Source organism: Molossus molossus, unplaced genomic scaffold (assembly GCF_014108415.1).
Source record: "Molossus molossus isolate mMolMol1 unplaced genomic scaffold, mMolMol1.p scaffold_m16_p_5, whole genome shotgun sequence".
Lineage (NCBI taxonomy): Eukaryota > Metazoa > Chordata > Mammalia > Chiroptera > Molossidae > Molossus > Molossus molossus.
Window position 1 is genome coordinate 65,981,823 of NW_023425388.1, and position 144,179 is coordinate 66,126,001.

The 144,179-nt window shown below is 41.5% G+C and overlaps 1 protein-coding gene, 1 non-coding gene and 1 pseudogene across 3 annotated transcripts; 2 read left to right on the forward strand and 1 right to left on the reverse strand.

Annotated features, from left to right (window-relative positions):
• The first annotated feature begins 45,603 nt into the window (after window positions 1–45,603).
• On the forward strand, window positions 45,604–117,856 carry GPR156 (G protein-coupled receptor 156). 2 transcript variants are annotated; one of them, XM_036243677.1, is made up of 9 exons: window positions 45,604–45,747; window positions 45,933–46,066; window positions 93,437–93,572; window positions 93,822–93,932; window positions 100,207–100,332; window positions 101,322–101,417; window positions 104,123–104,359; window positions 111,609–111,767; window positions 116,516–117,856. In XM_036243677.1, exons 1-9 carry the CDS (start codon window positions 45,652–45,654, stop codon window positions 117,854–117,856), a joined length of 2,436 nt encoding a protein of 811 aa, XP_036099570.1. In that variant the 5' UTR covers window positions 45,604–45,651. The 2 variants fall into 2 exon arrangements, with proteins under 2 accessions (XP_036099570.1, XP_036099571.1); XM_036243678.1 differs by having other exon boundaries at window positions 100,207–100,320.
• Window positions 74,604–75,520, reverse strand: LOC118617697 (annotated as a pseudogene).
• LOC118617948 lies at window positions 106,999–107,102 on the forward strand. The gene has a single exon (XR_004956904.1). It is a non-coding gene; the product is annotated as a U6 spliceosomal RNA (small nuclear RNA).
• Window positions 117,857–144,179: the final 26,323 nt, after the last annotated feature.

The window sequence follows — 144,179 nt, forward strand, 5'->3', positions numbered from 1 at the left end:
TGAAAATCTGCTTTGTGCCCCAATGCTGAGAGAAGTATGGCAAGGCTATGGGGGTCTATGATTGATGTGGCAGCCTGCCTGAACCCCAGGGAGTGTCTTCCCTAGACAGCTCCACTGGGCTCTCACCTGCCTCCCACTCTAGAAAATGAGTGTCTGTGTAAATCAGAGAGCCCTCAGGTGCACTTTCAGTGTTTTTAGATTCTTTAAAGAGACTCTGTAGAATGCCTACTGCCATCGCTATTGTATTCTCCTCCTCCTCTCAGCTCCCCACCCCTGTACAAGTTGAGTCTTATCAGCCACTGAACATTATGCTATCGAATTTAAATATTTATGAGTAAGAGTCTTGTTCAGAGCCTGATAAAATATTTATGTGTTTCCATGGGGCAGTTGTTTCCAGTTAGACTTCTCAAGGTGTTTTTCTGAGATACTTGTCATAATCATAAGGTACCCAGGCAGAGGAGATGATATGGCCAAAGAACATCCCATGTTTTTGAACCCCACCTTGCAGAGCACCCTGCTTTCTAGGAATGGGGAAGAATGAGCACACAGAAGAATATGCACTGATAGTGTCTGGATCAGGAGAAAGACTGCATGTGCTGGTGAAAATGGATTGAAAAAAGAAGGGCCTGTTTATATTGTATTCCTAAAGGTATGAATCCAGAGGTGATAGTGGCAAGAACTTGTTAGAATGAGGAGAGATTAATTAAGATGGAATGCACTCCTTCCAAATAGAAGAAGGAATCAGTCTTGTAAAAGACACTGGGGTTTTTTTTTTGTTGTTTGTTTGTTTGTTTTTTGTTGTTGTTTTTGGTATGTGCCCCTAGCAGGAACCGAACCTGGGACTCTCTGGTCCATAGGCCAATGCTCCAACCACTGAGCCAAACCGGCCAGGGCGACACTGTGGGTTTTTTGACACTGATGTAGACAAGGTTTATACAAGACAACTATGCTGAATGCTATGATTAAGTTATCACACCTGTTATGAAAATATGGGGGAAGGATTGGAGGCTAGCCAGGGTTTCTAGGTGGGAGGTAGAGAGCTAGCTATTTCAGGAGGATTTGCTATTTTCCTCTAAGGTAGAAGTTCCTTTTGAGCTGAGTTCTGAAAGAGGTGTGGCTCTGTAACTGGCAGCTGTAATATGGAAGGGCAGTTCCTGAAAGGCAGAATAACTTGAGCAGATATTTGAGTCATAAGCAAAGTGCTGGTGTGGCTTGAATAAAGTGAAGAGGTGGAGAGGTCATGGCAGGGCAGGTCTGCAATAAGAGATAAAGCAGGAGAGTCACAGGCCAACATGTCAAGGACACAAGAGTGTGAACTTTAGTCTGTTTGTTGTAGGGAACCATGTAACTTTTGACCAGAGATTGGGTCAGATTTTGAGCAATTCTTGGGAGGTGCAACCAGCTCAGGCAAGGCCTTGAGGTCTGCTTATGTCAAAGGCACTTTCAGAATATTCTTTTGTGTCCAGTCTAGTCTAGAAACTTTGTACAGTCTACTCTAGAAAAGGTGAATAATAGGAGGGTCATATTTATTCAATATACTCTTGGAATTGACCAGAAACAGATTTTACTAGCTACCTTCTTGCACCCCATAAAAATATATGTGACTCAGAATGCTCCAAGTCAGACTGAATTCATAGGCAGTATGCTGTATCCTCCAATCTCATGGCCACTTTGCCTCAGTGGAGGGAGTTAAGAGAGCTAAGTACTCCGCTATCACATGAACCCAAATCTGGGTCAGTATACTTCAGATGTGGGTTGCTAAACAACACAGGACTAAGAGATAAGGCTGGTGGACCATGCTGCAGAACTCAGATCTGCTTTGACCAGGCCACGGGCAGTGACTAAAGAGGGTTAAGGTCATACAGATCGATAACCCATAGACAAGACTCCCCAGCCACCTTCCACATGTATTCTCCTTTCAGATTGTAGGTTCCTACTCAAAAGTGCCCCAGGATTTTTTAAAAACTCATAATGAAAATAGGGAGGGAGTTGGAAGGGGTGTTAAACCTATCAGCCATCTATACTTCCTGAAGTTTGTGTTAAGGAGGAGATCACTGCGGAAGTAATGGCTCTGGAGAAGCCAGTGCTGCAGAGGAGCTTGGCAGGTATATCGATTAGCCAGAAAGCTCTGGAGTTCTGATGGCGAGAGGGGATTTCTTGGTGTGACACAGGGAAGGGCATGGGAGGGCCTTTACAAGGAACTTTATGGTTCTTCCCAGGGCTTTGCTGGTTGGAATTACTCTATTGCTGCCTTGGGTAGCTATTCCAGAGTGACAGTGGGCACCCAGGAAAGCATGCTCTGGGCCTTCCCATTGCCATCTGTCTAGGTTGGAATGTCAGACTGTCAGTCAGCACTGGCAGCTTTCCATCCTGATTTTCTAAGGGTAACTGGGAGACCTAGAGAAGACAGAGTGAAAGCCTTAACTAGGGAAATAGTAAGGGCCTGAAGGGTGGTCTGGATGGAAGGTATGGTGAAGGCCTAGTGTTGGTCTGGCAAGACTCCAGACCAGCATGGTCCTTCTTGGCTCTAATCTAAGATATTCCCGATCCTCTGTGTGAAGTGGAGTCTCCCAGGGGCCACGTTAGCTGTGGTATTCCTCCCAACAAGCAAACAGAATGCATGCTTAATCGAGTGCCTTTTCCAAATGGACACTTAGATGATTCTGTGATTGTGTCAAGGCTGGTGATGTCTGCCTGCTTTTGGGTGTTGTTAGGATAAATCCAGAAGATCAAGTAAAGAGGAAGCAGGAAAAACAATAAATAGCACAAGACAGGAAAGGGTAGAGAGTAGTGAGCTCTGGGATCCTAGGTACCCAATTATCTATAGTGAAAAAATGGATGAAAGGTCATATAACTCCCCATTGGAATCTTTACCTGCAAACACTGCTGACTTCTAAGGCAGCTGGAAGGAGAAAAGAAGGGCTGAGACATAAAGGCTGCTGTCATGGTTAGTCTGAGGAATATTATTAATACAGGCTTGACACACCAGAATGCGTGGCCACATCAAAGCCGTGCAGATAGCAGTAACGTGCTATGCAAACCCCTTCACTTCCACACGTTCTCATAGTCACTCATACTAGGTATATATGTGAGACATTCATCTATACGTGCAAAGCTACACAAATGCAGGCCTACTTGAAAAGGTAAGCATATGCCCTGACCATTGGAGCGTCATCCCGTACACCAAAAGGTTGCGGGTTTAATTCCCATTCAGGGCACATACCTAGGTTGCAGTTCAATCCCTGGTTGGAGCACCTCTGGGAGGCAACCAATCAGTATTTCTCATTCACATCAATGTTTCTCTCTCTCTCTCTCTTTCTCTCTCTCTCTCTCTTTCTCTCTCTCTCTTTCAAATTGATAAGGAAAAAAATAGGTAAGTATAAAGACAAGAAGAAGCTATTTCAAAATATTACCAGCAGTGGGATTAGATTATAAATGAATACTTTTCTTTATTAAACTTATTCATATTTTCCATGATTGCTATAGCAAATGTGGTAATCAAGGAAACATTAGAGCTTAGGAAGATGGCAGCAGGCAGGACCTGAGGGAGGGTGAGTGTGTGAGGGAGTGAGCGAGTGTGTGAGAGAGTGTGAGTGGACGTGAAGGTGGAAGACCAAACCCGAGCAGTGCAGAGCCATGGAGCAGAAGGTTCCTGTGCTGTGGACGGGAGCAGCTGGCTACTGCGGTAAGAGGCCCTTCAGGGCGCTTCTCCCTGAGCTGTGAGAAGGTCCCACCATTTTGGAAGATCCCGGGTCTTCCCTGGGAGGAGGCAGTGGGAGCGGCTAGGGCCCAGCCACCTGAGCCCACCAGCACACCTGGCACCATAGGACCAGTGGACACTCTGTGTCAATACAGACAGATGCACAGTAGTGGAGCTCCCAAGGTGCTGGTCACAGAAGCCGCACACAGCCCAGAGCCCAGCACCATCCCCCATAGTAGCAGCTCGATCAGAGTCCGGATATATCCCCAGCAACAGAGGCTGGGGAGCAGACATCCATCCCCAGGCAACAGAAGCACAGACCAGCAGCTGAGACCCATCCCCAAACACTACAGCAAAAACTGAGCAAGAGTTGAGCCCCAATGGGCAGCAGTACTCTCCAGCCGCCAGCAGTGGGACCTGGGGCTCCACAGAGGCCTGTGTGGTCTAGCAGTTCACAAAAGCAGTGGGAAGGCGGAGCCCAAGAGACTGGTGCAATCCAGCTGCCCTACCACAGGAACTGCAAGGTGCGGGGGCACCAGAGAGGCCTGTGAGACCTAGCAGGGACTGTGCGATCTAGTTACCCTCAGGACCTGCAGGGTGCTGAAACACCTGAGAGACCTATGTGACCTAGTAGGGACTGCACAATCTACTTACTCATGGGGCCTGTGGAGTGCTGAAGCACCAGAGAGGCCTACACAAATCAGAAGGGACTGTGCCATCCAGTTACCTGCTGGACCTGCAGGGTGCTGACGCACTAGAGAGGCCTGTGAGACCCAGCAACCCATAACATAGGCATAGAGCCGGGTCCCCAAAGGGACTGTGTGATCCAGTTACGCCCGGGACCTGCAGGGTGTGGGGACACCAGAAAGGCCTGTGTGATCCAGCTGTGCACAAGATAAGCAGAGGATGTGAAAATGGAGGCGGAGTAAATAGAAGTTACGCAGACAATCTCCCAGGACCAAACGGGAATTACAACTAAAATAAAGACAAATCCTCGGAAAAAAGCAACAGAAAAGCAACAGGACAGGACCTTATAACCAGGGACACTGGTAGGATCTGCAGAGGCGCGAGAGGGTAGGGGGACTGGGAGCCCACAGACAGCAGCAGTCTTAGCTGTGAACAGCACCCTTGGGGAATAAAGACCAAGCCCACTCAACAGCACAGAGAGCCTGGACGTAGCACTAAAATAGCCACAGCCACTCACCAGGGGGCTACTGCATAGGGAGGATAGACTGGGCTGGAACTCTGTGGGGACTCCCAGGAATTGGAGGGCACTAAGAGGCTTTGCTGAGTTGCAGCCACAGAGGATTGTGGCCAGTATACTCCATCCCAGACCTGTGGGAAAAAGCAGCCCCCACACCGGGGGGTTCAGTCTTTCCCAGGTGAGGCAAAGAAATGCAAATTAAGGCTCATTAACAACCAGCCTCTATCCCACCCTCTGGAAATCCTCTTATGCAGAACACCAGGGCTACATTCCAAGGCACTGAGCAACTGAGACTAGTAGCCACCAGGAAAAAGCTAGAGAATAACTGAACCTTTCCTGGGCTTGGAAATCTAATCAGGAAAGTAAGACTTGACAGTGTTGTTTAACATGGACCCACCCAGGCTCATCCAAACCCAGTAGAGGGACACAAACAGCAGAGCACCAACACCCACAGGAAAAATTTGGCAAGCTGCAAAACCCACTGAGATAGCCAAAATGGTGAAACAAAGAAACAAATCCCAAATAAAGAACAAAAGAACTCTATTGAAGAGAGATCAATGAAATGCAGCTAAGCAAATTATCAGAGGAAGAGTTCAGAGACATGATCTTGAGGAAGCTCAACAGCATGAGTAAGGACATTTACCATGAGTGAAGATATAGAAACACTGAAAACAAACCAAGTGGAAATTAAGAATGACATAGGAGAAATAAAGAACACATGGGAAAGACTAATCAGCAAAGTAGAGGAAGCTGAGGACCGGATCAGTGAATTAGAAGACAGGGTAGAAAAAAAGTCAACCAATCAGAAAACCACAAGGAAAAAAAACAATTAAAAAACAGGAAGACAGCTTAACAGAACTGTGGGACAACTGGAAACATAATAGCATTCACATCATAAGAGTCCCCAAAGAGGAAGAAAATGGGCAAGGGTTAGAGAATATATTTGAAGAAATAGTAACAGAAAACTTCCCTAACTTGGTGAAGGAAGAAGGCATTCAAGTTCAAGAAGCACAGAGAGCCCCAAGTTAGAAGAATCCAAACAGGCCCACACCAAGACACATAGTAATTAAAATGCCAAAAATTAAAGACAAAGAGAGAATCCTAAAGGCAGCAAGAGATAAGCAACAGGTTACCTACAAAGGGAACCCCATAAGGCTCTCAGCTGACTTCTCAACAGAAACACTACAGGCCAGAAGGGAATGGCATGAAGTAATCAAGGTCATGAAAACAAGGATCTGAATCCAAGACTACTCTACCCAGCAAGGCTATCATTCAAAATAGAAGGTCAAATAAAGAGCTTTCGAGACATAAAAAGGCTAATGGAATATATCAACACAAAACCAGCACTGCAAGATATGCTAAAAGGACTGCTGTAATTAGTAGAAGAAATAGGAAGAAAAATAGAACCACATAAACAAAAATGGCAATAAATGAGTACATATCAATTATCACCTTAAATGTGAATGGTTTGAATGCTGCAATAAAAAGACACAGAGTAGCTGACTGGATAAGAGAGCATGACTCACATATATGTTGTTTACAAGAGACCCACCTCACTACAAAAGACTCACATAGGTTGAAAGTGAAGGGATGGAAAAAAATCTTTCATGCAAATGGAAAGCAAAAAAAGCTGGGGTAGCAATACTCATATCTGATAAAGTAGATTTCGAAATGAAGGCCATAACTAGAGACAAAGAAGGCCATCACATAATATTGAAAGGATCTATCCAAGAGGAAGATATAACCTTGGTAAACATATATGCACCCAATTTAGGAACACCAACATATATAAAAAATCTTTTGGAGGACTTCAAAGGAGAAATCAACAGCAATTCAATCATAGTAGGGGACTTCAATTCCCCGCTGACATCACTGAATAGATCTTCTAGACAAAATATTAACAAGGAAACACAGACTCTAAATGAAACGCTAGATCAAATGGATTTAATAGATATCTACAGAGAATTACACCCCAAAGCTGCAGAATTCACATTCTTCTCAAGTGCACATGGGATATTCTCAAAGATAGACCACATGTTAGGACACAAACTAAGTCTCTACAAGTTCGAGAAGATTGAAATCATATCAAGCATCTTCTCAGATCACAATGGCACGCAACTAGAAATCAATTGCAACAAGAACATGCAAAGACATTTGAAAACATGGAGGCTACATAGCATATTATTGAACAATGAATGGGTTACCATGGAGATCAAGGAAGAAATTAAAAACTTCCTGGAAACCAATAAAAATGAACACACAACAACACAAAATCTATGGGATGCAGCGAAAGCAGTTCAAGAGGGAAGTTCATAGCACTACAGGCCTACCTCAAGAAGCAAGAAAAATTTCTAATTCACTATCTAACCTCACAACTTAAAGAACTAGAAAGAAAGCAAACAGAAAGAAAACCCCAGAGCAAGTAGAAGGAAGGAAATAGTAAAGATCAGAGCAGAATCAAATGACATGGAGACCCAAAAAACAATTTAAAGAATAAATGACACAAAGAGCTGGTTCTTTGAAAAGATCAACAAGATTGATGGACCATTAGCTATACTCACCAAGAAACAAAGAGAGAGAACTCAAATACATAAAATCAGAAATGGAAGAGGAGAAACAGTAACTAACACCACAGAAATGCAAAGGATCGTAAACAAATATTATGAACAATTATACGGTAACAAATTCGACAATCTACGCAAAAGGGACAAATTTCTAGAAACACATAGTCTCCCAAAACTGAACCAGGAAGAGATAGAAAACTTGAACAGACCAATAACAACAACAAAAAATTGAAGATGTAATCAAGACTCTCACAGCAAACAAAAGCCCAGGCCCGACAGCTTCACAGGGGAATTTTACCAAACATTCAAAGAAGAACTAATACTCATTCTCCTCAAACTATTTCAAAAAATTCAAGAAAAAGGAAGACTTCCAAACTCACTTTATGAAGCCAGAATAATTCTAATTCCAAAACCAGAAAAAGACATTACAAAGAACGAAAGCTACAGACCAATATCCCTGATGAACATAGACGCCAAAATCCTGAACAAAATACTAGCAAATCGGATCCAGCAATACATCAGAAAAATTATTCACCATTACCAAGTGGGATTCATCCCAGGGATGTAAGGCTGGTACAATATTCACAAATCAATAAATGTGATACACCACATAAACAAAATGAAAGATAAAAATTATATGATCATATTAATAGATGCTGAAAAAGCATTCGACAAAATTCAGCACACATTTCTGATAAAAACACTCTGCAATCTGGGAACAGAGGGACCATATCTCGACATAATAAAGGCCATATATCAAAGATGTACAGCCAACATCATACTCAATGAGCAAAAATTAAAAGCATTTCCCTTAAGAACAGGAACAAGACAGGGATGCCCACTTTCACCACTCTTATTTAACATAGTACTGGAATACTTAGCCACAGCAATCAGACAGGAAGAAAAAATAAAAGGGATCCAGATTGGAAAGGAGGAAGTGAAACTGTCATTATTTGCAGATGACATGATATTATACAGAGAAAACCCTAAAGACTCCATCAAAAATCTACTAGGCTTAATAAATGAATTTGGCAGAGTAGCAGGATACAAAATTAATGTCAAGAAATCGACAGCATTCTTATACACCAATGATAAACTCACAGAAATAGAAACTGAAAAAACAATCCCATTTACCATCGTGGCAAAAATTTAAGATACCCAGGAATAAACTTAAACACAGAAATAGAGGACGTATTTACAGAAAACTACAGGACATTGAAAAAAGAAATAGAGAAAGATATGAAAAAGTGGAAGCACGTAGCCTGTTCATGGATTGGAAGAATCAACATTATTAAAACGTCCATACTGCCCAAAGCAATCTATAGATTCAATGCAATCCCCATCAATATACCAATGACATACTTCACAGAACTAGAACAAATACTTCAAAAGTTGATATGGAACCAAAAAAGACCTCAAATAGCCACAGCAATCTTGAGAAAGAAGAACAAAGTAGGAGGGATCACATGACCAGATTTCAGGTTATACTACAAAGCCACTGTAATCAAAACAGCCTGGTACTGGCACAAGAACAGGCATATAGACCAAGTGGAACAGAACAGAGAACCCAGAAATGGATCCAAGGCAATATGCTCAATTAAGATTTGACAAAGGTGGCAAGAGCATACAGTGCAGTAAAGACAGCCTCTTTAATAAATGGTGCTGGGAAAATTGGAAAGCTACATGCAAAAAATGAATCTAGACCATCAACTTATACCATACACAAGAATCAACTCAAAATGAATAAAAGACTTAAATGTGAGCCACGAATCCATAAAAATCCTAGAAGAAACTGTAGGCAACAAAATTTCAGACATCATATGCAACAGAATTTTCACTGATACATCACCTAAGGCAACAGAAACAAAGGAGAAAATGAACACATGGGACTACATTAAACTCAAAAGCTACTGCACTGCAAAAGATACAGTCATCAAAAGGGAAAGGCAACCTACTGTATGGGACAGCATAATTGCCAATGATACATCAGATAAGGGGTTCATTTCCAATATATATAGAGTGCTCCTACAACTCCACAAAAGGAAGACAAAGAACCCAATTAAAAAATGGACAGAGGAACTAAATAGACACCTCTCCGAACAGGACATACAAATGGCAAAGAGACAAGTTAAGAAATGCTCAACATCACTAATCATCAGAGAGATGCAAATTAAAACAACAATGAGGTATCACCTCACACCTGTCAAAATGGCTGCCATCAACAAATCATCAAACAACAAGTGTTGGTGAGGGTGTGGAGAAAAGGGGCCTCTAGTACACTGCTGGTGGGAATGCAGACTGGTGCAGCTACTGTGGAAAACACTATGGTGTTACCTCAAAAAATTAAAAATTGAACTTCCATTTGACCCAGTGATCCCACTTCTAGGAATATACCCTACGAAGCCTGAAACACCAATCGGAAAGAATATATTTATCCCCATTTTCATAGCAGCACTATTTTCAATAGCTAGGATCTGGAAACAGCCCAAATGTCCATCAGTAGATGAATAAATAAAAAAGCTGTGGTACATATACACAATGGAGTACTATGCAACTGTAAGAGAGAGAGATCTCTTACCCTTTGAGACAACATCAAGGGACACAGAAAGTATTATCCTAAGCAAAACAAGCCAAACAGAGAAATACAAGTATCATATGATCTCACTTATTTGTAAAATATAATGAACATAACAGTATGAGGAATGGGGTAGTCCCAGAGGTGTGGACATGGGGTACAGTCTGCCTATCTCTAGAAGAGGGGGTTGTGGGGGAGAGACAAACGACAGAACTTATATGTATGCATGAACAATGGACATGGACAACAATGCTGGGGTCACGGCTGGGAGCGAGGGGTAGGGGGGAATCAGTAGGGGGAAGAGGAGAAACATCTGTAACAAAAATAAATTAAATTAATAAATAAATAAAAAAGAAAACATTAAGTAAAACATCTGTAGGGACATAGAAGAGGCATGAGTCGAGGAGAGTAGGATTATACAGGAAGAAAAAAATGTTGGAAGATAAATGAATGATTAAAAAAGTTAATTTTTCACATGGTGCTAATTTCTGCGTCTTATTTTTTATTAAAATTTTATTTAAAATTTATTAAAAATAATAACAAAACCTGCTTTTTATTTTATTGAATGTATTGGAGTTACATAAAACTATATAGGTTTTAGGTGTACAGTTGTATAATACTGTACATCTGTATATTGTATTGTGTGCTCACCACCCCAAGTCAAGTCTCCTTTCATCACCATTTATCCTCCCTTTACCCTCTTCTACTTCACCCACCCCACCTTCCCTCTGGTAATCACCATACTGTTGTCTGTTTCTATGAGTTCTGTCTTTTTTTATTTTTTATTTTGGCTTAATCCCTTCATCTTTTTCACCCTGCGCCCCACCCCACCCCCTCTCCCCTCTAACAGCTGTCAGTCTGTTCTCTGTGTTTATGAGTCTGTTTCTATTTTGTTTGTTTTATTTTTAGTTTATTTTATTCATTAGATTCACATATAAGTGAAATCATATGGTACTTGTCTTTCTCTGTCTGGCTTATTTCACTTGGCATAATACTCTCCAGATCCATCCATGCTGTCTCAAAAGGAAAGATTTCCTTCTTTTTTTAATGGCTGAATAGTATTCCATTGTATAAATTTACCACAGCTTTTTTATCCATTCATCTACTCTTGGGCTGCTTCCAAATCTTGGCCATTGTAAATAATGCTGCAATGAACACACAGGGGTGCATATATATCTTTTGAATTAGTGTTTTAGGTTTCTTTGAATATATACCCAGAAGCAGAATTGCTGGGTCATGAGGCAGTTTCATATTTTATTTTTTATTTTTATTTATTTATTTATCCTCACCTAAGGACATTTTTTTATTTGTCTTCAGATAGAGCGGGAGGAGAGAGGGAGGAAGAGAGAGAGAGAGAAATATCAATGTGAGAGAGACACATCAGCTGGTTGCCACCCACATGACCCCATCCAGGGCCGGGACACACTCACTGCAACCGAAGTATGTGCCCTTAGTGGGAATCAAACCCAGGACTCTGGTCCACGGGCCAATGCTCTAACCGCTGAGCCAAACCAGCCAAGGCCATTTTTAATTTTTTGAGGTAACTCCATACTGTTTCCCACAGTTCTTGCACCAGTCTGCATTCCCACCAACAGTGCACTAGGGTTCCCTTTTCTACATATCCTCATCAATACTTGTTTGTTGATTTATTGATGATAGCCAATCTGACAGGTGTGAGGTGATAGCTCATTGTGGTTTTAATTGCATTTCTCTGATGATTAGTGGTGTTGAGCATCTTTTCATATGTCTGTTGGCCATGTGTATGTCCTTTTTGGAAATGTGTCTATTCAGGTTCTTTGCCCATTTTTTAATTGGATTGTTTTTGGTTTTGTTTCTTTGGTGTTGAGTTTTATAAATTCTTTATAAATTTTGCATTTATCAGATGTATCATTGGCGACTATGCTCTCCCATTCACTGGGTTGTCTTTTTATTTAGTTGGTTTCCTTTGCTGTGCAAAAACATTTTAGTTTGATGTAGTCGCATTTGTTTATTTTTTCTTTTGTTCCCCTTGCCTGAGGAGATAGATCAGAAAAAAATATTGCTAAGAGAAATGTCCAAGATTTTACTGCCTACGTTTTCTTCTAGGATTTTTATGGTTTCGAGTCTAGCTTTTAAGTCTTTAATCCATTTTGCGTTTATTCTTGTGTGTGGTTGTATATAGATCAATGGAACAGAATAGAGAGGCCAGAAATAAACTCACACCTTTATAGTCAATTAATATTTGACAAAGGAGGCAAGAACATACAATGGGGTAAAGACAGTCTATTCAGTAAATGGTTGGGAAAATGAGACAGTCTCTGCATATTTTGTTTTATTTTTATTAAGAAAGAGACGTTTTATTAACATTGTTATTTTATTAGCATGAAACCAATTTGAGATACTGAGCCAAATGTCACACCTCCAAGGCCTTAATGCCATCCTGTGGATGACAGACAACTAGAGGGCCCACAGCTGGCTTCCAGTGGTCCTCAAAGAATCTTCCATCAAAGAACTAACACAGAACACTTCAAACCTGCACAGCAGCCTCTTTCCCACATAGGTGAACATTCATTCCTGCAGCAGCTGGGCCAGCCTTGTGCATCTCGTCTCTGAAGTGTGGAGCAGGAGCCAACAAAGGCTGTCAGTAGTTGGAGGAATGGGCTTTTCCCAGACAAAAGCCTGTTCTCGTCTCATCCATGCCTCTGCCGCTGCTCACTGGCTCAGGCGGCCCCTTGGGAAGCTCTGTCTGAGGCTTTGGAGAGGCAAATGTTGTTTTCATTTCACAACCACCAGCCTATTCCAGAGGCCCTGTCAAGTCTGTGCTTTAATTGGCTTCTGATGAGGGACCCAAGGTGAGACCTCTCTCCAGAGCAAAGTTGCTATTTACCTGTACTCACCAGGATCAATTTAAAGCAAATGCCAGAGGACTGCACAACCCACTGAGCTCTGGGGTCTAGCATTACTTATAATATTAGTTGTAATTATTGAAGTTTCAAATCTTTATTATATCTTAAATTTTGTTACATTTTTAAATTATAAAAACAATACACACTCATTATAGCAAGTCTAAAGAAAAATGTTATTAATCTTCACCTCCTCTCCCTTCCATCTTTCTGACAAAACCACTATTAAAAATTCAGTGTGGCGCTGGCTAGTTTAGCTCAGCAGTTGGAGCATCAAAGGCACATACCTGGGTTGGAGGTTCGATTCCCGGCCCGGTTGTGTGGGAGGCAACCAGTGGATGTTTCTTTCTCTCTCTCCTGCTCTCCTTCCTTTCCACTCTATCTAAAAATCAGTGGAAAAAATAACCTCGGGTGAAGATTAACAAAACAAAAAAAGCCCTGGCCGGTTTGGCTCAGTTGTTAGAGTGTTGGCCTGTGGACCAGAGATTCCCGGGTTCGGTTCCCATTAAGGGCACGTACCTCAGTTGCAGTTTGTCCCCGGCCCCAGCTGGGGTCGTATGGGTGGCAACCACTTAATGTGTCTTTCTCACATCGATGTTTCTCTCTCTCTCTCTCTCTCTCTTCCTCCCTCTCTCCCTCCCACTCTATCTGAAGATAAATGCAAAAAATATGTCCTCGGGTGAGGGAAAAAAAGTTTACTGTGAATTCTTTCACTCCATTTCTGTGTTCAAACAAACATATGTAGTTATTTTTATTTTATATGTAGATGGGATCATATAATACCAATTACTTTATTATTTGTTTTATTTTATGTATTATATTATGCACATCATTCTAGATATATGCTTATAATTAATTCACTATTATTAACAGCTAGCCACCTAATACCTTTGTAGGAAGCTCCATAATTTTCCCTATTATTTTCGTATTTATACATACTCCAGGTTTTCCTTCAGTTGTTTTAGAACTACAAATTATGCCACAATAAACATTCTACATCTATCCTTACTCTTCGGTTTTTGTTTTCATAGGAAGAGTCCCCAAATTGGCACTTCTGGGTCAAAGGGAATACTCACAATTTTCATTGTCACTGTGGGTCTCCCCAGCAGCAGTTGTTTCCCTCTCTCCTTTTGTCCTTTTCTCCCCTCTCCCTCCGCCCTTCTCCGGGGGAGCCTGCGTACTTAGGCAAGAGAGCCCTGCAGAGAGAACTCATCCTTGCCAAGTGTGGCTTATATCGACTCAGTGGGGAACGGGGCCTGCATATCTTGGTTGCATTGTGTCTTTATTGCTTCTGGTTGGCCAGACTGTTTAGAATTCCCCTTGCTCATTTATTCTATGCTGTGGAATTATACATAGCCTTCATCTGTAGCAGGAGCAGTGCAATCCTTGCGGGAGCTGGGGGGTGGGGTGGGTCAGGGAGAAGGGATTGTTACAGTGCTTTCTCACAACACTATATCTGCTGTTTTCATTATGCTCTTTCTTTAATGGTTGGATTGAGAAAAGTTTTTCCATTTTATTTCAGTATTCTCCTTGTATTTTTAGGGATTTGGGATTTGGGGACTTTTATGAGTATATAGTTAATCAACTACAACTGAGTACTTGACACGAGGGTAATTAGTTAGGAAGGTAGGGGTCTTGAGCTTAAAGATCAGTGCCAAGCAACAGATGCGAACACTTTTAAACAAATGATTTTAACAAACCTGGTATTAGGAGTGAGATTCCCAGGACTGCTTGGCTTTCATTTTTGTTTTGCTCTTGTTTGGATGTAAAACTTCAGTCTAGTCCACCAGACTATAGAGGAGAGGGACTTGCCAGCACTCCAGGGTTGGGGAACATATCAGAGAAGCCTTAAGGGAAGGAAGCTGGTGAGTACAAACAAGTGACATATAAACAGTGAGCTGACACAAGAGTGATAAGTGAATGAGATTTTAAAGTCCTCTGCTGAAGGCTGCTATGTGACCAGTGGGCCTGTGAGCTCATGGACATTTTATGGAAATCTGTGATCCCTAAGCCACATGAGGAGCGCCACTATAAATCTGTGTTCAGAATACAAACATTAGCTAAGCAGAGGGAAAGACACTGTGAAGTCCTACAGCAGACATTTTGCTATTGTCTTCCATAACATATGCTGCAGTTTTCACTCAGTAGCTTTGAAATGGATTTCTGTGCCCTAGATCAAAAACTAAAGGAAGAAAAGAAAACCAGAATAGAAGTTATTGCAGTTACTTTCCAAGGAGAAACTTTGTAGTGTGAACATGTATAAACGTGCAGAATAAGCGTTAGCTTTTGTGTTAATACATACTTTTACATGAACTTTCAATTTTCAAATATGCTCTGGCCAGTAATAATGATAGTAACAAGTTCCTATAATAGGTCTCTCTTTTATAACGTAGGAATTCTATAATGTATCTTAATTGGTGTCATAGTTTATAATAAGGATAGTTATATCTTATAATGTTTTTACTGACATTTGTGTCTATAGGCTAAAGAGCTTGGTTTTGTCAGTAAAAATAGTTTCAGGTTAAATATGTTACAAGACATTAAGCATCTACTCTATCTATAATGGACTACCCATTGCTCCCATAGGGGACATCTAGAAAAGCTACATTTCAAAATCTATTTGAAGGCATAAAAGACCTAAGACAGCTGAGACTTGAGAGCTAATACCTCAGAAAGAACAGAAACAAGAATGTCCCATGTTCTAGGTTACTTTTTCCCTTGAGATAGTCAGTTACTATCTTTTAAGCAGCACCTGAGGAGAAGCTAAAAACCCAAGAAAAAAGCAGCTGCTAAGAGTCAGAAAAGCTGAGCAGAACATTCTGATAGGGCTGGGAGCGGGGAAACAAAAGGGAATTCGAAGATAATAAATGAGCTAGGACGTGAGAGGCTATGACCATGGAAAGAAAGAGGCACAGAGAAATCAGCCCAATAATCTGACCAATTTTCCTTTCAAATCATTCACTAATTTATAAGCAGGACAGATCAAGAGGTAAAAAAGCCAAACAGAAAGCTGGTGCTAAAAAGCCAAGAAACTAATCAGAGCTACTTTTAGTCTTGTTGTGATGGAGAGAGAGAAATTAGCGCGTAGGGTCTACCAAGGTGAAAAGGGCTGAAAAAATGTGATGGTTAATTTTATGTGTTGACTTCAGTGTGCCATAGAATACCCAGATATCTGGTTAAACATTATTTGGGGGGTGTATCTGTGAGGCTCTTTCTGGAAGAGATTAGCATTTGAATTGATGAGCTGAGTAAAGCCATTGGCCCTCCTCAATGTGGGTGGACATGATCCAATCTGTTGAGGGCCTGAATAGAACAAAAAGCAATGGAAGATTGAAATTTCTCTGCCTGACTGTTGAGCTGGGACATTAATTTCCTCCTGTCCTTGGTGCTCTTGGTTCTCAGGCCTTCAGACTCAGACTGGCATCTACACCATCAGCTGTCTGGTTATTAGGCCTTCGAACTACACCATCATTTTCTTAGATCAGCAGCTTGCAGATGGCAGAGCATGGGACTTCTCAGTCAACATAATTACATGAGCCAGAACCTTATAATAAATCTTTTTTATTTATATAAAAAAATCAGTCTTGCCTGGCTGGTGTGGCTTAGTGGATTGAGCATTGTCCCATGAACTGAGAGGTCATGATTGGATTCCTGGTCAGGGCACATGCCTGGGTTTCGGGCTTGATCCCTAGTAGGGAGCACGCAGGAGGCAGCCAATTGATGTTTCTATTTCATATTGATGTTTGTATCTCTCTCTCTCTCTCCCTTCTTCTCTCACTAAAAAAATCAATAAAATATATTTTAAAAATATATCAGTCCTGTTTCTCTGGAGACTCCTGACTAGTACAGACACCCTAAGCTTTCATTTGGGACTCTGGAAGGACGGTGCCTGAACGTTAGCCCAGAAATAGACCTGGTCTCATAAGATATTAAATTCATTTCCTAATCAGATCAGCCACTTATTGGATTAAAGAAATCTGTTTTTATTTTAACACCCCAGCAGAAGCTAAAGAACCTGTTCATTGGAGAAGAGAAAAGGATCCGGAGCCTTTATATTTTTAATACATGGTTTCAGATATTCGTGAAACAAGAAAAGCAGGGATACCAGGATACAGTTTCCAGAATAAGGTGCAAAAAGAGAGAATTCAAACTCTCTGAGTTGAGAAGACAGTTTCAAGTCTAAGGAGACCAAGGCAGCTAGAGTTTGTAAGACAGAGTATTGGAGAGGAGAGACCTGCACCAGGCATGGTAACTACATGAGAAAATATATAAGATTTTTCTTGTTATTTAAACCTGTTTTGAGTATAATTGAAAGTTTAAAGAAAAATGAAAACATGTATTGTGGGCTTTATAACATATGTAAAAGGAAATGAATGACAATAATAGCACCAAGGCTGGGAGTGCAGACATGCAAATATATCGTGGTAAGGTTTTATAGTACATAGGAAGTGATATGATATCACTTGAGGGTAGACTGTGGTAAGTTAAAGATGTATCTATAAACATGAAAATGATCACAAAGAAAATTACACAACTAAGATAGCCAATAAGTCAACAAAGAGATAAAATGGAATCATAAAAATACTTAATTCACCTAAGAGAAGGCAGGAAAAAAAAAAAGGAAAAGGGAATAATTAAGAGATGAGATAAATAAAAAAAATAGCAATATTATTAATACATTTAAACCTAAATATGCCAATAACTACTTTATTTTTTTAATATTATCTTTTTGTTGTTCTTAGTCCCCACCCAAGGATATTTTTCCATTGATTTTTTTTTTTTTTTAATAGAGTGGAAGGGAGGGAGGGAGAGAAACATAGATGTGAGAGAGAGACATTTATTGGTTGCCTCCCACACCACTCCAACCAGGACCAGGGATCAAACCTGCAACCCAGGTAGTACCCTTGACTAGGAATTAAACCCACAACAGAGTGAGCCAACACTTTAACCACTGAGCCAAACTGGCCAAGGCCCAATAACTACTTTAGATGTAAATGATCTCAACACCTCAGATAAAAGGCAGAAATTGCCTGATTAGATAAAAAAGCAAAACCAACTATATACTATGTAAAAACAAACAAACAAACAAAAAAAAAACCACACAGTTTATATTGTCAGATACAAAAAAAAAAAAAAATATGCCCCAGCTGGGTCATATTGGTTGGAGCAGCCTTGCATGCAACAAAAAGGTTGCAAGTTTGATTCACAGTCAGGGCACATGTCTGGGTTGCAGGTTCAGTCCCCAGTTGGGACGCATATGGGAGGCAACTGATAGATGTTTCTCTCTCACCTCTCTCACCTCTGTCTTTCTTCCCCCTTCCTCTCTCTCTAAAATCAATAAACATATCCTTGGGTGAGGATTTTTAAAAGGCTAAAAATAGATTAAAAGAAAGGATGGAAAAGATTTATTATGCTAACACTGATAATCAAAATATAGCTGAGTAGTATAAAGTCGATTGCAGAGCAAAGAATATTACCATGAATAAAGAAGATAATGATAAAGTAGTCAATTTATCAGAAAGACATAACAATATAAAAAATGCGTACCTAATAACAGAACTTCAAAATATATTAAGTAGAAATGATATAACTTCAGGGAGAAATAGACAAATTCATAATTGTAGTCCAGAACTTTATTAGCTTTTTTGCAGTAATAGGTATAATAATAAGATAGAAAATAATTAAGGACATAGAAGAAGGAACCAACACAATCAATTAACTTGACCTCATTAATCTTTTTAGAGCACTATACCCATCAGCAGCAAAATATGCATTCCTTCTTATTGCACATGGAACATTTATCAAGATAGACCACTTTCTGAGCCATAGAACAATTCTCAATATATTTAAATTGATTCAAGTCATACAAAAAATGTTCTTGACCACAATGGAATTAATGAAGAAATCAATAACAGAAATTTTTAACTATTTGAAAACTGAACAATGTACTTCACAGTAGTTCATGAGTCAAAGAAGAAATCAAAAGGGAAATGAGGAATTATTTTGGACTGAATGAAAATGAAAAGCCATGTATCAAAAGCAGTGCTTAGATGAAAATTTATAGTGCTAAGGGATTATAAGAAAAAAGTCTCAAATCAATATCCTCTGCTTCTATCCTAAGAAACTAGGAAAAACGAGCAAATGAGACTGAAAGTAAGCAGAGACAGGAGTACTGAATATCAGAGCAGAAATCTATAAAATACATAAGAAAAATACAGTAGAGAGAATTAATGAAAGCAAATTTTGATTGATTAAGAATATCAATAAAATCAATAAACCTCTAACTAGACTGTTCAGGGTAAAAAAGAGGGTAGACACAAATATCATGAATTAAAGAGAAGACATCACTAGAGATTCTACAGATATTATAAACAGCTTTATTACAATAATTCCATCAGATTAGATGAAATGAACAAATTTCTTGAAAGACACAAACTACCAAAATCGTCCAAGAAATATTAGGTAATGCAAATGCCCAGATCCATTAAAGAAAAAACCGCAGCAAAACAGGAATAAAAGAGAATGTCCTTAACCTGATAATAGGAATCTATAGAAAACCTGCATCTAACATTATATTTAATGTTAAAGGACCAAATACTTTCCCCCTAAGATCAAGAACAAGACAAGGATGTTCACTTTTACTAATTCTATTCAACATAGAATAGAAGACCCTAGCCAATGCAATAAGGTAAGAAAAAGAAATAAAAGGCATCCATTTTGAAAAGGAAGAAGTAAAACTGTCTTTATTTGAAAGTCAACTAATAATCTATATAGAATATTCAATGAAATACAGAGAAGCTACTAGAACTAATGAATGAGTTTAGCCTGGTTTCAAAATATAATGTCAATATACAAACATCAATTGTGCATATTGATTGTTCATTCAAAATTGAAAGTAAAATATTTTATAATAGCATAAAAAATATGAAATACTTAAGGGTAAATCTGATTAAAAATTATGCAAGACCTAGCCCAGCTTGTGTGACTGAGCATTGACCCATGCACCAAGAGGTTGCCAGTTCGATTCCCGTTCAGGGCACATGCCCAGGTTGTGGGCCAAATCCCTGGTGGGGGCATGCAGGAGGCAGCCAGTCAGTGTTCTCTCTCATCAATGCTTCTTTTTCTCTCTCCCTCTCCCTTCCTCTCTCTCTAAAAAAAAAAAATCAATAAAAAAAATTAATTAAAAAAAATTTATGCAAGACCTATATACTAAAAACCACAAAACTTTTCTGAGAGAAATTAATGAAGCCCTAAATAAAGGGATAGATGTACATTGTTTGTGGGTGCTATGAATTGAATGTTTGCATCCACCCCCAAATTCATATGCTAAAATCTGGTTTTCAGCATACTCTCATTTTCAATAGGATGGTGTTTGGAGGCAGGGCCTTTGGGAGGCAATAGGTCATGAGGGTGGATCCCTCATGAATGGGGTTAGTGCCCTTATAAGAAGAGGTCAGAGAGTTCGGTAGCACTCTTTCCATTATGTTAGGATACAATAAGAAGTCAGCCATCTGCAGACTGGAAGAGGGCTCTCACCAGAACTCAACCATGCTGGCACCATGATCTTGCACTTCCATCCTCAGAACTGTGAAAAATAAATTTATTCTGTTTATAAGGCACCGAGTCTATAGCATTTTTTAAATAACAGCTAAGCTTACTAAGACAATGGCTTACAAGACTCAATATTAAGATGGCAATTCTCCCCTAATTGATCTATAGATTCAATGCAATCTCAAAATTCCAGGTGACTGTTTTATAGAAATTGATAACCTAATTATAAAATTTATGGGAAAATGTGCAGTATCTAGAATAACCAAAACAACTTTATAAAAAGGAACAAAATTAGAGGACTATCAATATTTGTTCATTATTTTGAATGGAAGAATAATTTTATAGATGTATACACATGTTAAAACTTACCATATTGACACTTTAAATATATGCAGTTTATTGTATGTAATTTATACCTCAATGAAGCTGCTTTTAAAAAGCTAATAGGAAAATGAGAGTAAAAAATACAAGAAGAGGAACATAGAACAGGTTGGAAAAGTAAAATAGTAACATGCTAGATTTTTAACTCATTTAAGTCAATAATTATCTTAATAAATATACTATTCCAATTAAAAGACAAACATTGAGCTGAAGAATAAACATTAAAAATGGTTACTAAAATATTTTTATGCTCTGAAAATCCCTTTATTTTTATTTTTTAATTAAAAAAAAAAAACAAAAAACGTTTCAGCCCTGTCCAATTTGGTTCAGTGGTTAGAGCATTGGCCTGTGGACCAGTGAGTCCTGGGTTCGGTTCCCACTAAGGGCACGTACCTCAGTTGCATTATGTTCCCAGCCCCGGTTGGATTTGTGTGGGTGGCAACCAGTCGATGTGTCTTTCTCACGTCGATGTTTCTCTCTCTCTCTTCCTCCCTCTTTCCCTCCAGCTCTATCTGAAGATAAATGCAAAAATGTCCTTGGGTGAGGATAAAAAGAAACGAACAAACAAAACAAAACAAAACAAAAGTTTCAATTAGTTTATATTCAATAGTATTTTGTATTAGTTTCAGGTGTCCAGCATATGGGATAGACAGTAACATACCTTACAAAGTGTGCCCCTGATGTTTCCAGTACCCAACTGGCACCATACACAGTTTTTACAGTATTACTGACATTTCCCTATGCTGTACGCTGTATCTATTGACTATTTGTAACTACTGATCTGTACTTCTCAATCCTTTCACTCTGGCAAACATCAGTCAGTTCTCTGTATCTATGAGTCTGTTTCTGTTTTGTTTGTTCATTTATATTGTTCTTTAGATTTCACATATAAGTGAAATCGTATGGTATTTGTCTTTCTGTGACTAACTTTTTATTAGCATAATACCCTCTAGGTCCATTCATGCTGTTGCAAATGGTGAAATTTTATTTTATTTTTTTACTTCCAAGTAGTATTCCATTGTGTTAATGTACCACAGATTTTTATCTTCTCATCTACCGAAGGGCAATTGGTTTGCTTCCATAGCTTGGCTATAGTAAATAACACTGCAATGAACATAGGGGTGCATATGTTCTTTTGAATTCGTTTTTTTTGGGTTTCTTCAGATATATACCCAGAATTGGAATAGCTGGGTCATAAAACAGCTTCATTTTTAATTTTTTGAGGAACCTCCATACTGTTTTGCACAGTGGCTGCACCAATCTGCATTCACACCAATAGTGCACTAGGGTTCCCTTTTCTCTACATCCTTAACAACACTTGTTGTTTGTTGATTTATTAAGAAAAGCCATTCTGCCCTGGCCAGTTTGGCTCTGCAGTTAGAGCATCAGCCTGCAGTCCTGAGAGACCCGGGTTTGGTTCCTGCTAAAGGCGCGTACCTCGGTTGCAGTTTGTACCCGGCCCTGGTTGGTCGTGTGTGTGGCAGCCACTCGATGTATCCCTTTCACGTCAATGTTCCCCCCCCCCCTCTCTCTCTCTCTCTCTCCCTCCTACTCTACCTGAACAAAAAATGGAAAAATGTCCTCAGGTGAGGATAAAAATAATAATAATAAAATTTAAAAAAAAAAAGAAAGAAAAGCAATTCTAACAGTTGTGAAGTGATATCTCATTGTGTGGTTTTAATTTACATTTCTCTGGTGATTAGTGATGTTGAGAGCATCTTTTCATATGTCTATTGAGCATCTGTATGTCCTCTTTGGAGACGTGTCTATTCAGGTCTTTTGCTCATTTTTAATTGGATTGTTTTGTTTGTTTTGTGTATTTTGAATTGTATAAGATTTTAAAATAAATTTTGGATATTAACCCCTTATCAAATGTATCATTGGCAACTATGTTCTCCCATTCAGTGGGTTGTCTTTTCATTTAGTTGATGGTTTCCTTTGCTGTGCAAAAACTTTAGTTTTATGTAGTCTCACTTGTTTATTTTTTCTTTTGTTTCTCTTGCCTGAGGAGATATATCAGAAAAAATATTGCTATGAGAAATGTCCGAGATTTTACTGCCTATGTTTTCTTCTAGAATTTTTATGGTATCAAGTCTAACATTTAAGTCTTCAGTCCATTTTGAGTTTATTCTTGTATATGGTGTAAGAAAGTGGTCTAGTTTCATTTTTTTGCATGTATCTGTCTAATTTTCCCAACACCATTTATTGAATAAACTGTCTTTACCCCATTGTATGTTCTTGCCTTCTTTGTCAAATATTAATTGACCATATTGATGTGGGTTTATTTCTGGGCTTTCTATTCTGTTCCATATATCTATATGTTTGTTTTTATGCCAGTGCCATACTGTTTTGATTACTATGGCCTTGTAGTATAGTTTGATATCAGGTAGTGTGATACCTCCAACTTTGTTCTTCTTTTTCAAGATTGCTGGATCTATTTTGGGTCTTTGTAGTTCCATGTAAGTTTTTGGATTATTTTTTTTAGTTCTGTGAAATATGTCCTTGGTATTTGATAGGAATTGAGTTGAATCTATAGATTGCTTTCGGTAGTATGGACATTTTAGCAATGTTAATTCTTCCTGTCCTTGAGCATGGTACATGCTTTCATTTATTTGTATTGTTTTCAGTTTCTTACTTCAGTGTCTTCAGTGTCTTTCCAAGTACAGGTCTTTTACTTCCTTGGTTAAATTTTTTCTAGGCATGTTTAAATGCAATTTTAAATGGGATTGATTCCTTAGTTTCCATTTCTGAGTTTATTTATCAGTTTAGTAATTTTCTGGTGAAATCTTTAGGTTTCTCTCTATACAGTACCATGTCATCTGCAAGTAATGACAGTTTTATTTCTTCTTGTCTGATTGCTGTGGCTAGGACTTCCAGTACTATGTTGAATAAGAGTGGTGAAAGTGGACCTCCCTTGCCTTGTTCCTGATCTTAAGGGTAATGCTTCTAGTTTATCTCCATTGAGTATAATGTTAGCTATGGGTTTGTCATATATGACCTTTATTATCTGGAGATATTTTCCCTCTATTCCCACTTTGCTGAGAGTTTTAATATAATAGTGCTAGATTTTGTCAAAACTTTTTCTCCATCTATTGATATGATCATATGATATTTATCCTTCATTTGTATTTGTGGTGTATCACGTTAATTGATTTGCAGATACTGTAGCAACTTTGCATCCCCAGAATAAATCCCTCTTGATCATGGTGTATGATCTTTTTAATGTATTGCTGGAGTCGGCTTGATAATATTTTGTTGAGGATTTTTGCATTTCTGATTATCAGGGATATTGGCCTTTAATTCTTTGTAGTGTCTTTATCTGGTTTTGGAGTTAGCATAATGCTGGTCTGTAAAATGAGCTTGAAAGTCTTTCCTCCTCTTGAATTTTTGGAGTGGTTTGAGAAGGGTAAATGTTAGTTCCTCTTTAAAGATTTGGTAAAATTCGCCTGTGAAGTAATCCAGTCCAGGACTTTTGTTTGTTGGGAGTTTTTTGATTACCTCTTCAATTTCATTAGTTATAATCTGTCCAGATTTTCTGTTTCTTCTTGATTCGATTTTGGGAGAATTTATGTTTCTAGGAATTTATCTATTTCTTCCAGATTGTCCAATTTGTTGGCATACAGTTTTTCATAATATTCCCTTAAAATCCTTTGTATTTCTGTGGTGTCAGTTATTACTTTCCTCTTTCATTTCTGATTTGACTTATGTGGGTCCTCTCTCTTTTATCCTTGATGAATCTGATTAAAGATTTGTCAATCTTGTTTATTTTTTCAAATAATCAACTCTTGGTTTTATTGACCTTTTATATTTTTTTACATTTTATTTTGTTTATTTCTGCTCTGAGCTCTATTTCCTTCCTTCTACTGAATTTTGGCTTTGTTTGTTATTCTTTTTCTAGTTCCCTTAAGTGTAAGGGTAAATTGTTTATTTGAGATTTTTCTTGTTTCTGGAGGTAGACCTGTAATGCTATGAATTTCCCTCTTAGGACTGCTTTTCACTCTGCCCATCAATTTGGGGTTGTTGTGTTCTCATTTTAATTTGTTTCACAATACCTTTTGATTTCTTCCTTGATCTGATTGTTTACCCACTCATTGTTTAGTAGCATGTTATTTAGCCTCCATGTCTTTGTGTGTTTTCAGTGGTGTGTGTGTGTGTGTGTGTGTGTGTGTGTGATTAATTTCTAGTTTCATATCATTATGGTCAGAGAAGATGCTTAATATAATCTGAGTCTTCTTAAATTAATTGAGACTTGTTTTGTGGTCTATCCTAGAATATGTTCCATAAGTACTAGAAAAGAACTTATATTCTGCTGCTTTTGAGTTAAATATTCTGAAGATATCAGTTAAATCCATCTGATCTAGTGTGTTATTTAAGGCCTCTGTTTTCCTTGTTGATTTTCTGTCTGAAAGATCTATCTATTGATGTCAATGGGGTGTTAAAATCCCCTGCTATGACTCTTATTACTGTCATCTCTCCATATATGTCCATCAAGATTTGCTTTATATATTTAGGTGCTTCTATACTGGATGCATAAATATTTACAAGGGTTATATTCTCTTGTTGGATTGATCCTTTATCATTATGTAGTGTTCTTCTTTGTGTCTAACTATGTATAGCCTTTGTTATAAAGTCTGTTTTATCAGATATAAGTATTGTTACCCTAGTTTTTTTTTCCCCCTTTCCATTTGCATGAAATATCTTTTTTCATCGCTTTAGTTTTAGTCTGTACATATCTTTCATTCTGAGGTGGGTCTCTTGTAGGTGACATATATATTGATCTTGTTTTATTATCCATTCAGTTTCCCTATGTTGTTTTTTTTTTTTAATTCTTACCTGAGGATATTTTCCCATTTATCCTCAGATAGAATAGGAGGGGGAGAGAGAGAGAAACATTGATATGAGAGAGACACATCAACAGGTTGCCTCCCTTATGACCTCGACCAGGGCCAGGAACTAAACCACAACTGACCTTGACCAGAATCAAACCCACAACTCTTTGGTCCATGGGCTGACACTCTAACCACTGAGCCAAACTGGCCAGGGTTCCTTATTCTTTTAATTGGAGTATTTAAGCCATTTACATTTAAAGTGATTATTGATTATTGATTAAGTATGCATTTATTGCCATTTTATTCTTTATAACTATGTTATTTTTTTTTTCTTCTTCTTCTTCTTTAGATTTTTTTGGCCTGGGAAGCTATTTATTTCTCCTTCAGTTTTAAATGATAACCTTGTGGGGTAACGTAGTCTTGGTTGTAGGTCTTACTTTTCATCACTATGACTATTTAGTGCCAGTCCCTTCAGGCCTGAAAAGTTTCTTTTGAGAAATCAGCTGAAAACTTTATGGGAGCTTTCTAGTAGGTAACTATCTTTCTCTTGCCATTTTAATCACTATGTGTCTTAGTGTGGGCCTCTTTGGATTTATCTTGTTTGGGACTCTCTGTGCTTTCTGGACTTGTGTGTCTTTTTCCTTTACCAGGCAAGTTTTCAGTTATTATTTCCTCATATATGTTCTCAATCTCTTGCTCTCTCTCTGTTTTACTTCTGATAACCCTATGATATGGATGTTGTTACTGTCCATGTTTCTTAAACTATCCTCATTTTTTTTATATCATTTTTTCTTTGTTCTTCTCTGAGTGGGTATTCTCTGCACCTTGTCTTCCAAATCACTGTTGTGATCTCTGCTTCATCTAACCTACTGTTTATTCCTTTTTTTAATGTATTTATTTTTTTATTCTCACCCGAGGATATTTTTTCATTTTTTTGTTCAGATAGAGTGGGAGGGAGAGAGAGAACATCGACGTGAAAGGTACACATCAAGTGGCTGCCACCCACAAGACCCAACCAGGGCTAGGGACAAACTGCAACCAAGATACGTGCCCTTAACGGGAACCGAACCCCAGTCTCTCAGGACCGCAGGCCAACGCTCTAACTGCTGAGCCAAACCGGCCAGGGCTACTGTTTATTTCTTCAAGTGTATTCTTCACTTAAGATATTGCATTCTTTATTTCTGACTGGTTATTTTTTATGGCTTCTATGTTCTTTTCCATGTTTATTATCTCTTTAAATTCTCAGTGATTTCACCCATTCATCCCCTAATTTCCTAGAGCATCCTTATAATCATTGTTTTGAACTCTATATCTGGTAGATTGCTTGCCTCCATTTCATTTAGCACTTTTTCTGGAGATTTCTCCTGTTCTTTCATTTGAGGCATGTTTCTTTGTCTCCCTGTTTTGGCTGCCTCTCTGTGTTTGTTTCTGTGTGTTAAGCAGATCTGCTTTGTCTCCCAGTTTTAGTAGTGTGGCCTTATGTAGTAGGTGTCCTGTGGAACCCAATGGCACTATCTCCTTGTTCATCTGAGCTGGGTGCTCCAGGAATGTCTCATGTGTAGATTATGTGAGCCCTCCTGTTGTATTGAATCTTGATTGTCGTTGGTTTGTTTGTACAGTGGTTGATCCTCAGGCTGGCTGATTGGGGGGATTGACTTTGACCACCGTGTATGACCTGTTCTGTGGGTGCTGACCACATGAAGTTGAATTTGCTTCAGCAGGATCTGGAATCTGCCCAGACCTCCCTTTGGATGTGCCACTTATGAAGCTAATAGGATCATGCCCTGATATTGTCTGAACCTTGCCACTGGCTGTGTTGGTTCTGGGCTTCTTGGGAGGGACTCTGGTGTACATCAATGTCAGACACTGCTGTGACTGGCCAGAGCAACTCGTTTGGAGCTACAATGCAACCTGTAGTTTGTGGCTGACTCTGCTGGAACTGAGTATGCATGGAAAGGAACAAGCTATGCACCAATACCAGCTTCCACCAGCACTAAGCCTGGGGACAGGTCAGCAAAAGGTCCAAGACACCCTGAGATCCACCTCTGCCTGCCTTCACCTGCCACTGCCTGTTAGATTTAGTCATTGAAAAGAGCCTCTGGAGGTACTCGAGTTGTATGAAATAGAGTCTAGTAATTTACCAGGTAGGAGTGAATGGCATTCATCAGATTGATACAGGTTCAAATACAGTGTCAGTGCTGGGTCTGAAGCCCCTTAGCAAAAGTCCCAGAATACACCTAGGCTAGCTGCCATCTGCTGAGTTCCCGCAGACCTTTGTAGTAGGGCAGGATCTCAAGGAGTTGTGAGGGTGAGGCCAGCAGAGTTTATCAGGCCCAAACAGAGATTTGATCATGTGAAAGGAAGGCTCTGCACCATCTTGCAAGAATAAAATAGCCTCAGTCCTAGAGCCACACAACTCAGTCTATCCTGGGTTCTGCTTGGACCTCCTGAAGAGCCCAAGTTTGTCAGGGCAGGGACTGCAGGAGTCAGGAGGATGGGGCTAGTGGATTTCCCATGAGGGAAGGGCTCTGGTCAGGCTCACAGGAAGGGGGTGAGAATGATTCCTGTACCAGAGTCCCAAAACTCTTACCTTCCCACTTGAGTCTGTACACCCCAGGCCCAGGCAGCTGACTCTTCTTCAGTGCATGCTCTCCATCTTGTGGGGCAACAGGGAGTTGGGAATGTGGATCTTTTGCATTCCTCCAAGCTGTTGCCATTTGGAGGGGAGTGCTCCACCAAAGAAAGATGATGTCTGCAGTGTGGGAGAGGGACTCAGCACAGGGACCCTGGCAGCTGTCCTTTCTGCTCTCTCCCCAGAGCCACAAATCCCAGTCTCTCCTCACACAATTCTGGTCCACTCCTCCCTCCCTCTGCCAAAGCCCAGGGTGAGTGGCTGCAAATGAGCTTTTGTGCACTGGTCCTTTAAGAGGGTGTCTGTCTCCAGCAGACTCCCATCTCTCCTCAGCAGACAGATTGCCCTGATGATTTTCACAGCCAGATATTAATTGGGTGCCTCTTCCCAGCTCTGGTACTTTAAGCTCCAGAGCTCTATGTGGGGTTGAGACACTTTGCTTCTTAGGCAGAACCTTTGCACCTGAGATATCCCTCCAGATTCAGTTACCACACATGGGTGCAAGGCTACCCCTTTTTGTGTCTCTACCCTTTCTATCAGTTTCCATGTAGCTTCTTCTGTAAATCCTTGGTTATAAGACTTTTGTTCATCTAGTCTTCAGTTGGCTACTCAGGTTGATTGTTTTATATTTTAGTTGTAATTCTAGTTTGGTCCTGGGAAGAGGTGAGTGTAACTTCCACCTACTCTGCTGCCATCTTCAACCTCTCTGCAAAAATGATTATTAAAATGTTTTAATTGGTGACAGAGTTTGTCATAGCCTTTATCATCTTAGTCCATTCTTTACTAATGGGTAACCATGAAGAAATATTCAATTTAAGAGAACAATATAAAGAAAAACAATTTAAAAATATTTAAATCCCTGGCTTAAGCTGAGTTGTGGTTTGAAATGAGCCTCTTCATTTGGGATTGGGATTTATACAGAGGCGTTCATGTGTGGCCTGTGATCCTCCCTCTTGTTTTTGTATATAAAATATTACATATTTGTACATGCTTTTCAGGAGAGGGTCTATAATTTTTATCAGTATCTCATGTTCAAAAAATACTTAAGAATCATGGTTTTAAAAATGAAAATATTGGGTGTTGTTCTAAGTGTCCAATTTCTAAATAGTACTTCTCTGAAGTTAATTTCTAATGAATGATTCAAATGACTTGGTCAATAAGCGTGTATGTGGGCCTCATCATGGCAGCTCAGACTAACAAGTATTCCAAAGGTTTGTGTGGCTTAAACTTTGACAAAAGCCTATATTTCCTTTAGGTGGACTAGGGTCCTCATGGTATGATTCCCAGATCAGCAGGTGCAGCATCATCTGGGAACTTACTAGAAATGCAAGTTCTCAGGCCCTGCTGAATCCAAACTCTGGAGGTGAGGGCCCAAACCAGGGTGTTTTCAGGAGCTCTCCCAGTGATTCAAATGTGCACTCAAATTTGGAGGCCACTATGTTAAACTATACTTAGAAAAGCCTATTCTCTGCCCTTGTTTCCAAAGCAAGTTTAGGACAGTTTGGTAAGGACAGTCTAACGTTGACAGCTGGTATTTTTCTTTTCTTTTTTTTAATTAATTAATTTTTTTGTTACAGATCTTTCTCCTTTTCCCCCAACTGATTCCCCCTCACTCTCCCTCCCTGCCGTGTCCCCAGCTTTGTTGTCCATGTCCATTGTTCATCCATACATGCATATAAGTTCTGTGGTCTCCGCCCTCCCCCCCCCTCTTCTGGGGACTGTCAGTCTGTACCCCACTTCCACGTCTCTGGGACTACCCAATTCCTCATACTGTTATGTTCATTATATTTTACAAATAAGTGAGATCATATGATACTTGTATTTCTCTGTTTGGCTTGTTTTGCTTAGGATAATACTTTTTGTGTCCCTTGATGTCGTCTCAAAGGGTAAGAGATCTCTCTCTCTTACAGTTGCATAGTACTCCATTGTGTATATGTACCAAAGCTTTTTATTTATTTGTCTACTGATGGACATTTGGGCTGTTTCCAGATCCTAGCTATTGAAAATAGTGCTGCTATGAACATGGGGGTACATATATTCTTTCCGATTGGTGTTTCAGGCTTCGTAGGGTATATTCCTAGAAGTGGGATCACTGGGTCAAATGGAAGTTCAATTTTTAATTTTTTGAGGTAACACCATAGTGTTTTCCACAGTAGCTGCACCAGTCTGCATTCCCACCAGCAGTGTACTAGAGGCCCCTTTTCTCCACACCCTCACCAACACTTGTTGTTTGATGGTTTGTTGATGGTGGCCATTTTAACAGGTGTGAGGTGATACCTCATTGTTGTTTTAATTTGCATCTCTCTGATGATTAGTGATGTTGACATTTCTTCATATATCTCTTAGCCATTTGTATGTCCTGTTTGGAGAGGTATCTATTTAGTTCCTCTGTCCATTTTTTAATTGGGTTTTTTGTCTTCCTTCTGTTGAGTTGTATGAGCACTCTATATATATTTGAAATTAACTCCTTATCTAATATATCATTGGCAATTATGCTGTCCCATACAGTGGGTTATCTTTCCATTTTGATGATTGTATCTTTTCCAGTGCAGAAGTTTTGAGTTTGATGTAGTCCCATGTGTTCATTTTCTCCTTTGTTTTTGTTGCCTTAGGTGATGTATCAGGGAAAATTTTGCTGCATATGATGTCTCAAATTTTGTTGCCTACAGTTTCTTCTAGGATTTTTATGGATTCATGAGTCACAGTTAAGTCTTTTATCCATTTTCAGTTGATTCTTGTGTATGGTGTAAGTTGATGGTCTAGTTTCATTTTTTGCATGTAGTTGTCCAATTTTCCCAACACCATTTATTAAAGAGGCTGTCTTTACTGCACTGTATGCTCTTGCCACCTTTGTCAAATATTAATTGAGCATATTGCTTTGGGTCCATTTCTGGGTTCTCTGTTCTGTTCCACTTGGTCTATATGCCTGTCTTGAGCCAGTACCAGGCTGTTTTGATTACAGTGGCTTCGTAGTATAACCTGAATTCTGGTCATGTGATCCCTCCTACTTTGTTCTTCTTTCTCAAGATTGCTGTGGCTATTTGAAGTCTTTTTTGGTTCCATATCAACTTTTGAAGTATTTGTTCTAGTTCTGTGAAGTATGTCATTGGTATATTGATGGGGATTGCATTGAATCTACAGATTGCTTTGGGTAGTATGGACATTTTAAAGATGTTGATTCTTCCAATTCATGAACAAGGTATGGGCTTCCACTTTTTTATATCTTCCTCTATTTCTTTTTTCAATGTCCTGCAGTTTTCTGCAAATAGGTCCTCTATTTCTGTGGTTAAGTTTATTCCTAGGTATCTTAATTTTTTGCCACACTGGTAAATGGGATTGTTTTTTCAGTTTCTCTTTCTGGGAGTTCATCATTGGTGCATAAGAATGCTGTCGATTTCTTGACGTTAATTTTGTATCCTGCTACTCTGCCAAATTCATTTATTAAGTCTAGTAGATTTTTGATGGAGTCTTTAGGGTTTTCTCTGAATACTATCATGTCATCTGCAAATAATGACAGTTTCACTTCCACCTTTCCAATCTGGATCCCTTTTATTTTTTCTTCCTGTCTGATTGCTGTGGCTAAGTCTTCCAGTACTATGTTAAATAAGAGTGGTGAAAGTGGGCATCCCTGTCTTGTTCCTGTTCTTAAGGGAAATGCTTTTAATTTTTGCCCATTGAGTATGATGTTGGCTATACATCTTTGATATATGGCCTTTATTATGTCGAGATATGATCCCTCTGTTCCCAGATTGCAGAGTGTTTTTATCAGAAATGTGTGATGAATTTTGTCAAATGCTTTTTCAGTGTCTATTGATATGATCATATAATTTTTATCATTCATTTTGTTTATGTGGTGTATCACATTTATTGATTTGTGAATATTGTACAAGGCTTGCATCCCTGGGATAAATCCCACTTGGTCATGGTGAATAATTTTTCTGATGTATTGCTGGATTCGATTTGCTAGTATTTTGTTCAGGATTTTGGCATCTAAGTTCATCAGGGATATTGGTCTGTAGTTTTCTTTCTTTGTAGTGTCTTTTTCTGGTTTTGGAATTAGAATTTTGCTGGCCTCATAAAGTGAGTTTGGAAGTCTTCTTTCTTCTTGAATTTTTTGAAATAGTTTGAGGAGAATGGTTATTAGTTCTTCTCTGAATGTTTGGTAAAATTCCCCCGTGAAGCCATCCAGGTCTGGGCTTTTGTTTGTGGGAGAGTCTTGATTACATCTTTATTTTCTTTTATTGTTATTAGTCTGTTCAAGTTTTCTATCTCCTCCTGGTTCACTTTTGGGAGACTGTGTGTTTCTAGAAATTTGTCTATTTTGCTTAAATTGTTGAATTTGTTGCCATATAATTGTTCATAATATTTGTTCACAATCCTTTGCATTTATGTAGTATTAGTTACTATTTCTTCTCTTTCATGTCTGACTTTGTGTATTTGAGTTCCCTCTCTTTGTTTCTTGGTGAGTCTAGGTAAGGGTCCGTCAATCTTGTTGATCTTTTCAAAGAACCAGCTCTTTGTTTCATTGATCCCTTGAATTGTTTTTTGGGTCCCCATGTTATTTAATTCTGGTCTGATATTTACTATTTCCTTCCTTCTACTTGCTCTGGGGTTTTCTTTCTCTTTGCTTTCTAGTTCTTTAAGTTGTGAGGTTAGATAGTCTATTAGGAATTTTTCTTGCTTCTTGAGGTAGGCCTGTAGTGCTATGGACTTCCCTCTCGAACTGCTTTTGCTGCATCCCAAGATTTTGTGTTGTTCTGTGTTCATTTTCATTGGTTTCCAGGAATTTTTAAATTTCTTCCTTGATCTCCATGGTAACGCATTCATTGTTCAATAACATGCTATGTAGCCTCCATGTTTTCAAATGTCTTTGCATGTTCTTATTGCAATTGATTTCTAGTTGCATGCCATTGTGATCTGAGAAGATGCTTGATATGATTTTAATCTTCTTGAACTTGTAGTTTTTGTTTTGTTTTGTTTTTTTTATCCTCACCCAAGGACATTTTTCCATTTTTTGTTCAGGTAGAGTGGGAGGGAGAGAGAGGAACAGAGAGAGAGAGAGAAACATCGATGTGTAAGGAACACATCGAGTGGCTGCCACCCGCACAACCGACCAGGGCCGGGGACAAACTGCAACCGAGGTACGCGCCCTTAGCGGGAACCGAACCCGGGTCTCTCAGGACCGCAGGCCGACGTTCTAACCACTGAGCCAAACCGGCCAGGGCTCTTCTTGAACTTGTAGAGACTTAGTTTGTGGCCTAACATGTGGTCTATCTTTGAGAATGTCCCATGTGCACTTGAGAAGAATGTGAATTCTGCAGTTTTGGGGTGTAATTCTTTGTAGATATCTGTTAAATCCATTTGATCTAGCGTTTCACTTAGAGTCTGTGTTTCCTTGTTAATTTTTTGTCTAGAAGATCTATCCAGTGATGTCAGCAGGGTATTGAAGTCCCCTACTATGATTGAATTGCTGTTGATTTCTCCTTTAAAGTCCTTCAAAAGATTTTTAATATATGTTGGTGCTCCTAGATTGGGTGCATATATGTTTACCAAGGTTATATCTTCCTGTTGGATAGATTCTTTCAATATTATGTAGTGGCCTTCTTTGTCTCTAGTTATGGCCTTCATTTCGAAATCTACTTTATCAGATATGAGTTTTGCTACCCCAGCTTTTTTTGCTTTCCATTTGCTTGAAATATTTTTTTTCCATCCCTTCACTTTCAACCTATGTGAGTCTTTTGCAGTGAGGTGGGTCTCTTGTAAACAGCATATATGTAACTCATGCTCTCTTATCCAGTCAGCTACTCTGTCTTTTTATCACAACATTCAAACCATTCACATTTAAGGTGATAATGGATATGTACTCATTTATTGCCATTTTTGTTTAGTGTGGTTCTATTTTTCTTCCTATTTCTTCTACTAATTACAGCAGTCCTTTCAGCATTTCTTGCAGTGCTGGTTTGGTGTTGATATATTCCCTTAGCCTTTTTTGTCTCGAAAGCTCTGTATTTGACCTTCTATTTTGAATGATAGCCTTGCTGCATAGAGTAGTCTTGGATTTAGATCCTTGTTTTTCATGACCTTGATTACTTAATGCCACTCCCTTCTGGCCTGTAGTGTTTCTGTTGAGAAGTCAGCTGAGAGCCTTATGGGGTTTCCTTTGTAGGTAACCTGTTGCTTATCTCTTGCTGCCTTTAGGTTTTTCTCTTTGTCTTTAATTTTTGGCATTTTAATTACTATGTGTCTTGGTGTGGTCCTGTTTGGATTCTTCTTACTTGGGGCTCTCTGTGCTTCTTGAACTTGAATGCCTTCTTCCTTCACCAAGTTGGGAAAGTTTTCTGTCACTATTTCTTCAAATATATTCTCTAACCCTTACCCATTTTCTTCCTCTTTGGGGACTCCTATGATGCGAATGTTATTATGTTTCCAGTTGTCCCACAGTTCTCTTAAGCTGTCTTTCTGTTTTTTAATTGTTTTTTTCTTTTGGTTTTCTGATTGGTTGATTTTTTTCTACCCTGTCTTCTAATTCACTGATCTGGTCCTCAGCTTCTTCTACTCTGCTGGTTAGTCTTTCCCATGTGTTCTTTATTTCTGCTATGTCATTCTTCATTTCCACTTGGTTTGTTTTCAGTGCTTCTATATCTTTACTCATGGTGCTGATGTCCTTACTCATGCTGTTGAGCTTCCTCAAGATCACGGCTCTGAACTCTACCTCTGATAATTTGCTTAGCTGCATTTTATTTACCTCATCTTTGATAGAGTTCTCTTGTTATTTCATTTGGGATTTGTTTCCTTGTCTCACCATTTTGGCTATCTCAGTGGGTTTTGAAGCCTGCCAAATTTTTCCTGTGGGTGTTGGTGTTCTGCTGTTTGTGGCTCCCTGTACTGGGTTTGGGAGAGCCTGGGTGGGTCCACATTAAACAGCACTGTCAAGTCTTACTTTCCTGGGTAGATTTGGAAGCCGAGAAAAGTTTCCATTATCCTCTAGCTTTTTTCTGGTGGCTTGTAGTCTCAGTTACTCAGTGCCTTGGAATGTAGCCCTGGTGTTCTGCATAAGAGGATTTCCAGAGTGTGGGATAGGTGCTGGTTGTTAATGAGCCTCAATTTGCATTTTTTTTGCCTCACCTGGCAAAGGCTGACTCTCCAAGGGGAGGGCTGCTTTTCCCCACAGCTCTGGGAAGGAGCACACTGGCCACTGTTCTTTGCATTCGCAACTCAGCAAAAACTCTGAGTAGCCTCCAAATCCCAGGTGTCCCCACAGAGTTCCAGCCCAGTCTGCCCTCCCTTTGCCATATCCCCCAGGTGAGCGGCTATGGCTATTCTAGTGCTTTGTCCCGGCTCTCTGTGCTGTGGAGCGGGCTTGTTGTTTATTCCCCAAGGGCATGGTTCACAGCTAAGACTGCTGCTGTCCATGGGCTCCCAGCCTGCCACCCTCTCAAGCCTCTGCAGATCCTACTAGTGTCCCTGGTTATATGGTCCTGTTCTGTTGCTTTTCTGATGCTTTTTTCCGAGGATTTGTCTTTATTTTAGTTGTAATTCCCATTTGGTCCTGGGAGATCCTCTGCATAGCTTCTTTTCACTCTGCCTCCATTTTCTCATCCTCTATGCTTATCTTGTGCACAGCTCGGTTGCACGAGCCTTTCTGGTGCCCCCGCACCCTGCAGTTACCATTGGTAACTGGATGGCACAGTTCCTTTGGGGACCCGGCTGTATGCCTATGTTATGGATGGGCTGTTGGGTCGCATAGGCCTCTCTGGTGCTTCAGCTCCCTGCAGGTCCAAGGTCCAGTGGGTAACTGAATGGCACAGTCCCTGCTGGGTCACACCGGCCTCTCTGGTGCCCCCGGACCCTGCAGTTCCCGCAGGCAGGCAGCTGGATCACATCAGTCTCCCTAGGGCTCCAGCTTCCCACTGCTCTTATTGGCTACTGGACCCCACAGGCCTCTGTGGAGCCCCAGGTCCCGCCACTGGCGGCTGGGGAATGCTGCTGCCCTGTGGGGCTCAACTCCTGCTCAGCTTTTACTGTAGTTTTTGGGGATGGGTCTCAGCTGCTGGTCTGTGCTTCTGTTGCCTGGGGATGGATGTCTGCTCTCCAGCCTTTGTTGCTGGGATATATCTGAACTCTGATCAGGCTGCTACTATAGGGATGGTGCTGGACTCCAATTGTCTGCGGCTTTTGCGGCTGGCACCTTGGGAGCTCCACTACTACACACTGGTCTGTGTTGACACAGAGTGTCCACTTGTCCGATGGTGCCAGGTGTGCTGGTGGGCTCAGGTTGTTGGGCCCTAGCCGCTCCCACTGTCTCCTCCCAGGGAAGACCTGGGATCTTCAAAATGGTGGGACCTCCCTGCGGCACAGGGAGAAGTGCCCTGAAGAGCCGCTTACCATGGTAGCTGCCTGTTCTTGTCCACAGCACAGTAACCTTCTGCTCTGCGTCTCTGCACTGCATAAGTTTAGTCGTCTACCTTAACGTCCACTCACACTGTCTCACACACTCACCCTCCCTCTGGTCCTGCCCTCCGCCATCTTCTTCAAATGTTGTCCCTGGTTTCACTTTTTGATAGCTCTTACTTTTCATCTTTATCCTCAAAGAGCCTGAATTTCTTTCACACAAGTGTCTTTGGTAGCACAGCAACAATGTACAACAATTTAGAGAAATCCTATGTCCAATTAAAATTAGAATTTAGAGACACAGCATGGAAGTTCACTTATAAAAATTCAGACCAGGAGTCTTTACAGGGATGAGCCCCAGTAATTCCAAGGGCCTTGGATCTCTGCTTCCTTCGAGGAGTAGAAATTCAGTTTCCTGAACAGACTGAGTCCTCAGGAACTAAATTTTATTTACCTTTTTCAGCTGTGTGGCACTCTCACAAATGTCCTTTAAAGGATTGCTCAGTATCACCATAGATCCGTTTGCAAGAGAGATATTAATGAATTAACTCAGCCTATGTTCTGAGTACCCCACAGGACAGAGGTCTCCACTGTGGCTGCATAAAACTTGTGCCATCCCAAACCAGCCTCTCAAACCTTCAAATGATTATTCTCTCTGGTTCTTCTGGTACCTGAAGCTTGATTTGTCATGACACCTTACTGTTTCACAGAGTAATAGCATAGAGTTCTTCACAGCAGTTCTCATCAAAGAAGGGCAGCCAAGTGGAATTCATTCTTGGCTCTTAATAGTTTTCAAATGAGACTTTTATTGCATATTAATGAATACTAATTGACATTTGTGACTGGTATTTATGGAAATCATGCACATATAATTTGCATAATAGTACCTATGTGCTTTTAGGTAATGATGCAACTCTGGGAAATTGGTAAGGGTTTTAGTATGTTGCTGTTGTTTTTTGCTTTTTAAATTTTCCAACTCCAGTCCCTGGCAATAGGGTAGAATACTAACAGGTCTCTAGGATCCATCTATAAGGCAGTAGTGACTGTCAGCTTATACCTGATAGTACAGAAAGAGTCAGCACAACACACGAGGGTGGGGCTCAGAAAGCAGGAGATGCTCTCATTGTATCAGATGGTGATGTTCCAGCCCTCCTTCATGAATTAAACCTCTTCTTTCTCTTGAGTTATAAGAGTAGATGGTCCTAAGATTGTTCCTAGGAGTATAGGGCTCCTATTCTATATAATGTTTTCTAAATGTCTCTGAGTCCACTTCAACAAATAGGTATTGATCACCTACTGTACCAGGCACTGTGCTAGGTACTAGAGGAAGACCATGTTGACTTGTTACCTGCTACACCCCTAGCTCTTAGCTTAGTAAATAGCACAGAATAGTTGATCAATCAATAATTATTGAATTAATGAACATGGTCTCTACCATTGGGGATCTGTAATTTATTATTCTTGCCCAGCCATTATGGCTCAGTGGTTGAGAGTTGACCCATGCACCAAGAGGTCGCTGGTTTGACTCCCTCCCAGTCAGGGCACATGCCCAGATTGTGGGCCAAGTCCCCAGTGGGGGAGCATGCAGGAGGCAGGCAGTCAATGTTCTCTCATCAATGTTTGTACCTCTCTCTCCCTCTCCCTTCCTCTCTCTCTAAAATAAAAATATATATAATTCATTATTCTTACAAAATCTGATTTTGAATGTAGTACAAAGAATATTGTTCTTCATGTTAGAAGAGACATTAATGATTCAGAACTTGGGGTTCTGTTAGGAAATTTAGGGAAACAAGATAGATAACTTATGTGCCCCACCTCTTCTGTACAGATGACCCTTCTGTAGCATGGAAATGAAAGAAGCCAATATTTATTGACAATCTTGTATGTATGGGTTACATTGGCATACTTCCTATACATCATACATTTTTTTTTTTTAATCCTCACCTGAGGACATTTTTCCATTTATCCTCAGATAGAGTGGGAGGGAGAGAGGAGGGAAGAGAGAGAGAGAAACATCAACGTGAGAAACACACCAACTGGTTGCCACCCACACAACCCCAACCCGGGCCGGGGACAAACTGCAACCGAGGTACGTGCCCTTAGTGGGAACGGAACTCCGGTGTCTCTGGTCCACGGGCCTATGCTCTAACCACTGAGAAAACTGGCCAGGGATACATCATATGATTGAATCACCAACAAAACCCATGAGAGACCAGCTGGCATAGCTCACTGGTTGAGCATTAAGCCATGCGCCAAGAGGTCGCTGGTTCTATTCCCAGTCAGGGCACATGCCCAGGTTGTGGGCCTGATCCCCAGTGGAGGGCATGCAGGAGGCAGCCAGTCGATCGATGTTCTCTCATCAATGTTTCTAGATTTCTAGCCCTCTCTCTCTCTCTCTCTTAAATCAATAAAGAAAAAATATTTTTAAAAAACATATGAGATGTGGATAGTATTATCCTCATTTCATTGAGTAGGCACCTAAGAAATGGGGAATTTAAGTAACTAACCAAACCCACAGAAAATGATGGTACTGAGTCTTAAATTTATCCTCAGCTTTGTCCCTTGTAGTGCCACTCATTACACCCGATAGTCCTGGATATGTGAAGTGAAGCCAAATTCCAAGTACTGGGACGGAGGGCTGAATTAACCCTGTATTCAGTTGACCTACTGTTTATAGTCAACTTATGATTTACAACAGTTTCCCAGATCCCATGGGGGACCCAATTCAGTAGCCAGTCTGGCTCAGCATAATTCTATCAAGCAACCAGAAAAGTTTAAACACTGTATAGCAAAGGGAGAAGTTAGGTTTAGTAGAAGAAAAGTTACAAGTAATATGAAGCTAAGAGGTTGTGTACAACCTTGTATAATGTTGAGCAAAATGTTCTTCAGATTATGGGAATATCATTGTGTGCTGAAAAGTTTAGGAGGGAAAAGGCTTTGGAACACAGGGATTAGGAAAGAATGGTGGTATAGTTCCAGAATTCCTACAAAGCCCAACAATCCCAAAGCTTTGTTTTCTTTTGAGATCCACGTTAGACTAAGGGAGTGCCTGAGTCGTCTTTCCTTTCCCCCATCTCACCCACCTCCCGTCCCTGCCAAGGGACAACAAGTGATTTCATTCTGCTTCCAAAATTTCCTCCCCCCTGCTCTTCCCTTTGGTGAATCAAAATCCCTGCAGGAGCCATGCTTCAGGGTCCCTGGGATGGTTATTCAGAAACCACGAAAGTGCAGAAACTGCGATTGGAGGCACTTCAGAGACTTTAAAAGGCAACTTTTATCATCTCCCCCTCGTATAAGGCAAATCTGAAGTTCTGAGAAGCAGATTAATTCAGTCCACTTTACTTTGTTGGGGCGAAAATATACAAGTTCCAAAACTTAAACTCTCCCAAAAGAATATTCTTTCCCCTTCCACTGTGTTTCTTGTCTCTCTTGGACCACCTCCATAGACCAAGCCCTAGGCTGTTACACTTATGACCCTGCCTGCTTTCCCAGGTCCAGGCCTCTCGCCCACCTGTTCCAAATGTGTGAAAGGGTAACCATAACTTCTTTTAAAGGTCCTTAAAAGTAGAGTTGAGCCGGCCGGTGTGGCTCAGTTGTTGATCATCAACTCATGCACCAGGAGGTTGCAGGTTCGATTCTTGGTCAGGGCACATGCTCAGGTTGTGGGCTTGATCCCCAGTGGGGGCATGCAGGAGGTGGCCAATTGATGTTCTCTCTCATTGATGTTTCTAACTCTCTCTCTGAAATCAGTGAAGAAAAAAAATTAAAAGTAGAGTAGAAAAAGTACCTAGATTCTGTTCCTACACTCATTGTGTGATCTGGAGCCTCTCAACCTCTGCGGGGCTTTTTTCTGCTCAATAAAATGAAGACACTGGACTTTATGATATCTGAGGTTTCTTTCATCTCCACCATATCTGCAACTTCACCTTCTTTCCCTGGCTGAACTATCTCTTCCTAGCTATGCAATACCTTCCCATCCTAATCTCATACCCACGCTGTCTTAGAAAATATTTACAACTGTGAGCCATCTTCTGTACTGAGGATCTATGCAGCAGGTGGTTTCAGGGAAGCTGAATTCCCTCTGCCCTGCTTGCTGCCCCCATGAAAAGCAGTGTATGCTCAGGGAATAGAAGTGAGTTTACTATTAGTAATAGTGACCCACATTCAGGATGTTTGTAAAGCTGCTACCAGAACATAACACAAAGCATTCCAAGGTAATTAAAAATGCATTTTACATTCCCTGCTGTTTATAATTATCCATGTATCTGCTGCCTACATTAGCATAGTTAACAAAGAGCTAATACCTCAGACAACATTAGTGCCAGAAGGAACCTTAGTGAACATCTAGCACGATGCTGTTGGTGGTGGTGGTTTGAATAGATACGTTTTTGATGCATTTGCATGTGGTTCTGTCTTATCTTTCCTTAGAGGGTAACCTGAGGTTGAGGTATGTCAAATAATGTATCTATTTGCTCACATTGGGTGGAAACATCCCTGTTATTTCAATTGTCCTCCTTTATCCTGCTTTTAATACAAAATATATAGTGAGGTGAAAAATAAAGAGGTAAGGAAATCAAGACAAAGGAAAATAGTTATATGATAATAAAATGAGCCAGAGATGCCTAACATTGTACAGTTGCTATAATGAACCACATATTTGATTCCGAACTTCCCAGCAAACAAAAAAGAGAGAAATGTGCTATGCATGAGGTAAAGATGTTCCAGGAAAAAAGTTAACTTTTCCTGATTTTTGAGAGGAAGAAAAATTATACTATGTGTCCACATGGAGGAGCCACTAAGTCACTTGTAGATCACACCCTCAACAATAGCCTATTAATACCTAAAATGCCAACTTTATTCATTCCTTCAATAAGCACTTACTGAGTGCCTACTCTGTGCCATGTATGTTTCAGTGCACTGCAGTTATTTTTGATGCTGAAATTATCCTGCCATTGGCTAGTGGGAGCCAGTTGACACCTATATCAAATTGCAGACATTTTTTTTTTTTTCTCATATGACAAGATGTCCCAGGTTCATCTTGTATATTTCCAGTTCCATAAATTGCCCATTTTTCCAAAAAAAAAAAAAAATACCTGATTCCTTTTATTGAAAAGTGGTTTCAAAGACCACAATCTGGGCAGTTGGAATGTTTATTGTTACTGGGTTATAATTACTTTAAAGCCTCAGTTAACAGACTGGGAAATACAAATATTTTAGAAAAAAATTCTGAGTTCATACTGCTATTTTCCATTGAAATTAAAGATTGAATTTATTTATTTCATTTTATATATGTATCTCCTTTCTCTTTCTTTGAACATTTTAGTTCCCAATGACATGAATATAATTCCTTATTTGCTTTATCTAATAAATATTTATATGTAGATATGTGTGTATCCATATATATATATAAAATAGGAACAGTACCCACTTAGTGCAGATTAAGGTTTCTTTGTGGGTATTTTTGTCCTTAGGAAATGTATAATCAAGTTTCTGTTACTTAAAATAATTCTTTCCTAGCCCTGGCCAGTTTGGCTCAGTGGTTGGAGCATCGGCCTGTGGACCAGAGAGTCCCAGATTTGGTTCCCACTAGGGGCATGTACCAAAAAATAAATAAATAAATAAATAAAACAATAATTCTTTCCTATGTAGTTATACCATCAACTTGATATAGTTTGGTTCATTTATTTCAATTTATTTTTAATTGTTAACGATTGGTTTTCTTCTTTTTGATTTAATTTTTTAAGTAAAATATTTACATGGTTTCAGAGTCAAAACTATAGACATTGAGAGGTCTATTTGCTTTTCTGCTTCCTCCCCCTTGCTCTTTTCCTTCTCTAGAGACTTTGTGTTTGGTGGGGGTAGGGGAGCTTTTGGAGGGGCCAATCTTTTTCTCTGTGACTTGGATTCTTTATATTGTGGTCAGACGCCTCACCATTACCCTCTTGGGCACACTGCTCCCCACCCACTTTCCCAGTTACTTAACACGTTTTGAGATCATGCAACTCTCTCTCTCAGTCACTGAGCCATTCACTTCTTCTGCTCCTCATGTGTGAATCTCTACGAATGTGTGCTAACACTGGAGCCGAATGCCTGCCCAGGGGGGAGCCCAGTGTCAGGGTATGTAAAGTCTCTGCACTGGATTTCCACGGACTGAAGAGGAATCTCACACTCAGAGTTCCATGCCAGTGAGTTCAGTCTGCCCAAAGGGACCTTTGAAATGTACTCAGAAATTTATCCCCAGGGGACTTTATGTTCAGATGGACAGCACAGCATCTCACAAGGATGATTTGGACTTAAGATTGTCAGCCTTCTAGGACCCACAGTGTTGCCAGGGTTTCTCAACCTTAGCATTTGGGGATGGATCATTCTTTGTACTTTGGACTATCCTGTGAATAGAAGGATGTTTAGCAGCATCCCTGGCCTCCACCTGCTAGATGTCAGTAGCACCTCCTCTCATTTTGACAACCACAATGTCTCCAGACATTGCCAAATGTCCTCTGGGGGTGAAAATTCACTCTAGTTGAGAACTACTGGTATAGATGGACTATTGTGTGCCACACTCTGGGGAACCCATAGTAAAACTCTGGTCACTAAACATGAAAAACCCACCAGGCCATTTTGGTGTCTTCTTGGGAGAATGCAGTCCAGAGTGTCTGGCCAACATAGGGTGTATGCTGGGGGTACGTTGATTTTGGAATGTAAACTCCTGGATTCAAGTTCTGCCTCTACAGATTTTGAGAAAGTTCTCCACATCTCTGCTCTTAAGTTTTCTTATTTGAAAACAAGGGATCAGTATTGTTTGCCTCACATGACAATGTTGTAGGGAGAACAAAATGAGGTTCTGTACACACACACACACACACACACACACACACACACCCTCTCTGATATATACTTCAATCTGATTTAAGTGTATATAAACATAAATTTGATAATGGTTCAAATATAAGTGTACTTATTTTCCAGTATGATTAAAAGGGAAATACAGGGAAACTATACCTTCAATTCATCATGTCGTACAGGCCCCCTGTGGCTTACAAAATTGCTTTTATGCTAGAAGGAACAATAGAAGATGTCTAACTTTAAATAGAAGAAAAAGAAAGGGAAAAAAAGTCTTTTCAGCAATTTCAACTAGATTAGGGTGCAAATAGTCATGTTTTTATATTTACTTATTAATTTTTCATTCAGTAATCTGAATAGACTGCACAAGAATTTAAATGGCTTGACAGGAGATAGTGGCTGTTGGTTCTCTCGGGATTTCATTGTAATGAACCTGGTAAATAATTCAGGACCATGTGAGAGGCCAACGAATGGGCAGCACCTGGTGCTGTATTGTTCATGCCTATGCACGCAGAACCCAAAGATGGCAGCCCACACCTGTCACTGTTGTTCTGGCTTAAACACCAGTCTTATGTTCTGTGGCAATTGAAATTATAATTGATATTTTTTCCCCTTCCAATTTTTCTCCACAATGAAAGAAAGCTGTGCTAAGCTGTTTAAAAAAACACAAAGCAGAAGTGGTATCATCGTATAAATTTCCACGGGTAAAATTTTAAATTTGTTTTCTGTTATTGAGGGACAGATTGTTATAAAGAATTAAGGACCTGTCTACCTTTTCTGCTGGGGCTAATTTGAGCTTTTCTGCATTTCTGCTTTTGTTCTGCAAGGTAGAGCTTCTCTCTGTCCCTTTTTAAAAAAAATATGTTTTTATTGATTTTTTAGAGCAAGAGGAAGGGGGAGAGAGAGATGGAAACATCAATGTGAGAGAGAAACATCCATTGGCTGCCTCCTGCACACCCCCTACTGGGGATCAAGCCTGCAACCCGGGCATGTGCCCTGACTGGGAACTGAACCAGGACCTCTCAGTCCATGGGACAACGCTCAGTCCACTGAACTATACCAGTGGGGTGCTAGAGCTTCTCTTGATCACAGTATTCCCATTACAAGCATCTTCTGAGAGAAACAACGCCATCCTCTGTCCAGTCGCTCAGTCTTTGGCATTCCTAGGGTCCTCAGTTTCTCTCCCTATTATTTGAGTAGCCTATCCCACTTCTAATAGTCTAACAGTTAAAAAAAGAAAGAAAAAAACAAAGCTATTTCCAAAGGGCTTATGTATCCTCCTGTGACCCCACAGAGTGAACGTTCCTCCAGTCCCCGAGAGAACTAGGGCCAGAGCGATTGCAGACATTGCATACGGAGAGCGTGGGGCCCACAGCCCACCGCCTCCCAGGCTCAGACAGAGCAGGGGATTTCCCAGGAGGGAGGAAAGGGAGATGTGCCTCACATGTCTGCACTAAAGTTTTTACAGTGCTGGACCATAAAAAGGATCTGAAGACAGACTGTGGGCTTTATATCTAATTGTCAGATGTGCTTTGTCTTTGTTTTTAAATTATTGCTTATTAAAGAGGTTTAAAATATATTTAAGTGTATATTCTGTTTTAAACCTTTGTTATATATAATAAAGTATATAACTGTATATAATAAAATATAACTATATAGTTAAACTTTATAAAATATTTTAAACCTCTAGTAAACCATTTACACATACTTATATATACAATTTGTTTGTTAACAGGTTTAACTGCTTTCCTTTCCTTCGAGACCTATGCAAGAGGACTTGGAGCAGGGACTGCCATCTGGTGGCAAGGCAGAATCATCGCTTTGTGGTTACTAAGATGCCCACTCCTGACTCACATGGCATGTACTGGCAACAGGGGACCAGGAGAGCCTGGAGGGTGGCTGGTGAAGGAGCTTAGTGCAATATCCCTTCGCTTCTACCTGAATGGGTTGTTCATCCCATATTTTGAGCCAGGAGCCAGCTCCAAGATGATGCCTCTGAAGAAAAGATCTGAGATGCTCTGTTTTAGTCAGAGATCTGCTGGTTCCCTGCCAGCGGGTAGCCAAGACTGAATAAGCGCACACCAAGAGGGGCATGTGATGACATGGAGCCTGAAATTAACTGCTCTGAATTGTGTGACAGTTTTCCTGGCCAGGAGCTTGATCGGAGACCCATTCATGATCTCTGCAAGACAACAATTGTAAGTAAGCAGCCATGGGGTGTCAGGGCTGCTCAGAAATACACGTTGTTGCGGGGAGAGGGAGGCGGCGGAGGAAAAGCTCATGAAGGACATGTACCTCCAGGCTTTGGGGATGACGGGGCAGCTCACGTTTGGTCTACAGAAAAGCCTTCTTTCCTAACAGCTGCTCTTTATTCTGTCCTCAGACCTCTTCCCAGCACAGCAGTCAGACCACTTCATTATCTCCTGTCCTCTTGGGTATTGTTTGGACTTCTCTCAGCTGTGGACTTCTTCTGATAGTCTTCTTTCTTGGCTTCACAATCCGCTGCAGAAAGAACAGGTAAGTAGCCCCGTGCCTAGTTTCTCATCTCCTGAATCATGAAACCCAGGGTGTAAGTATCATTTTGGCACTCTAAGCTGCCAGCTGGTATCAGTAGATCTTGTCTCCTTCTGTGGCATTAAGCTATGTAAGAAGGTCCCCTCTCAATGGTCCTGGCCTTGCAGGACCCTCTTAAAAAGAGAAAGATCTAGCCCAGCACTGTGCTACCTACTATAAGGATCCCCCGCCCCCCCCCCCCAAAAAGAGCATGAAGAGTCCCTCCTCACAGAGGAGGGTACAGCCCTTCTAAGAAGGTGAGGTGTTCTCTGTAATGGGAAAGAGGGCTTTCAATATTTGTTGAGGAAAATACAGTTTCTGTTTTAAATAAAGCTTTGGTCCAAAAAAAAAAAAAAAAAGAAGAAGAAGATGATGATGAGGTGTTTATATGAAAAACAGAGAACATATAGAGAATTCTTCCAAAGCAACACTAAAGTTTATGACAGCACAGTTGGAATCAGTCTGGGTGAGCTAAGGATTCTGCAAAAATAGTGAAGCCCTACTACCTGGCTGTTCTGCTCAGCAGTGACTGGTGGGAAAGTCACTGGCGCATCAGGGTACGAATCTGTGGCCCCTAGGGCTGGCAAAAGAAACAAATGATGACTTTCTTCTGAAGGGACTTGCGTAATATTTCCTTCACTGCTACTCAGTTCTTCCCTCAGGGGCCTTTCCATCTCTTCCACTCCAGCGCTGTGTACCCTCATCCTGTGCAGCTGCCCCAGGCTGCCTCCAGCCCTCTCGCCCTGCCCCACAGCTGTTTTTTTTCTGGATGGAGCCCACATCAGATTTTAACAACTCCCTCAGAGAAGCCAAGCTCGCCTGGCCCCACTCCAGCCTTACACTTGGGGGTGATCAGGTGTACCGTGCTCCAGTACCTGGTTTTGGCACTCAACTGGGGATCAGTCAGTTGAATTTGTCTAGCAGGCATTTTGGGGTGCCATTGGCCATCTGAGGCATGGAAGAAATAGAATTGTTACGTAGCAATGACTTGATCTGCTGGGTCAACCTCAACGTGGCAGTGTTATGTGGCACTGTGCCCTGAGTATACCCCTAAGGCTGCTGCAGCCACATTCATTCTGGTCCTCAAATACACTAAACCTACTCCCATCACAAGGCCTGACTTACTGCCCCCTGCTCTTTCCACTACCTAACAGTCTTCTCCAGCTCTTTCCACGACTAGTTACTTCTCATCGTATAGGTCTTGGCTAAAACGTCATCTCTTCAGAGAAGCCTTCCCTGATCATCTTACCTAAAGTAGCCTCTCCACCCTGCCCCCACATCTCATTCCATATCCCATCAGTTTTATTTTCTTCATAGCAAGTATCACTCTCTGATATTACCATATTGATTGATTTACCTTTTTATTGTCTATATCCCACACCAGAATATAAAAACTGTGAACACAGGGACCTTGTCTATCCTAACTGCTCCCTACTGTCTCCAACATTTATAACAGACTCTAGAATATAATGGGTGCTTAGTAAATATGTTTTCAGTGATCCTGGGAGGAAGGGGATTTTGGTCCCATTGGCAGCTGCTGCCAAGAAAATGCCTGGGAAAAGGACACATTTCAAGGCTAGAGAACTATGAATTAGTCTTTTTAGCTGCAACACATTTCTATAATGCAAATGAATACATGATTGGCAAATAAGAAAATGATATTGGTTCGTATGCAATTTCTTTCCCCAGAAAAATCAATGGTTTAAAGAATTCAGGGAGCCTTAAGCTAAGAATACTAGGGCACTGCCTTTCCTTACAACAAATAGTGGCTGGTTTAATGGCTTCAAGAACTGGCGTCCTTCCTACAACGTGAAGCTGTCTGGTGAAGCTGTAGTAGTAGATGAAAAAGCAGAAATGACATTTCCCTTGTGTTTAAAAATAATTGATTGTTGAAGAAAGCACAGATCCAGAACGAATTTTGATGGTAGTGTTTTTTATGGGCGGCAGAGATCCTCGAGGACATACATTTTGGAAATTTAAGGCTGTAAAAATCAGCTATGATACTGGGTACAAACGACAGTGGAAATTTACTGAATGCTGGTATTATAAGAGGGATAATTTTTATTTTTATTAATATTCTGGTTACATAGTTAAATATGTTTCAAGTGTTATGGTCCCATACTATTTTTCCCTAAACCATATTCTTTTTAGACAGTTTTGTAGGTTTTGAAATCATTGATATATCCTATTCAAACAGGAACACTTGTAAACAGTGTTGTAGCAGAATAGCTCTGTTTGCTGTCTGCCCTGACTGCAGTGGGAGCGTGACTTGGCATGAAGAATAAAATAGTAAGAGGCCCTCGAAGTAAAAACACATTTTGCAATTAAGTAGCTTACAGGGTCAGATAAGAGGGAAGATAAGATAACCCAGTTTCTTAAATAATAAAATTTGTTCAAAAGATGCAGCATCACAATTCAATGCTTTATTTCATTCCAGTTCTGTGGTCTCTAAATTTGTGATTGCGTGTGTGTACACATGCGCATACACACATGCGTGTGCTGGAACAAAAGAGAATATTATAATAAAATGACATAATATACTAATGTTCAAGTTCAGTTGCAGATATTGCATTTTTATAAAATTTTAAAATAGTCTACAAGAGAAAAATCAGTAAAAATATAGAAGACTTAAATAATACTGTCAACCAACTTAACCTAACTGACAATTATATAATCCTCCACCCAATACCTGTAGAATACATGGAATGTCTACCAAGGTAGATCATATTCTGGGACACGGAAGAATTCTCATTAAATTTAAAAGGATTCAAGTCATATAGAGTATATTCTCTGACTACACTGGAAATAAATTAGAAATCCATAACAGAAAGTTCTCTGGAAAATCCTGACATATTTGGAAACCAGATAGAATGTTTTAAAATAACTCATGGTCAAGGAAAAAAATCAAAAGAGAAATTATAAAGTATTTTCAACTGAATGAAAATGAAAATACATGCCCTGGCCAGTTTGGCTCAGTGGTTAGAGTGTGAGCCCTCAGACCAAAGGGTCGTAGGTTTGATTCCCAGTCAAGGGCATGTGCCTGGGTTGCAGGTTTGATCCCTGGCCCGGGTTGAGGTTGTTCAGGAACCAACCAATCAATGTGTCTCTATCACATCATTGTTTCTCTCTCTTTCTCTCCCTCACTCCCTTCTACTCTGTCTAAACGTCAATGGAAAATTATCCTCAGGTGAGGATTAACAAAAAGAAAATGAAAATACAACATATCAACATTTGTTGGATGCCATTAAAGCTGTACTTGGGCCCTGGCCGGTTTGGCTTAGCGGTTAGAGCGTTGGCCTGAGAACCAGTGAGTCTCAGGTTTGATTCTGGTCAAGGGCATGTACCTCGGTTATGTTCATCCTTGGCCCTGGTCAGGTCATACGGGAGGCAACCAGTTGATGTGGCTCTAGCACATTGATGTTTCTCTCTGTCTCTCTCTCTCCCTCCCTCCCACTCTATCTGATAATAAATAGAAAAATATCCTCAGGGTGAGGAATAAAAAAAATAAAATAGAGCTGTACTTGTTGGTGGAGGTGGAGGTGGAGGTGTGGGGAAAGGGAGAAATTATAGCTCTAAACTTTATATTAGAAAGAAAGAAAGAAAGATCTGTTTACAAAACTGAAATAAAAGTAAATAGTCCCCAAAGGATGCAGAAGAAAGAAAATAATAAAGATTAGAGTAGAATCTGATAAAATAGAAAACAGAAAAACAACCCTGGTCGTTTTGGCTTAGTGGTTAGAATGTCGGCCCAAGGACCAAAGGGTCTCAGGTTCAATGCCTGGCCAAGGGCAAGTACCTGATCGGGGTCGTGCGGGAAGCAACCAGTCAATGATGCGTCTCTCTCACATTGATGTTTCTCTCTCTTCCTCTCCCTCTTTCCCTTCCTCCCTTCCACTCTATCAAAAAAATCAATGGAAAAATATCCTCAGGTGAGGATTAACAACAACAAAAATGGAACAACAGGGAAAAACAGTGAAACCAAAGCTTTTTGAAGATTGATAAAATTGACCAACCTCTAGCTCAAGTGATCAAGAAAAAAGAAAAAATATAATTATGCAAATAAGAAAGGGAGAAGTGATACTATCTAAGATTCTACAGGTATTAGAAGCATAATAAAGTAATGTTAAGAACAACTGTGGTAGGCAGTCTCTAGGACAGTGGTTCTCTACCTTCCTAATGCCAGGACCCTTTAATAAGTTCCTCATGTTGTATGTGGACTTATCTGCATGTGGGCACACTGTCCTGGAGATGGATAGAGGAGCGGTGTCTCGGTTCCTAAGACCATCGGAAATATGTGTTTTCCAATGGTCTTAGGTGACCCCTGTGAAAAGGTCGTTCCCCCAAAGGGGTCATGACCCACAGGTTGAGAACCACTGCTCTAAGATGTTCTTCAAGGACTCCTACCTCTTGATAGTTACACTCTTGTGAAATCCTCTCTCTTTGAGTGTGGGCTGGACTTATTGACTTGCTTATAAAAAAGATGTCACTTTTGGGACAAGGTTACAAAAAGACTATGGCTTTCATCTTGGATCTGTCTCACTCTTTTAGTCACTCACTCTGAGGGAAGCCACCTGCCATGTTGTGAGCTGCCCTTTGGAGAGGCCCACATGGCAAGGAACTGATGTTTCCAGTCTGCAGCCAGCAGGGACCTGCAGCTTACTAACAGCCGTGTCAGTGAGCATGAAAATAGATCTTCTGAGACCTCAGTCATCTTGAAAATAAATCTTCTGAGGCCTGCTAACAGCAATGTGAATGAGTTTAGAAGCTGACTTCCCCCTAGTCAAGCCTTGAAGGACTGCAGCCATAGCTGATTCATTGACTGCATTCCTGTGAAAACGTGCCAGAGGCACCTACCCACCCTGTGCCTGTATTGTTGAGTTTACTCAAACTCCTTTAAAATACTGAAAATAATGAAGCATTTCCTAACTCATTCTGTAAGGACGGCATTACCCTGACATGAAAACCTAACAACAACAAATATCCCTATAAGCCAACATCTCTCATGAGCATGGATCCAAAATTCTAAACAAAATTTTAACGAATTGAATCTTCCAAATATCAAAAGGATAATGTATCATGATAAAAGAATGCAAGGTTAATTTAATATTCAAAGATCAATCAATATCGTTCGCCATATTTACCAACTTAAAAAAAACAACAAATGATCATTTTAATAGAAAAAAAAACATTTGACATGATTAAACATCCATTCCTGATAAAATATCAACAAACTAGAAATTGAACATCCTCAACCTAACAAAGCGCATCTATGAAAGATCTATAGTCAACACCATTTTTAATGGTAAAAGACTGATTACGTTCCCTTTGAGACCAGATGTCTTCTCTCGCCACTTTTATTCAACAAGGGAGATTTTAGCCAGTACAATAAGATAACAAAGAGAAGTAGAAGGCACATGGTTTAGAAAGAAAAAACTAAAATGGCTTTACCTTCAGGTGACTTGATTGTCTATGTAGAAAATCCAATGTAATCTATTTCTTTTAAAACCATGATAACTAATAAAGGAGTTTATCAAGGTTGGAAGATACAAGATCAATGCACAGAACTCAACTGTATTTCTAACAGGCCATTGAAAAGTAAAATTAAAAGCAATACTATAATAGCATCAACAATAAGAACTATTTAGGGATAAATCTAACAATCAATGTAAATACTTGTACACTGAAAACTACAAAACATTGCTAATCTAACAAACAATGTAAAATACCTGTATTCTGAAAACTATAAAAGATTGCTGAGAGAAATTGAATAAGTTCTAAATGAATGGAGAGACATTGTGTTCATGGGTTGGAAGACTCTATGCTGTCAATTCTCCTGTAATTATGTATACACCAAGCCCAATCACAGTCACAATCCCAGCTGGCATTAAAAAAAATAAAATGACAAGCTGTTTCTAAAATTCTTATGGAAATATGAAGGACCTACCATAGCCAGAAGAACTTTAAAATACAATAAATTTGGCCCTGGCTGGTTTGGCTCAGTGGTAGAGTGTCGGCCTGCAGACCAATGAGTCTTGGGTTCGATTCCGGCCAAGGGCACATACCTTAGTTACGGTTCATCCCCAGTCCTGGTTGGGGTTGCACAGGAGGCAGCCAGTAAATATGTCCCTCTCATGTCAATGTTTCTCTTTCTCTCTCCCTCCCTCTTCCTCCCGCTCTATCTGAAGATAAATAGAAAAATATACTCAAGTGAGGATTAAAATAAAATAGAATAAATTTGGAAGATGAGGACCACCTGATTTTAAGACTTATTACCAATCTATAATAATGAAGAGAGTTGGTATTAGAGACAGACATATACATCAACACAACATAATAGAAGATAGAAATAAACCTACATATATGTGGGAAACTGCTTTTCAAAGAAGTGCAATGGCCGTTCAGTGGAGAAGAAACAATAGTCTTTTCAACAAATGGTGTTGGCACAATTGGATATTCACATGAAAAAAATGAACTTTGATCTCCATCTTACACCATATTCTGAATTGAATTCAAAATGGATCATAGACCTAACTATAAAACCTAAGACTAAAATTTTTTAAAGAAAACATGAGAAAAATGTTGTGACCTTGGAATAAGCAAATATTTTTTAGATATAATAATAGAAGTAGCCCTGGCCGGTTTGGCTCAGCGGTTAGAGCGTCGGCCTGTGGTCCTGAGAGACCCGGGTTCGGTTCCCGCTAAGGGCGCGTAACTTGGTTGCGGTTTGTCCCCGGCCCTGGTCGGTTGTGAGGGTGGCAGCCACTCGATGTGTCCCTTTCACATCGATGTTTCTCTCTCTCTCTCTCTGTTCCTCTCTCTCCCTTCTACCTGAACAAAGGATGGAAAAATGTCCTCTGGTGAGCATAAAAAAAAAAAAAAAGATGAGATATAATAATAAAAGTACAAATCATAAAATAAAACATTGATAAATTAAACAAAATTTAAAACATCTTCTCTTTAAAAGAGAATCTTAAGAAAATAAAAAGACAATGGGGAAAAAGGGGGGACCTCTGTAATACTTTCAAAAACATATCCAGAATATGTAAAGAACACTAAGGATTCAATAATAATAATAAAAAAAAAAAAAACAATAACAAAATGAGTGAAAGATTCTAATAGAGTCTTCACCAAAGAAGATATATGGATGATAAATAAGCATTTGAAAACAGGCTCAACACCATTAGTCACTAATGAAATGCAGATTAAAACCAATTAACTACCACTACACAACTATTTGAATGGCTAAAATTTTAAAAGACCGACTAAATCAAGTGTTGGTATACACTACTGCTAAAAATGCAATATGGTGCAGCCACTTTGGAAAATAGTGTGTCAATTTCTTTAAAAATTCAACATATACCTACTATATGATCTGCTATTCTGCTCTTAGGATTTTATCCAGGCAAAAGAAACCATATGTCTGTACCAAGACTTGTGTACCCATGTTCATAACAACTATATTTTAATAGCCCCAAACTGGAAATAGCACAAATATCCATCAGCAGGTGCATGGATAAACAAATTATAGTATATCCATACAATACTAGTCATCATTAAAAAGAACGAATTATTGATACTTGAGACATTATCAATGAATCTCAAAATAATTATGTTGAGTGAAAGAAGCCAGGAAAAAAAGATTATATTCTATATAATTCCAATCATACAGAATTCTAGAAAATTAAGCAAATCTATTGTTAACTAATCTGTAGTGACAGAAATCAGATCAATGGTTGCCTGTAGGTTCATGGAAGGGTGGCATAGAGAGGCAAGTAGGAGGGATTATAAAAGGAGTTGTGAAAACTTTTGGGAGTGGTGGATATGTTCATTATATTGATTGTGGTATTTCACAAGTGTATACATTTACCAAAATTTATCAAATCATGACTTTAAATACGTGCAGTTTATTGTATGTCTGTTACACTCAATAGAGCTATTTGGAAATGTAGTCTATATACATTCTTATTTTTCTGAGAAGGTTCTCATAAGGAAAAAAGTACATATCTGGTATCCTTTAACAAAAGGTCCTGCTAGGTGACCTAAAACCCATCTGATAACTTTGCTAGATATTAATGATGGATATAATAACACTTTTCCCCCCTATATTCTTCATGCAGTTTAATAAGGACCATAATGACTGAACTCTTGGAACAAAGCAGACATTTTAGGCCCAAAGGGTAGCTTTCCTGTGCCTCCTCTGAAATGCATAAAATAAGGGTAATGTCAAAAGTTCTGCATGAAGCTAAATGTGTTCAATTAAAAGACTATCTTTTATTCTGAGAGCGTACTTACTATCACTTGTAATAATGATTGTAAATGGCATTTGTTATTTACATATTATTATTTCTTAGAATTAAAAGTGACATATCCACAGTAATCCCCAGTATCTGGGACTTAAAGTGATAGTCCCACAATAATCCCCAGTGTCTGGAATTATACTGTCTGGGAAGTCCAAAAGTTTGAGTAATAAGAGTTGTGTAGGGTATGAGCTTTTGCCCTACTTGCAAGTGAACAGGTTAACCTATTGCTGTTTTATGGATGCTAGCAAAAGACATGAGACTCTTGAGTCAGAGACAAAATACTTCATTACTCAGGGCAAAAGCAGTAGTCAGAGCTTCATGTTGGGTTTGTGCTGGCTTCTTGCCCCCAAGTTCCATGAGGATGATGGAGGGCCCAATGGATGATGCTTACACACAGAGTGGGCTGCCATTAAAGGAGAGGAACCAGAGCCTGGGGTGGGGGGTCATCATTTTTATAATGAGTGGTAATAAGCTTGTTTGTTTGTTTGTGGGGAGATGTTACCTCATCCCTCAAGGTTTCTCACTGCAAACACAACCCTGAGAAATGGCCTGGGTAAAGAGCATTCAGGGCCTTGCCTCTAGGTGTACAAGCAAGAATGTGCAGAGCTGCTCAGGGTACATGGCAGATTGCCTCTCCCAACACTGGGAACTGTGTACAGAGGTACCTGCCACCTCTGCCTGCACCCTGTGCTAGAGGGGCAGCCAGAGAACCAGATGCTGGTAAATGGCTGAAATGTGTCCATCCCTGTGGCCTCCTCCTTCTACTACAACTTCCTAGATAGGTCCGTATGCAGGTCTCTGGCAGCATACATCGGAGTTGACTTACTTCATTTATCCTCCTGTGTTTGTTCTCTCTGCCTTCAGAAAATCCAACACACTGTATGAGTCATGGTTCTCAAGCATGTTACTGTTATGCCCTTCTGAGATCTCTCTGACTCACCAGGTTTCACATTATTTTTTATTATAATAAAAAGCCTCAAGATCTCCAGACTTTTGAGAAAGATTTGACTCATCCTCATCTTTTCTTTGTTCTTTCCATTCCTTAAAGCCTTATATTATCACTTGAGTGAGGTGTATCAATATCAACAGTAAATATTTCCTGAGCTAAACACCTACTGTGCTCAGAAGACTGTAAAATGTGAGTTTAAGGGTTCTTCAGAGCTTCAAATGCATCACCTGGGTGGAAAAACACAAGCAAGTCCAAAAACTACAATCTGGCCCTGGCCGGTTTGGCCCAGCAGTTGGCGCATCGGCCTGCGGACCAGAGAGTCCCGGGTTTGGTTCCTGCTAGGAGCACATACCAAAAATAACCAAAAAACTACAGTCTGTTTTTTTAAAAATAGCTTTACACAAAATAATGCCTTGCTACAGGGATAGGATCATACAGATTGTTTCAGGTCTGTCTGCTTTGGGGTTTGAGTAATTGCAGCTGAAGGGAAGGTGATAAGAAGAAAGGAAAGCAGTACTGATCTTGTTGGCTATGAGAAAGTTGGCACTCATATTATGCCATACAGGGATTCATGGGATCTTCTCTGTAATTTTTGATTTGATGGTTATTACCAATTGCCTGTGACAAATCCATATATCTCCCACTGGTTTCTCTGATTGAACCCTGACTAACACACTAGGAAAAGATATGCAGTATCTCTACATAGACAATCATAAAACATTTTTGAGAGAAGTTAAAGAAGTTCTGAATAAATAAATTATTTATTTGCTCTGGCCAGTTTGGCTCAGCTGTAGAGCAGCAGCCCGAGGACCAAAGAGTCACAAGTTCGATTCCAGTCAAGGGCATGTACTTCGGTTGCGCTTTTGTCCCCAGGCCTCATTGGGGTTGTGCAGGAGGCAACCAATCAATGTGTCTCTTTCACATTAATGTTTCTCTCTCTCCCTCCCACTTATGTGAATATAAATAGAAAAATATCCTCAGGTGAGGATTTAAAAAGAATAAAATAAATGATATATTTATGCATAAGACTCAAAATTTAAAGATATAATTTCTCCCCAGATTGATGTATGGATTCAATGTAATTGCAATCAAAGTTCAAACATATTTTTTCTGGTGAACTCAACAAGCTGATTCTCAAATTTATATGGAAATTCAAAGGGCCAAAAATAGCCTGGAAAAAATAAACAAGTTGAGAGGATTTCCTCTTTTTGTTACTAACATTCATTATAAAGCTAGTGATTAAGATATGCTAAGTGTGCTGTTGGGGCAAGGGACAGATAAATAGACCAATGGAACAGAACATAGAGAATCCAGAAACAGAACCCAAGATGTATAATACTTTTTAATAAATGGTGCTGGGTCAGTTGACTATTCACATGGGGCAAAATGTAACTGGAATCTTATCTAACAAAATCATCAGCAGGTAGACTTTAGATCTAAATGCAAAGGTCAAACAATAAAGCTTCAAGAAGATAATATAGGAGAATATATTCATGAACTTGGGGCAGGAAAATATGTCTTAAATAGGACAAAAAAGTACTATGTGTAAAAAGAAAACATTGTTAAATTGTTCTATGTAAATACTGAGAACATCTTTTGTCCACTAAGGGAGGGAAAAAGCAGGCCACAGAATAGGAGAATATATTCACAATGCATATACCATCAAAGCATATTTATCCAGAATAAATAACTATGAATCAATAAAAACAGACACATTTTTTAATGAGTGAAACATGAGAACAGCTGCTTCACAAGGCAATATATCCAGTTAACCAAAAAACAAATGAAAAAGTGCTCAACTTCATTCGTCATCAGGGAAATGCATAGTTAAACCACAATGAGAACACTGCATATTCACTTGAATATCTACAGTTTAAATAAAGTGACAAATCCAAGTGTTGGGGAGGATGGGGAGCATCTGCAATTCTTATGCATTGTTGTGGGAGTATACATTATTACAATCACGTTAGAAAACCGTTCAACATAATCTAGCAAAAATGGCGTACATATATTCACCAACATAGCTGGACTAGAATGTTCTTAACAGCATTATTCAACATAGACCCAAATTTGAAACTCCCTAACAGCCCATCAATAGTAATGCCTTAATAAATCACAGTATATTCGATGATTGACTGCTACACAGCCATGAGAATAGTCTACAACTACATGCAACAGTATGGATGACACTCATAAAAATAATGAGTGGAAGAAGCCGGGTACAAAGATATACCCAATATGATTCCACTTATGTAAAGTACAAAACCAGGTAAATCTAATATATGATGTTAGAAGTCAGGACAGCAGCTCCTCCAGAGGTTGAGAGGTGACGGGGGCTGTGACAGGGGGAGCAAGAGGAAAGTCCTGGAGGCTGGTAATCTTTGTTTCTTGACCTGCCTGCTGCTTGCACAGGTGTGTTGGTTTTCAAAATTTCACTGAACTATATGTTTATAAAATACTTTTCTTTGTGCCTATTTTTTTCAATTAAAGTTTTAAAAATTATCTTTGAGTTTTCTAAGTAAACAAAAAAGGAAATATCCAAAAGGAGGAACATGTCAGCTTATCAGTGGAGACAAAAACTATTTCTTAATGTGATTTTCTGAAAAAAAAATCTCACATATGGTTTTATATCATGGACATTGAAAGATAGAATGGATAGTTTTACTATAAGTGCAAAGGTGAATTGTATAAGATGTTTTTATGGTACCATTGATAGTAGTAAAGACATTAAGAATTTCTGCTTATCAAGACAACATCAGCAAATGACACCAACAGCGCAAGCAGCAACAGAAAAATAAATACTGCAGTATCATCAAAATTAACAACTTGTATGCTTCAAAGAACGCCATGAAGAAAATAAAAAGAACCCAGAGAATGGAAGAAAATATTTTCAAATCATGTATCTGATAAGAGACTTATATTTAGAATATGTGAAGAATGCTTACAACTCAATATTAGAAAGATAAACAACCCAATTTTATAATGAGCAAAGAATCTAAATAGACATGTCTCCAAAGAAAATACACAAATGGCCAATAAGCACATTAAAATAGGTTTGAGCCCTGGCCAGTTTGGCTCAGCAGTTAGAGCGTCGGACCATGGACCAGCGAGTCCCGGATTTGGTTCCCACTAAGGGCACCTACCTCTGTTGCAGTTTGTCCCGGCCCCGGTTGGGTTTGTGTGGGTGGCAGCACTTGATGTGTCTCTCTCACGTCAATGTTTCTCTCTTTCTCTTCCTCCTGCTCTATCTGAAGATAAATGCAAAAATGCCCTTGGGTGAGAATAAAAAAATTTAAAAAAAGAAAATAGGTTTGACATCAGTAGCCATGAGGGAAATGCAAATCAAAATCACAAGGAGATACCACTTTGTACCCCCTAGAATGGCTAGAATAAAAAAGAAAGAGAATAGCAAGTGTTGGTGAGGATGTGGAGAAATTGGAACCTCAGACACCGCTGGTGGGAATGTAGAATAATGCAGCTGCCATGGAAACAATTGGGTAGTACCTCCAAATGTTAGACATAGAGTTACATACCACATTACCCAGAAATCAGATGCCTAGGTATAAACTCAAGAAAATTAAAACCTGTCCACACAAAACTTTGAATATTTATAGCAGCATTACTCATAATAGCCCCAAAAGCAGAAACAACCCACATAACCAAAAGAAAGAAGTCAGTCACAAAAGACTATATATTGTATGATTCCATTTATATGAAATGTCTAGAATAGACAAATCTATAGAGACAGAAAGCAAATTAACAGTTGCCTATGAATGGAAAAGCAAATTAAAACAAGATGTTGAACAAAAACTTTCAAAGCTGAAAGCTGTCCTGAAAGAAAGGGTTTATTGAGCCATATGCTAGCCAGAAAAAGGACCAGGTCCCGGGCTGTACAGTCTAAACCACCAGCAGCAGGGCTAGATGGAGGTGAACATGTCCCCCACCGTGGGGTAAATGGAGCTCTTTTACACAATATTTGGCGAATAAAAATGTGAATTGTTTTGAAAGAATGTATATTGGCTATAGATAAGGGGGAGGGGAGAAAAGAGGGAGTAGCTCTGGGATAGGTGAATAGTATATAAGGGAGAAGTACTTGATGCTTTTGGATTGGTTGTAGACAACAGTCTGGAAAGTTCACGAATAAACAATATGTGGTGGGGTATGATGGTCTGCTATTCTTTCTAGATAATCACTGAGATAGCTTCCTGGAAGTTGATTCAAAGTTTCAACATACATTCAGGAATGTGAGCATCTTGTGTTGGTTTCAGACCCATAGCTGTTAACTGATTAGCCTCTCTTGTCTCTTCCTCTCATCCCCCTCATCTGCTGCAATTTAATTTGGGGCATCTCAGAATTTTTCTCTTGTCAGAAGTATAACATCAAGTGGCTTACATTTTATTATTTTATTATATTTTTTTGGTATGTGCCCCTAGTGGGAACCAAACCCGGGACTCTGGTCCACAGGCCAATGCTCCAACCGCTGAGCCAAACCAGCGAGGGCTCAAGTGGCTTACATTTTAAAGATAATGTTAAAATAAAGATGTAAAGCTGTGAAACTGTCATCTACTCACAATGAGAATGAAAACTGGTACGACCACTTTGAAAAATAATTTGGCATATCTTCCAAAATAATACATATATCTTGAGAGTCAGCAAATCCACTTCTAAGTTATACCCAGGAGAAATGTATGCACATTTATACCAAGAGTTGTATAAAGAATATTCACAATAGCATTATTTGTAATCATCTCAAATGCCTTCCAGTAGTAGAAGGAATAGAAAAATCATGATGTAGTCTTACAATGGAATACTATACAGCTGTGAAAATGAACAAGTTACTGTTACATCCAGAAACTTGGAAGAATCTCACAAAAGTCAAAGTTAAAAAGCCAGTCACCAAAGATCATGTACTATATGATTCCTCTTATATAAAGTTCAAAACCAGGCATAACTAAAGTATTGTGTTAAAAGTCAAGATAGTGGTTTGCCTTTAGGGAGGAAGGAAAAGAGGGTAATAATTATGAGTGGAGATTTTGAGGTGTTGTATTATTTTCTTTCTTGACTCAGGTAATAGTTACATTGATACCTTCTTTGTGATAATTCACCAAGCTAAATATGTATAATTTGTGCACTTAAAAATACCTTTTCCAGACCTGACCGGTTTGGCTCAGTGGTTAGAGTGTCAGCCTACAATCCAGAGAGACCTGGGTTCGGTTCCTGCTAAGGACACATACCTCGGTTGCAGTTTGTCCCCAGCCCTAGTTGGGGTCATGTGGGTAGCAGCCAGTTGATGTCTCTCTCACATCAATGTTTCTCTCTTTCTTCCTCCCTGTCTCCCTCTCACTCTATCTGAAGATGAATGTAAAACTGTCCTCGGATGAGGATAAACAAAAAACAAACAAACAAAAAATATATATATATCTTTTCTAGACCAAAATAATTTTTTTTAAAGTCAGCCTGTCAGGGGTCTACAGTTCCAGTAGTCATGAAAAGGAAGTGACAATAGTTTCAGGGGACTGTTGAACATGAGGACAGAGCCAGCTTCCAAATACATTCTTTACATAATATCAAATGTCCACATGTGTTCAACTGTTTCACCCTAATGGACTTCCTTACTTTGATCAAATTACTGTGTCAAGATTTATTCTTTTTTTTTTTTTTTAATCCTCACCTGAGGACATTTTTGCATTTATCTTCAGATAAGAGCGGGAGGGAGAGAGGGAGGAAGAGAGAGAGAAACATCAACATGAGCGGCACATAGAGTGGCTGCCACCCTCACAACCTCAGCCGGGGCCAGGGACAAACTGCAACCAAGGTACGCGCCTTTATCGGAAACCAAAGCCGGGACTCTTTGGTCTGCAGGCCAACGCTCTAACCGCTGAGCAAAAATGCCAGGGCGAGATTTGTTCTTAAATTTCCTGTTCCCCTTTGCTTTTAGAAATGTAGCTGAGCATCAGACTTTTACTTAATTTGGATGCTAACAAGATCAGGCAGTACTCTGACATTAACCAGTTTTTTATGCTATTCTATGCCTTTTTCGTCTCCATCTCACTAAAGAGCTTGCTTTTGGGGAGGGGGTGTTAGATAGTAAACATTTCTCAAGCATTTAGAATTTTGCCAATATCAGTGATGAAAGATACTATTCTCTCTCTCTCTCTCTCTCTCTCTCTCTCTGTGTGTGTCTGTGTGTGTGTGTGTGTGTGTGTGTGTGTGTGTGTAGGGTGGTGATCAGGATGCTAATCTATGCACAGTGACCTTTGTTTCTATCTGACTGAGCAGATGTAGGGATTAATCATTGTCACTCCTGGATGCTGCGGCTGCAGCTGTCTCCCCCTGTGTTTCTGCCCCTGATAGATTTACATTCGTGCATTCTGTTTGCTGGAAAACATGCCCCAGCACAGAAAAACTGGCAAATTAGAGAAGCTTATCTGTGAACGTGATTTTCTAGAAACATATTTATTTTTTTGCACATCTGTACTTAGATAGTCTGAACTCTTTCAAAAAAACAAGAAGAAAAGAAAAACAAGCTGGTAATATTGATTATGTAACATCTGAACCATTATTTCCCATCCTGAGAAATTTCACATTGGACCAGTGTCCTGGGTTGCAAAGAACTGACTGTCTTCTAAGCTGTATACCCTTCTTCTTTTCGTAACTATATCCATACCCCCTAACTCCCAATTTTCAGTTTAGTCCCACTTCCAGAACCTGGGCATAGTTTGCTTCTGGGCACAAGAAAATAAGTGTTCTAAACTAGTACTAAATTCATTTTATTGCAGACCCCACCATAACCTTCAGACCATAACTAACCCTTTCTGAACCCCAGGAATCCCCATTATATAGATGTCCCTGCAGCCTCACCAAATCCAAACCCTGGTGACACTGATACCAGCCTTGATGGAAATCAAAGCCACACCCTTTGGGATGTTAGGAGTTGGTTCCAAAATCCAGTGTAAATTTTCTGGGCCTAGTTTATCTATCTTCATTATCCTCCCTCTCTCTAGCTGGTCAGTATGCTCTGGGGCAGAGGCTAAAAAGGAGCAGCTAGTGCCTATTCAGAATCTGTTCCTTCCTTTCTGGTGGCCCACTGCCTGTCAGAATCCTAGACCTTTGCTACAGATATTACGCTAGCCTGGGCCTTTCTGGTACCACCCCTTACTCACTGGGGCCTCTGCTAATTTTCTTCACTCCCTGAACCTTCTTTTTCTTTTTTTTAAATCCTTACCCGAGATTATTTTACATGTATCTTCAGGCAGAGTGGGAAGGAGAGAGAGAGAGAAAGAGAGAGAGAGAGAGAGAGAGAGAGAAAGAGAGAGAGAGAGAGAGAGAGAAACATCGATGTGAGAGAGATACATCCACTGGTTGCCTCCCGCACAACCCCAACCGAGGCCAGAGACAAACCACAACCAAGGTACATGCCCTTGGCTGGAATCGAACCTGGGACTCTCTGGTCCACAGGCCGACACTCTAACCACTGAGCCAAACCATGCAGGGCTCCCTGACCTTTCTTGATTCTCACTCACAGTTTACCCTTTTGTTGACTCTTCTGTATATCTCTTCCTCAGAATGATCTCCTGGTTTTAAACATCCTTGTGTATCCAGTCCCTAGATTACCACTGCTTGTCTTTACTTTCCTGCTCCCAGCATCTGGTTTATGTGTCTTAATCTTGTGAGTCTGCCAAGACTTCTGAGTTCAAACTTTTTTGAACTAAGCTCTTCAGCCACCATTTGAGCCCCAACTCTGACAGTCTTTTTCTTATAGTTTTACCAAGCACCTTATTAGGAAAAGACAGCTTAATCCCCTGATGTCAACCTTAATGTTTGGGCCCATCCCCCAAAAAGAGAAGCAAGCAAGCCAAGTGACCATTTGACAGATGAATGCATAGATAAAAGGTATTATATATTCAATGGAATATAATCCAGTCTGTAAAAGGAAGAAGATTCTGACACATCCTATCACATGGATAAACCTTAAGGACATTATGTTAAGTGAGATAATCTAGCCACTAAAAGACAAATCCTGGAGAGAGAAAAATGGTGGCGGGATGAATGGAAGCTACACAGACCATCTCCCAGGATCAAACTGGAATTACAACTAAAATAAGGACAGGACATTGGGAAAAACCAACTGAAGAGCAATTGGAGAGAACCCTTATAACCGGGGATGTAAAGAGGCCCCAAAATCGAGACTGGTAGGAGATGTGGAGGCACGAGAAGGCTGGCTGGGTGCTCACGGGAAGCAACTGAGGGCTGTCTTAGATGTAAGCAGTTCCTTCTGAGATGTTTGGGGTTAAAGCCCCAAGCTGACTCCTCAGCACAGAATGGCAGAACAAGGAAAGGTGCCTGCATAATACCTGGCTGAGAAAATCACCAGAGCAGAAGTTTTGTTCAGCAGGGAGAGGCGCAGGGAACACCAGCACTTCCCTGAGGGGCCAGTGCACTAAATTACAGCTATAGCCACTCATGTTGGGCTCCAGCAGAGGGAGGGTGGACTGGACTAGAACTGTGTGAGGAGAGTCGGGGGTGCATGTCACTGGAGAGAGAGCTGGGAAGGAGGCCATCAGAAGTTCCATGCTGAATCACTCCTTCATAGGACAGTAGTCATATTACTCAAAGAGCCCCCTCCCAGAGCCTGGAGGAGAAGCAACTGCCCCTCCCTCAGGAATTTAACACCATCCGGCCAGAGAAGTGCAACCTGAGGCTCATTAACAGCCAGAGACTACCAGCCAGCCAGTAGGTAGGAAAAAAAGCCTCTGAAAGTTTTGAGCTTTGGATATGGCTCTCAGTGTTGGGGGTTGTGGCCCTGAGGACTGAGCTGTGAAGGCTGAGGCCTGAGTTCTTATGCTGAGCCCCTTCTCCATGGCTTTAGTAGCCATTTCTGTCAGGTAGACCCCTCAGAGCAGTTTTAGCATGGGGAGAAGCAACTGCCACTTCCTCGGGAATTTTACAACACCCTGTGGCTCTAGGGACTGAGCTGTGAAGGCAGAGGCCTGGACCCCTATTCTAAGATAATAACCCATACTGCAGAAACCACTGTCTTATCAAAGCAACTTTAACCCAGGAGAAAGCAATTGCCCCACCCACTAGACATCTTCTTACATTATCCACCTTAAGGATTTTTCATTCAGCTGAGGGCTACAACCTGAGGCTCATTAAGTGACTGAAACTAATAGCCTACAGGCAAAAGCTCTTGGATAATTGAATCTTTGCTTGGCCTGTGACTCTACCCAGGAAAGTAAAACTAGACATTGGTGTTTAATGTGGTCCCTTCCATACTCATCCAAACCCAGTAGAGGGAGCCACAGTCAGCAGAACACCGACACCCACAGGGAAAATTTGGCAGTCTCCAAAACCCACTGAGACAGCCAAAATGGTGAAACAAAACAAATCCCAAATGAAAGAAAAAGAGAATTCTACAGAAGAAGGGATAAATTAAATGGAATTAAGCAAGTTATCAGAGATACAAATTCAGAGTAATGATTATGAGGAAGCTCAACAGCATGAGTAAAGATATAGAAACAATGAAAATCAACCAATTGGAAATGAAAAACCACAAAGCGAAAATGAAGAATGACATAGCAGAAACAAAGAACATATTAGAAGGAAATACCAGCAGATTAGAGGAAGCTGAGAATCATGTCAGTGATTTAGAAGACAAGGTAGGAAAAAAAAATCACCCAATCAGAGAACCAAAAAGAAAAAACAATTGAAAAATGGGAGGACAATTTAAGAGAACTGTGGGACAACATGAAATGTAACAACATCATAGGAGTTCCAGAAGAAGAAAATGAGCAAAGGTTATAAAATATATTTGAAGAAATAGTGACAGAAAACTTCCCTAACTTGGTGAAGGAAAAAGGCATACAAGTTCAGGAAGCACAGAGATCCCCAAGTAAGAAGAACCCAAAGAGGCCCATACCAGGTCACATTATAATTAAAATGCCAAAGATTAAACACAAAGAGAGAATTCTAAAGGCAGCAAGAGAAAAGCAACAGGTTACCTACAAAGGAACCCGCAAGGTTATCAGCTGATTTCTCAACAGAAACATTACAGGCCAGAAGGGAATGGCATTAAGTATTCAAGGTAATGAAAAACAAAGATCTGAATCTAAGACTACTCTATCCAGCAAGGCTATCATTCAAAATAGAAGGTGAAAGAGCTTCCCAGACCAAAAAAAAAAAAAAAGCTGAGGGAATATATTAGCACCAAACCAGCACTGCAAGAAATCTTGAAAAGACTGCTGTAATAAGCAGAAGAAATAGGGAGAGGAACATAACCATAATAAATAAAAATGGCAATAAATAAGTACATATCAGTAATAACCTTACATGTAAATAGACAAAAATGCTCCAATCAGAAGACAGAGAGTAGCTAAATGGATAAGAAAGCATGATTCAGACATAGTCGCTTTGGCATGGTGGTTAAAGTGTCGACCCATGGACCAAAGAGCCACGGGTTTGATTCTGCTCATGGGCATGGCCCTTGATTGCAGTTCGTCCTTGGCCCTGGTCAGGGTTGTGCAGGTGGCAACCAGTCGATGTCTCTCTCTCCCTCTCCCTCTCCCTCTCCCTCTCCCTCTCCCTCTCCCTCTCCCTCTCCCTCTCCCTCTCCCTCTCCCTCTCCCTTTCCTTCTCCCTCTTCCTCTCCCCCTCCCTCCCACTCTATCTGAAAATAAATGGAAAAAAATATCCTTGGGTGAGGATTAAAAAGAAAAAGCAAGCATGACTCATATATATGTTGTTTACAAGAGACCTTACAACAAAAGACACACAGGTTGAAAGTACAGGGATGAAAAAAATTTTCCAAGCAAATGGAAAGGAACAAAAAGCTGGGGTAGCAATACTCATATCTGATAAAATAGACTTCAAAATGAAGGCCATAACTAGAGATAAAGAAGGCCACTACGTAATATTGAAAGGATCTACCCAACAGGAGGATATAACCAAAGTAAACATATATGTACTCAATATAGGAGCACCAAAGTACATTTAAAAACTTCTGGAGAACTTCAAATGAGAAATCAACAGCAATACAATTATAGCAGGGGACTTCAACGTCACTGGATAAATCCTATAGACAAAAAATTAACAAGGAAACAGAGACTCTAAGTGATGCACTAGATCAAATGGATATAATAGATATTTTCGGAGAATTACACCCCAAAACTGCAGAATTTACATTCTTCTCAAGTGCACACAGGACATTCTCAAAGATAGAGCACATGTTAGGACACAAACTAAGTAAGTCTCTACACATTCAAAAAGACTGAAATCATATCAAGCATCTTCTCAGATCACATGAAACTAGAAATTGATCACATAAAAACACTCAAAAACATTCAAACACATGGGGACTAAATAGCATATTATTAAACAATGAATGGGTTGTCAAGGAGATCAAGGAAGAAATTTAAAACTTCCTGGAAACCAATGAAAATGAACACACAGCAACACAAAATGTGTGGGAAGCAGTGAAAGCAGTCCTGAGAAGGAAGTTCATAGCACTACAGGCCTATCTCAAAAAACAAGAAAAATTTCTAATAGACTATCTAACCCTACAACTTAAAGAACTAAAAGGTAAACAAAAAGGAAAACCCAGAGCAAGTAGAAGGAAGAATAGTAGTAAACGTCAGAGCAGAAATAAATGACATAGAGACTAAAAAAAATTCAAAAGATCAATGAGCCCCAGCCTGTTTTGCTCAGTGGTTAGAGCGTCAGCCTGTGGACCAAAGAGTCACAAGTTCAGTTCTGGTCAAGGGCATGTGATTCAGTTGTGGTTCAGTCTCAGCCCTGATCAGGGTCATGCGGGAGGCAACCAATCAAAGTGTCTCTCTCACATCAATGTTTCTCTCGTTCTCTCTCTCTCTCTGAATATAAATGAAAAAATGTCCTTGGGTGAAGATTAAAAAAAAAAAAAAAGATCTATGAAACAAAGAGCTGGTTATTTGAAAAGATAAACAAGATTGATGAACCTTTAGCCAGACTCACCAAGAAACAGAGATGACCCAAATAAACAAAATCAGAAATGAAAGAGGAGAAATAACAACTGACACTTGACACCACAGAAATATAAAGGATTGTTTAAAAACACTATAAACAATTATATGCCAACAAATTGGACAATCTAAGAAAAAAGGACACATTTCTAAAATCACACAGTCGCCGTGGCCGGTTTGGCTCGGCGGTTAGAGCGTCAGCCTGCAGTCCTGAGAGACCCAGGTTCGGTTCCCACTAAGGGCACGTACCTCAGTTGCAGTTTGTCCCTGGCCCTGGTTGGGTTGTGTGGGTGGCAACCACTCAATGTGTCCCTTTCATGTTGATGTTTCTCTCTCTCTCTCTCTCCCACCCACTCTATCTGAACAAAAATGAAAAAAAAAAAAAAAGTCCTCAGGTGAGGATAAAATAAATAAATAAAAGAAAATAAAATTACACAGTCTCCCAAAACTTAACAGGGAAGAGATAGAAAACATGAACAAACCAGTAACAACTAAGGAAATTGAATATGTCATCAATAAACTCCCAGCAAACAGAAGCCTGGGCCTGGGCGGTTTCATTGGGGAGTTTTACCGAACATTCAAAGAAGAATTAACACCATTCTCCTCAAACTATTCCAAAAAATTCAAGAAGAAAGAAGACTTCCAGACTATTTTTATGAAGCCAGCATAATCCTAATTCTTTAACCAGATAAAGACACTATAAAGAAAGAAAGCTATAGGCCAATGTCCCTGCTGAATACAGATGCCAAAATCCTTATGAAAATATTAGCAAATTGGATCCAACGATACATTAAAAAAATTATTCACCATGACCAAGTGGGACTCATGCCAGGGATGCAAGGCTGGTACAATATTTGCAAATCAATAAATGTGATACACCACATAATCAAAATGAAAGATAAAAACCATATGATCATATCAATAGATACTGAAAAAGCATTTGACAAAATCCAGCACCCATTTCTGATAAAAACACTCAGCAGTGTTGGAATAGAGGGATCATATCTCAAAATAATAAAGGCCATATATGAAAAACCTACAGCCAACATCATACTCAGTGGGCAAAAAGTAAAAGTATTTCTCTTAAGGACAGTAACAATACAGGGATGCCCAATTTCAACATAGTGGAAATATAGGGGAAAATAAGGATGCTCCTATTTAACATAGTACTGGAAGTCTTAGCCACAGCAATTACACAAGAAGAAAAATAAAAGAATGCAAATCAGAAAGAAGGAAGTGATACTGTCATTATTCTCAATGACATGATATTGTACATAAAAAACCCTAAAGATTCCATCAAAGTTTACTAGATTTAATAAATGAATTTGGCAAAGTAGCAGGATACAAAATTAACATTTAGAAATCAATGGCATTCTTATACACCAATAATGGGTACTCAGAAAGGGAAAAAGACAAAACAAAACAAAAACAATCCCATTTACCATTGCAAACAACAACAACAAAACAAAACAATCTAGGAATAACCTTAACCAAAGAAGTAAAAAAACAGTTCTCAGAAAACTACAGGACATTGAAAAAAAAAAAAAAAGAAATAGAAGAAGATATAAAAAAGTAGAAATATCTACTATATACATGGATCAGAAAAAGCAAGATCATTAAAATGTCCACACTACCCAAAGCAATCTACAGATTCAGTGCAATCTTTATTAAAGTACCAATGACATATTTCCCAGATCTAGAACAAATACTCCAAAAATTTATATGGAACCATAAAAGACCCACACAACAACAATTTTAATTAAAAAAAAAAAAAAAAAGGAACAAAGTGGAAGGGATCACAGTACCAGATATCAAGTAATACTACAAAGTCATCATAATCAAAATAGCCTGGTAGTGGCACAAGAACCGGCATATAGATCAATGAAACAGAACAGAGAACCCAGAAATCGGCGCAAGACATTATGTGCAATTAATATTCAACAAAGGAGGCAAGAGCATACAATGGAGAAAAGTGTCAATAAATAGTGTTGGGAAAATTGAACAGCTACATGCAAAAAAAAAAATGAAACTAGACCACCAATTTACACCACACACAAGAATAAACTCAAAATGGATAAAAGATTTAAATGTAACCCATGAAACCATAAAAATCCTAGAACAAAATGTAGGCAGAAAAATCTCAGACATTATATGTAGCAGAATTTTTACTGATATATTGCCTAGGGCAAGAGAAAGGAAAAAATTAATAAATGGGGCTATATCAAACTAAAAAGCTTCTGCACGACAAAAGAAACTACCATCGAAATGAAAAAGGAACCTGCTCTCTGGGAGAACATATTTGCCAACAATATATTAGATAAGGGGTTAATATCCAAAATATATAGAGTACTCATACAATTCAACAAAAGGAAGACAAACAATCCAATTAAAAAATGGGCAGAGGACCTGTATAGACACTTCTCCAAACAGGACATACAAATGGCCAGGAGACATATGAAAAAATGCTCAACATCTCTAATCATCAGAGAGATGCAAATTAAAACAACAATGAGGCATCACCTCACACCTGCTGGAATGGCGGCCATCAACAAATCCTCAAACAACAAATGCTGGAGAGGATGTGGAGAAAAGGGGACTCTAGCACACTGCTGGTGGGAATGTAGACTGGTGCAGCCACTATGGAGAACACTACAGTATTTGCTCAAAAAATTAAAAATGGAACTGCCATTTGACCCAGTGATCCCACTTCTAGGAATATACCCTACGAAGCCTGAGACACCAGTCAAGAAGAATATATGCACCCCTATGTTCATAGCAGAGCTATTTACAATAGCTAAGATCTGGAAACAGCCCAAGTACCCATCAGCAGATGAATGGATAAAAAAGATATGGTACATTTACACAATGGAATACTGCAGCTGTAAGGAAGAGAGACTTCTTACCCTTTGAGATGACATTGAGGGACCTGAAGAGTATTATGCTAAGAGAAATAAGCCAGTTAGAGAAAAACAAGTACATGATCTTATTTATTTGTGGAACATAATGGACAAAATAAGCTGTCAACCAAAAGAGATCCAGAATCACGGAAGTAGGGAACAGACTGACAAACCTCAGAGGGAAGAGGGAGGGGGAGAGGGGTGGGAAGAGATAAACCAAAGAACTTATATGCACATATGCACAACCAGTTGACACAGACGCTAGGCTAAGGAAGGCAGGAGGGGAGTGGGAGCAGGAAGGAGGGGGTGAATGGGGGAAAAAGGGGAATATCTGTAATACTTTCAACAACAAAAAATAAATAAAATAAAATTCACTGGATATGCTTAATAGCTGAATGGAAATAATAAAGGAAAGAGACAATGAACTTGAAAATAGATCAATATTATCCAATCTTAAGCATAGAAAGAAAAAATACGATTGGGGGGGAAGAAGACTGGGATATACATAAAACAATACCAAGAGTTCCTACACATGTGTAATTGAAACTCCAGGAGAAGAGAAAAAGGAAGGGGCAGAAAAAATATTTGAAGAAATATTGTAGCCCTGGCCAGTTTGGCTCAGCAGTTAGAGCATCGGCCTGCGGTCCAGAGAGACCCGGGTTCGGTTCCTGCTAAGGGCATGTACCTCGGTTGCAGCTTGTTCCCAGCCCCGATTGGATTGTGTGGGTGGCAGCCACTCGATGTGTTCCTTTCACATCAATGTTTCTCTCTCTCTCTCTCCCTCCCACTCTATCTGAACAACAACAACAACAAAAAATGTCCTTGGGTGAGGATAAAAATTCAAAAAAAGAAAAAGAAAAAGAAATATTGTAGATCTTTATAGGAGTTTGATTACACGATATATGCATTTGTCAAAACTTAAAAATTAGACACTTAAAAGGTGGGCAGCTCATTATGTGTAAAGTTTATGTTGAAAGAAGACTTCTGAGCTCTAAACACAGATATTGAACTCTAGTAAATTATTTATGTGCTTAAGTATTAAAGGGAAGTCTACTAATGTCCACAATTTACTCTGACATGCATCCCCCCCCCCAATGGATAATGGATATCCATTATCCATAGGATTAATGGATAGATATGTGATAAGAAGTATAGTAAAATGTAAGTGTAAAAATCTATGTGGTAGATATATATAGGTATTCACCATTAAGTTCTTTCCATTTTTCTGTATGTATAAAATTTTTCATGATAAAATTTAGAGGGGGAAAAAAGACAAATACTGTATGAATCCACTTATATGAATTATCTATCATATTCAAAATCATGGAAATAGAAACTAGAATGATAGTTGCCAGGGGCTGGAGGAAGGCAGAAATGGGGAATTGTTGTTGAATGGGTACCACAATTTAAAATTTTTTTAATGTTTTAAAGAGAGAGCAACAAAAACTCCTTGACCACAGCCAACACAACAATACCTGTCTGATGTGAATGAATCAAAATTATGCCTATTTATTGGTCATATTGGCAAAACATATATTTTTTTTTCTTTATTGATTTTTAGAGAGGGAGAGAGAGATAGAAACATCGATGAGGGAGAAAATCAATGGCTGTCTCTTGCATGCCCCCCACTGGAGATTTGGCTCAAAACCTGGGCATGTGCCCTGACCAGGAATTGAACCAGGGACCTCTTGGTGCATGGGTCAACCAGTGAGCCATACCGGCCGGGCATAAAACATATATTTTTAAGTGTGCTGCAGAATTTTAGTAATTATTTTATGTGTGCCATGAGATTAAAAGGATTGAAAATCGCTGCTATATTTTATTACCTACATGATCTCTTATGAGATAATGATCATCCCTAAATCACTACCTGTTTTGTGAAGTTGTTACTTTCTTTTTCTTTTTTTTATTAAATTTATTGGGGTGACATTATAGGTTTCGGGTGTACAATTCTATAATACATCATCTGTATATTGTATTGTATATTCACTACCAAGTCAAGTTTCAGTCCATCACCTTTATCCCTCCTATACCCTCTTCTACCTCCACCACCCTCCTTCCCCTCTCGGTAATTACCATACTGTATTCCATGTCTGAGTTTTTTGGTTTTGTTTGTTTGGTTGTTTGTTTGTTTGTTTTTGCTTAATCTCTTGTTACTTTATTTTTCGTGTCCTGAACTTTTAAGTGGTATCCTCTCTTTCAAGTATTCCAGAATTTCATTCTATCATACTCAAGATCTCAGTGATCTAATAGGTCTGCATTTACCTTCCTCTTTCCAGACTGCATAATGGTCTGTCTTCATTCAGTAGAGACCCTGATATTCTAGTTTTCCTTCTCTATAATTTATTTCCCTTCTATAACCAAAGCCAGATGTTTCATTCTAGTACAGTATAAGATTTTACCCTGACTCTAGAGTCTCAGAAGAAAAACGAGGAGGTGGCCTAGTTTTGTGTGAGCTGTACAACAAACAAGAGTAAAATAGAAATGATACTGGCAGAGGGAGTCTTTCTCAAATCTCCATGGGTAAACAATTTTCAGACACATAAGATGACAATAGGAATATACTTTTAAAATTTTTTGAGATATAATGCATGTACCATGAAATTTACCTTTTTAAAGTGTACAGTTCAGAAGTTTGTAGTACATTCACAGGTTTGGGCAATCATCAGCACTGTCTAATTCCAGAACATTTTTTTACCCCTAAAAGAAACCTCACACCCACTTTTAGTCTCTCCCCATTCCTCCCTCCTCTCAGGCACTGGTAACTACTAGTCTACTTTTTTTCTCTGTAGTCTTGCCTATTCTGGTCAAGAGGCATAAAATGGAATCATAAAAACATGTGGCCCTTTGTGTCTGGCTTCTTTCACTTAGTACAATGTTAGCATGATTACAGGGTTCATCCATGTTGTAGTAGAAAGTAGTATTTCATTTATTTTTATTAATAGTTTTCTGCTGTGTGCATATTTCACATTTTATTTTTCCATTCATCAGTTGATAGGTATTTTGGCTATTAAAAAATAATATGCTGCTATGCACATCCATGTACAAGTGTTTGTGTGGTCATGTGTTTTTCTTTATCTTGGGTATATACCTAGGAGCGGAACTGCTAGGTCATATGGTGGCTCTGTATTTACAGAAGTGCTGATCTGTTTTCTAAACTGATTGTACCTTTTTACAATTTCACCTGCAGTGTATGGGAGTTCTAATTTCTCCATATCATTATCGACACCCGTTATCATCTATCTTTTTTATTTTAGCCAACAAAGTGGTTTTGATTTTACTCAAATCATTGTGATTTTGATGTACATTTCCCTGATGGCTAATATTGTTGAGCATCTTTTCATGAACTTGCTAGCCATTTGTGTATCATCTTTGGAGAAATGGCATTCAATTCCTTTGACAATTTTTAAAATAGATTATTTGTCTTAGGAGTATACTTAAAACAGTGATTTCTCAAATTTGGTTTATATTAGAATCTTCTAGGGAGCTTTTAAAAATCTTGATACCCAGGCTTCTTTGCTCTAAACCAGTTCAATTAGAATATCGGCGGGGGGGGGGGGGGCATAGTACAATAGCAGCTTTTTTCTTCTTCTTTTTTTGCAAAACTAAATATACATTTATTCCACACAGAGCAATCAGTATAGGCAGAAAGGTAGTCTGCATGACACTCAGGATCAAGAGCCTCGTTTCCACTTGGTATGTACGTCATTGAAAACCTTGCACAAAATCACACACAAAGAAAGGTCTCTAAAGAAACGAATCTAATGGTTTTCCCCAAACAATAGATTCCCTCCTCATTAGTCAAATTAGCACCTGCTGAGAGGGGCCTGAAATGCAAACCTGGCAGCAATATTCCTCAACAAACAAGACTACACTTAAGCTTTCAAGTAGACAGATTAACTTTGAAGGGCAGATAGCTCAGTTTATCAGCCCCTAAGAACTTAAAGGGGAAGCAAGGGCACTATGGAAATTATACTCCTCCTGGAAATTCAATCCCAGAACCTGTATGAGCAAGGGTCCAAGGCACTAGAGAGACAGCAACACGGATCAGAAGGCCCTGTTCACCAGCAGAAACACACCAGCTGTGACCTTCCCTGAGGCCCACTCCACTGGTTTCACATTAACTTAGTCCTCCAGTCTTGTGGTGGCTATTTGGGATGCTTTTGGTTGTAATCTTTACAGTTCCAAGACTCTATGTTGGCTGATCCCAAGGGTAACATACCCTGTCCAAAATAACAGATGTTCTCATGGTATGAAGGCCATTCTGCAGGTTGCATATGTATGTAAGTTGTTTCCTATGGGAGTCAAAGCTTTCTTCCTGTTGAGCAAGAGAAGACGTCATTGGCAATGCAGCTTTGGCTAGCTCTTTCTCCTATGTTCCCTCATGTGTGCAGCAACTGAACCAGCTATTTCTGCATTCTTGTTCTGGCCAAAATAATCTAGAAATTCACCATCTGGTCCAAACAAGTGCATTATTATAGTGTGATCCACTATGCAGTCCTCATCCTCATCCTTGGGGCCAGGGCTGTAATATACTCAGTAAGCTCTGGGCACTAGGTCGATCGCTTCTTTTGTGCCAGTCAAGCCAACCAGTTTGGGAGAAAATTCTTTCACATAATTTGCGATGGCTTCTTTTGTGTCCCTCTCTGGGTCAATAGTGATGAAAAGTAGACTTAAATTTGGCAGACTTGGAATACTATCTATTTCATCTACGACTTGAATCATTTTTTCTAGTTCTTCTGGACCAATATCAGGGCAATGAGTGAAACCAAAATAAATCAATACCCACTGACCCAGATAGTCTTGATCGGTTTTGGGCTGCTCTCCAGTATGAGTTGTGAGGGAAAATGGTCCCCAAGTAGAGGCTTTCCAATGCTTCACTGCCATTTCTTCTCCAGCATCTCTGTCTTCTCTCTTTGAAGTACTTCATTCCAGCCAATAAAGCTCCTCCAAGAGCAAATGTGGCTGTTAAAGACTTCCAGGAAACAGGCCAGGGCTGCGAGGGGTGCATGGGGTCTCTGCAGCCTCTCAGCTCTGGTCCTGACACCCCCGGGGGTGGTGGCATTGTGGTGCTGAGGTGGCAACACCCCAGGCAGCTGCCTGCGAGCCCCGAGGCCCGCCACCCCTTCTCTCACTGTGCTTACAGTTGCCTCAGTAGGAGCCTCTGGGTCCCCTCTGCTGGGCCCCAAACCCTGAAAACCATGAGGCAGGAGAGGCCAAAGCTGACTACCCAGAAGCCGCATGTTGCTGCCCTATCCCCGTATCAATAGCAGCATTAAAAACAACAACAACAAAAACACTGCAGGTGATTCCAGTGCTTGAGAACAAGTGCTCTAGACTAGATGGCAAAGCTGATGATGCCAATATAGAAATGTTAAAGATTTAGAAACTTGGAAATTGTGCCAGGTATTAAAAATTGAATTCAGTGTGAATTGTAAAAAGCCTGATCAGTTCAAGAAGTAGAGGTGAGCCTGGCTGGTGTGGCTCAGTGGTTGAACATGGACTCATACATCAAGAGGTCAAGGATTGGATTCCTAGTCGGGGTACATGCCCAGGTTGTAGGCTCGATCACCAGTGGGGGGCATGCAGTAGGTGGTCAATGTTCTCTCTTATCAATGTTTCTCTCTCTCTCTCTCTCTCTCTCTCTCTCTCTTTCTTCTTCGTCTCCGTCTCCGTCTCCTTCTCCGTCTCCGTCTCCTGCGCCGGCTCCGTCTCCGTCTCCTCCTCCTCCTCCTCCATTTCCTCCTCCTCCTCCTCCTCCTCCTCCTCCTCCTCCTCCTCCTCCTCCTCCTCCTCCTCCATTTCTCTCCCTCTAAAATCAATAAAGAAAAAAAGTTTTTTTAAAAAAGAAGTAGAGGTGAACTTTTTAATAAGAATTTTTTAATAGAATGAATTTCTCCATAACAGGAAGTTTCAAACCACCTACAGTTAGGGAAAATGTCCTGGCTATGATTCTTACCTAGTGACTAAGTGTTGGTCTTAGGAGGTAACTATGAGTGAGCCAATAAATGTGAGTAATAATGATACAGTTGAATCCTAGAAAAACTGTCTCAGTTAATCAGTGTTCAGAAGGAAACTAACAAAATGTGAATATTGACAAGAAGAAAATTGAAAGGTAGGCTTTTGAAAGTCATAGACTTTTTGGAGACACAGTGGAAGGAAAAAGACATCTCTCAAAGAATATGAAAAGCTCCCCAGAGGAGAGCAGGGGACCCACAGAATTTGTTGGGTTGGGTGCAAAATAGGAAAAATGACTCTGAAAAGCAACTTTGAAGAGAGTTCAAAACACATAAATGGATTATTTAAATCTATTAAAAGAAAAAAGCTAGAATAACAGTGGGATCTTTTGCTGGTAATAATGAGCACAAGGAGTGCTCAGAAGCCAAAAGACAATAAGACTAAACTAATCATGTGCCTCTGAATTTATTGAGAAAGATACTATAATGATTACCACATTCCAATTGCCCCCCTATAGGTGGATCAGTAATTGTTGATCAAATAGTTTTTTTGTTTTTCACATACTTTGAGTCAGGTAGACAAATAAACACTGATTAATCAGTAGAACCTGTTGGCATTCCTCTTGAGACATTTGAAACTCTCTGAAAGAAATGTGTCTCTTGGTCATGCCTCTCCTTGAAGCTGTTGCCCCAGCCCTCTGGCTCCTGCTAACATCAAGTGTTTTAAAAGAGTGATCTTCACTAGACACCTCTACTTCCTGTCTTCAGTTTATTCTTCAACACATGGCCTGATTCCACTGAAATGACCCATGCTGAAGTCATTAAATCAACTGATCTTTTTAGACTCCATTCTGTTTAGACTCAAGCCATATAATACTTAATCATCTTTTCAGTTCCTCCTTTCCAAAACCTTCTCTTTTCTCAACTTTACCATACACAAAGGCCCTGGTTTTACATCTCTATTCCTTACCAGCTGCTTTCACTGGCTCCTGAACTCCACTTACCCGTGTAAGGTCGATATCACCCTGGGTACCAGTTTTGATTCACCGCTTACACGACACCCTTCACTTGGTCTTAATCCCTCCTACAACATATTCCCAAGCCCTACCTTTTTCAAATCCCATGTCCTAACTTCATAGTTGATATTATCAGATGGATGCTCCTCAGTCAATACAGATTCGGTGACTAAAACTCAGACTCATATCATACCTTAATCTTTCTCTACTTTTGTGTCTTTCCTGTCTCAGCTAATAGCACTATCATCCACCTATTCCTCATTTTCTCCTTACACATCCAGTTACTCACCAAGTCTTAGATATTAACCACTGTAATTCTGTCATCCTGTTGTCATCTCCATTGCCCAAGTGTAGCCCTGATCTACTTTTCATCCGAACAAACAATTGCAGTATCCCCTTAACTGGTCTTTCCCATTTGCAATTTAGCTACTATCCTCTTGCCAGCATTTTTTTTCAAACAGACCTGGTTTTTCAACATAGACTTCTACTGCCTACACAACTCTTTAGGTAAGCATTGAAGATCTTTTGTAGTCTGGTTTTCACCTACAATTTCTGCTTCTTCCCTTTAAATTAAGTTATGCTCTCATCGTACAAGGTAATGGCCCCTCCTCGAATGTACCACACACTTGCATTACCATGCCTTTGTTCATATTCTTTCTTGTTTCATGACTCTTCTCATTTTTTTACCTGACAAACTCATTCATCCTATAAAACAAACTCTTGTCCATCAAACTGTGGTCCCTGGACCAGCAGAATCAGTATCATCTGGAGCTTGGGAGAAATGCAAATTCTTGGAGACCTACCCTAGACCCTACTGAATCTGAAACTTGGGGATGACCCAATCTGTATTTTAACAAGCTCTTTAGGTGATTCTTATCAATTCTGAAATTTAAGAGCCACTGTCCTAAGGCACGTTTCCTCTATCAATGCCCTTAGCACTTGGCATATACCTACGTTACTTACTATATATTTACTTATTCAGTCTTTTATAATCATATTTATAATCATATTTAACTATTCACTTATTAATCTACTCTGCTACATATTGAGTCCTCAATGTCAAATACAATGTTTGTGTATTTCCTAGCACCTGACACAGTGTTTGGCACATAGGAGATGCTTCATAGGAATTCGGAGCCTAAACATACTTCACTTCCCTCCAGGATCTGGCCCAGTCAGAGTGCCTACAAACACACAGGGCTGATAATCAAATGATGTCAAAGGTATTTACTCTTAAAGACTGACATATGCCACACAAGCCAAAAGCACACATCTTGACAATACTAAGTGTCAGCAAGGATGCAGAGAAACTGGATCTTACATACATTGCTGGCAGGTATGTGAAATGGTACTGCTGTGTGGAAATCTGTTTGGCAAATTGGCACAAAAATAAAAAATACACTCATTGTGTAATTCAGCAATCACACTCATGGGTATTTGCCCTAGAGAAATGAAAACTACTTTTACAAAAAAACTGAACACAAATGCAACAGCTTTAAATTATAATAATAAAAAAAACTAGAAACAATCTAAACCTCCTCCAACAGGTGAATAGATAACAAACTATGGTACATCCATACAATGGAACACTACCCAACAGTAAAAAAGAACAAGTTTTTAATACCTGCAGCAACTTGGGTTAATCTCAAGGGCATTATGTTGAGTGAAAAAAAAAAGTCACTCTTAAGTGGTTACCCACTGTATGATTCTATTTATGTTGAATTCTCAAGAGACGAATTTATAGTAAAGAATAGATCAGATGTTGCCAGGGGTTATAGTTGAGGGAAAGGGGTAGTTTGAAGAAGGTCTTGTTTTCTTTGTATGATGGAACAGTTCAGTATCCTGATTATGGTGGTAGTTACATTAATCTATACAGGCAATAAATTTCATAGAACTACACACACACACACACAGAATACATGTAAAAACTGGTGACATTTGAGTAGAATCTATAGTTGAGTTAATATGTCAATTTCCTGGTTTTGATAATATGCTCCAGTTATGTAAGATATTATTTTGGAGAAAGCTGGGTGAAGGGTACACAGAAACTCTCTTTTCTGTTTTGCAACTTCTTGCGAGCTTAAAATAATTTCAAAATAAAAAGTTTTCTGAGAAAAAGAAAGACAGGGATTTCTGCTGAAAGCTAAATTAGAAAGCACTACTTGACATATGCTGCAATGGGCCCAGGAAGTGGAGGAGAGTCTCTGCCCAGGGGTGGAGGGAAGGGAAGAAAGAACAGTGGAGATTCATAACTTGGAGACCATTTGGTAAAACTCAGCCCAGGCCTGTTAGCCTCCCTCTAGTCCCACTGCTCATTCCTGCTCGCTTGGGGTGAAGAGGGACGTGAAAGCCTTTTCCCAGTAGGCCCAAGTGGGGAATTGGAGAGGGGGAGAAGGGTTCATTCTTAACAATGTTCACAAAAGGTGAAGTGTGTGAACACCAAAGATTAAATGGCATAAGCACTCAAGCTCTGGAATCAAACTCCACTCAGATCCCAGCTCCAGCATTTACTAGTCATATGACTTAGACCCTGTGTTGAACTTTGCTGAATCCCATTTCCCTGTTTAACAATGAGGGTGATGACCCCGCTGATCTCAGAGTGCTGTGAAGACCCCATTGGATAGTATACGTAGAGCACTTAGCAGCTGTCTAGCACATACGAAATACATAAGCAGTGTTGTATACTCTTTAAAATTATTAATATAATTACCAATATTCTAAGAAGTAGAAACAAACATAGAGTCAGAATTATCTGTAACGTGTAATTTTTGACAATTCAAAAATATTTCAGGATCCTTCAGTGTTTGAACTCTTTGTAAAATTGGCACTTAGTTTCTGTATGTGAAAATACAGAACTTAACTTAAAATTGATAGTTGTTACATTTTACAACAGGCCTCTCATGTGCTTTCACTTAACATACATATCTCTAGCCTTTACAGTACTCAGCAGGATAAACATTATTTTCCACATTTTCAAGTGGAAAAACTGCCTCAGTGTGGATAGGCAAGTCACCTGCCACACACAGCTGGCAAACTCAGTTAACCTGATTTCAAAGCCCATGCTTTTCCCACTGCATCATGTTACCTTGGTATGAATCCATGAAAGCTGCTTAAACACGCACAGAGATTGCCTAACAGTCATTCCTTTCACATCAGATTACAGGACAGTACATACAACTACTATCACAGCCCAAGGCAGACTTTTCCAGGCCGTTGCTGGGGCCAAAACTTGGAGTCAATGATGGAAACCAAGAGCCCAAAGCTGATTGTAGCAAGAATTTAGTCTGGGGTTCCAGCCAATAGGTAAAGCCGGGAGTCAGAAAGGGAACCCTGCCAAGGTCCAAGGTCCAGGCCGGCAATCAGAGTCAGAAGGGGCAGGCAACGCCTAGCAGAAGGCACTCCAGGGCACTCGGGACTTCCTCTCTGTCTCCTCTTGATGATAAATACCAGCTAAATGGGGCCCTTGAGGAGATCAGTTGAAGGGGGAAGTGAAAACCCTTGGCCTACCAGCACTACTGCTGGATGTTAGAAACCAGAGTCGAGAAGGCCCCTCGCAGAAGTTCGGTGATCGGGAGGATGGACACTGGGTCCCAGGTGGCTGGGGTAAACAGCGGGGGTGGGGTGGGGGTGGGGCGATGAGAGAACATTGAAGGTAACCAGGAGTCGGAACACCTGGATTACGATATGATCCCTATATGGCTCTAAAACTGTACATAGGTCCCTTCGTCTTAAAATAAGGGAGACAGTTCAGATCACTGGTTTAACTACGTTCCTTAGAACCCTAAGACTCAAATTGTGTCCTAGGCGATTCATGGGGGTAGCGTGGTGAGCAGCGAGCAGGTCCTGCCTTTCTGGCAATCTCCCCTTTATCTCTTTTAAGTACTGGATCTCTAAGAGCCCTTCTAAGTTGAATGAGTTATCCAGGATAGCAAATATTTAATAAGTATCCACTAGGTTCAGGGCCCTGTAGAAGGTGCTGATGGGGACACAGCTAAGTAAAACCCAGTTTCTGCATCAGGAACCCGCAGAGTCTAGCCCAGTGGGGAATGATTCCTGCAGCTGCAGTTGTTCAGGAAGCCTCTCAACTCTACCAAGGCCCACAGTTCTCCTGCTGCAAACGTGAGGGGGAGGAAGAATGGAAGAGGGAAAGGAAACCTACCCAGTGTGGCAGGCGAATCTTTGGTGCCTGGAAGAGATGAATTTACAGAACGATAATGTCTGGTTCACTGCAGACTCCCTGTGAGCGGTTGTTTCATGTGGCCAACTGCTTGTGCTCTACTTACAACCAGGCCTCTGCTCTGCCCCTTGGGAAATGTGGCCCGTCTCCTGCTGGGAATTGCCCAAGGTCTTCTCCCCAAGCTAGGGGAGAAAGGAAGTTGAAACCACTGCTTTATAAATGACAGCAGTGCTCACCCTCTAGGGTCTGAGTTTGTATGAGAGAAGAGGATTTTTTTTGTTTCTAGTGTTTCCCCCCTGGCATTTAAAAACACATTTAAAATATATTAAATATTTTAAATATATTAAAATATATACTGATTGTATGGGACATAACAAAAATACATTTGGAAACGATTTTTTAATAAAATTGATGTGGAGTGTAGCCATAACACTCCCAATTCAAGCCATAGAAGCTTTTTTCTACTAAGGGTACCTTTTGGGGCTTTTCTCCTCTCATCACAGCTTAACTTGAAGCTGTCAGTATGCTTTTTCACTACTGTCCTAGGCTTGAGCTGGTATAATGAAGTAATGGCATTTGGTATGATATCTATATTTCTGCTTTAACAGTATTTGCGAGGATGCATTTTTAAATTGATCCTTAGGTCTGTCCATGTCCAGGAGAGCTGTGTGTTCTGAAATCTGTGCACTGGAAGTTTATATGCATATCCACACATAAACATCTATACGTCCGTATACATAGATTTTGCTAAAAAGCCCAGTAAATACTGTCTGCAAAACAATTGCTTATATTATATTGAAATTGTGTTCTGCTTATAAAGATAAAAATACAGAATAAGAAAATTGTCTTTGCCATGAAAAGGATAGAAACCAGGGAGATTGTGTCCTAATAAACTAAGGACAGAAATTACGTTTGCCATCCAGCCTCCAGTTCTTCTTACCTTGATGAGCAAATATTTAGGAATTGTTGAATTAATGTTTGACAAAGGAAGATTATTGCAAAGATTATAACTAATAAGACATGGAGACACTGAGATCATCTGCTAAAAGGGAATTTGAAGGCAGGATATTTAGCAAGTTTTCTTTTGCACTTAATAGCTAAATATTTTGGTTGATTGATAACTGATTGATTGGGAAGTAATCCTAATGCATGTCTGGTAACTAAGTCAGCCTGTTGTTCCTGTTTAAGGTAGAGAAGCAGAAATGGAGCCTGGCTGGTGTGGCTCAGTGGTTGAGCATGCACCAAGAGATTACTGGTTTGATTCCCAGTCGGGGTACATGCTGAGGTTGTGGGCCAAATCCCCAGTGGGAGGCATGCGGGAGGCAGCTAATCGATATTCTCTCTCATCGATGTTTCTCTCTCTCTCTCCCTCTCCCTTCCTCTCTCTAAAATCAATAAAGAAAAAAAAAATTTTTTTTTAAGCAGAAATGGAAATGAACCAGTGATAGGAGAAAGAAATTTGCCTCTAGAATAAGTTAGGGGAAGAGCTGGAGAGAACCTTAGATTTCATTAGGTCCAATCACTGCTAACCATTTAGCTACTGTGCAGGCAAAATGTCTTTGTTCTTTCCTTTCCTTTCCTTTCCTTTCCAGCTTCAGCAACTGTAGGCCTGACCTGACAGAATAGTAGGTGGGGAGCTCACTCTCTTCATGTAACCCAAATCTATGCCAGTATTTATGACTAGGGGAAAACAGACAAATTTAAAGCAACCAGGCCCAGCCAGCACAAGAAACAGGGCTGAGTGGTTTAGCTCTTGAAAAAAACATAATTTGCTGGATGTAGGGTGTAAAGAGAAGGCATGCTTCCTAGCCTAACTGCAGGCATCATACCAGTCCAAGATCAGCAGATTTTCTGAAGCCATGGAAGTCAAGTTGTTAACCTCTGAGCAGATGTAAGCTGAGAGTCTAATCTGTGTGGTCGTGAAAATGAGGTCTCATCCATCAATTGCTTGACAAGGCTGTCCTCATATCACTGGGCCAGCATGCCCTTGACACATGATGTAAGAGACATATTGGACAAAACATCGCCTGGGAGAATTCTCCAAGAAGAATTCAGCCAATAGAAAGGAATCTTTCAAGTGGCCTGATTTCATTGGAGATAGATAAATACATGTGTGGTTGTGCATTTGTGAATACCCCCCTCCCCCAGATGCTGTACTTTCCTAGAAACAAAGAGAATGGGAGAGCAGAAACTTCCCAAGCACAAGGATCCTTTCTCTCATTTATTTGTAGACACTTCAGCATCATGCTGATGGGGAAGCAAAGGAGGGGCTCACCCAGATGAAGAGGCTTTTCAGTGAGGGTTTGGCGTATGGGGGGTTGGTCTATGGAAGGCCACAGAACTCAGAGACCCCAAAATATCTCTGGCCCTCTTTTGTTCAGTAGTAATGCCAGGGAGTTCTCAGCTATCCAAGGAGGGACCAAATGGATCCCCCTGAAACTACTACCAGTGCCCCTCTTGTCTTAACACTGAGGCATTGCACCAGCTCTTGACTCACTCTGTGACTATCAGGGATCTCTGCTGCTTTACAGCCATTAGCGATCTAGCAGAGAGCATTGCCAAGAAAAAATGAGACTAGGGGAGAAGATAAAAGAAGAAAAGATCGGCCTTCTATATCCATTAATGAATTTATTCATTCACTAACTAATGGTTATGGAATGCTTGCCAGTTTCTAAAGATTATGCCGGGGACTGAGATGCAGATGAATAAGAAACAGCCTTGTTTTTGAGGAGCAGAAACTATCTAGTGGGATAAACATAAAAAGCTGACAATAATGCAATAATATGACAATTGTATTCATGCTCATATACCCTGGGGTGTTATAAGGACATAGAGAAGGGCACCAAACTTAGACTGGGGGCATCAGCCAGACAGATACATGCTCTTATTTCTTTGCATCTGATGAGGTGAGTCACTTAAAAAGAAAATGTTAAGAAATGCCCCATAGCAAAAATAAAAAGATTGACTGGTAGCACTGTGAACTTGGCTGATTGATGTTGGAGGCCATCGATTTTGGTGGCAGCATTCTGCAAGGTTGTATAATTTTCTCCCCAGCACTCAGCTACCTAGAGGTAAAAGCAGACAATGGATTGTAATTTCAGTGGGAGTTCTGAGTAACTAATGCAGTGAAAGGGTTTATTTGCAGCAGGAACTGGGTGTTATTGAGAGAACAGTTCAAATGACCAAGCAGAGGTTAGAAATGGGGCAGAGGATGGAAGAACGACTGATAGACTGTGAAAAAAAACCAAAACAAAAGAACCAAGGAACTAGAGGTCTGTAGGCTGTTAGTGAGCAAGGGTGTTAGAGGTAAGCAAATGAGGGGGCTGGAGGATGGGAGGCTTATTCATTCATTCATCAAGTATTTATTGAGTGCTTAAAATATTCAAGGTAGTATTCTAGTGCTGGGAGTACATCATGAGCAATTCTAATTGGGAGGAGAAGACAATAAACAACAACAATAATATGTAAATTGTGTAATACATTAGAAATTCATAAGTACTGTGGTGGGATGGAGATGGAGAGAATAGAGCAGGATCAGAAGGATTTGGAATTCTGGGGGAAGGGTGTGATTTTAAATGGGTTGTCATCGTAGCTCTAGTTGAGAGGGTAACATTTGAACAAAGACATGAAGGAGGAGAGTGAATAAAATGTACGGATGTGTGAATTAAATATTCCAGGCAGGGGGAATAGCTGCTTCAAAGCCTTAAATTGTGTGAGTGCCTGGTATTTCCAGAACAATAAGGAGGCCTGTGTGGAGTGGAGTAGGCAGGGGACAAAATAGGAAATGAGGTAGAGAGATAATGGGGACCAAATGTGTAAGCCTTGTAGCCCCTGGTAAAGACTGGCTTTTCCTCAGAGTGAGATGGAACACCATTGCAGGGTTTGGAGCAGAGAAATGACATGGTCTTACTCACCTTTAATGGATTTCTCTGGCTGCTGTATTGAAAACAGACATAGGGAGGGTCCAGTCTACAACGCAGGAGGACCTGTTAGGATGCTATTGCAATAATCCAAATGACAAATGCAAATTAACACTGTGATCAGGAAGGTGGCAGCAGAGGTGGTAAGAAGTAGTTGGACTCTGGGTGTATTTCAAAGATTGAATCAATAGAATTTCATGACAGATTGGATATGGGTGGTGAGCAAGAGTCAAGGATGACTCCAAGATTGTTGATCTCAGCGAACAGAAATATGGAGTTGCCATTGTCTAAACTGGTGAAGAATTTTATAGGAACAGGTTGAGGGGGACAAGTAGTAGTTAAAACTCGAAAAGATTTATGCACCCCTATGTTTATTGCAACCTTATTTATAATAGCCAAGATATAGAAGCAATCCAAGTGCCTATCAATAGAAAGTAAATAAAAAAGTGGTGGTACATATACATAATGGAATATTACTCAGCCCTAAAAAAGAATGAAATCTTATATTTTGTAGCAACATGGATAGTCCTAGAGGGTATTATGCTAAGTGAAAAAAAAATCATAGAAATACAAATACCATATGATTTCACTTCTCTGTGCAATCTAAAGAACAAAATAAATGAACAAACAAAACAGACTCATGATGCAGAAACCAGATTGATGGTTGGTGGCTAGGTGAAAAAGGTGAAGGGATTAATAAGTACAGATTGGTAGTTACAAAATAGTCACAGGGATGTCAAGGATAGCATAGGGAATATAGTCAATAATATTGTAATAATTATGTATGGTGCCAGATGGGTACTTGAATTATTGGGGGATCACTTTGTAAGTTATATAATTGTCAAACACTTTGCTGTACACCTGAAAATAATATTGAATGTCAAATGTAATTGAAAAATAAGATTTTTTTAAAGACTAGGAGTTCAATTTTGGATGGACTGTTATCACAGAGTGGGATATTGATGTTTAAAATTTCTGAAGTGGTACTATTCTGAATAGTCATAAGACCCAGGGTATGACCCTGGGGATGGGTATCTGAAAGTGGAGTAAAGTGAATTCCTTATGATTAAAGAATTTAGAGGTTGAAAAGTTAATGACATCCCCTGGGACAGTCTACTAGAATGGTTTCCCAGGCAGGCGAGGAAGGAACAGGGCCAGGCTGCCTTGCCCTTATGATACCAAGTTTTCACATAAATGGCTGGAGGTTACACAAATATTAGTTTGAATTGGATTCAGATTTTGAACCCAATAGATGAGAAATAATCAAGATAGAAAAATGACCATTTTTGCTGAAACACACCAGACAACATTGTAATAAAGCTGTTTGGAACATATCCAGATTAGATAGATTTATAATCCTATGGTAGCACAGATCAAAAACAGTGGATTGAAAAACAAATTCAAGCCCGACTGGTGTGGCTCAGTGGTTGAGCATCGACCCATGCACCAAGAGGTCACCAGTTCAATTCTCAGTCAGGGTACGTGCCCAGGTTGTGGGCCAAATTTCCAGTGCAGGGCATGTAGAAGGTGGCCAATCGATGTTCTCTCTCATTGATGTTTCTATCTCTTCTTCCTTCTCCCTTTCTCTCTATCAAAAATCAACAAAGAAAAAAAAATTTTTAATAAATAAAATAAAATAAATACAGGGAAAAATTTTTTAAAAAAACAAAAAGAAAAAGAAATTCAATAAATCTTCACAATGTATTCTTCATTGCCTACATTGTCTTTTTGAAAAGACATTCATATTTGATTTTAGATATGTTTAAAGCTCAGTGATACCATTTATATCAACTCATTGTGGCATTTTAGAAAGCATGGCCCTGTGATATCTTAGGAAAGTTTTCTAATAGTCACAGCAAGCCAAGAAGTACCTCTGGGCCTGTGTTTCTAAACTCAGTCCTTACCCACCGTTAAAAAGAGACAGTAACACGAGCAGTCAGCCCTTCATAACTCTAAGTACAATAAACCTCCAACTTCAGAAAACAATATTTGATGAAGATTTTTAAAACATCAAAGCTATAATCTGGTGGATGTAATTTATGCATCTGAATTCATTATAGACTATTGAGATGGTAATCCAGGTTCACACCAGTTCTGCATATGCAGGTGGATATATTTCTCTTATGTGTTAAGAACTTACTTGAGAATAAAAAAATTCAAAAAGTTTGTACCTTATATTGCCAAGCAATAAATGAAGAAAAAAAATGATGAGATCACTATGTAATCTTTTTTTAAAAAATAAAACCCACCTTGTTTTTGACTACCAGTAACCCAGTCTAAGCTTTTATCTCTGTCAACTCAACACAAGTAATTTAGATGTGATTCACTCATTATAACTAAGTATTTAATATTTAAATCTTCTTGCTTTGTGGAAATTATGGGTTTGTGGTTGATTAAAATATTTAGCAAATGTAATCCCATCTTTTAGTTTAATAGAAAAATGTAAATGACATTGCTGGTTGAATTCCTATCAAAGTAGCAAAGACATTCCTCAGACATACATAATTCACCTGCTGAATTGGAGATAATTTGCTTTTCAGGGTTAACCTGGCCAAACAAAATAGGTAAATCATTTTCCATTCATTTTTTTTCTGAGGCAAGTTTCCAGTAAAATTGTTTTACTATGAAATATCCATATATAAGTCCTTATCATGTCCATTTGAAGCATGAATTTGCATAAACTTCTGAGATGTGAAGACTATGTAATATATATTTTGTCAAAAATAACTAAATTGAGTTTCTCGTAACTAAATCAGGATGGAGAGGAGTTCCAAATCAGGATTACTGAATTACATGAAAGGAGATCTGATTGTACAGAGGTGTTCAAATAAAATGGGCCCAGAGAAGAATGAAGAAAGAAACTCACCCATCAGTGATGTAGACAGCACAGATGTGTGGCTGTGAAACCTGGAATGTTGCTGAGTGAAGTGGTCATCACCAGATATTTATTACTTATGTCAATGAGCTTGTGGGTGGCCATGGAGAAGAATGGCTTCGGTTACTGGTCTTGCAGAAGCCCACCCAGTGGTAGTCAGTGGTAGTGTCGCTGCCCAGGCTTTTGACTGCATCGAGTGACCCATCCCAGGTCAGTGGTGCTCCCCTTTCTGAATTGGTATCAGCGATGAGCTCTCAAATTTATTACTCCTCTTAACAAATGCTTTGTGAAAAGCAATCTTTGGATTCAATGCAATCCCAATTAAAGTACCAATGGCATGTTTCACAGATCTAGAACAAATACTCCAGAAGTTTATATAGAACCAAAAAAGATCCCAAATGGCCACAGCAATCTTGAAAAAGAAGAACAAAGTTGGAGAGATCACAATACCGGATATCAGGTTATACTACAAAGCCATAGTAATCAAAACAGCCTGACCAGGCAAATAGATCAATAGAACAGAACAGAGAACCCAGAAATCGACCCAAGACATTATGTGCAAATAATATTTGACGAAGGAGGAAAGAGAATACATTGGAGAAAAGACTATCTCTTCAATAAATGGTGTTGTGAGAATTGGACAGGTACATGCAAAACAAAAAAATGAAACTAGACCACCAACTTACACCACTCACAAGAATAAACTCAAAATGGATAAAAGACTTAAATATAAGTAATAAAACCATAAAAATCCTAGAAGACCCCTGGCCGGTTTGGCTCAGCAGTTAGAGCATTGACTCCTGGACCAATGATTTGCGGATTCTATTCCGACCAAGGACACGTACCTCAGTTGCGGTTTATCCTTGGCCCTGATCAGGGTTGTGCAGGAGGCAACCTGTTGATGTCTCTCTCTCCCTCTCTCTTTCTCTCTCTCTCCCACTCCCACTCCCGTTCCCTCTCCCTCTTCCTCCTTCCCACTCTATCTGAAGATAAATAGAAAAATATCCTCCAGTGAGGATTAAAAAAACATCCTAGAAGAAAATGTAAGCAGCAAATCTCAGATATCACATGTAGCAGAATTTTCACTGATACATCGCCTAGGGCAAGAGAAACAAAGGAAAAAACTAATAAATGGGACTATATCAAACTAAAAAGCTTCTGCAAGGCAAAAGAAACTATCATCAAAATTAAAAGGGAACCCACTCTCTGGGAGAACATTGTATAAGGGGTTAACATCCAAAATATATAGAGTACTCATACAACTCAACAAAGGAAGACAGCCCAGCCGGTGTGGCTCAGTGGTTGAGCATCAACCCATGCACCAAGAAGTTACTGGTTCAATTCCCAGTCAGGGCACATGCCCAGGTTGTAGGCCCAATCTCTAGTAGGGAGCATGAAGGACGTGGCCAATTGATGTTCTCTCTCATTGATGTTTCTATTTCTCTCTCCCTCCCTTTCATCTCTCTCTCTCTAATACCAATAAAGAAAAAATTTTTCAATAAAATTTAAGAAAACAAAAGGAAGACAAACAATCCAATTAAAAAATGGGCAGAAGGCCTGCATAGACACTTCTCCAAAAAGGACATACAAATGGCCCAGAGACATATGAAAAAATGCTCAACTTCACTAATCATCAGAAAGATGCAAATTACAACAACTATGAGCTATCACCTCCCACCTGCCAGAATGGCTGCCAACAACAAACCATCAAACAACAAGTACTGATGAGGGTGTGGAGAAAAGGGGACTCTAGTACACTGCTAGTGGGAATACAGACTGGTGTAGCCACTGTGGAAAACAATATGGTGTTTCTTCAAAAAATTTAAAATGAAACTGCCATTTGACCCAGTGATCCTACTTCTTGGACTATATCCTATGAAGCCTGGAACAACAATCAAGAAGAATATATGCACCCCTATGTTCATAGCAGAGCTATTTACAGTAGCTAAGATCTGGAAACAGCCCAAGCATCCATCAGTAAATGAGTGAATAAAAAAGCTGTGGTACATATACACAATGGAATACTATGCAGCTGTCAAAAGGGAGGATCTATTACCCTTTGAGACGACATGGAGGGACCTGGAAAGTATTATGCTGAGCGAAATAAACCAGTCAGAGAAAGACAAGTGCCACATGATCTTACTTATTTATGGAATATAATGAACAAAATAAGCTTATGATAAAAATAGATCCAGAGACATGGAAGTAAGGAACAGATGACAAACTTCAAAGGGAAGCGGGATGGGGAGTGGGGTGGGAAGAGATAAACCAAAGAACTTATTTGCATATATGCATAACCAATGGACACAGACAATAATATGGGGAAAGGAGGAGGGGAGTAGAAGTGGGGAAGAGGGGATCAATGGAGGAAAAAAGGGAGGAACATCTGTAATACTCTGAACAATAAAGATAAAAAACAAAAAAATGCTTTGTGGAGCTGCTGGTTAGCATTGTTCTTGTTTCAGTAGCCAGAATTCACCACATAGTTCCCCTCCTTATGGGAAGAGATAAAGAAACTAGGAGAAATTACTCTCCATGAGTCCACAGTTTGAAGATGTGGTGACTGGGAATGTTAAGGCTAGATCTTAAATTTGGACACGGGAGACTTAAGGCAAACAATAGACAAATGTTCTTTATACATGTAGCATTCTTGTTAAGTGATGAAGGTGGTATTTTAAGAAAATGAATCTGAAACTAACATACAGAGGATATTAGGACAGAGGAAAATGGGTGTTACAGAGAGCTAAAAGTTACACTGAAAATCTAAAAGTTAATATTTTTGCATCACCTTAGGGTTTTCAAAGAGTTTTGGCACATGTCTCATCTGATCTTTGCAATAACCTGTGGGGTGGATATGAGAGATGATATTACCTTTATTTCACACATGAGGAAGCAGGAACCTAGGAGTAGTTAAATGACGTGCCCAAAGTCACACAGCATGAGTCCCATTTGTCACTCCTGACTCCAGTTCCATTGCTCCTAATATGATCATATCTTGGATAAACGTGGTAGCAGGAATGGAGAGTGAGGGACAATGCAGAGAGATTTTGAAATAACAAGAGAAAGAAAGGGGGCATTGATTGTGTATAGATAATAAACAAACAGAAGGAAATGTGATTCCTGGAGAATGATGAGATTAAGAATATCATCAACTAACGCTGGCAATGTGCTTACTATGTGCCTGATCTACGCCGCACACTTGGCTGTGTTGCCTCATTGCCTCCTCACAGCTGTGAGGGCCAGAGGTATTACTACCCCCATTTTATAAAGGGAATACATGAAAGCTGTTTTCATTTTTACAGGGGGAAAGTATCAAGGTTTCTGCTCCAAAGCAAAAAAAAACTCACCTGAACTCTGGCTTATGGTGCCAATACTTGGGGCCTGTGTCCCAGGACAGTGCTCTGGTGTTCTTACGTGTGTGCATGTAATTATGCTACCAGCCACGAAATAATCGAGCTGGGCCAGTGGTGGTTATAATGTTTGCAAACCTAGCACTAGAAAACTGTTTGTTTAATGCCTCCCAGATATTTTGCTGCCATTAAAATAGGCTGCATTAAGCAGATGGCTTTGCCTTGGCTCTGGACTGGAAGGTCGTCAGCCAGATAATCCAGGTATATAGATAACAATGCTTTCTTCCTCAGAATTATTAAAAATAAAAAATAGCCCTGGCCAGTTTGGCTCAGCGGTTAGAGCGTCGGCCTGCGGTCTGGAGAGACCCGGGTTCGGTTCCCGCTAAGGGCACGTACTTCGGTTGCAGTTTGTCCCCGGCCCTGGTTGGTCGTGCGGGTGGCAGCCACTCGATGTGTCCCTTCACATCGATGTTTCTGTCTGTCTCTCCCTTCCTCTCTCTCCCTCCCACTCTATCTGTACAAAAAATGGAAAAATATCTTCGGGTGAGGATAAAAAAATATATATATATATAACTAAGTAGAATGATCATATGATTCAGTATAAATATTGCATTTATGTAAAATACACCATTTAGACTAAAATTCTTAAATACAATTATACATTCCTCTAGTTACTTTTACTTTTTGTTATCCATAACAAAAACAAATAACAACAACAACAAAGTTTAAGCCAGGTTTTCCTGTAAGGTTAACCAAGTCGCACATTTCTACCTTGTCTTGAGCCTCTACTGGCGTCCAGGGTTTGTCTGAAACTGTGATTGTCCATCCCTACCTCTAATCTTTCAATTGCTCTGTAACCATTTTTTTTTTCCTTTATTGATTTGAGAGAGAGAGGAAGTGAGAGGGAGGGAGAGAGAGATAGAAACATCGATGATGGAGAACATCGACTGGCCGCCTCCTGCATATCCCCCACTGGGGATCCGGCCCACAACCTGAGCATGTGCCCTGACCAGGGATCAAACTGGTGACCTCTTGGTGCACGGGTCGACGCTCACCCACTGAGCCACACTGGCCAGACACTCTGTAACCTTATTTAAAATCCCTCAAGAAAAGACTCTTACCACATTTCCTGCTTTCAACCCCTGCTTCTCTTTCTCTCTTGGTCAGGTAGAGACAGGAAATTAGTTCACTTATCAAATCAAGAAATAGTGGAAGGAAAAAAAATTCCCAAACCTTTTCTCCAAACAGCAGTTACTTTACAGCTCATTTCTAAAGGCTTCCAACTGTATCTCTTTAGGTATCTACCTGCTAGTTATTTATTCACTTGGCAGCATACAGCAGTCTCTTGACAACCATAAACTTCATGGAAAACTCGTAACTCTTTTAGAAGTGGCCTTCTCTTAAAAGACTTGGAGTTATACAAGCAAGATGTGCCAGAATTTAGTTCTCTTTGAAAATAAATTTAAATCAATCATAACCATATTTTATTTGTGTGTGTGTGTGATTCATTTATTTATTTATTTTTATCCTCACCCGAGGACATTTTTGCATTTTTTATTCAGATAGAGCAGGAGAGAGAGAGAGAGAGAGAGAAACATTGACGTGAAAGGGACACATCGAGTGGCTGCCACCCGCACGACCCAACCAGGGCTGGGGACAAACTGCAACAGAGGTACATGCCCTTAGCAGGAAACAAACCCAGGTCTCTCTGGACTGCAGGCCGATGCTCTAACCACTGAGCCAAACCGGCCAGGGCTCATAACCATATTTTACAGGGCTTCTTCCCAGTGGCACTTCACTGTGAGGCTGCCCTGGAGACAATGCTGGTGAGGGAGCTGTGTCCACTCCCAGGGCAAGGGTCGTGACTGTAAGTGTCTCTGTTCCTGGCTCCCCCTAGGATTGTGAAGATGTCCAGTCCCAATCTGAACATCGTGACCTTACTGGGCAGTTGTCTGACTTATAGTAGCGCTTACCTCTTTGGGATTCAAGATGGAGGTGCTTCAGTGCGAAGCTCAATGGAAACTCTCATTCAGGTGGGTAAAATCTTCAGTTTTAAATATAACGTCAAAGTTTTGACAATTTTTTAATCCACTGTTCCTGTGGGTGGTGGTTACCTTTGTCCTTGGTGTGGGCACTTTCAGAGTCGATTCCTAGAATGCTTAGCTGATGGGGTCCACTTTCTGTCCATGCCCTCTGTGGACTGAGGCTTTGCAGATCAGAATGTGTGGAGAATGACAGTGGTTCCTCTCATGCCTCTTGCTCGTGTCCTTTTCCACCTGTAGGTAAGACTGTCCATGCTATGTATTGGGACCTCCCTTGTGTTTGGACCCATTCTGGGGAAGAGCTGGCGACTCTACAAGGTGTTTACCCAGAGGGTCCCGGACAAGAGAGTGGTAAGTAGACAGTACATACCTAGTGCTTGACAGCAGATGGCAGCTTCACTATTGATTAAAAGCAAGGGAAGCTTTGCCAGATCACTGGTCTGGCCCATTTCCAGTAGTCTGAAGTTCCTGCTCCTCACTTCAAACCTTGGAGTCATGTGGCCTCTAAGTCCCCAAGCGTGGAAGGCTGTGTGTCACTGCTATTGGAGAGATAGGTCTTTGAACATAGGCTCTGTTTCATATGCACCCAGGGCCCTGGTGCTGCTCTGGGGATGTGAGCTGGCCAATAGGTGGTGCCAGTGGGAGGTGCCCAGAGAGACTGTTGCTTGGTACAGGTGTGAGCTGAAAGTGGAGGGAGGGAGAGTGAGTAAGAGAAGCTCTAGCAAGTGTAAGGAGTTATTTTCCTCAGTGGAGCCCAGTTCTTTTCCATGTAGGAGGCCACTCTCTGCACTAAGGATGGGCCTGGAGCATGAGCAAGGGAGAAGACACCCATTCAGCAGGTAGAATCAACCCTAGAAGCTGTGGCAGCAGATCACCTACATGTCCTTGTTATCATATGTCATCCTAACCACATTTCCCCATTTCATCAGGATCCCTACTAGAACAGCCCATACCTCAACATCTGCTCATCAAACGCTGTCTATAGGCTCTGCCCAGACCAAGTATATCTATCTCTCAGTAGGAGTTTACTTTTCTGGAATGGTGCTTTCTGGGGGGAGTTTTGTTTGTTTGTTTTTTGGTTATTTGAATAGTGGTAAATATTTACCAAAAGTTCAGCTGCAAGTACCCGTCCATTTGAAAAACATTGCCTAAAGGACAAGAAGTTTATCCATCCCTTTAGAGTACTGAATCTTTTTTAAAAAAAAATAGTGTTGTTGCCTAGCTGGTGTGGCTCAGTGGACTGAGCATCATGCCATGGACTGAGAGGTCCCAGTTCGATTCCCAGATCAGGGCACATGCCTGGGTTGTGGGCTTGATCCCTGGTAGGGGGTGTGCAGGAGGCAGCCAGTCAGTGTTTCTCTCTCATTGATGTTTCTATCTCTGTCTCCCTTCCTCTCTCTCTCTCTGAAAAATCAATAAAAACATTTTTAAAATAGTTTTGTTGAGGCATAGTTGACATGCAATGTGTATGATTTCCAAATCCAAAGTGTATGATTTCGTAACTTTTGACATATGTGTTCATGCATTAAACATGGTGTACAATCCAGTAAAACTTCCTTATATACCTTTATCTTCTTCTCCTGTCCAATCCTTACATACCCTGCCCCTGTCCCCAGGCAACCATTAATCTGCTTCCCATCAGTATAGAAAAGTTTGCTTGTCCCAGAATTTTACATAAATGGAATTATGTACTTTTTTGTCTGTCTTATTTTACTTGGCATAATTATCTTGAAATTCATTCATGTTGTGGTATGCTCCAGTGTTCTGTCCTTGTTTTGGCTGAGTAGTATTCCAATGTGTAGACTCAGCAGTTTGTTTCTCCATTCACCTATTGATGGATGTTTGGGTCTGTTTCTAGTTTGGGGCTATTAAAAATACAATTGCTATGAATATTCATGTACCAGTCTTTATGTAGACATATGCTTTCATTTCTCCTGGTTGGATCATATGGTGGGTATGTGTTTAACTTTTTAAGAAATTGCCTCATTTCCAAAGTGATTGTACCATATTACATTCTCACCAGCAGAGTCTTAGAATCCTTTTCCTCCACATGCCCCCCAACTTTGACTTGGTCGGTTTCTTTTATTTTAGCCACTCTAACAGGTGTGTGTGTGTGGGGGGGGGGGGGTTAATATCGCATTGTGATTTAATTTTCACTTCCCTAATGCAAAGTTGAGCATCTTTTCATATGTATTCAGGGTGGGGCAAAAAGTAGGTTTACAGTTGTTTATATGGAAAATAATACCATAAGTAATAAATAAAATACAAGAATAAATTCTGTGTTTCATGTACTCACAACTGTAAACCTACATTTGCCCCATGTTGTATATCTTGTTTGGTAAAGTATCTGCTCTTTTCTCACACATTTTTGTTGTTGTTGTTAAGCCTTACCCAAGAATAATTTTCAACTGGTTTTTTTTTTTTTTTTTTTTTAGATAGAGTGGAAGGGAGGAAGGGGGAGAGAGAAAAACATCAATGTGAGAGAGACATTGATTGGCTGTCTCCCATGACCCCAACTGGGGCCAAGGATCAAACCTGCAACCCAGGTACATGCCCTTGACTGGGAATCAAACCTACAACCCTTGGGTCTGAAGGCCAACACTCTAACTGCTGAGCCAAACCAGCCAGGGTTGGGCTCATGTATGTTTTTTAACTTATCTTTATTGTTGAATGTATTACAGATATCCCCCTTTTTTTCCCCATTGACCCCCTACTCCTCAATCCCACCCCCCTCCTGCCTTCCCCACACTATTGTTGGTATCCATTGCATATGCATATATGCATAGAAGTTCTTTGGTTTAGCTCATCCCACCCTCTCTCCCCCCTTCCCTTTGAGGTTCATCAGTCTAACAATCAATTTCTACTACTTAATTCCTTCATCTCTTTCACCCATCCCTCCAGCCCCCCTCCCATCTGGCAACCAACAGAAAGTTCTCTCTATGAGTCTGTTTCTATTCCGCTTGCTCATTTTGTTTGTAGATTCAGTTGTTGATAGATATGTATTAATTGCCATTTTATTGTTCATATTTTTGTTCTTCTTCTCCTTCAAGAAGACCCTTCAATATTTTATATAATACTGGTTTGGTAGTGATGAACTCCTTTAGCTTTTTCTTGTCTGGGAAACTTTTTACATCACCATCGATTCTAAATGATAGCTCTGCAGGAGAGAATAATCTTGGTTGTAGATCGTTGCTTTTCATCACTTTGATAATCTCTTGCCACTCCTTGCTGGCCTGCAAAGTTTCTTTTAAGAAATCAACTGACAGTCTTATGGGAGCTCCTTTGTAGGTGACAAACTGCTTTTCTCTTACTGCTCTTAAGATTCTCTCTTTGTCTTTAACCTTTGTCATTTTGATGATGATGTGTCTTGGTGTGGACCTCTTTGTGTTCATCTTGTTTGGGATTCACTGTGCTTCCTGGACTTGTATGTCTGTTTCCTTCACCAAATTAGGGAATTTTTCTGTCATTATTTTTTCAAATAGATTTTCAGGGCTCATGTATTTTTAAATTTAGCTGTTTGTTTTCTTATTATTGAGTTTTAAGAAATTTTTTTTTTTTAATTCCAGATACAAATCCTTTATCAGATATATTATTTGCAAAGATTTTCTTCCAGTTTGTGGCTTTTTGTTTTATTTGCTGAAGAGTATCTTTCAAACAGAACATATTTCTAATTTTGATGAAGTTGAATTTACCTATTTTTTTTTTTTTTTATTGATCATGTTTTTGTTATTAGATCTAAGAAACTTTTGCCTAATCCAAGGCCCCAAAAGGTTTTCTCCTGTGTTTACTCATAGTAGTTTTAAGAGTTTTCATTTTTACAGTTAGGTCTATGGTCCATTTTTTAGTTAATTTTGAAATAAGGTGTGCTGCATGGATCAACATTAATTTTTTATATATATATTTATTTATATCTTATGTTCCAGCAACATTTGCTGAAAAGATTGTTCTTTCTTCACTGAACTACCTTTGTACCTTTGTTGAAAATTGTCCATAGATATGTAGATCTGTTTCTGAATTCTACTTTGTCTCATTGGTGTAGTTTATTTTGACACAAATACCATATTATCTTGATTACTGTAGCTTTATATTAAATCTTGACTCAGGGAATATTAGTTCTTTTTCAATGTTGTTTTTGCTATTTTAGGTCCTTTGAATTTTCATATGGATTTTTGAGTCAGTTTGCAAATTTCTGTAAAAATTCTACTGGAATTTCCATTGAGATTGTGTTGAATTTATAGATCAAATTGTAGAGAATTGACTTCTTAACGATGTTGTGTCTTTTAACCCATGAACACAGTATATTTCTCCTTTTTTTTTTTAGATCTTTAATTTCTCTCAGCACTTTTTTGTACTTTTTAGTGGAAGTCTTTTGCATCTTTTATTAGATTTTATTCCTAAGTATTTTATATTTTTGTGCTACTATACATATTATTTTTTATTTCACTTTTCAATTTTTTGTTGCTAATATGTAGAAATACAGTAGATTTTTGTATGCTATCTTGTTTGCTGCAAACCTTACTAACCTACATATTAATAGTAGCTTTTAAAATAGATTCCTTTGGATTTTTAACATGGATTATCATATCATCTGTGACTAAAGGCAGTTTCTATCCAATCTCTTGTATGATGACACTGGCTAGTAACAACACTGCAGTGTTCAATGGAATTGCTGAGAGCAAATATTCTTGAGTTGTTTTTTATTTTATGGGGAAAGCATTCAGTCTTTCAAAATTAAGTAAGATGTTAGGTGTAATTTCATTGCACATACTTTTTATTTAGTTGGGGAAGCTCCTCTATTCCTATTTTGCTGAGAGTTTTTATAAAGAATTGATGTTGAGTTTTTGTAAAATGCATTTTCTGTGTTTGCTGACATGGTTATATGTTTTGTTTTGTTTTTCTTCATTAGTTGTTCATATGTTGAATTACATTAAGTGGTTTTAGAATTGCAAACCAACCTTGAATTCCTGAGACAACCTTCACTTGGTCATGATGTACTATCCTTGCCTTATATTGTTGGATTTATTTTGTTTATAATGTGTGTATTATATTGCTCTGTAATTTTCTTTTCTTGTAAAATCTTCCTCTGCTTTTGGTATCAGGATAATGACAGCCTTATAGGGAGAATTGGGAAGTATTTTCTCCTCTTTAGTTTCTGGAAGAGTTTGTGTATAACTGGCATTCATCTACTATAAGTACTTTACAATAGTATGCTTCTATTTCTCCCCTTCTCAATCTTTGTGTTATTTTTATTTTACATGTTATAAGTCCCACACAACTGTAATTTTTTGTTTAAAATTAGTTATCGTTTAAAGATATATTTAAAAATAAAAATAAATCACATATTTTTCCATGAAGTTAACATTACCAGAGCTCTTACTCTCCTTTTACAGATATTCTTCTGATATTATTTTCCTTTTTCCTGAAGGATATCTAACATTCTAATATGAGTGTGCCAGTGCTGAATTTTTTCAGCTTTTGTATATCTGAAAAATCTTTATTCCACCTTTGTTTTGGAAAGGTAATTTTTGCTGGATGTAGAATTCTATGTTGAGGTTTTCTTTTTTACCTTTAGTACTTTAAAGATTTTTCTGCACTGACCTCTCACTTGGCCTTGTATCTGATGAGATATCTAATGTCTTCCTTATCTTTGTTTCTCTATACATAATGTATCTTTGTTTGCTCTTTGCTTTAAAGATTTACTCTATATCACTGGTTTTGAGCAGTTTGATTAAGCAGCTGATTTGTTTTTATCTTACAAAGACCAGGAATCATGTAACTGGTTGTGCTTTCTTCTTTCCACTGGTTGACAAAAACTCAGACCCACATTTCTGCCCCAATTCATGAATGTTATGTACTCTACTCACCTGAGCCTTCATCATAATTCTCTTTATTTTCTCTTTTCCTTAATGTTTTTCAGTTTTTCATCCTGTTGCAGGATATATATTTCCTTAATTTTATTTTTGTGGTCACAAAAGTAACACATTTTTTTGTGTGAAGTCAAGTGATTCATGTAAGTATAAAGAACATGTTAGGCCTGGACAGTGTGGCTCAGTGGTTGAGCATTGACCCATGCACCAAGAGGTCGCCAGTTCGATTCCCAGGCAGGGCACATGCCCAGGTTGTGGGCCAAATCCCCATTCAGGGGCATGCAGGAGGTGGCCAGTTGATGTTCTCTCTCATTGATATTTCTAGCTCTCTCTCCCTCTTCCTTCCCCTCTCTCTAAAATCAATAACGAAAAAAAAAAAGAACTTGTTAGCAATCCTCCCTCCAGTACCCTCAGCTCTCAACCCCATCCTCCAGGTTAACGGTTGTTAACAGTATTATGTGAAAACTCCCACATCTATCTGCTCGCATTATCTCAAAATAATATTTATTCTATAAAACCTTTGAATCTTTTGTGGAAAAAGGCAGGATATGGAAAATATAGACAAATGGAAATATTTAATGGTGAGGATTATATGGACACAGAAATCATGGTAAATATTTAGTATCTGTTTTACCTTTGATGGCTGGATTTGAAGCTTCATGGGAGAGCTAACCCTGGAGCCTACAGCTTAGAACATGAAGGACAGTCCCTGGATAGCCAGTGAGCTAAGGAAAGTTATAATCTTAACTCTTTTTCAGATAATCAAAGACCTGCAGCTACTGGGGTTGGTGGCGGCCCTGGTGATAGCTGATGTGATCCTGCTCATGACATGGGTATTGACTGATCCCGTCCAGTGCCTCCAGATTCTCGGTGTCAGTATGACGGTGAGGGCCCCAATCCCTGGAGAATTCAGTTCCTGAACTGAAGGGAATGGCTTCTGTGGGCACACAGGGGTCATTTCGCAGTAGCTCTCACTGTGTGGGCATCCTCCCAACGAGAAGATAAGTGACCCAGAGAAGGGAGAGCCTCAGGAGCTGTGGCTGCTGTGAATGCCTTGCCCCTTGTCTGCAAGGTGTGCCACCTCTCCCCCTGTCCTCCTGCCCAGGTGTCCACCCCCTGCACCCACTGAGACGTCAGCACCCTGGGATCTGCCTGGCAGCTATCCCTGCTTCCACATTATCAATAATGAGAACTTTCAGCCACAGGAAGTTACCTTCCCTAATTGCTGGGAGGTAAAACCAGTATTTTGAGGTTGTCTTTGGAGTCAGTCAACCCTGGTTCAAATCCCAGCTCTACCACTTTCTAGCCATGTGATATTGGGAAAGTCATTTACCCTCTCTAAGTCTCTATTTCCTCATATATACAATGAAGATAATAATACTACTTGTTTCTTAAGGTTTTGGTGATAAGTAAATAAAGGAATGCAGGTAAAGACTCAACTGTGCCTGGTACATAGTGTTCATTTAAAAGGAAATACTGTGTCTCCAGCCTCACCAGGGGCTGAGGAATATAGTGGAATCTTGACATTGCAGATTTAATATTGAAGGTTTCAACTATTAGCAAATAGCAAGAACATGGTGTGAAATGATTGTAATTTTGCTGATGCACCAATGTGAGTCGTTGTGGTAGCAAAGCACACAACAGAAGGTAAGCCCTGCTGCCACCCAGCATCACATGTCAGCGCAACTTCATCGTATTTCCCGCCAGTCACTCTCATTTATCTAATGGAGTCAACTAAACTTTATAGCTTTTACACACTAAGGGGGAAAATATATGCTGTAGAGGAGTCCACGCTCCAGGACCTTCACAGGGGCCTGTTGTGTGTTCCTAGTAATTGTGGGTGCCCTCATTCCTGACTCTGTGTCCCTCCTAGATGACAGGGAGAGAAGTGTCCTGCTCGCTGACCAGCACACACTTCTGTGCTTCCCGGTACTCTGATATCTGGATTGTTCTTGTCTTGGGATGCAAGGTTGGTAACCACATCTTCTTGTGATACAGTTTGCCTGTCTCCAACAAAGTGGATATATATAAAGAAGGAATTAATGAGGTGATTCCTGCTAAAAATCCTGAAATCAAGAAGACCTCTGTTGACGCATAAATCTCAAAGCCATGACCCTTATTATTTATCTACTTTTTGCAGGGAGTCACTTTTTCGACTCTTTGGACTCCCTCATTTTGTTCTCCCCCAAATCATGTGGAATCCACCTACTGTTTCTCTTGGCCTCATTTGAAATGGATTTGGCAGTATCAGTTTTCTCCCCAAATCCCTGCAAGGAGGATTTGGGTCGAGGTGTCCTGCTGCTGTTCACCCATCTAACCCCCTCACTCTGCTTAGTAGCAAGGTTGGTCCTAAGACAGGCAACAACATCCAAACTGTCCTTTGAGTGTTTCCAGCTTCCTCAAGTATCTCCCACCCTGAATTAGACTCATTTGTCTCCGTTAGATGGCAGAAGTAGAATATTATTTCCAAAGGAAGACCCAAATCTCCACATAAAGTTCCAGGAGCCCCTCCTGAACCTGTCACCTGCCTATTACCCCACACTTCTCAGCAGTGAAAGCAAATGACATATCATATGTGATTCACTCAAGGATGAATCATAGATGTATAGGGGCTCTATTAATACCTAGCTCCAATTGGGCAAGGATTTAAATGGAATTTAAATGTTTTAATAGAATCAGATTTCAACATTTCAAAATCATAGAGTTAATTTCATTCACTTTTTTTTTTTTTTTTTTTTTTTTATCCTCACCCGAGGACATTTTTCCATTTTTTGTTCAGGTAGAGTGGGAGGGAGAGAGAGGAACAGAGAGAGAGAGAGAGAAACATCGATGTGAAAGGGACACATCGAGTGGTTGCCACCTGCACGACCGACCAGGGCCGGGGACAAACTGCAACCGAGGTACATGCCCTTAGCGGGAACCGAACCCGGGTCTCTCTGGACCGCAGGCCGACGCTCTAACCGCTGAGCCAAACCGGCCAGGGCTCATTCACCTTTGATTAAATTATTCATAATCCAACTCTGCCAAATGCCACCTGATGGCATCAGTTACCCAAAAGTTAGGCTCCTCTGGCCTCCTAACTGGTATATCTTCTAACCCCTGAAAGTCTCAGGGTGGCACATTAGACCCCAATGGGGACACTGGACCTTTGGGGCACCCAGAAGGCATCTCTGCCATGCTGACTACTTCAGTCTAGGCCATCAATTCTCCCAAAAATTACCATTAAGACCATCTCTGCAGGTGGAACTGGTCAGGTCGGGGGATTTCAGGGTCACTGACAGGTGCCCTCCTGATGTCTGACCTTACGTTCATTGTTAGTTCTCCCTATGAATCCCCATAGTTCCCACCCCACCTCATCCCCAATGGCATCTTCACATTCAGTTACAAAACACAGACATTTGTGTCTTGCCTTCCGTCTCCCTACCAGACTGAGCTCCTTAAAAGGTAGGACCACCCTGGCTGGTTTGGCTCAGCGGTTAGAGCGTCGGCCTGTGGTCCAGAGAGACCTGGGTTCGGTTCCTGCTAAGGGCACATACCTTGGTTGCAGTTTGTCCCCGGCCCTGGTTGGGTCGTGTGGGTGGCAACCACTCGATGTGTCCCTTTCACATCTCTCTCTCTCTCTCTCTCTCTCTCTCTCTCTCTACTTCCCACTCTATCTGAACAAAAAATGGAAAGGTATTCTTGATTGAGGATAAAATAAATAAATAAAAGGCAGGACCATGGCTTAATTCTTTGTAGCACTATTTCCTGCCCTACACCTAGCATGACACTTTGTGTATAGTTAGGGGAACTTATGTTGAATCAATATATTATGTATTATTGATTAAAGCTTTTATTTCTGTTTAAATGCAGTTCCTTCCAAAAGAAGCAGCACTTTACGATGCTGTGAGTCATTTTCTCTGCAGTACAAATGAGAGATCTGAGAGCAGGTTTACATTCATGGGTTCCTGGTGGTGGGGGCCAGGAATGTCACAAAGAGGGGCCGGGTAAGATGCAGCCTTTGCTGCCTGTGCCTGCCCCGCAGTCTGGTCTAGGTCCTGGCCTGCCTTTGTTCTCCTCTGTTTCCACTCTCCATCTCCATGAACACCCGCTGGCACAGAGCCTCTGCTGGCCTATGGAGATCCTTTGTGTAAATTAGAAAAAGGAATCCCTTCTAGGCAGATGCAATCTTGCAGGTGCAGGATTTGGCAAGCAGATGGTGCCTTGGGAAAATTAGGAAAAAAGAGCCCCTTCCTTGGGGCATTGCCCCTGCCAGGGCGCATGGCTTGACAAGCAGACCACAGGGCTATTTCAGCTTCCATGAGGCCCTCAGCTCCACGTGGTACAAAACCACATAGTGGATGTGGCAGCCTCACCAGCAACACGATGCACCCACTGCCCACTACTGTCCACAGCTCTGTCTGTAGGGCTCCTACCCACCTATTCCATCCTGTCCTGTGCCTCAACCCAGCAGAGTCCTATGTGCCAACCTCTGATAAACTAATTCTCAGTGCAGGAGAGGAAAATAACATTTACTAAGCACCTACTAGGTGGCAAGGGTGTCCTAAGCGTCCTCTCCTGTCTGAGTAAATCCTCGTAGCAACCCTTTAAGGTAGGTTTTATTATTCTTACTTTAAATGGTCCCAATTCTCCTGCCCTTTGGCCCTGAGCCTCTGGTTCTCCGTCCGCCTCCAGGGCCTGCTGCTGCTGTATGGTGCCTACCTGGCCGGCCTGACCGACCATGTCAGCTCTCCTCCTGTGAATCAGTCTTTAACCATCATGGTTGGGGTCAACCTTGTGGTGCTGGCTGCCGGGCTTCTTCTTGTGGTCACCAGATATTTGCACGCCTGGCCCAACCTGGTCTTTGGCTTCACGTCTGGAGGAATCTTTGTTTGCACAACCACCATTAACTGCTTCATCTTCGTTCCCCAGGTATGCTCTAGAAACAATTTGCCAGGCCGGTCCTCCGGAGGATTAGCTGGGCATGATAAACTGCTCACTGTGTTGTCTATCAAGACTTTTGAGTACCATTTATTGGAGAGTCAGAAGGAAAGAGGGTTCCTGGTGAGCTGGCTTCTTCTGTTCGTCCCTCCTCCCTCTCCTGAAGGGAGACCCCTCTGTTCCCGGTCAGCAAGGAGGGCAGCCCGAGTGGCTGAGCATGGCCGCTGCCTGTTTCCACCCCTGGCAGCTGACTCCCACCCCACCTTTTCCACCCATCCTTCAGCCTGTTTCACCCATTCCCAGTCCCTTCCTCATCTTGATAATGTCATTCTTTCACTAGCCCGGGAGTGAGGAGCCTGCCTTTCTTTCTTTCTTTCTTTCTTTCTTTCTTTCTTTCTTTCTTTCTTTCTTTCTTTCTTTCTTTCTTTCCCATTTAGGATTACAGATTCACAGGGAAAAACTCATTTGGAACTTGATGCAATTGTGAATGCTTTTCTTTTCTTTTTATTAAAGGAAAATATAAAGTACTCCTCTTCTTTTTACAGCAAGGAGAAATAAAACTGAATAAAAACATGTTTCATATTATGGGGATTAAAGAAAAAAATCAAACAGGGGAGGAAGATAGAAGCAGAAATGTCCAGACAGCAAAGAGGAAAAAGGGAGTTGGAGGGAAAGGCAACGGAATCCATAGGCTCTGAAAGGAAAGTGACGTGAAATTATTCCTGTTGGGCCCGAGGGTACCGCTGAGCCACATACATCTGAGTTAGTGAACTTGGCATCAGGCACTGTTCCTGTTTCTCTTCTAGTTCTCTTTTTCTTCCCCCAAGGCCTCCCCCATCCTACTACCCTCTCAACATCCATTCTGGTTCCCATTTCAGCTTCCAGTTGACTATGAATGACTTTGCCTTGAGGTCACTGACCGATCAAATGGTTGGCGGAGGGTTACAGGGTATTTATAAAAGGGAAGAGTGGACTTTGGGGCATGATGGTGTGATGCAGGCATAGGCGTTTTACTCTTCTTCCTTTTCGTAAATTCTCATGAAAATACTCAAAAGAATAAGCAAATGTGGAAATATCTGTAGCAGCAGCACTAAAAACCAAGGATGGGCATTGTCTCTATGACAGAAACTAGAGGAATTTGTGCTGAATCTTAATGTTATAAGAGCTAGATTAAAGGAAGCCATTGAGAGCTGAGTCTTATTTGTCTGGAATGCAGCAGAAAAGGGCTATGAAAAGCAAGGGCTATTCCTCTCTGAGAGATGGGAACAGGGAGTGGGGAGGGGCCTTTGGGAAGCCCACCCTTTAGGCTGTGGTCAGCATTGTTGATTGGTAACCCATCCTCCCATTGCCAAACCCTTTCTTCCTTCCCATCTCCACGATATAGTCTGAAAGAACTAAACGTTTGCTTTTACAGCCTCCTTTACACCTCACAGTGCCCATGTGACACAGTTTTTTTGTTGTTGTTGTTTTCATTTCTTTATTGATTTTAGAGAGAGAGGAAGGAAGAGGGGGAGAGATAGAAACATTGATGAGAGAGAACATAAGTTGGCTGCCTCCTGCATGCCCCCCACTGGGGATCAGGCCCACAACCTGGGCATGTGCCCTGACCAGGAATCCAACTGGCGACCTCTTAGTGAATAGGTCAACACTCAGTCACTGAGCCACACTGGCCCGGCACCATGTGACATAGTTTTGAACACTAAAGTTTTTTGGGGCCGCTCCTGAGAAAGTTTTTGCTTTCCTAAAAAAGCTATGGGTATGGCTGGTTTAACCATTTCTACCTTCTTTTTTTTTTTAATATGTTTTTATTGATTTTTTAGAGAGAGAGAAAAGGAGAGAAATATCGATGAGAACCTGGGTGGTTTTGCTCAGTGGTTAGAGCATCGGCCTGCAGACCAAAGAGTCATGGATTTGATTGCGGTCAGGGGCACATACCTTGGTTGCCATTCAGTCCCCAGCCCTGGTTGGGATCATGCAGTAGGCAACCAATGAATGTGTCTCTCTCACATCAGTGTTTCTTTCTCTCTCTCTCTCCCTCCCTCCCCCTTTATACCCCTCCCTCCCACTTTATCTGAATATAAATGGAAAAATATCCTTGGGTGAGGATTTTAAAAATAATAAAATAAAAAGCCACCAGACAGAAAGAAAGAAAGAAAGAAAGAAAGAAAGAAAGAAAGAAAGAAAGAAAGAAGAGAGAGAAACATCAATTGACTGCCTCCTGCACACTCCCTACTGGGGATTGAGCCTACAACCCGGGCATGTGCCCTGACCGGGAATCGAACCGGGACGTCTCAGTAAATGGGACAATGCTCAGTCCACTGAGCCATACCAGCCAGGCTCTTCTACCTTCTTTCTACCTTGAATGTTTGTTATGCCTGGAGCTATGGCAGCCATCTTGTGACAATGAGGGAAAAACCAAGAGAATGTATTTACTAGACTAGGAAACTATAGCTCTTTCCATGTAATACTATAAATTCAGGGGAAAGGACCTATGAAGAAATTCTGCAGTTTATAAGAAGAGATGCACAAATTTCTGAGGGTTTGGAAAAGATTCCTACCTCTGAAGGAAACAGACATTTTTAGAAGACAGCAAATTTGTCTTTTCAAAAGGATTTAAAGGATATTGCATGGTGCTCACTTCAGCAGCACATATACTAAAATTGGAACAGTTCCGAGATTATCATGGCCCTCGCACAAGGATGACACGCACATTCATGAGGAATTCCATATTTTAAAATAAATAAAAGAGCCCGGATGGTGTGGCTCAGTGGTTGAGCATCAACCCATGCACCAAGAGGTAGCTGGTTTGATTCCCAGTCAGGGCACATGCCTAGGTTGTGGGCCAAATCCTCAGTGGGGGGCATGCAGGAGGCGGCCAATTGATGTCCTCTCTCATTGATATTGCTGTCTCTCTCTCCCTCTCCCTTCCTCTCTCTCTAAAAGTAATAAAGAAAAAATTTTTTTAATTAAATAAAGGATATTGCCTATCTTTAACCAAAGCAAACCATCATGAGAAGGACATAATCTCAGATCATGAAATATTAAATAAAGATGAAAAACATGGTATTAAATTCAAAACCCCTGTAGAAACATTGAATAAGCAATTGGACATGGCAAAATATTGAATTAGTGAATTAATTTAAGGAAACAGAACACAAGGAGACAGTTTATGAAAATGAGAGACTAGATAATGAAAGATGGGGAACAGATCTAGGGATACCATTTACAGCTAACAGGAAACTCTGAAAGATAAAAATAATTTGGGGCAGAAGTAATCACCAGTAAACTATTGGAGGAAAGACTTCCTGACCTAAAACAAGACCTCCATCTGGAAACTGAGTGAATCAGCAGCCTCCATGATGTGGCTCTACATATATCCCCTCTCTGAACACTCACATCTGTCCCTTGGCATCCTTGCCTTGGACACAAGACTTCCACTCTCTGTGGTGGTTGAAACCTCAGCACCTAGGACAGTAGTGATATCTAAGTGCACTCCCATCTACACACAGACACAAAAATGCAGGACAAAGTTCAGCTTGAAAGCCGACTTCCAGGTTGGAAATAAATGACAAGCACTTGATTTGTTAAAGTGAGATGGAAGTGGAATTATTATGGGGTACAGGGTCAAAAGGGATGGGCAGTGATGGCCATTCTCTTTCCTTCTCTCTGTTTCCCATTTTTCCTCCTAGCTGTCTTGAGCTCCCTTTCTCTTACTCTATTATCTTTCCTCTTCTGTTTTCTCTGTCACGCCTTTTTTCTTCTTGGACTGATCATGGTCTAAAACCAAATATATATGTTTTATAGTGCATTGTATTTTAGGTCTAGGCAGTAAATTATTTTTTGTGTTCCTTTTAATTGACTTTCCCCTCTGGCTCCATGGCCTTTAGTAGAAGAGTCTCCCTGTGAGAGCTGCACTGTGTGTTCCCAGCAGAGAAACAGCTGAGCAAATTCGGGAAGGTACCAGAGAGCTACATGGGGAGAGAAGAGAGCAAGAAAAGGGCACTTCCTTCTTGCCACTGAGTGTCAGACTGTGTGGGAGGGGCTTATGAAAACAAAGGCACGGATACCTCAAGGGCAATTAGGTGGTGCTAGAGCTGAGTGGGATGAGTGAAGGAGCTAGTGGACCAAGTGGCATTCCACACAGGCCCTCAGGAAATGCCTGAGTGTTTATGCCAAACACTGAGGTCATCACCAGCAAGGAGCCAGCCTCTGCTTTTGTTGATGGTGACCTACCTGTGAGCCAGCCCTGCACACACCTTCTTCCTTCCCTTCACCTCTGAGAGGCAGATAGGTCCTGAGGTAGAACATTGTTTTCTCCTCTAATCCTCCAGAGTGTTTCATCTGCTCCTCCAAGTAAGTACTTGGGACTTCCTACGCTGCCTGAGTTATCTGCATATGTCTCAGTGCCCCTACTAGATAGATGAACTTTTTAAAGGAAAACTTTCATTTGTTCGTTCATTCATTCATTCATTCATTCACTGCTGGGAAGATGCAGTTCAACACATGGCCCCATCTCTGGATGTAGTTGGGAGCAGACATGACGAAATTATAATACATGTTTTAAGTGTTTGGGGAAGGGGTGCCCCAGCCTGTCTAGGAACTCATGACACCTTCTCAGAAAATGGGCCCAGCCTTGAAGGAGAAGCAAGCGTTCCCTGAGCCGTTGGGGGGCAGGACAGTGGGTGGCATTCAAATGGGGAACACCGTGACAAGAGGCACAGAGGTGTGAGAGAGAACAGGCTATGTGTGCAGCACCGCAAATCTTTGCACTTTTTGAAGCACAACTCAAAGGAAGGGGAAAGTGGCAGGAGGCTAAGAGGTGAGTTTCTCGAGGCCCTATGTGTCCTGTCGAAGACTGGAGATTTAATCCCTCTGTATTAGTTCCCTGTAGCTGCTGTGACAAATTAATACAAAGTTAGTGGCTTAAAACAAGTCAAATGTATTATAGTTCTGGAAGTCAGAAGTCTGAAATGGGTCTCATTTGGCTAAGATCGAGGTGACTAGTCCGCGTTCCTTCTGGAGGCTAATGGGAGAAACCATTTCCATCCTTTCTCAGCCTCCAGAGGCCGCCTGCATCCATGACCCGCTCTCTTTTTCTGTCTTTAGAGCCAGCCGTGTGGTATCGTCAAATCTCTTTCTGACCTCTGTTTCCACAGTTATTTCTCTTTTTCCGTCTCTGTCCCTCCTGCCTCTCTCTCATAAGGACTCATGATTATATTGTGCCACACTATATAACCCAAAATCCTTACCTTGAGCACATTTACAGAACCCCTTTGTCATGTAAGATGCTATATTCACACGTTTTGGGGCTTAGGAGGGGAACATCTTTGGGGGGCATTATTTATCCTACCACAACCACAGAGGCTGAAAAACCAAGAATGTGCCTGTCCTGGAGCAGCGGTTCTTAACCCATGGGTCACGACCCCTTTGGGGGGTCAAACGACCCTTTCACAGGGGTCACCTAAGACATAACAGTAGCAAAATTACAGTTATGAAGTAGCAACGAAAATAATTTTATGGTTGGGGGTCACCACAACATGAGGAACTATATTAAAGGGTCATGGCATTAGGAAGGTTGAGGACCACTGTTCTGGAGGGTCATAGAGAGGTCCTGAAATTATGACCTGAGGGTCATTTGTTGCCATATTTCAGAAACCCCAAAGGGTCTAGTCTGAAGGACCAGGACCTTCACAAACAGGGAACTAAGGGGGAGGGGACTTTCATCAAGGGGCACCTGGCTCCACCTGGCCAGCTTAGGGAGAGACAGACCCAAAGCCCTGGACGCCCTTACGCCGAGGTTGGGCAGTTCCTCCAGCAGCCCTGCAGCGAGGGCTGGGCCTGAGGGTGCTGGGCAGACAGGAAAGCTGTACTGCTAAGGAAATGAAGGGGTCTGAGAGGGAGCCAGGACGCTGGGACACTGCTAGGGTCAATGCTAGGAGAACACTGGGCGTCTGCTCCATCCACTCAGGACCATATAGTGGCCCTATGGTGCCAGGCTCCAGAACTCCCTAGTGAGATGGTGAGCTGACGGCACCATAGGCTTTCAGGAAGGACATCTGAGAGGAGGTTTCTGGACTGATTCAGCACACAAACTCCTAATATCATGAGGGATTCATGCTGAGTCAACAGAGGACCCAAGAGGATATGGGTGAGATGTGGTAAATGAAACTGATGGCAGGATTTAGAATCCTGTCTGAGCTTTACCAAATTTGGGTTAGTAAATGTTGACGAGTGAGCAAAGAAGTCCCTGATCCCCGTGAGGCTCCCCACAGTCACCAGCATCATTTCTAAGGTGCCGGAGTGTCCAACGCATATCAGGACTCAGAGTGATGAGAATTCCTAAGGGTAAAACAGAAGCCTCCAGCTCTGTGGCCTCCCCTGGGATCCACACCACTGGCATTCACCAAGCAGGGACAGTGTCCCAAAGGCTCAGGAGGACGGCCCCCCATTTGTCAATGCCCTATGTTCCATTCCATCCTTTCACAGATCATTTCTTAAAACCAGTTTCTTCTGAAAAACTTTCCTTAGGACCCACAGTTAACAGTCTCTGTCTTCATCAGCTGTGCTGGGGCCGTGGGGTCAGCACAGTGCCCTGGTTACAGCAGAGGCTCTGCAGCCTCCTTGCTGCATGGGCCTAGATCAGTCATATTCCTCTGGGTCTTTCCTCATTTGTCAAGAAAAAAAGATGGTCAGATTGCAGACCTAACATTCTATCATTCTTATTGCTATTTATTGCCATTTGTGGTTTTCTACCTGAGTCTTGATTATTGACTTGGGTTAGAAGTCTTCCAGCAAGGAACTGGGTTTGCGATCGCTGTAAGCACACCATTACTCAACAAATGAGGATAATTAAGAACAGCTACATATAACTAGAAACAGTTTCACTTGAAATATACAGAGTTTAGATTGCTTAACCCTGGTATAGCTCATAAACTCTGGCTTTAGAATATGGTCCTAAAAGTATACTTCAATCCGGTTTTCTTTGACCAGCTCAGCAATGGGTGGGTCAAGCTAAGATTGTTCTGTTTCATCTACCTGTCATTTTCCTTTGGCATTTTTCAAACATTCTCTGTACCTTCTGTCATTACTGCCCATGAACTTTCCAGAGTAAAGTACATCCCAAGCAGAGATTAGTTTGTGCATTTGCGTATCGCTGTCGTTCCTTGGCGTTTTGGAGAGTGGGAGAATGTGTTTCTGGGTGTGTAATTAAATAAATAGCATGTGTTCTTTTATTTAACAGCTGAAGCAATGGAAGGCATTTGAAGAGGAAAACCAAACAATTCGATGCATGGCCAAGTATTTCAGCACTCCCAGCAAAAGCTGCCATCCTCAGTGTGGCGAGGAACAGAACGGCCATGCTAGAGGAGAGAAAACGTCCATGGAAAGACTACTCACAGAAGTAAGCGAGACCTCTGCCTGGTGGATCCTCTAGAAAGGACTCCAGTCATGCACTGGTGCGCCCCAGATGTCACATTGCTAATGTTCTTTCTTCTCCTCGCATCCTCCCCCCCCACCACCACCATTCCTTAGCGGCAGGCAAAACCTCAACATTTCCTCAGTGACTCTCCTCCCGCGTGGCTGACCTGCACCCACTTTATTCATTCACTGAACAGATGTGTGCCAGGCATTGTGCTAAGTGCTGATGAATGAAACAAATATAGTCCCTACCCTCATGGAGCTCACAGTCTAATGGGGGAAATAGATACGGATCAAGAGAAGAATGAAGGAAAAGATCAGGGTGGTAAGAGAATAATGGGCGGTAAGAGCAAGGGAACCTAATTTAGAGCTGTTAGACCAGACTCTCTGAGCTGAGAGCTGAAAGTAAGTACAAACTGATCATAAAAGAGGGTAGGGAAAAGCATTCCAAGCAGGGGAACAGCATTGGAAAGGCCCTGAGTGGTAGTGGATGCTAGCTGCTTCTGCGTGATAGTCTTTCCTTACATAGAGCGGTGCCCTCATTTAGAAGACCTTAGGGGGTCCCTTACTGTATTTCCAGGTTTGAACAAGAGATCTCAATCATCCCACCAACCCAGAGAGTCAATAAGTGTCTAAAGATGCGGGGCGGGGGGGAAGGGCTGAATAAGGCCCCTGAATATCAGAGTAGCACCAAGAGGGCAACCAGGTAGTCTAGTCCCCAGCCCTTCTGTTTTCTGCACTTGAGCCAGACCTGGCACCTCTCCCAGATCTGGGCAGTGGGGTGTGGGCCGAAAGCACATGGAGGAGCTTGAGGCTGCACTGCTTCAGAAAAGAGGCATGCGGCTCAGAAGAATTAGTATTTTCACACTAAATTATATTCCATGTTTTCTTCAGTACAGGACATACCTGAGTAGGTGTTATTTAAGAAACTGTTTTACTGCTATTGGACTGACACATGGGTGTATCAGGGATCCCTGTGCGAGAGGACTGTGTGATGGGAACCTTAGAAACACAGCCAGTGAAGGGCTGGGCCTTCCCTGGGCCCCTGCCTGGGCCCCTCTAGCCTCCCGCACCACAGCCTCAGTCTGGACCTTTTCAAAAAATCAGAGTACTACTGCTCTATTTCTGTACTGTTTAGGAAGCATTCAGGACCTTATTTCAAAGCCAGATTTCTCCCCACCTGGCAAGGGAGTAGCATTGCCTTTGATACTCTGTGAAGTCTTCAAAGAAGCATTTTTTTTTTTTTTAGCTCAGCAGAAGGCCAGAAACTTGGCGAGAACAGCCAGGATGGTTTTCATTCACAATCAGCTAATGTTGGAACAGCCAAGTGGCCTGACTCTTTAGCCTTATGGTAATTTATGACGTGCTGTTTGTACTTCTGCCACACTAACCACCCTGTTTCCCACGCAGTGACTGTATCTGCTCTATCCAAAAACGATGCCTGGAGTCTGCAGAGGAGGGGCCCTAATAGGGAGCAGATGCACAGGCAGTAAAAAGTTGGCCTCTCCCCAACACCCTACACCTGGTACACCAGAAAAGGCCTGAGAACCAGCAGCCACCCCAGGGCTCCGTAGCAGGCCTAGAGAGGTCACAGAATCTAAATTCCCGGGTCCGGCATTGCCTGGTGGACAAACACGGTATCTCTCCTGCCTCGATATGAGCACAAACCCTGACTCTAGCCTCCCTCCAGTGCAGCCCCTCTGCCAGCCTTACTTTGTCCTCCTCTGCTTACTTTCCCATGATCTGGGAAGGGTGTCTTTTTATTCTTTTTTGTTGTTCTTGATCATCTTTACCGGAGGATATTTTTTCCATTGATTTTCAGAGAGAGTGAAGAGGAGGGAGGGAGGAGGAGAGAGAGAGAAAAAAACATCGATGTGAGTCCGGCCAGTGAGGCTCAGTGGTTGAGTGTTGACTCATGTACCAGGAGGTCACCGGTTCAATTCCTGGTCAGGACACATGCCCAGGTTGTGGGCCCGATCCCCAGTGGGGGCATGCAGGAGGCCGCCAGTCGATTTTCTCTCTCATCGATGTTTCTATCTCTCTCTTCCTCTTCCTTCCTCTCTCTCTAAAATCAAAGGAAAAAAATTTTTTTAAAAAGCAAAACGTTGATGTGAGAGAGACACATTGATTAGTTGCCTCCCACACCCACCCCAACTGAGGCTGGGGATCAAATCTGCAACCCAGGTGCGTGCCCTGGACCGGGAATCAAACCCATGACCCTTTGCTGTACAGGCCAACACTCTAACCACGGAGCAACACCAGCCAGTATACATCTTCTCCTTCTTGCCTTTTTCACCACTATGGCCAGGGGTTCCCCAGAGGTGTTCCGGGCAGCTCCCATCGCTGACTTGCCAGGCTGTGTGAAGCCAGCAGGTAGAACTTCCCAGAAGCTGAAGAACCTCCCTTCTGCACTCTGCAGCAGAGAAAGCCCACCTATTATTTTTATCTTCCTTGAGCCATAGCAACAAGCAGGTGATTCCATTTCGCCTTATGGCCTGTACGTTGTGAAACACACCATGCACCTGGGTTGCAGATTTGATCCCCAGCCTCAGTTGGGGTGGATGTGGGAGGCAACTAATCAACGTGTGGATGTTTTGCTTCCCCAGATGTGCCTAAAGTAATAATTAATAAGCTCGTTTAAATGCAGCTGCCAGGAGAGGTCAGAGTTTGGCTTCCCCGTGGCAGCGGCTCACACCACGCCTCTCATTAGTATGCAGTCATGGTGAAAACAGCGTCCCACTTTTTGGTCTGAAAGAAGAGAAATCTGTTTCTAAATCCATCACCAGCCAACTTCAGATGTTTGGTCTGCTGGGAGAAGAGTATTCTCCCAACTCAGTATCTACCCTATTTTTCTACTCACAGAGACTCATGGCTAAGGCACAAAAAGACACCACTCAGAGTTTACTTGTCGAGGTAGTTGTCAGCAGTTGGTGGCTTCCTCCTAACTCTGTGAGGCAGTGAAGGCCTCCTGAAGCCAGCCTGGACCCCCCTTCATGAGGAGGGGCTGCTGAGGAGGAAGAGGGTTGAGGTCCCAGCTGGGCAACCAGCACAGTCACCACTATGAGATGCTCAAGAGCTATGTGCCACCACCCAGGTATCAAGAAGAACCTGAATGAATGTCTCCCAGTTACTCATCCACTCTGCTCCTGGCAAGTCCTTGAGTCATCTACACTTCCCCAGCAACACCCCGACCTTGCCACTCTGCGGATGAGGAAGAGGGAGACCAGGAAGCAGGTGCTCAGCTGCAAGTCCCTTCCACTTAGTCAGAAGTTACTCACTGCTCTGGGACTCTCCTGGTGATAAAAGAAGTAGACTAAACCAGGACACAACTGGGAGTCCCAATACCAAAGCAATCACCTTCCTGCTTATAAATAGGGAGCAGAAGCTCTGCCTTGGGGTTGCTGCCAGAGACTATTGCTGGACTAGTTTACTTCAAGTACTGCTTTCTGACAGGGTCACTTCTAGGCAACTCTCCCATCTCAACTTGAGAAGGCACCACAGGTTAGGTCCATAGTCAACTTGTACCAGGAATCCTAAAGAAGGAGAACATCCTTTTATTTCTAGGGTATAATGCTTATCCTTACATTTTAAAGAAGATGGCAACAAAGAGAAGCATATTGGTATTTGGACAAGTACTCCCTAGAACACAATGCTTGTGTTATTACCTTCCCTACACCCTTGACCCCGGTTGTCTGCCCCAAGACCATGAGTTCCCCTGCCTCACTGCCTTTGATAATCAAAAATTTCAGAAGATGAACATAAGGTCTGAGTTAGAGAGTCAGCTGCCCTTAGCACCAGAGGACGCTCAGGTCACACCCACCGCCGTATTCTTCCTCCTACTTCATGCCCACAAGCTCAGTTATTATGGACATACCTCTTCAGCTTGCACTTGCCAGGCCTCCTGGGCCCAGCCTGTTTATCAACTAATAGCTATGCAACAGGTAGGCAGCTCAACAGCAGAACTGCCCCAGCCTCATCTTCTGAGCTCCATTCTAGATCTACCGAATCAAGCTACCAGAGACGTAGGCCCAACAATCCTGTGTTAAAACAAAACAAACACTTCTTCAATAATTCCAATCCCTGCACTTCTTTAGGAGCTACCAGTAACCGATAGTGCCACACGGTAGCTTTCACCTTCCACCCCAAGTCCAGCCAACCTGAGATTCTCGTTGGCCCCTCCTGGCTCAGCCTTATCTCGTTGGCCCAGGAATCTCCACTCTTCTATCTCCATTTTCTAGTCTAATTAGCAAGAGGCAAAATACTTGTTTCCCCATTCAATCATCCCCTTGAGATATGCCTCAAATTTGTCTGTATTTTGCAAAGGTGTCATAAACCCAGAGTTGGGCCATCATTCAGACTTGTGTCTGCAGAGCGGCCTGACCCTCTGTTCTGAGGGTGTGTGGCAGCCAGCAAGCAGCAAGCTGTGTCTCCTCCAAACTCCCATCTCCCAGAGAACGCCACAGAGCGGGGACCGAGGAGGACATTAGATCACACAATGAGTCGTGGCTGACCTACTGAGCACCACGCGTCAGTTATTGCACTGAGCTGTGTGCACATCACGTGTTCGCACTTTGCGGAGGTGCCTCCTTGAAGCCTAAGGTCACCAGCTGGCACACCGAAGCGCTGGGATCTCAGGCAAGGTCTTCTGGCGCCACACTTTCTCCACCACGGGAAACGGCGTGAACGTCCTCTGTGGCATCTTTTGTTGATGGTTTTGCTTTTGTCTTACAGAAAAATGCTGTGATTGAAAGCCTGCAGGAACAAGTAAACAGCGCCAAAGAGAAGCTAGTAAGACTGATGTCAGCTGAGTGTACCTATGACCCCCCGGAGTGGGCTGTCCTCCCTGCCTCTTCCCACAGCAGGGATGGTCAGGCTGCAGCCCCTGTGCAAGGCCTGGCAACTCAGAGGCATTCAGAATGCCCCTCTGACTCTCCAAAGGACACCAGTGTGGCTGCCCAGGACTCCCAGAGTACCTCAGTGCCCTCCTCAAGTGTGCAAAGCCTTGAGGGGCTTGGGAAGGACACTGCCACCTCCCTGGGGCAGAAAGAGATGCCTGACTTGAAAGACTTTTCTGATCATTTAAATTTAGGCTACAGCCAGAAACAACAGGCTAAGCCAAGCCAGGGTACAGAAAGGAGAGACCAGGTGCCTATGGTCCCCCACTTGAGTCACACACCAGGTGAAGAAGGCTCTGCTCCCCAGAGACAGGGGCAGCTGGAGAACTCAGGGGAGCCCCAGAAGCAACTGTCAAGGGTCAATTCAGTGATCAGGGAGAAGCTTCAGGAAGTCCTACAAGATCTGGGCCTGGGCCCTGAGGCTCCCCTCACCTCTTCCCGGTCCTGTCCCCAGCAGCCCTGGAAGAGCGGTGCTGCCCACAGTGCCCAGAAGATGCCCCTCTCCAAGGAGCTGGGCTTCAGCCCATACCTCGTGAGGAGAAGGCGGGCAGCACAGCGGGCTCGCGCACACTTTCTGGGCTCTGTACCCGCATATGTGGGGCATCAGGCAAATAGGACTGTATCTGGCACAAAAAGTGGACTAAATGTGCAGAACAAGGACAGCCTCTGCTTGGACCCTCAAACTGCTGATGCCAGGGTACCTTCTTCCAAGAAGCCTTCACTACTCCCAGATCCTCAAGGCAAGCCAGGCACCCTGGAGGACAGCCAACAATGCCAGGCAGAGCCCCAGGGGGCTGGAAGAAGCCGTGCAGCCTTTCCTCTCCAGCCTTCTGGTCCTAGCCGGGTACAGTGTCGCACTGGCCCACGCCTATCCAGAGACTCACCAGATCTGCCTGAGCAGCGACAGCTGCAGTCCCCGGGGTCCCCAGGCTGTCCCTCCCTTTCTTCTCCATGCAACTACCTTGACACTGAGTCCAGCAGCTCAGACGAGTTCTTCTGCCACTGCCACCGGCCCTACTGTGAAATCTGCTTCCAGAGTTCCTCTGATTCCAGTGACAGTGGCTCGTCAGACCCAGACCCTGAGCACACTGCAGGGCTGGCTTCCTGGGAAAAGCTGTGGGCCCGCTCGAAGCCCATCGTGAACTTCAAAGATGACTTGAAACCCACACTGGTGTGAAACTCAGCAGAGCAGGTCTGGATAGAGAGGTCCGTCCAGCACAAGCCATACCAAGGCCCCCAGGAGGAAGGCCAGTCCTGACCTTCGGGGAACACAGCAGCACCCTGTATTTGACTGGCCCTTACCATGGTTCAGCTCTGCTCACTTGAGTACTGTGTTACCTTGAGCACTTCTTGGGCACTGCCTGTCTTGTTACTACCTCACGGCATTCCTGAAAAAGACTCCAGTTGAGTGGCCATAAAAGATACTTTTTAGATAAAAGGTGCTAAATGAGCTTAGAAGCCTTCCTGTCCTGGTGAGCCTGTATTCTACAAAACTCTTACTGTGTAGCAGCTGGATGGCTGGTGGAGACAGGTGGAGAGATGGAAGGAAAAGGTCGGCAGAAGCAGCTCTGTGGACTGTGTGTGACCTATCAAACTGGCCCTTCGGTGGCACATCTGCTATGAAGAGAAGTTTCGTACATCCATGGGTGTCCCATTCTTGGCAGGGGGTGCAATTTTGTTTCTGCTAAAAGTTATAAACAGGACCACCCCTGGGTTCCAGCTTCTGGCCAGACCAGCTTACGGCCACCCCTACGGCAGTTTGTTCACGCTTTCCGCCCTTGTGGCACCTCACCATAACCCCAAGACAGTCGGGTTTCCCTGCGGCCAAGGCGACCTAGTCTTCTGGTCCTGTGGTCCATCCCTTTGACTCTGCCCGTGGTACCATTTGGGACGCGGGGAGCACACACTGGCAGTCTCTGTTGGGGTAGAAGAGGCCCTGTTGGTCAAGAGGTGCTTTGGGTGCCATTGGAGTTACATGACTACCCATGGATCCATAAGCCTGGAAACAGAAAATGGAGAAATAGAAAGGAAGAAATGAGGGAGAAGGCAGGAAAGAAAACAGGTTTTGAAATTTTACCTTGAGTCTAGCACAGTACGTGGCAGCATTTATTTCAGTAATTCCTTATGAGATCCCTGGGAAGCAGACACTCTCATTCCCGATTTTACAGATGGGGAATATAAGACTTCGAGAACTAAGGTAACTTACGTGGCTAATGTAGGACTTGCCCACAGGTCCTGGGACTCCCAACTGGTAGATTTTCCTGGGGATACATCTCCTTCTCATTCTTCCGGGAGTGGCAAGCGGGCCAGACAACAAAGCAAGGGTAGTGTACGGAAGCTGAGAAGTGCTCACCCTGGAGTCCAGGACACCTGCCCTGAGATAACCAAACTGGGTTCCTCACCTTGGGAAGAACCCTCACTGGCCAGGGGCCCAACTGCTCCTCCGAAGGGAGCCAGGGAGTTGGCAAAGGATAAGCGCCAGTAGCTCGTCTGCTGCCAGAGCCACCGGGAGAGCACAGATGGGTCCACTTTGCTGGCTGCTGAGCCCGTGGTTGTTTAGAGGCCGTCCTCTGCCCCCATCCGGTGTGTGCGCACGTTCGTGTGCACGAGTCTGAGCCTCATTAGATATGCCTGGGGGGGGCACACATTTGGCTCTAAATGTCTCACAGAAGATTTATCACGGACTCACGGGGGCTGCTGACACTCGTGAATCTCCAGACACTGGATTGGGAGGCCCTCCTGGTGGTACAGCTTCTTTTGTCATCTACTTTTACATACAAATGTCATAATTTATTCTGCGTGTGGGTTTGTAGTGTCTGCTTGTGCTGTTTGTTGGCTGTCCAAGTGATACTTTAATAAAAGAGAAACAACTCCCAAGGCGGGTCTCTTCAGAAGTTGTGGTCTCAGGCTGGGGACAAGAGGCACAAAGAATGGATACACAGCCACCAGAGTTGCCCTGGGTCACCCTTCATTTGTGACAGAAACACCTGCCCCAGTGGTCAGAGGAGACTCTGGAGACCCTGGACGCTTCCTATCCATGGGGGGTCCTGTGATGGGCTTCACCTCCTTCAGCTCCTTCCTCCCAGTATGTCACCACTAGCAATCTCCTGTTCGTGACTGTGGAACATGCAGGCTCCCCACCTGGCCTTCCTTCCACCTTCTCACTCTCTGCTCCTGCAGCCTCGGTCCCACATTCTCGGCGCTGCAGCACTTCCGTTCCTCTTCTGTCTAGAATTCCTTCCCCTTTGTTCACACCTCGTGAACTGCTCAACCTTCAAGACGCAGGTGGAGCGTGTGTTCTCTCTTTAGCCTCTCCTGAACACCCCCCAAATAAAACTGACTGACCTCACAGTTAAATAAAGAAGGATGTTGCCCAGTCAGTGTGGCTCAGTGGGTGAGCGTCGGCTCATGCACCAAGCAGTCACCAGTTCGATTCCCGGTCAGGGCACATGCCCAGGTTGTGGGCCAGGTCCCCAGTGTGGGCCATGCAGGAGGCAGCCAGTCAATGTTCTCTCTCATCGATGTTTCTATCTCTCCCTCCTTCTCCCTTCCTCTCTCTCTAAAATCAATAGAGGAAAACAAAAATATTTTTTTTTAAAGAAGGGTGTTTGGGGACCTGTATTTCAAACTCAGTTATATAGAGGCTTCTATTATCCTTTTTACCTGGAATGACTTTGTAACCCTTGATAGACTTGGTTAGAAAAATAGAGAATATCCCCCCAATTCTCTCTATCGTTTGGTTCATAAACTATGTGCCAAACACCACAACTGCCTGCCCTAAAATACTGTTTCCAGTCCACCATCTTGCACCACCCCACCCCCACTCCTCACCAGCTCTTTCCCTAGACTTTTACCCAAGACCAGCTTATCCAGTGATGAAATTCTCAAAGGAGTGTGCCGTGGTTTTTGGCATGCTCTTGATTGTTACGCTCTTGAAGAAAGGGCGGTAACGTGTACAGAGGAACCATGGAGAAGTAAACATTGCCTCTGCTGCTGTCATCTGGGCTGCGCATGTCTCTGTCGGCCCGAAGGTCTTGCGTGGAGCCGGGTATGATTCTGACCCAAGCATATGTTGCCCTGTTGATTGAAATCTTGGGATTGAAGGTGTCCATCTTGATCCCAAAGTGGGTTTCTATCTCCTGGTCTGTGCCCAAACTGCCTTTTTTAAAAGATCAATTTGGCCTTCCTGGAGCTCGTAGAGAAGGGGAAAATATCAGATGTAGAAGGCATGCTTTTAAAGAACCATATTACTTCTAAATGGTAAAGAATTAATGCAAGTTCTACAAAATCTTTTCTGTCTGTATGTACTGAGTTATATTACATTTGTCTTCTCCACAGATTTCAAGTTCCTGAAAGCACAGAGTGTTCTCTGCATTTCTGTATTCTCCAGAGTGGACGTCAGAGAGAACTTTGCACAAAGGATAAGCCTAATAAATGTTTGATGGGTGATTTCTGAGCAGATAAATGGATAAAACAAAGGGAGGCAAAGAACCTGTTCTGGGGGGAAGGGTCAGGAGGAGGGTGTCAATGGGGGGGGGGGGGTAGTAGAAACGTCTGTAACAAAAATAAATTAATAACAAAATTTAAATTAAAAAAAAAAAAAGAACCTGTTCTGGGGCTAACAAAGCAGCCGAAAGGGAGGCAGAGCCGCCTGGTTTCACTGCCTGCTAATGAATATAGAGAAAAAAGCAACATCATCCAGAAGTAATGAAATCTGAAAATTACAGTACTTTAAGTCTCCTAGGGAGAGGTGGGGTAGAATGATGGAGTTAATGGAGAAGAAGCAAAAAAGTTATTGTGATAAAGGTTTTCTCTTAATGATGCTTTCTTTACAGGCTTATAACTAACAAGCATTATTAGCAGGAGGACAGCCTATTTGTCTTCATCACCATCACCTTCCTGAGTCCCCTTTCTTGAAGCCCTAAACAAAGCAGTTCCTCTGTTCTCGCTGGCTGCTGCACGTGTCCCAGTAATACCATCTGGGCTTTGTTATGAGGGGTCTAATGCAGAGATGGCCTTTATGGGGCTCAAGGCAGGAGAGTGGCTACTGTTGTCCTCAGACTTTGCTCTTCCTCACTTCAGGTACCTACTCTGATCTCTCTCCTAAAATGTTCCTTATCTTAGCATCCCCAGCCAAACTACATTTGAATAAGGGCACATCTTGGGATGTTCAGTTCACTATTGAGGTCATAAGAGACATGTCATGGGAAGAAATAACCTGATCTGAGCTCAACAAGATCTGTGTCAATGTCTCCCGACTCTTTTAATTCTTTGACTTACCTTGGGATGTTTAAATACACTAGCAAGACACATAGGCTCAGAGAGTAAGTGCTTGGGGGAGGCCCTGGAAAGGTCTTCAGGTGGCAAGAAGAAAAGCAAAAGGACAGGTAAAAAGAAGGGAAGGAAGACAAGAAATCCAAAGAAGGGAGGAAGACAAGGGAGACGTGGTAAAGGAGGAGGCAACGAAAGGCATCCCACCTAGCTGTCAGTGGACAGATTGTGGCAATCACCTCTCTTGTAAAGGAAGGTGCTGGCTCTGGCTTTGAGTTGAGAGAAAGCAAGGCTCGCTTCTGTGAAGAAAGGCAGAGCTATCCTTGCAGCTCTTTCTTCAGCATGTATGTGACTTGGTTCATTTCTCAACTTTCCCCACTTGACTATGAATGAGCTTCCTGAGCCCACAACCTGTTATAATTACCTTGGTGTCCCCAGCACTGTGCCTGGCCCATGGTTAATGTTCAGCAGATGTTTGTCAAAAGAAATGAACCAAAAAAATAAGAGTGGCCTACCTAGAATTGTCTCAAGAGGGACCTTGGTGAGGCACCTCCTAGGAGAAGTCACCTGGGAAGCAGGGTTTAGATATCTCATCGTGGACCTAAGTTTAAATCCTTTGTGATAATACTTAAACCCTTTGTTAAAAGAAGGCGTTTTAGATGGGCTCTTTTCTCCATTCACTTTTGTACAATAATTTTTCACCCCCACTGAAATGCCTAGCATTAAAATCACCCACGTGTCTAGGTGACATCCAGCAAGTTGTATAACCTCTTTGGCTTAGTTCCCCCAGTTGAAAACTGGGACAACACCTACCTTATAAGGTTGTTATGAGGGTTAAATGAATTAATATTTGTAAAGTGGCATGAACTATGCCTGGCACATAGTAAACATGATGTCAGTGTTTGTCTTAGAAAGTTTTTTTGGGAAACACAGGCTTATATTTAGAAATCCTCTTTATGTTTTCTTGCTTTATACCAAAATCCCCCTTCTTTGTCTTTAATTTATTCCTGAAGGAAGGGTCTTCTAAATAGATCTGGCATAATGAGGATTGGTTCAACCCACTTCTTGGGCAACAGAATTTTCTCCCTGAACCCCTTCTAAGATCAGATTCACATACTGTAGGAAGCGTGCCCACCTGCAGGACTCAAATACTAGGGCTGGTCGAGAAGGAAAGATACGGCTGGAAAGTCAGAAAATCTAATTTTTTTCAAGGTGGGGCCAAGAGACAGAACTAATTTCCTTTGTAGAACCATTATACACTTTGTAATAGAAAAAATACATGGAATAAGTACTATGTGCCAATACTTGCCTCATTTCATACTTATAACCACCCCACAAAGTGGTGGTTATTTTGGTTTTACAGACGAGGAAACTGTAACAGGGAGAGGTTAGGTAACTTGCCTGAGGTCACACAACTGGTTACAGATAGACCCAATGTTTGAACAGCAATCTGACTTGGTTCCAAAGCCTTTTTTGGACTCCCCAGTGCTGGCTTCAGAGCATGTGCTACAGGCGTGCTACCAGAAGACAGAAGGAATTTCAACGTGGCAGGGCAGGGGCCCAGGCTGAGGTTTTCTTAGGACACCAAGGTTTCCTTGGGAAAAGCAAGCTGGTCTGGTTCTGTAAGCCTATTGCAAAACCCTCCATTGCTGAGTCATTGAACCGCTCCTAGAGGCTGGAAGGGAGCTTTCTGAAGCTACCTGATCACTCCCACCCCGTTCAGGAAGTTCAATGCCAAATGCATGTGATACTGAAAACAAGTAAGTCCCTTGTTCAAAAAGACTGTGGTCAGATCCCAAGCTGAAGTTTTTTCTCAAGTATTATGCCCTTTAAATGGAATAAAAACATAATGCTGGGCAACGGTCCCAGAAGACCCCATCAGGACTAATAACAGACCACAGATCTGCTGCTGGGATCAGGGGGAGGGCCATAGAATTTCTTCAGCTCAAGTCTCTATTTTGCTGAAAGCCCTTCATTGCTCCCACTTCCTTGCAGGATGAACTTTTACCTTAGTTTGGGGTTCTAGGCCCTCCATTTTGGAACTCTACCCTCCCTCATTCTCAACATACCTAAAACTCTTCACCTTGCTCCTGCCAGATGGGTCTACTGTCTGTTACCAGAGCATACCTGGGTCCACCGTAGGCTTGGGAAGGAACACACTTTCCTCTACTCCCAAAGTTCTTCTGGCTGATCTAATGATCAAATATACATGAGACAAATTAGCAAGAGTAAATAACCACAATTAATACATCCATATGCATGGGAACCCTGCATACATGAGAGAGTCGGGGATTCCACATGCAGGAGAACTTCACAGACAGAAGGGGGATGGAGGTATGTAAGACATCCTTGAGCTGGGGATGAGGTAATGCACCTTGGAGGCTTCCAAGGGCCATTATAGAATGATAAGAGCAGACATTTACTAAATAGAAGTTTACCTTGCCCTATAGATAGGTCAAAAGAAGTTATCTCTCATAATAGTGGCAAGGCCACTAATTCAAGTTCCTCTAGGTAGTGAAAGGGAGGGGGCAGAAGTTTTTCTTTTTTTTTTTTATCCTCACCCGAGGACATTTCTCCATTCTTTGTTCAGATAGAGCGGGAGGGAGAGAGAGAGAGAGAAACATCGACGTGAAGGGACACATCGAGTGGCTGCCACCCGCACGACCAACCAGGGCCGGGGACAAACTGCAACCGAGGTACGTGCCCTTATCGGGAACCGAACCCGGGTCTCTCTGTACCGCAGGCCGACGCTCCAACCGCTGAGCCAAACTGGCCAGGGCCAGAAGTTTTTCTTGAGCCAGGGTGAAAGCTGCTTTTAGTTCAAAGTGTGGTAGGCAGTTAGACATGAGCACGAGGAAAATGGACCAAGTACAGAAGGTCACCAGAGCGAAAGGCCCCAGATGCCTAGCAAAGGACAATTATAGGACAGGACCTTGCCCCCAGGGTGACCTTTCTTCTCCTAGCATATCATTGGTCATGAGGTTTGGACCCCCTAACCTTTCCTCCCTAGAGATAACATCTAGGCCTCAGCTGTATTTCAGCCCAGGCCCAGAAAAGCAGCAAAACCAGACCAGCAACACCATGGTTGACCTCAGGGCCAGCTGCATTGGATAATGACTCCCTGCTCTGGTGCCAACCAGGGAGATCTAGACCCTGAAAGGATACACCTGGAAAACTGCTGAATATTTTATTGAGATCTTCCCCTGGGACTCCCCCTAAAATCTCTACCTTTAAAACCTTAGGAGGTAGGACCCAGTTCGAGCTCTCCTTCCTTGGAGAACACCCGCACCTTTTCCTTCCCCTACCCCATCCCCCGGCACATCGCCTTTACCTTCCTCATTTCTAATCTCCAAGAGCCCTTCTTTTACCTCTCTAACTTGTTTCCTCAACCCATTTCTTCTACAAATTACTTCTTCTACCTCTGTGATTTTATAAATAAATGTTCTCATAAATAAATGTTCTCTTATAGTTTGAGTCTTGCATCTGAACTCTTTCCTAGCCACAACTCGAGTATTGAGGTTGCTAAACCCAGGTCCAGTCTGACCCCACTGGTCTACCACCTGGTGCTGTTCCCGTTGCCTACAACCAAAGTAATCTGCATACCATCGAGGCACATCTTGAGGTGGCTTGTTCTGAACCCCCACAGGCTCTACACTTTTGCTCACACCAGCCCCTCTCTCCCGCATTCTAACTACCCTAGCCTGGAGTGACCTCTCTTTCTTCTGACCATTTCCAACTGGCCTCAGAATTTATTAGGCAATAAATCATACATTCCTGACATGCCCCTGACAACAATTGTCTTTGTTGCTATATAAATCCCTTAGTGTTGCCCAGCCAGTGTGGTTCAGTGGACTGAGCGTTGTCCATGGACTTAGTGGTCCCAGTTTGATTTCTGGTCAGGGCACATGCCTAGGTTTTGGGCTCAGTCCCCAGTAGGGGGCATGCAGGAGGCAGCTGATTGATGTATCTCTTGCACATCAATGTTTCTATCTCTCTCCCTTTCTCTCTAAAATATCAATAAAAACATATATTTTTGTTTTTAAAAAAACCTTTACTGTTAACTTATCACATGTTTTTTTTGTTTTCTTCTCCAACTAGATTATCAGAGATTGGAGGGCAAGAGCCAGGTTTATCATTGCATTCTCACAATATCTTACTCAGTGCTTGCATCCTCTATAGATCTTAATCAACATTTCTATGACTGGCCAACTCTCGCTTTGCTTGTACCTTTCTGTTTGGACCAAGAGTATCTTGAGTAAATAAAAAGGACTTTGGCAGTATTCTTCTTTCAGACTATACTTGAGGTTTAGCATTTCAGAGGATCTCAGCGGCCTCATTTGTTGAAAGACCACTATGTGGCAAGCATTATGATAGTGCATGGTGATACTGCTAATAATAGTAAGTGTCTGAAACTCTGGACCCAATTTCCCCAACATCCTCAGAGCAAACAAACAAATAAAAACCAGCAGCGACAAAACCTGCTTCTCTGGATGGTTCCTGTCGACAAACCCCTATGGGAAGCTAAAGAGTCCTAAAAAGGGGAAACCAGTTAGTTCTGCTGCTATTGCTGCTGCTCCCACCATAAAATATAGTAGAGAATTGGAAACAGGATACCATCTGTCAACACATTCTTCTGATGTCACAAGAAGGCACTATTACGCTCAGGAAAAGGAGGCCATACCAGTGGAATGTGTCCAGATGTCTTATTTCCAGTAGTTATCCCCATGACTCCAGAGCGACAGGAGTCTCTGACTGGACCAGAGTGGATGGAGCCTTGTAGCCAGAAGCCACTGCTGTCCGTCCACATCCCAAAAGGATGTCTTCCCCCTGAAGCTCTGCCTGCAGCTTCTAAGACATCCCAGATTAAGGTAAGGTCTTGGTATTAGAATTTGTTTTAAAGTTTTCAATGTGCAGCCAGAGTTGAGAGCCCTTGGCTTTGGCTCTGACCTCCTGGGATGCCACAGTGAATCTTCTGGCTCCTGTCCATCGTCTCCATCCCTATGCTTTGCCCAACCCCTGGCCTGGAGCAATCCCTCCTAAGCTTAGGCCCTCGGGTATTAGGGAAAGCCGATGGATTATGAACATTCTATATTTTCCTATACTCTCCCCAGCAGGTTTCTCCTCCTCCTCCACAAACCTTTCCTGTACACCCTTAGCCCCCGTGCCTTCCCTCTGCAGCACTGATGAGCTAATCCGGCCCAGCACACACTTACTCACTGTCTCATAATGAATGCAGCCCCTCACATGGGCATGCTTTCTCTCTCCTGAAGTCACAAACTCTGAACAGCCATCCTTGACCTTTTTTATGTTCTGACAGGGATTAGCATGGGATGCTGCTCACCCAATAGACATAAGAGATGCTTAAATCTTGAATGGAGGTTTGAGAAAGGGAATGGAACAGAGAGGAAAAATTCTTGTGCAACAAGTGTTTATGGTGCATCTAACAAGAAACTAGCGGAGAAATAGTAAACAACAGATAAAATAGTTCCCCAGACTATGGTAAGTACAATTAAAAATAAATCAGGGTAGGAGATGGGGAATGAAGAAATAAATAAATAATTTTGTCAAATATCTAGTAGATGCAAGCTATGCAACATTTTTAAAATAATTTTTTAGGCCCTGGCCGGATAGCTCAGTTGGTTAGAGTGTCCCAATATGCCAAGGTTGCAGGTTCAATGCCCGGTCAAGGCACATACAAGTTCCAACCAATTAATGAATAAATAACTGGAACAACAAATTGATGTCTCTCTTTCCCCCTTCCTCTCTCTATCAATAAAAAATTTTTTAAATAATAATAAATTTTGCTCAGTCAGTTTGGTTTAGTGGTTGAGCATCGACCCATGGACCAAGAGGTCACCAGTTCAATTCCCAGTCAGGGCACATGCCTGGGTTGTGGGCTTGATTCCCAAGAGGGGGCGTGCAGGAAGCAGCCAATCGATGTTCTCTCTCATCGAGGTTTCTATCTGTTTCTCCCTCTCCCTTCCTCTCTCTCTCTAAAAGTCTAAAAAACATATTAAAAAAATAATAGTAATAATCTACATAAATAAAATCATCCAGAATGTATAATTTTGAGCCTGGCTTCTTCCATTCATCGTTATATCTGTGAGATTCATACACATGCTTATCTCTAGCAGTAGTCTGTTCTTTGCTATTACTGTATAGTATTTCATTTCATGAGTGTACCAGACTTATCCTTTTTACTGTTGGTGGACATTTGATTTTTTCAAAAATGTGGCTGTATAAATAAAACTTCTATGAACACAAAAAATAATTACCATAATCATAATTTTTTATTTTTCAATTACAGTTGACATAAATATTATATTTGTTTCAGGTGTATAACAGTGATTAAACATTTATGTAACTTATGAATTGATCACCTCAATAAGTATAGTACCCATCTGACATCATACATACTTTTTATAATATTATTGATTATATTACCTATGCTGTACTTTACATCCCCATGACTGTTTTATAGCTGGCAACAGAGGTACCCGCCCTTGACTGGAATCGAACCCATGACTCATTGGTTCGTGGGCTGACGCTCTAGCCACTGAGCCAAACCAAACAGGGTTATATCTTAGCTATTGTAAACAGTGCTTCATTAAACATAGGAATACATATGTCTTTTCAAATTAATGTTTTCAGATTCTTTGGGTAAATACCCAGAGTGGATTTGCTGGGTCCTTCTTTGTCTCTTGTTATAGCCTTTGTTGTAAAGTCTATTTTGTCTAATATAAGTATAGATACCTCAGCATTTTTCATTTGCATTAAATATCTTCTTCCATCCCTTTACTTTCAGATTTGAAGTGGGTCTCTTGTAGGCAACGTATGTATGGGTATTATTTTCTTATCCATTCAACCACCCTGTGTCTTTTTTATTGTTGTTAATCCTCACCCGAGGGTATTTTTTCCATTGATTTTTTTTTTTTTTTGACAAGAGAGTGGAAGTGAGGGAGGGAGGTGGAGAGAGACAGAGATGTGAGAGAGAAACCTCAGTCAGTTGCTTTCTACATACTCCTCAAACCCTGTAGCCTGGGCCCTGGCCTCTTTGGCTCAGGGGTTAAGCAACAGCCTGTGGACCAGAGAGTCCAGGGTTCAGTTCCTGCTAGGGGCATGTACCACAAAACAAAAAAACAAACAAACACACACAAAAAAAAACCCACAGCCTGGGTATGTGCCATGACTGGGAATCAAACCTGCCACCTTTTGGTGTACAGGATGATGCTCCAACTAACTGAACCACACCAGCCAGGGTCTGTGTTTATTTCTATGTAGCGGGTAGGGCTGCTATGTCTCCCAGTCTTGGTAGAGTGGCCTTATGTATTATATGTCCTGTGGGGCTCAGTGGCACAATCTCCTTGGTCACCTGAGCTGAGTGCTCCAGGTGTGTCCCTTGTGTGGGTTGTGTGTGCCCTCCTGTTGTACTTGAGCCTTGATTGCTGTTGGTAAATCAATGGGAGGGACTGACCCTCAGGCTTACCAGCTGTGACTGTAGCAAAGGAGCTGTTGTACAGAGGCTGACCCCACAGAGCAAGATTCAATTAAGTGGGGCTCTGATGCCTCCGAGTCTGACTTTTGGGTATGTTGTTTGTGGAGGTGGTTGGGTGGTACTCTGGTGTCGCCTGAAGCTGGTGACCGGGTATGTTGGCCAAGTTCAGCTGCTGCCTGTGCCCTGCCTGGGACTACCTGATATTGGCTACACAGTGATCTGCAGATGGTCGCTGCTTGTGTTGGGATTGGAGTTGCCTGAGAGAGGCTACGCTACAAACTGAGGCTGGCTGCCACTGTGCCAGTCTTGGGTCCACTTAGCAAGAGGTATGAGGCACACCACGGCCAGCTGCCGTTTGTTTATAGTTTATGGATCTTTGAAAGATTTTAGGAAAATCTGTAGTACAAGCCAAGACATTTGTATGGAAATACCACTGGAAGTGGCTTGAGTGGGCCCACAGTTTGGCTGAGGCAGAATTTCAGGAAATCACTAGGAAGGGGAAAACAGTGTTAGCCAGGTTGCTGGAGCTCAGCTATGGTGCCCACCTGTGCCTGCGGGGGAGGGCTCAGCAAAGGAATAAAGGCTTCTGCCAGCACTTCAGTCTGAGAGAAAGCTGATTCTCCAGCTCTTGCCCTGAAGCCAAACAATTCATTTCTTCCCTGTATGTGCCTCATGATTTTTGAGCTGTTTCTCCAGGGATGGAGCTCAGAGCAAGTGAGTCTTCAGCAAACAAGCCCATGTGCAGGCCCTTTAAGAGGAACATCTGGGACTTCAGTAGCTCTATCTCACTCAGCCATAATCCCTGCTGGTTGTCAAAGCCAGAAGTTATGGAGACTTCTCTTCCTGGCACTGGAACCCTCAGGGGGAACATCCGCAGTTGAGATATCCCTCCTGATTTTTAACCACCACACATGGATGTGGGACCAAGTGTTCATATTGGTTTGCTAGGACTGTTGTAACAAAATGGCCTGGCTGGTGTGGCTCAGTGGTTGAGCACCGACCCATGCACCAAGAAGTTGTCGGTTCAATTCCTGGTCAGAGCACATGCCCAGGTTGTGGGCCTGATCCCCAGAAGGGGGCATGCAGGAGGCGGCCAGTCAATGTTCTCTCTCATCAATGTTTCTCTCTCTCTCTAAATCAATAAAGGAAAACAAAAATTTTTTAAACCAAAAAACAAAGTACCACAGACTGGAAATCTTAAACAACAGAAAGTTATTGTCTCAGTTCTGGAGATGAGAAGTCTAACATCAAGGTATAAGGAGGACTGATTCCTTCTGAGGGCTGTGAGGGAAGGATCTGACCCAGGCCTCTCCTTGATGTGTACCTAATGACCTCACTTCTACTTAATTTCCTCTGTAAATGCCTTATTTCCAAATAAAGTCCAATTTGAAGTACTGGGGGTTAGGACTTCAACATACAGATTTTGGAGGATTGCAATTCATCCCATAACAGTATCCAAACAATGTTTTCACCTTTTGTTTTGTTTTTAAATCAGGATCCACATACCATTCAGGGTTAACTACTTAAAGGCTATTTTACCCAGCTGTGGACTCCTGAGGACAGGAACGCTGTTGTTGTTCACACCTAACTCTCAAGACACACTAGACCCACACCTGGCCTGTGAAAAAGAGTGAATTCACTTTTGTTCAAGAAAACTCAAAGTAAAAGGTAAAGCTGTTGCCCTGGCCGGTTTGGCTCAGCGGTAGAGCATCAGCCCACGGACCGATGAGTGCCAGGTTTGATTCCAGCCAAGGGCATGTACCTTGGTTGCTGTTCATCCCCGGCCCTGGTCAGGATCCTGCAGGAGGCAACCAGTCAATGTGTCCCTCTCACGTCGATGTTTCCCTCTATCTCCCTGTCTCTCCCTCTCTCTCTACCTGAAGATAAATAGAAAAATATCTTCGGGGGAGGATTAAAAAAAGGGGGGTGGGTAAAGCTGTTTAACCCAGGAAATCAAGAAAGCTTAATAGCCTGCAGCAATTCCTGGAACTCTCTGAGTCAAAGGAAATTATGTTTCCATGACACAGAATCTGTTTCTGGATCTCTTAATTAGGGGTATTTGCATGATGAGAGGAGACTTGTTTCTGAATAGTCATTGCTCTCCTCCTGTCAAATCAATGGCCTCTGCTCCTGACATTAGAATTATCTCTACAGCAATTGCCTGAGTCATAGAGAGGTTTGGCTCTCAGTAGGAGAATGAACAGCAGGAAAAAGGAAAAGCATCTTAAGACAGAGATACCTTACCAGCATGCGCAGGAAAAAAGAAGGACCCATAGCTCAGCCTCTCAGTTACCAAATGCAATAGAAACAACAAAATAACTTTTAACCAAGTGTTTTCCCACCTTCAGGATAGGTTGGTACTTCTCTTCCAGGTACTCAGTAAAGGTCTCCAAAGCCCAACACTAGTCGGGCCTCTTGCTCTCTGTCCTTGGACCAACCGTGGGAAGCTCAGCACCCAACAACACAAAAAGAAAACACCATGGTATGGAGGTATGGGCCATCACCACCATTCTGCCTGATGTTTGTTGACTTGTTGAGGTCTACTGTGTGCTTGCATTATTCCCTAGAGACTTCAGATACGGTATCTCAATTCAGCCACCACCGATATTCTGAATGGGGGTATTCCATACAGGAAGACATGCTTCTGTGTCTTCTTACATCACTAAAAGCATTGAATGAAGGTCTCAGCCAGGCTTTGTTACAGTGGGCAGCATTCTTAAGATCTATTTGTTCAGATAATCAAGAAAGAGAAGCCAGATGGTTAAGCAGGAAAGAGGTTTTTATGCTTTCTCTTCTACCAACTGGCATCCTGAATCAAGTATCCAGTCCTCCAGGTTGGACACCAAGAAAAATCCTAAGAAAATCTTTTGGAAGAAGCTCCACAAAGATAAGTCATGTCAACCAGAACTCCAGACAATAATAAAGAAAGAAAAGAACCCTTTCACACTTCTGTGAAGAGGCTGCTGAAGAGCCACTGTCCAGCTGAAAATGATGATAAGCAATTAGGGTCTGTTAGCAGTGTCTCTGAGGGAAAGACACAGAGATGGCTAATACCAAATCCTTGAACTACAGATTCCCAAGAAAACTCTGGGAGAGGACTCTTGCAGCAAATATACATAACTTCTGATTACAAGACTTTGACCTCCACTCTAGGAAGTTGGACTGGACCATATAAGGGCTGGGAGGAATTTGTTTGCCCCTTTGACCTAAGGCTGAGATAAGTATTTCTCAAATACAGAAGATATTTTCAGGGAAAGGCAAGATCTTTGAGATTATTTTTGAATCTGTCTTTTTATTTTTTTATAATATAAAAATAATTCTTAGCTTGTTCTAAATCATCTGGATGACTGTTTTAGAATGCTCCATGAAATTTTAGTACCTATGGTTGTGTTTGTGAGTGTTTTCAGATGATGTTAAGGCCTGCTGTATAGGCGAAGATTTTGAAATGGTTTGAATGTAAAAAGTGGTGAGAGAATTGAATCATCACATGGCAGATGGTAAATATGGAAGGTTGTATTGCTCAAAATGGTATTCTTCGTTCTACATGCTCTTCTGGAACCTTGTCCCTATCTCATCAAGAGGTAGGGTGTGGCCCTGGGTGGTTTTGCTCAACAGTTAGAGCATCGGCCCATGGACCAGAGAGTCCCGGTTTGGTTCCCACTAAGGGCACGTACCTCGGTTGCAGTTTGTCCCCGGCCCTGGTGGGGTCGTGTGGGTGGCAATCACTCGATGTGTCTCTCTCACATCGATGTTTCTCTCTCTCTTCATCCCTCTCTCCCTCCTGCTCTATCTGAAAATAAATGCAAAAATGTCCTCGGGTGAGGATAAAAAAAAAAAGGTGGAATGTGTATTTCCTCCCCTTCAACCATGGCGGGCCTTTGCAACTGCTTCTACAAACAGAATGTGGTAGAAGTAATGCCGCGTGACTTCTCAGGCTAGATCTTAAACAAGATAGAGCTTTCTCCTGGCTCTTTCTCTCTGAACACTCGCCCTTGGAACATAACTCTATGTTGTGAGAAAGCTCAGGCCCCATGAGGAAGCCACATGTAGGTATTCTGGCTGGAAGACCCAGATAAGGTCCCAATCAGCAGCCAGTGTCAAGTGTGACACATGTGAGTGAGCACACTTTTAAATAGGGGGTGGGCAGATTTTGACCTGTGGGCCAAATATGACCTATAGCCTGTTTTTATTTATTTATTTATTTATTTATTTATTTATCCTCACCCGAGGACATTTTTTCCATTTTTTGTTCAGATAGAGCGGGAGAGAGAGAGAAGAAGAGAGAGAGAGAGAGAAACATCGATGTGAAGGGACACATCGAGTGGCTGCCACCTGCACGACCAACCAGGGCCGGGGACAAACTGCAACTGAGGTATGTGCCCTTAGCGGGAACTGAACCCAGGTCTCTCTGTACCGCAGGCTGACGCTCCAACCGCTGAGCCAAACCGGCCAGGGCTATAGCCTGTTTTTATAAAGTTTTACTAGAATATGACCATGCCCATTTATATATCTGTGACTTCTTCTGCACTACAATGGCAAGTTTTAGTAGTTTTGACAGAAATCATGTGGTCTACAAAGGCAAAAATAATTTACTCATTGGTCTTTTACAGAAAAAGTTTACTGACCTATGCTTTAGATGATTTCAGCCATCAGTCTTGAAACTAAGTCCTAGTGGACCAGAGACAAACTGTCCCCCACCAAACCCTGCTCAAATCACAAATTTGTGAGCAAAATAAATGTTAATATTTTAAGCCACTAATTTGGGGATGGCTTGTTTCATAGTAGTAGGTAGTTGGAACAGTTTTATAAGCATGCTGGATTCAAGAGGACCTGGCCACATGAGGTGATTTTATATCCATATTCTATTGATCAGAGCTTATCTTTGTATGTATCAACTTATAACAAATAGTTCATTAGCAACAAGTACAATAGGTAATTACAGTAAAGCACTGTTCCGTTCCCAACTCTAATAAGTATTAGATTAGATGCTTCCTTTAATTCAGATTTCAACATCACAATACTAACCTTGTCTTCAAGAAAAAATAATTTTGCATTATTTTCTAGTAACGCCTCATTAATATTAGTCTTCAAGAATTATTTGCTGGCATTGTTATGGTTAAGTGTGTGGTCATATTATCCTGTGCTATCAAACCAAGCATTGATGTTACTAGTGACATTTTCTATAAGATACTTATGCAAACAGTTATTCTCCACATTAGAATGATTTAAGTCAAAAGGCAGGCAAAAATTTAATATAGACCTAAAACCAAAAGTCTTTCCATTATTAAACAACTTTGGGGATTTGTTGTAGCAAAAAAGCCACAAAATCCTGTATAATTAAATTACATAGGATTTTGTGGCTTTTTAGGTTTAGTTTGATCATTTATTTTTCTAATTGTCCAATCTGTAAATAGAGCTGTAACATAGGATTTTATGCCTACTTTTACACATATGTATGTATGCAATATCAGAATGGTCAGGAGAGTAATTCTGTAATATACATTTTTTTCTTTAAAACATACAAAAGGACAAATATTACATGATTCCACTTAAATGAAGTACCTAGAATAGTCAAATGCATAGAGACAGAAAGTAGAATTGTGTTACCAGGGGTTGGAGGGAAAGGGGAATGGAGAGTTATTATTTAATGGGTACAGAGTTTCATTGTGGGATGTTGAAAAGGTTCTGGACATGGATGATGGTGATGGTTGCACAATAGTATGAATATACTTACTGCCACTGAGTTTTATATTTAAAAATGGTTAAAATGGTAGATTTTGTTATTTATATTTTACTAAATTAAAAAAGAGGGAGAACTGCACCTTACCCAAATATGAGAACTCTCAGCCCGAGCTAAAAGCAGCCAAGGGTCTTCTCCCTCAGGCCTGGATGCTTAACCTAAACCTTTGAGGTTTTAACACTCAGAAGGTGAAAAGAGCCCCTTTGGAAAGGGGCACCAAAGAATTAGTGCCTAGGGAAAGAATGTATCTCGCTCAGACTTGGAGCCACACTGGCCTGAGCCACCACCCCTGGACTTTTGCTAAGGGACCCCTTATAGCCCCTGAGCATGGGAAGAAGGAAGTGATTCCAAAGAGGAGCCTAGGCCTTCTGAAAGAAGAAGGCCCCCCAACCTGAGGGACTCAAGAACTTTGTCTTTAATATATCCTCACTGGTTTTTGTTGTTGTTATTGCTGTTTTTTCTTTATTGATTTCAGAGAGAGAGAGGAAGGGAGAGGGAGAGAGAGAGATAGAACATCAATGAGAGAGAACATGGATTGGCTGCCTCCTGCATGCCCTCCACTGGGGATTTGGCCCACAACCTGGGCATGTGCCCTGACTTGGAATTGAACTGGCAACCTCTTGGTGCATGGATCAATGCTCAACCACTGAGCCACACCGGCCGGGACTCACTGTGGTTTTGTTCCCACCAGATGAGAACTTCTTCTAGAAAAGGGGGATCTTTGAGCAACACAGGATTCTGAGGTACCCTTCCAACAGGAAGTGGGGAGACACAGTGAAGGAAATGGAGTAATTAGAAGGAAGACTTGGGGGTAACATTGAAAGAAAATGACTGAGCACCTACCTACTAGGTGCCAGACTGTGCTTTCCATTCTTTATCTCCTTTAAATCTTCACAACAACACTAAACTGTTTTTATCTCCATTTTCTAGAGGAGGAAACTGAGTCCAGAGAGATGCACTAGCTTGTCTAACTTTTGCATAGCTCATGAGAAGCCAAAATGAGAACTGTGTCTAGTGTCAAACCCTTGATCCCTGCCCCTCCACCTCCCTGTCATATTCACTCTTGCCTCATTCTGATCTTCACCTGCTCTGAAATGGCTCAGCCTCCTAATCTGAAAATACCTTTTTCAGAGTTTAAAAAAGCCCTTGGGTTCTCTCTGACTAAGGTAAAAGTAAGGGACCCTGGAGACGTGGAGTACAGCAGGAAAACAGACCACCTCCCGCTGGGACCAGAAGAAGGCTGTGCCAGGGTCCCTCGTGGTGCCCGAGAAGCCATCCTGCATCATTCGGGAGGCACTGATGAGCTTTCTTTCTTCAGAGTTGTGTTTAACATGCTGGTGCACCTTGGAAGAAAGCCCTCTATGAGAAAGCTAAACATGTTAAACATTCTTCATAACCAAACAGCACCACAGCTCTGTCTAGCCATGGTGTTTGAAAAGAGCTCTAAAAATAATATCATGAACAGCTTCTATTGCCCCTTCCCAGGAGAAGGTAAACAAGTAAAATCAAAGGCAGCTGCTGCTCCAGCCACCTCTTCCTGTCTTTGTTTCTCTTCTCAGGGACAACCCACTCCCCACCCCACCCTGCTCTTCCTGCTCCCCACGGTTCCTCCATCAATTCCTCTCCTCTGTCAAATTAGACACAGGGGCAGATCAGTCCCTGACATTTTTTGAGTAATTATTTACTCTTTAGTATGAATTAATTTTTTGTGTAATACTGCCCATTTGACATTTTCATAGTTGGATTAATATTCTCCAGTAACCAAACTAAGGGGCTAGGACCTGGAAGAGGACAGAAGAGGTTATACTAAATGACTCATATAGGCCGTGATGACTCCATACCTGAAGAGGCTATAGATCCCTGCAATGGAGCTCACACTTGTTGGTTTGGGCCACTAGATGGCAATTATGCCCCTTTCAATGTTGCAGCTGACCCCAAACAACAGGCCTTTCCCCAGAGCACTGACTTTGATGTCTTTCTGGTGCAAAGACCTTTGACAGGCACATAAATGCCCCCTTTCATTATAGCAATCAACTCTTTTCTTTCTTTCTTTATTAATTCTCACCTGAGGATACTTTTCCACTGATTTTTAGACAGAGTGAAAGGAAAGAAGGGAGAGAGAGAGAAATATGGATGTGAAAAGGACACATTGATTGGTTGCCTCCTGCAGGGTCAGGACCTGCAACCCAGGTACATGTTCTTGATGGGAATCAAACCTGCAAACTCTCAGTCTGAGGGCCAACACTCTAACCGCTGAGCCAAACCAACCAGGGCCAGCAATCAACTCTTTCTTATCTTCCTTTAACTTTTCCAGAAATACTTATATAATCACTCCAAGAAATATTAAAAGCAAGAAGCGAAAACCCTCCTAGCTCAGTGGGATCTCTACTGACCAAACATTTATCTTTCAGCAAGAGCCTTTGCTCCCCTTGCAATCCCCTTCCCTACGTCAGGTGCTTTGGAAAACTTTGGTCCTGGAGAGGACTTTGGAGCTGCTCTCCTTTCCCAGTTTTTCCCTCATAAAAGCCTGTGAGGACACTCTGGTTTAGACTGCCTCTTATGCCTTCTTCTCCACCTAGAAAAGTCCTAGCTCTCTTGCCTCTTTTTAAGTCCTTTCCCAAACCTTATCCCCACCATCTTGCCAGGTGTGTTCAAAACAGATATTTGCCTATGTGTGGCTTCCTCACTAGACAAGAAGTGTCTAGAGAGCAGGTTTTCTTTATTTATTTCTGATTCCCACAGGGCCCAGTCCGGCAAGCTGCCAACTACCATCTGGACAGCAGGTAGCGATGGAAAAGAACCCTGTTACCTTTTCTGAAGATCTCAGCTGTCCAGAAATAACTATTATCCAGTCACTGAACAATTTCCCATCATCTCTTCTGCCCCGTCCTAGGCCTAAAGAGCTGAATCACAGTCAGTATCACTAAGTGAGCAGGTGAGAAATGGGGTGTGTTTAGGTGACTATTTGAGGGAGGTGCATGTGGAGTGAGATGGAAATTCTGACATGTGTCTGGATTCCTCTAGGACACTAACCAGTTCCTTTATCTCTGTTTGCTCACGAAGAAACGTCATCTGTCTGGAAGAGGATTACAAAGTCAAGTGGATGAAGGCCATTCTCATTTGTCTTAAAGGTGACTTCCTTTCCAGCTGCAAGAAAGTTATGTCCATAAAAGGACATAATTTGGAATTATGTCCTGGAATGTTTTCCATCTGCTCTGCTTCCTTCATTGTCTCGTCATTCAAAATGTGGCCCTCAGACCAGCCGTATTAACATCACCTGGGAACCTGCTAGAAATTCAGATCCACACAGATCTATTGAATCAGAATCTACATTTTTACAAAATCTCTAGGTGATTCACACACACATTACAGCATGAGAAGACTCGTCTACAGTATCCCTTGAGGCCACAGTATTTCATAGTGGGTGTGGTGTCTCTATAAACTCTGAGGTGCTCAGTGTAGTCCCAAAAACTGAGGGTCACCCTGGCTAGTTTGGCTCAGTGGTAGAGCATCGGCCTGTGGACCAATGAGTCGCGGGTTCGATTCCAGCCAAGGGCATGTACCTTGGTTGCGGTTCGTCTCCGGCCCCAGTCTTGGGGTCGTGCGAGAGGCAACCAGTTGCCATCTATTTGGCAACGTTAGGGCATTCAACAACCCTGACACTTCTTCCAGATCCCAGGAGTTAACCATAAAGCCCCAACTGGCAGAAACCTGGACCCCAGACCAAAGTCTCTATCAGGCTCTCAAAAGATCCCACAACATTGCACAGCCAGTGTGGCTCAATGGATTGACCATCGTCCCATGAACAGAGGTCCTGGTGCAATTCCTGATAAGGGCCTTTGCCCAGGTTGCAGGCTTGATACCCAGTAGGGGGCATGCAGGAGGCAGCCAATCGATGTTTCTCTCTCATATCGATGTTTCTCTCTCCCTTCCCTTTTCTCTAAAAAAAAAAAAAAATCAGTAAAAACATATTTTTAAAAAAAAGATCCCTCAAGGCTGTGGTACCTGTCAGTGTCTGGGTAGTATATAGACCAGGTAAAGACCAAATAAAGGGCTTTTCATAGGCTCCGAAGAACCACTGCAGTCCAGGTGAGGTTTTCTTAGTAACTGCATCAGACAAGTCTGAGAATTAGCAAGCCACTGAGGTGGGTGTGAGGGAGTCATGTGACCTGTGGAGGGCTACAGCCTGAGCATACTTGAATGCCATTCATGAAGTCTGAAGAGGCTAAAGCACAGTAAACCCCAGAAATTCTCCACAGAGCAGTAGGCCCAACAAGGATGGCCTAGGCCTGACCTTAATACTGGGGCAGGACACTGTATATATAGTTTTATGGTAACAGTTTAATAACATTTTTATATTTTAATGTTTCTTATTTTGTGGTAACAGTTTAATAATAACTATATACATTTGTTATTAAACTTTTACCACAAAACATTACCCATAATTCCTTCACCTAAATACTACTATTTTTATCTCTCTATCATTCCTGTGTACCTTAAAATGACAAATAAACACATCTGAATATAACTTATGTTGTTGTCTCTGGCCACACCTGTCTGAAATAAAATAGAGTCACAGTAATGGTAAAAATGGCATTTCTCCGGCCCTGCTGTCACCTTCAATTTTGGGAAATCTGACCACTCTTAAATTCCACCCAACTATTTCTGGGCGTCTCTAAACAGAGGTGGGGATGAAAGTGGTCTCTTGTGTTTTCCAAACAAGGATTGTTCAGTACAAAGTCATCTCCGTCCCGCACCCTCTATTCTGGAAACTTCATCATTAGCTCCTACATGCCTCTGTCCCCAATATCTCCACCCTATAGGTAACTAACTACCTTGAAGTTACTAGGTCCATTCTAGATTTAGAGTTATCTCCGACTTCCTCCCCTTCCCCTTATCCTTGTAGGAGGGCTCTCAATGTCATACAAGGCCCTGGTTCTTCAACATGAGTCAACAGACAGACTGAGTTAACGACGAGGTGTCGCACTTGGAATCATCCAGTGGGACACACTCCCAGGTAGACCCACAGTTATGAGTAATGGCCCATGCTACCTCGCCACCTCATATCATCTGTAAGAACTGGAAAGCTAGATTTTTGTTTTGTTTGTTTTTAATTTTTTTCTTTATTGATATTAGAGAGAGAGGAAAGGAGAGGGAGAGAGAGACAGAAACGTCGATCAGAGAGAACATCGATTGGCCACCTCCTGCACTCCCCCCACCTGGGATCAGGCCCATAACCTGGGCATGTGCCCTGACTAGGAATTGAACCAGCGGCCTCTTGGTGCATGGATCGATGCTCAACCACTGAGCCACACCACCCGGGTTGGATGTTTTTTGCTGTAAGGAATTCAAAGGATTGACTCAACTAGGCTGAGAGAGAAGTCATCCTACAAAACATGAGCTATTAACCCAGTTTTTAGAGAAAAGTAAAATGGATACTGTAGGAAAAGCTGGCGAACACTTTTTGGGTAGAAAAGATGGTGTGAACACAGGCACAGAGGCAGACAAGCACAAGATTGTTCAGTCATCCACTGGCCTTGACTACAGTTGTACTTAGCAACAGTAGAAGACACAGCTTTAGATTTGGGGCTGCCACACAAAGGGGAAATCTTAATGCCAGCTCAGGAGGCTGTATTTTTCCTAAAATCACAGAAAGATATTGAAAGATTCTGTACATGTGAAAGACATAATGAAAGTGGAGTTTTAGAGAAAATTGTTCTGGTGCTTGTATTCAGGAAATATAAAAAAGAAACTGAAAGATAAACACAAATATATATAATTGTGCCGGGTCTTTGGATTTTTAGAAATCTTACTCTAAATTGCTTGTGTAAATATAGTTGTTGCTAATTCTAGTAAACTATATCATCGAGTACATATTATTCTTGACAATTTAAAAAACTTTCTTTTTGATGGCAAAGAAATATAACTGAGTGGAGAAGCACTCTTTGTTACTCTAGTAATCATGCTTATAAGAAGTTGCTTGAAACATCAGACTAGACCTAATTTATTAGAGTATTAGACCATATCTAATTTACTGTATCTAATTTACCTGTTGCTATATTAGAAGAAATAGCTTTCAGTGACAATAAATTCATCAGAGAGATTGAAAAAAAATGGCAGGTGTTCTGAATTAAACTTTTGGTTAGAAAAACAGAAAATGTGAGATGTGTGTTTCAAATATAAAAGGTACGTACATTTAGATAACTTCCTGAAAATTGTTTTTTCCATCAGATGTGTCTAAAACCTGTAATCCACTTTTCCTGTTTACAAAACAGTGATCTGCCCGCCCGGCCAGTGTGGCTAAACGGATTGGGCATCGTCCCATGCACTAAGAGAGCGCCTATTTGATTCCTGGTCGGGGTACATGCCCAGGCTTCAGGCTCAATCCCCAGTAGGGAGCATGCAGGAGGCAGCCGATAGATGTTTCTGTCTCATTGATGTTTCTATCTCTCTCTCCTCCCATCCTCTCTATGTAAAAATAAATAAAAATACATATTTCTTAAAAATAGTTGTCTTCCTTAAAGTACTTACATTCATGTCAGGCTTTTTATTTGATTCATTTTGATTTGGTTTGGAATGGGTTTTTTTGTTTTGTTTTGCCTTATTACTTTTTAAAAATAGTATAAAAATAAAAGACTTTTTTTTTTACTTCCTCTATTTGAGAACTCTCCACCTATGACTCTTGATAGGAGCAGATCTTGCCTCCCACTGGAGAAGCTGGAAGTTCAGGTTCTCTCTTTCCCAGCTCCTTTGTCTTAAGTCCAGCCAAACAGATGTGAACTCCCCAGACTTTGAAGCAGGGGTTATTTTTTTTTTTTTATCCTCACCCGAGGACACGTTCCCATTTTTTGTTCAGGTAGAGTGGGAGGGACAGAGAGGAACAGAGAGAGAGAGAGAAACATCGATGTGAAAGGGACACATCGAGTGGCTGCCACCCACACGACTGACCAGGGCCGGGGACAAACTGCAACCGAGGTACGCGCCCTTAGCGGGAACCGAACCCGGGTCTTTCAGGACCGCAGGTCGACGCTCTAACCGCTGAGCCAAACTGGCCAGGGCTGAAGCAGGGGTTATTGTCACAAAGTGGCAAGTATCCATTTTGGTGACAGGTAAAGGCAGAAGAGCTTCTGAGTCAGCAACAGTGGTATCAAACATTTAAGGCTGGGCAGCACTGTGAGCCATGGTGACCAGGGGTTAGTGGCAGTGGTGGCCGGGGGTGAATGGCAGCAATGGCAGTGGCCTTACCAGACTGGTTCCAGGTACAGTTTAGGGCTCACTGATTACTGCCTTCCTTCCAACCTGGTTTAGCAGACTGCTAGGTGTTTTTGTGAGTTACCAATATCCTTTCAATAAATTCCTCTTCCACTTAAATCAGCCTTAGTCAGCTTCCACTATTTGCAAGAACCTTGGCTGATATGACAAGTTCATTGTTTAAATTTTTAAAAAATATATATATATATGGAAAAAATCACTTATAACCTCCTTTATGAGAATATCCTTTAACTTTCTGTTTATATAGCCTTTCAGAATTTGTCTTTTACACCTGTATACAACAGATCCTCAAATAAAATTATTCCGTTCAATATCGTTCTGTTATAATGTTGATGAGATGCCGTAGGAACCTAACAATTAGCCTATGGTAAAATTGTTTTTGTTATACATCACTTCCTGCAGTTCCAAGAACCTATTGACAATAGTGAGGACTTACTGTACATTAAAACATAGCATGCGCGTGCACGCGCACACACACAGTTATTTGGGATGTTTTTGGATGCAGGTAACAGAAAACTCAACTGAAATTGAATATAACACATCTGCTATTCTTGGTATCCTGTCCTCTAACCTTATCTAGGTCTCATAGACCAGAGTATAGACTGACCTCCTAACCACCCTTAATGAGTATACCAACATCTTTTCATAGAGCCAGGAGGTACTGGACTCTACTAACCACAGACACTGCCTCCTGACTGAACGTGGCACCAGCAGCTGCCTACAAAGCTCCAGGCCTTGTGGACCAGCAGAGGCCCACACACAAGAGGGTGCTCAGGAGTTCCAGAAGAACTTTGCCACAGTGAACAACTCCTGGACCACCTCATCTGGATCCATGACACCCACTGATTCTCTTCCCTGGTCTCTTTGCAACCCTTCCTGCTCAGCTCTGAGCTTCCCTTGGGTTTGTCCCATGCTTGTCCTTTCTTGGGCCTGACATAGTCTATAGATGTCTTGAATTCTGGCCCTGACCCATCTTAAATTCCACCCTTTTCTCATGGGTTGTCCTACCTTTACTTGCTCCATTGCACTACCTCAGCCAGTTCCTGATTTGTGATCTTGTGTTTGGGGTCCCACTGCTGGAGCCAGGGATCCTTGGTCCCTGAGCTTGGTGCCCACAACTGGGTCAAAGTGCCATTTCTCTTTGTACCAATGAGTACCCTATAATTCTGGCAAGCCTGAAAAAGGAAAGTAGCAAAACAATCACCAAAATCTGTATCGACAGAGATAATCTGGGATAATTATGGGCCAATTTTTGTTTCCCTCTTGCAGTTGTCTACATTTGTTAAACAGTGTAATAACTAGGACTAATGTAACCCATTGATGACTAAATAGAGTTGATCCATATTAACAAGTCTTTATGAGTGTAATAATTTTTAAAGTGTATTTTTAACCCAACTGACCATTTTTATTGACTTTTTTTTTTAGAGCGAGAAGAAGGGAACGATTGAAACATCAATGTGAGAGAGAAACATTGACCGACTGCCTCCAGCATGCCTCCTACTGGGGATGGAGCCTGAAACCCAGGCATGTGCCCTGATGGGGAATTGAACCGGGACCTCTCAGTCCATGGAACAATGTTCAATCCACTTAGCCATACCGGCAGGGCCCAACTAACCATTAGTTTTCATTTTAAGTGTTGGCATGAATTGTTCTAATCAGTACAGGAAGAATAAAATTAAATTAAAAGGTTGAATCATCTACCAGTTATTAGGTACTACTAAT

What these genes read in the sequence shown, in the direction of transcription:
- GPR156 (XM_036243677.1), top strand. Translation starts at nt 45,652, where the DNA reads ATGGAGCCTGAAATTAACTGCTCTGAATTGTGTGACAGTTTTCCTGGC. An exon ending in ATCCGCTGCAGAAAGAACAG is followed by an intron (nt 46,067 to 93,436) that starts GTAAGTAGCCCC and finishes GGCTCCCCCTAG; the next exon opens with GATTGTGAAGATGTCCAGTC. An exon ending in GCTTCATCTTCGTTCCCCAG is followed by an intron (nt 104,360 to 111,608) that starts GTATGCTCTAGA and finishes TTTATTTAACAG; the next exon opens with CTGAAGCAATGGAAGGCATT.